Consider the following 144,179-nt stretch of genomic DNA (forward strand, 5'->3'; position numbering starts at 1 on the left):
CAAGTCACTTAACCCTGATTACCTCAGTTTCCTCATCTGTAAAATGAACTAGAGAAGGAAATTTTAAACTACTCCAATATCTTTTTCAAGAAAACCCCAAATGGGGTTACAGACTGAACTGTCTGACTGAAAACTGTCTAACATGACTGAAAAATGACTGAAATGAGGATTCTTCCTTTTATTAGGAAGAGATCATTGCAGCATCCTACCCTCCTTTATCTAGACATAATAGCTGAAGATGAGAAATATTTTTATTATTTTAATTCATATTACTGTTATTAATATTAAAATACTAATGCTAATTAATAAGAGTATTTTGAATTTATGACCATCAAAAAGCATTTATTAAGCACTTACTGTGTTCCAAGAATTGTGTTAGGTACTTGGAACACAAAGGTAAAACCATAAAATGTTCCTACTCTAAGGAATCTATGTCGAATCAGGGGAAATACACACACATGCACAGACACACATAGAAACATTTGAGCAAACACTAAATAACCTGGTGGCTGCAAAGCCCTAGAATATGGGATTGGAGTCAGGAAAGGCCTTATATAAGAGATGACATTTGAGCTAAATTTTGAAGAGAACTGCAGAATGGAAGGGATGGTGGCCAAAAGGGGTGCATTATAGGTAGAGTATAGTCAGTGCAAAGGCATAGAGATGAAAGATAGAATTTTGTGTATAAGAACAGCAGAGAAACAACCCAGATGGCTCAGGGGGAGAAAGTGAGGCTGGTGACTTTTCATAGCCTCCCTCACTTAAATCCAACTCCCTTGTATGTCGTGGTATCACCTCCCTGATGTCATGGCCCTCTTCAAGAATAAAAAACAAAAAGCAACCACAAAGCACTACGTAAATCGTTTAGAAAGGGGCAAGGTTGAAAAAGGCTCTAAATGTGAAATAAAAAAAGCTTTGGTTTGTATGTTTAATTTTTTCTGTCTCCTCCCCGCCCCTTTACCATGCAGTGGTGTTTATATTTTGTCCTAGAGGCAATGGGAAGCCACTGAAGACTTTTGAGCAGAGGAGTTACATGGTTAGAGTGGTGCTTTCAGAATATTTCTTTGACAGAGGCATGGAGAAAGAATTGAAGAGGGAAAGAATGTAGGAAGGAAAAGAAGGGAAGGGAAGAGGATGAACTGAAGGAATTGGGAAGTTTGGTACTGTGATATTGTGTGAGAAAATATCCATATATTTTAAGTGAATGTTTTGTAGGCTTATCTACAAGTCAGCTCTGACCATAAATACAGCAGGACATTGACCCATATGGGAATACCCAGCTGGAAGTTCTCTTTCCTGGTTACATTTATGTGTGCTTTATGATTGTTTCTGGGGCCACATGGCCCCATTATTCTTACATATTAACCTGCGATCCTGTTACTGTCATTGCATAACCATTAATGTCAGCACAAACTTGTATTTTATTGGTATCTTGATGAGGCAAATGGCTCTGATGTTATGGAATGATGCAAAAGCCCTGTTCATTTTTTTTTGTATTGCCACCCAACACCTAGTATGTTTTTCTTAGAGCAGAGACTTAAAAAATGCTTATTGAATGGATGAGTATTTGGTGTAACTGGTTTCTTATGCTTTTTCTTTTTGAAATTTTATAAAATATTTCAACCAGTCAGAGATTTCCAAAATAATCATGGGGGTAACTAATGAAGTAGTAAGCTTTCCAATACTGAGTGTGTTTATAAAGAGGCTGTGTCAAGGGTGCTTTCATAGGGCAAAAATGTAAAATTAATGACCTTTCAATATGAGATTCAGGTCTTCAAAATCAATCTGCTCTAGCGGGGAGGATGTGACTTCTACAATAAAAGTGCATTCAAACTAGTACTTGTGAGTTTAGTCCTTTGGTTAACATTGAAGACAGACTGAAATTCTCTAGCTTAGTGGAGTCTAAAAGAAAAAAGCTGATATTGTCAGTTGCATACAGACTAGATCAATGGTTTTTAAACCACTGTCCTTGAGACAACTTTAAAAAGTTCCATGAATGACTGTATAGTATTCTTGGGTATGTCATCATCATCATCATCATCAGGGGCAGCATCACAGATAAAACTTGCCTACAAATCACTTAAATGACATTGATCCATAAAAACATAAGAACAATGTCTTAATAGATGCTGTGAAACTGAATATTCATGATCTGCAAGCAACAAGAGTTTTTTTTGAAATCTTTCAGAAAACAGACATCATATGGGAACAGAATGACGTTCTTGTCAACCTATTTATGACTGGAGTTTTTCCAAAGATGTTTTCAGTGAGCCTGGAGAAGATATATCAGAGGATCCCTTACATCCTAATCCTTTTATCCAATTATAAAAAGCAAGTATTTTATCCACTTGTGTAATAGTTCATGAAAGAATAGTAGCAGGATAGGAATTAATCCAAGCATAATTCTTATTTGAATTCCATCCAAAAATAAGAATGAGGTAATAACAAGAGTGGCTGTAATAAATGGCATTTATATAGTGTTTAAAGTTTCAGAGCACTTTATATGCATTATAATCTTTAAACCTTACAAAGAACTTGTAAGATAGGTAATAGTGGTATGGCTATCTCATTTGACATATAAGGAAAATGATTCTCAGAGAGGTTAAGTGACTTGCCCATGATCACACAACAATACATCCTTGTTGTCATTCAGTTTTGTCCAAGTCTTTATGACCCCATTTGGGGTTTCATTGGCAAAGATATTGGAGCGGTTTGCCATTTCCTTCTCCAGCTCATTTTATAGATGAGGAAACTGAAACAGAGCTAGGTGACTTGCCTAGGTTCACCTAGCTAAGAAGTGCCTGAGGTTACATTTGAACTCAGGAAGATGAGCCTTTCTGACTCCAGGCCCAGCATTCTATCTACTGTACTACATCGGTCCCTCATAATGTAGCCTAGATGAGGGAATAGGGCAGGAGAAACTGAGCAGACCAATTAGGCAGAATGTGTGGTCAGGGGAAAGAGGAAAAAACAAATCATAGGACTGAATGTTGTGAGAAGCAAGCAAAATATTTTTCATTTTGCATTTGTATTTTATATAATATTATATTACATACATAATATATATACAATACATGTTATATATGTGCAATATATAATATATATTACATATATAGAGACACTGACATGTATATGTATATATATATTATGTGTTTATCGATAGATAGACAGACAGATAGATAGATATGTGTGTGTGCATGTATCTTACATATCGTTTTTGGATTGCAGTTGTGTGAGAAGTTTCCAGACAAGAACTTCCTCTCCCAATAAAGACCAGCACCTTCTCTAGTGCTGGGAACCTTTAAGACCTTCCTAGAGCTCAGAGAGGTTAAATGATTTGTTCAGTGTGAACCCGGAACTGCATGACTCTTCTGTCAGCTGTCTAAGCATCGTGTCACCCTGCTTCTCCAAGGTATGACTATGCTTCGTATTACAAATATGCACATAAATAAAGTTCGATATTTAGCAATTAGTTAATATCCTGAGTGACACAAAGTCCTAGTAGTTAGTCCGTGCCTCTATCACTGTGATCTCAGGAAAACTCTCAGCATCAAAATAACCCCAATCCAAGTGCTCAGGGATGCCTAACATTCCTTTAATGGGGGAGAAAACTCTTTGAACAATTAGAGACAAGTTTTAAAGATCAAATCATCCTAAAAGAAGTACTCTGGGATAGGGAAAATAACCAGAAGACCTGGGTACAAGTCCCAGCTCAGGCACTTAGCATCTGTTTGACCTTGGGTAAATCAATTCAATTCCCTGTCCTCAATTTCCTCATCTGTAAAATGAGGATAATAATATTTGTCTGCTTGCCTCATGGGGATTATTCTGAAGATGAAATAAGACCATCTATCTAAAGTGCTTTCTAAATCTTTGACATCTACTTAACTTTTGGCTATTATTATTGTAAAATGATTCCCACCCATGGGCATGAGGTTGGAGCAGACCACCTCTAGGGTCCCTTCAAGCCCTAAAACGCTATGATTCCATCATAACGTGACAGATCGTGTTAGGACTTGTGTTTAGTTCCTTTACTTTTCCAAACATTTTTTCATTCTTTCAAGATCATCTTGTAGAGTGGAAAATGTTCTTATTAAGGGAAAATTTGGTACAGGTTCTTATGGAGAAAGTAGCTGGTGACTATTTATTCTCCTCCTTCCTTCTTTTTCTTCCCTCTTTCCTTCCTTCCTTCTCTTTTCCTATTGTCTTTCTGCTGTTATTTTATTTTGTCTACTCTCCCATCACCTTTCTGTGGTATATGGAAAGAGCACAGGAAATTGAAGGTTATAGATTTAGAAATTAGAATGGGACTTAGATGTCATTTAGTCTTTCTCCTCTTCTTACAGATAGGGACACTGAGACCCAAGAAACAAGAGACCCAAGAAAGGTGAAATGACTTGCCCAGGATCTCACAGTTAGTAATCAACAGAACCAGGATTGAAATGACATTCTATGACTCCAAATACGCTACATCAAGTTACCTCTTCACTATTATTATATTTAGTTTACTGGTAGAATATAAGTTCCTAAAAGGCAGGGACCTTTCTGTTTTTTTGCCTTTGTATCCCAGATGCCAGTACAGTGCCTTGGCTATTAAGCATAGTATGTGTTTAATAAATGTTTGAGCTCAATGGAGTTGGATTGATTGAAATTGGAGACACAATTAAAAATAGCAGTGCTGTTTTGAGAGGGAGTCCCAGTAGGAATAATAAAATTTTGAGTTGAACATCAGGCCTAAAACTAGGAAAAGAAAAAAAAATATAACCAAAAGAAAATATCTCTAAGCTACGCCCAATAGACTTAAAAAAATACATAGTTCAAAACAACTCACAGTGTGACCCTGGACAAGTTATATAACCTCTTGGCCTCAATTTTCTCAGCTATAAAAATGAGATGCTTGGACTAGATAATCCCTAATGGTCCTTTCAGAGTCAAAGTGGCCTGTTCCTCATTCATTTCCCCACTCTTTTCCCATCACCTCTTTGCTTCTCTCCTAGCTATACCTTGGCATGGCAAAGAGTTCTTACCCCTGCTTTATAAATGGAGAGCAAAGACTAAATATATGCTTTTCTAATTGTTCCATCTCTTCTTTCTTAAATTAAGTGAAAATGGGAAACTCAGACGAAAAAGTAGTGAAGGTAGCATCAGAGTACCTGGGACAGGATACTAGGATGACTATTTCTCATCTTGGGCAAATGTTTTCACCTGCCGAGGCCTCAGTTTCCCCATCTGTAAAATGAAAGGGTTGGACTAGGTTGCTCCTGAGGTTCTTTCTCACTCTATGTCTGTGATCCTGGGACCCTGTGATCCTGTGATTAAATGATCTTCCCTTCCAGCTCCAAATCTTAAGAACTCTTTTTATATGTGTAAAGGAAATGTAATTCTTGAAATGATAGTTTAGAGAAACAAAGAAAATCATTACTATTCCACCAACCACCACCGGATCTAATCAGGCCTCTAAAATATTCTTGCATGTGTCTTCAATGGATGAATTCCTGTGGAGACATTGCCCACAGCAAAATATGGCACACAGGATACTCTGTACCCTGATAGGGTACTGGACCTTCTTTGACTCAGTAAATAACTTCAATTATGTACAGAAATGTGGCTTGTACACTCCTTACAGAAGGATTATTGTAAGAATCAGGGTTTGGGTAGTAGTGGAATGAGTCAAACTTAGGGAGACCTGGACTGGAAGCCCAGACAGATCCAAGATGGACTAGGCTAGATGAAAGAAGGGAAAGCTATTCCTTGAGCACATGAATACAAGAGAAGGTCAGGAAAATGTCAGAATTCGATGGAAAGAAAAAGTAGGATTTAAGTACCATTATCCAAAAGCATAACTAAGGTGATGCCATCAGAGCTTTGGCCTAGACAGCTAGCGTCAGGGAGGGGTACACTTCCTTCCCATAGTTGTCTTCTCCTCAGAGTGGGCAGCAGAAAGAGTCTCCAAAGCTGGAGCTTTTTGGATAAGAAGCAGATGAAGTTAGCTTAAACTAGAGATATGCTGCTCCTCTAAATTAGATGTTGACTCAGGTAGAGAAATCTGCTTCCATGTTTCTAGTTTCCATATACTGAGCATGCGTAGCAGAATGATATGATTTCCCCAGACACATTTCTGCCAGCAGAGAGGAGGGAACCATTAAGTCCCTTAGGATCCATGGGGAAAGAGGGAGGACTTCTCCCAGGAAGAGGAAGTGTTTCCTTAGACATGGGAATTCAAGGGAGAAGGACTTGCCTTCAGAACATCTCAACATATCAGTTCATAGATAAACAGCACTGTGGAGCTCTTGGTACTTTGGAGATGGGGCTAATTTGTTCTAGGTTCAGAAATGTGCTTCTCAAAACCATGCTAAAACAGAGACATATTGCAGAGCTCTAGGTCAACCCACTAGACTGGGGTATTGTCCACAGTACCAACATCTCTCCCCAGTGAATTTGCCCCAGGCACCAGGATTTCTGATTACAGTTGGTCATTAGTCAAAGGTCGGGAGGTTCAGACCAAGGTTAATGTGTCCAAAATTCAGAATATCTATCCAAGCAAGGCTGGGCAGATGATCGATAGAGGTCTAAACATCAGGTAATTAATTTACAGGGCTCCATACAGGGAGGTAGTCAGAACTGGGAAGGTCAGGAAGTGTTGTTTAGTCGTTTTCAGTTGTGTCCAACTTTTCCTGACTCCATTTGGCAAAGACACAGGAGTGGTTTGCCATTTCCTTCTCTAGCTCATTTTACAGATGAGGAAACTGAGGCAAACAAGGTTAAATGATTTACAGCTAGTAAGTTTCTGAGCCCAGATTTGAACCCAGGAAGATGAATCTTCCAGACTCCAAACTCAGTACTCTATCCACGATGAAATCACAGATCCAGATTCCTTCTCTCAACCTTGTAACACTGCTAAAGAAATGTGTAAGGCACTGGTTCGAAATCCATTCACAAGAGAAAAAGACTGGAATCCCAACTAAGTGGGGAACTGGTTATAAAGAAATGAAAGAATTGTAAATTAAAATGTATTAAGGATTTGGATTCATTTTTCAGAACTAGACTGGCTACATTTCCCTTTGGAATTCCAGAGGTAACTCCTGAGGCATTGGGATGATTCTTTTCTAATGCTATCGAATCATGCCCCCAATCTGGTGTGTTCTCTCCATTGTTAACTACACTGATTAAAGCCCCAGGTCCATTTAATCCATTAGCATCAATTAGCTTTTACAAAGGGATATTTACTTCAAAGCTATAGCAATAACAGCTTTACAAATATTTCCCAACACCTAGGTGCACACTCTGCCACCTTGATCTCTGGGGATTCCAACTTAATTCAATTTTCACAGAGCATTGCTTGTGTTCCTTTCACTTTCAAATGCTGCAGTCAATGCCTGAGTCCTCATTTTAGCCACCACTGGATTGAGTCCCTCAGGTCATTCTGCAGGGTATCCTTGCTGGGCTGTTTATCTCCCAAACCTGGCATGGACCCCAGCTCCCAGATCTCCATTCTGGCGTTTTAAGTACTCACAAGGTCATTGCTATCTCCAGCATAAAAACAGCAGAAACAGCAAAAAAAAAAGAACCACAATAAGAGCATATATTTATAGTGCTTCAAGGTTTCCAAATCACTATGCTTATGTAATCCCAGTCACAAAGCTCATTGGCATAGAATTGTCTCCTTATTAGTGGAGATCACTGTTCCTTGACCTTGTGAAGAGTGGAGTTGGTTAGTTTGAGAGAGAGGAGAAGTTTTCAGTTGTATATTCAATCTCCGAGTCTTTTCAGGTTCTGGAGTCATTTCAGGTGCTTGTGGCAAGATGGTTGAGGTCAACTCAGTAGGGTTAAGGTTGCTGAAAAAAAGACTGGAAAGACATTAGAGTAGTAGTAGTCTCTATCATGTCCCTATTCCCAGTTTTCTACATTTAGAGATTTCAGGAAACTTTCTTTCCCTTGGATGAGATCTAGGATTCTCTTGGCTGAGTTATTAACCTTGACCCCAATGAGAGAGTGCCTTCACTCTGTATTGTCTGATATACAGATTATCATATTCATGCTATCTCCCATTTCTGTCTACTATTGAATCAGATAAATGAGTTTCCTGGCTAATTGCTATCTGTTTTTATTATGCAACTGGTGTTTAGTGGGAAGGGAGTCAAGCCTTAGATATAAAACCTGAAGCCTTGCTTCTCCAATTAATGAAACAGTGATCAGAAGTTAGGTTGAACCTGAAAACCTCATCCCCCAGAACAACAACATTTAAGGAAGTGGATAGATATCATTCTAGCCTAGCACCTGCTCTCTCGGAGGAGAATAGAGTGGCCAAACCATCTGGCCCCAACATCCTGCTTCCCTTCCTGGTGGGAATTAAAGTCTCCCTTGTAGAAAGGTGGGAGGAAAAGAGGAGAAGGATACCTATTCTGTCTCCCATTGAGCCACACAATGACACTCCTCCCCCTCCCCGCCCCAATTCTATAGGTAGGCAGACAGCCTTTGCAACACATACATTATCTCACTATTATTACTTTTGTCACTTTGCAGATGAGGAAATTGATGCTGTACGTGCCCCAGTCCTGGCTCCACTGCCAATCACCATTCTTTCGACTCATCATGTGGATAGCAGACAGGAAGCAGCTATGAAATATTCATGTGTGCTCCTAAAAAGGGACCAGGCACTTCCATTGTGCATCCTCATACCTTTCAGGAAGCTGTCTCTCCAGCCTGTTCCATATTAGGTCTGGTACTTCAGACAAATATATGAATATAAAGGTATGTTATTTCATCAAAACCCAGAACCATAGCTGAAATCCAGATCTAATCATAAATGAATTGCACATAATGATTAGTGCTCCTTACCTCCTTGGAATCTCATAGTAACTCTCTGAAGTAGGCTTTACAAGTTTTGTTACTCCCATTTTACAGATGAGAAAACTGAGGCAGAGAAAAGTTGTTCATAGTCTTATAGCTAGTAAGCAATAGGGAACAGGATTTAAGCTTCAGATTTCTGCTGATTGCACGAACCACATTGACTTTCAGTCCAACTGCTTGCCCTGTTGGGCTCTGTCCGTCTTTTCCATCTTCCAGAGACTAGTGAAGCTCCTTCACACATGACGGTGGATCAAATCTATACAAACCTTCCTCTTTTCTTTTGAGAAGTAAGGATTATGGGGTGCAGAATGCTGTATACACTGCCAGATGAATTCATTGTATTGATTGGTTTTGCTTAGCAGCTTTTAAATTTCATTCCAAGTGAGGGCTCACTAGGCAAAGCATATTCAGAAATGACTGTGAGGTTTTGTTTTGTTTTTTTAAAAAAAGACTCTTCTCATTAAGTCAAACAAAAAAATTCACTTCCTAAGTGCTAAGTTTTTCTTAAGTATGATAAGAATTCAATATTCCAGTAGATCTATGATATCTTCAATATAATTAGTCCCTCACATATTAAAAAAAGATTATGTCTCCCATGAGAATATTAAATAAGACTCAATGAATAACTCATAGTTAAAAACAATATCTTAAATTTGCATAATTTGATATTCTTTTCCACATTCATTGTCTCATTTTCTTATGTTATTCTTTTAGTACCGCAGATGAGGTAGATAGAGTATTTAGTAGATTAGAGGAAAAAAAATCTGTATAAAGAAATTAAGCAACTTGATTAAGGCAACATAACTATTGCCATTCAAGTTGAGATCATGTGCCTAGTCCCCTTTCCCAGGCAGTTCTCCTTTCACAGGCTGGCACTGTCACTGGTTAAGTCAAGTCAAATCAAGTCAACAAGCATTGAGTAAGTGCTTATGATGAGCTAAGCACACTGCTAAGAACTGGGGACATAAAGAAAGCCAATTAGACGATCCCTGCCCATGAGGTTCTTCCATTCTAAGGGCAGACTACACATAAGCAAATAGGTAACTGAAAGATGTAGTAATTCCTTTCACATAGCAACTTTCCCCATTGTTTCGATATATTGTGGATTAGCATAAGAAATTAAATAGAAATTTGGAGGGAGTTTTGCAGAAGCCTCAGATGACATGCAAAGGCCAGCAGACAACACAGAAAAAGTTTAGAAACTCAAAAATGTGTAAAATATGTATGGTATTGTGTAATATCAACCTATTTTGTCTTTTAATACCATAATAATTCAGATTTCTTTTCTGGTATGAAGTGAGGGATAAAAAATTTACACAGATTTTCCAGATGCTGGGGTGCCATACTTCTAAGCCCCTTGGGTGTGGAAGGGATGAATGCATAGGGAATAGGTCCTGGAGGGCTTTCAGAGGCGACAGTCTTAGTAGCTGGAGAGACCAGGAAAGACCTCCTAGAATAAATGGGATTTGAGCTCAGTCTTGAATGAAGTTAGGGAAACTGGGAGATAGAGGTGAAGGGGCAGAGTATATCAGGTGTAGAAGACAATTAGGGTAAAGGCTTAAGAACAAAAGGAGGGTAATTGGTATATATAGTATATAGATGTATCTTGCTGAAAGAGTGGAGAAAAAATTTCCACAGCAGGCAAGAGGCTGACTCCTGACCCATCATTGTGTTTTACTAACATTCCCACTCTGTTTGAGAGTTACCTGCTCCACTCCACCCCCACCTCCAACTCCAACCTCCCATCCCCACCCATCATCTTCCTGTGATAGGACAAACGTAGGTAGGTAGAGGTAGAAGGGCATGTCATGGTCATACACCTTGCATCCAAACTAGAGGTCACAGCCCTCAAATCTAATCCACTGGATGGGCTAGTTGGTCTTTTATCATTTTGACATGTGCAAAATGGAAAGAATGGATGAGGGAAGAAAAACATACACACACATATACACACATTTCTATCTGTAATGAGACCATTAGGGAGGCTACAGAGAATTTACCAGCTCAGTGACTAAGGGGGCATCAAGCCCTGTAGATCAGAACCACAGTCCATCACTGCTTTCTAGCAAACATATTGTGCCCAGACTCAAGAAAATGAACCTATTCCATCAAAATGCCAAAATACCGACCTTGGAGCTGATTTGTCAGTGATATAACTGGTAAACAATGACCAAGAAACCATCTTCAAGTGGTACAACCTCTCTTTTTTTGAAAGATGGATATCTTTGTCAACAGAACATTGAGATTGGGAATCAGAAAACCTTTGCTTGGACCTGGTGCCATCTACTTTCACCATCTAGCAAGACACTAATAATTATGTCAACATCAGTGTCTCATACTATGGTTTTTATTTACAACTACCAATGGCAATACAACAGAGGCATAATTTATCACTTTTCCAGGTTCAACAAATACCAGTTTAATATTTCTTTTTTTGGTCCGAATCTGTGATTTCATCAGCTGTTGGAAATTCCCAGTACAGAAACACCCTCTATGGAAACAGATCTATAAAGAAAGTCACTCTTCATTTATAAACAAGATTGTTTAGGGCACTGAGAGGTTAAATAGCTTGCTCATGTTTATCTAGATAATATGTCAAAGGTAAGACTTGAACCCAGGTATAAACTCAAAGATCAGTCTGTTAAGAAATCATAAATAAGACTAGTCATAAACTAAAGTAAACTTGAGAACCCAGGGCTAATGGAACAAATGTTACTAATTTGTGGATTGTTCCTGGAGGGTTAACAAAATATAATGATCACTTCTTCATTTTTCTATTGGGTCACTATAGCCAAAGTTCTTTTTTGTAATCAATGAAGAGAAGGGGTTAGAGGCAATTAGAAAAAAAAAGACACAAAAACCCTGTAGCCCCAAATTATCAAGGAAATTGCCTCAACTCTGTATTTTGCCCATAACATATTATGGTAGGATTTATAGAAGAACTGGAATAAACCTTAGCAATTATTTACTTTGATCCTCTCATTTTACAAATGAGAAACATCAACATTTAAAGGTATTAAGTAGTCACACATAGAGTAAGTGCCAAAGCAAGAATTAGAATCCAGTTCTCAGCTTTCAATTCCACTTCTTTTAGATACCATCTGCCTTATCATAAAGGCACAACCTTATCATCATATGCTCCTTTTTTTGTAATGTAACCCTGATGAACCTCTGACAGTGGTAGAGACAGTAAATGTGTTGGTCCACTTCCAAGACTCATTTATACTCAATCATTAACTTTAGGGTCCCATCCATGGGTAAATAAGATGAATCCCCTTTTCTCCCAATCTGACTACCAAACTCTAGGAGGATATGGATATTCTAGAGAAAGCCCAGTTAGATCAGAAAATGTGAGAAAACTTCTAAGAGAAATTTTAAATTTTTTAAGAACATGAGATTAGACACTTGAAGGAAGATTCTCAGAATTGGAAGAAACCTGCTCCAATCTATACTGCCCTCTAGCCCCCACCACAAAGAATCTCCTTCTATATACTCAATACATAGTCATCTAACTTCCACTTAAAAACCTAGGATAAGTGGAAACCTTTCAAGAAAGCCCACTGCATTTTGGGATAGCGCTTAATTGTCAGGCTGATTTCCCTCTCTATCAATTCCCACTCTCACTTATCTCAATCTGTCCGGATCAACTAGCTGCTTTCCTGAGGGAAGACAAATATGCCTGAGGCCCTCTCCCTTCCCTTTATCTTCAAAAAGCCCTCATTTGATCTTTCCATCCCCAAGAACTATTGACCCATATCTCTTCTGCCTTTTGTGGCTAAACTCTTTGAGAAAGCTGTCTACAGTAGTTGCCTCCACTTCCTCTCTTTTGTACTCTCTTTTTGACCCTCCAATCTGGCTTCCAAACATCATTTAATCAACACTACTTTCATCAAAGGTAACAATAATCTCTTAATTGCCAAATCTAAATAGCCTTTTCCCAATGTTTGATCCATTATTATTGCTGTTGAGTCCTTATTCAATTGTGTCCCCCTCTTTATTGTGACCCCATTTGGGGTTTTCTTGGCAAAGATAATGGGGTGGTTTGCCATTTCCTTCTCCAGCTCATTTTCCAGATGAGGAATTGAGGCAAACTTGGTTAAGTGACTTGCTAATAAGTGACTTGAGGTCAGATTTGACCTCAGGAACATGAGTCTTCCTGACTTCAAGCCTGGCACTCTATCCACTGAGCCACAAAACTGCCCTCCTTATGTCACATATGTTCCCCAAAAGCATTAACATATAAAAAAAATCATCAGTAAATAACCACAAAGCCTATGGGAAACTGAGGCTAGAGTCTCAAAACACAAAAACTTCATTAGTAGCAACAACAAAAAAGATAGGAACCTAATTCTTTGCTACTTTACACTCTGACTATAACTGGTCCCCTCTCCCTGCTCCATGCCCCAGAATCTCAAATGGGTTCCTGATTTTGTTTGTGTTCATCCTTCGTTGCCAAAGAAGACCATGCCATCAGAGAAATGATGACATGACTTGCACTAGACTTTGTTTTGAGTGAGGGAGGGCTGTGCAAGATCACCAGCTTCACTTTCTCCTTCTGAGCCGTCTGGGTCGAGTGACCAGATATTCATCAGGATGACTGGAGAAGACCCAGGATTCCTGATACTACATAAAAGAAAACCAAGAATAGAAATGATAAATTATGCCCTGAAGCAAATAGAAACAAATGATTACAGATGAGGAGAGGGGAGAGGCAGAGTGAGGGCATCCTCCCTACCCAGGTAAGGGAATAGGGGATTGGTATGAGAGAAATAATTATTAATAACTAATGATTTGAGGAGATCCAGAGTTTCCCCCTTTGTTCTAAATTTCTGATTTTTAAGAGCTCTGTCTCTTGAAGAGCCGTGCTGATAATGAGATGGGATTAACTTTCTCATTCAGACTCCACCCAAGTGGAGCAGTTTATATTCTGCTCAGGTTTAGATGGGGCATAAATTCTTTGATTAGATTGCTAGGGGTGGTCTGAATATAGAGATAGTCTCTCTGTCTAAGAGTAACATGATATCACTCTCAGCCTCTCATTGTGATATTCATCCTCATTAATTGTTAACCAATCAGAGTTGATTCCCAGCTGGGAACACCTACTCTTCAAAGGGTACATAACTGTGAGCCAGCCCCCATGTGGTCTTTGAGAGATGGCCAAATGATAATCCTTTTTCTTAATAAACATGCTGACCTTATTAGTAAAATTATTAAATTACTCAGAAATTTTGTCTCTTGATTCTTTTTAATTGCCGAAGGTATATGATACTCTTCTTAGGGAACAGGAGCAATACTAACTTCACAGGCTAACCATATCACACCAGGCTCTTATTATACATGATTATTTGATCTGAGGAGAAACTATGTGAATAGCATGTCTGGTTCTACCTAAGAATAAGTTCTATTGTGAAAGGTATTACTACAGTGTCAGGGCAAGTAGTGTAATTCTGTCCCTACAGACAAATGAATAATTTAACTGTTTTCTTAAAAACAAGGCATTCTTTCTAGTGTCTATTTAAGAGTAGCACCACTTTCCCCATTCATTAGTACCTCACATTTCTATAGTACATTAAGATCTACAAAAGCTGTTTCCCTCAAAGCAACCCTGAGTCAGAGAGTAAAGGTATTATCATGTCCATTTTATAGGTGAGGAAACTGAGACTTTGAGAGGTTAAGTGACAAGTTCAACTACTAAATGGCAGAGGTGGGATTCTAAACTTGGCTTCTTGACTTCGAATCCGAGATCTCTGTTGCACTGTGCTTCCCATCCTAGATAATTTTTGTTATTTAGTCGTTTCTAACACTTGGGTTACATTGTCTTGGAGAAGATACTGGAGTAGTTTGCCATTTCTTTCTCCAGCTCATTTTACAGATGAGGAAACTGAGGCAGACAGGGTTAAGTGACTTGCCCAGAGTCACATACCTAGTAAGTGTCAGAGGTGAGATTTGAACTCATAAAGATGAGTCTCAGTGTCCAAGTCTAGCACCCTATCCATTGTGCCACCTAACTGTCCCTTTATTGTAGACAATAAGTTATAGTTTACTTAATGGTAACAAGGAGAAGTAAATGGGAGTTGATATTTCATAACGGCATTTTTATCCCAACTAAAATGGCCACTAGTAGAAAACATTTTAGAAACATTATTTTGCTGATGTTTGCTAACAGAATATTCAGGGAACAAGAGAATTTTTTTACTGGGAAGTGTTTGGACATAGTTTAAAGGGCTTTGGAAACTAGAAAGGAACATACAAATACATACAGGTGGTCAGATAATTCCATTAAGAGGAAACTAAGAGGGCAAGTCCCCTCTGAAGAATTGTGCCCATTTGCCAGATTAAAAAAAATGCTGAGCGGGGAGCCAAGATGGTGGGTAAGAATGGACCTGCAGAAGCTCTCCCCACCATAGCCCATAAAACACTTGTAAAAAAATGACTCTAAACAAATTCTAGAGCAGCAGAAGTCACAAAACAACAGAGTGAAAGAGATTCCCAGTCCAAAACAGCCTGGAAGGCCAACAGGAAAGGTCTGTCACATTGGGTATGGAGCAGATTACAGACTACCCTTGGCCATGTAGCATGGCAGGCACAGGACCAGAGCAGGCTTCAGGGTGCCACCAGCAGCAGCAGCAGCAGTTCTCAACTTTCTCAACCCACAAATGCCAAGAACAGCTTCAAAGGTCAGTGAGAAAGCTTTTTCACCTGGGTGAGAAGGGAACGTGGTCTGCCCCACCAGCAGCAGCCACTGCAGCAGCAGCATCCATTTTTGGAATGCTCAACTTAAAGACCCTGAGGGGATTGAGCAGCTGATTTGAGTCTCAGCCCTGAGTGGTGGTCCTGGAGTGAGGAGGATCACTGGCTGGTGGAGCTGGTGGAGGTTCTGGAGAGGGAATTCTACTTGCAGATCCTGGGCAGAAGAGTGCTTGTGGTTGCTCCCAGACCAGAGCACAGGCCAGGAGAGGAGCAAACTCCTCTCCCTTTATTGTGCCACCTTGAAGGAACTGAGAACTTACAGATCCCCAGAATATACCCTCCTCTTGACAAAGAACTCAAAAGTCAAGTAATTTGGGAAACTGCCCAAAAAGGGGGAAAAAAATAAGACAATAGAAGGCTACTTTCTTGGTGAACAGATATCTTCTTCCATCCTTCCAGATGAAGAAGAACAAAGCATACCATCAGAGGAAGACCTAAAAGTCAAGGCTTATGCATCCAAAACCTCCTAAATAAATATGCAATGGTTTCAGACCATGAAAGAGATCAAAAAGGATTTTGAAAATCAAGTAAGAGAGGAGGAGGAAAAATTGGGAAGAGAAATGAGAGTGATGTAAGAAGATCATGAAAAGCAAGTCAACAACTTGCTAAAGGAGACTCAAAAAATGCTGAAGAAAATAACACCTTTAAAAATAGGTTAACTCAATTGGCAAAAGAGGTCCAAAAAACCAATGAGGAAAAGAATGCTTTAAAAAGCTCAATGAAGAAAATAGTTCTTTAAAAATTAGAATGGAGCAGATGGAAGCTAATGACTTTATAAGAAACCAAGAAATTACAAAACAAAATCAAAAGAATAATAAAATAGAAGATAATGTGAAATATCTCATTGGAAAAACAATTGACCTGGGAAAATAGACCCAGGAGAGACAAGTTTAAAATTGTGGGACTACCTGAAAGCCATGATCAAAAAAAGAACCTAGACATCATCTTTCAAGAAATTATCAAGGAAAACTGCTCTGATATTCTAGAACCAGAGGGTAAAATAAATATTGAAAGAATCCACCTATCATCTCCTGAAAGAGATCCAAAAAGAGGAACTCCTAAGAATATTGTAGCCAAATTCCAGAGTTCCCAGGTCAAGGAGAAAATATTGCAAGCAGCTAGAAAGAAACAATTTGAGTTTTGTGGAAATACAATCAGGATAACAAAAAATCTAACAACTTCTACATTAAGGGATGGAAGGACTTCGAATATGATATTCCAGAAGTCAAAGGAAGTAGGATTAAAACCAAGAATCACCTACCAAAAAAACTGAGTATAATACTTCAGGAGAAAAAAATGGTTATTCAATAAAATAGAGGTCTTTCAAGCATTCTTGATGAAAAGACCAGAGGTGAATAGAAAATTTGACTTTCAAACACAAGAATCAAGAGAAGCATGCAAAGGTAAATAGGAAAGAGAAATCATAAGGAACTTACTAAAGTTGAACTGTTTACATGAAAACATGTAAACACGGAAAGATAACATTTGTAACTCTTGATACTTTTTTTCATTATTTGGGTAGTTGGAAGGATTATACACACACACACACACACACACAGACATAGACAGAGAGCACAGGGTGAGTTGAATAGGAAGGGATGACATCTAAAAAAATAAAATTAAGGGATGAGAGAGGAATATATTGGGAGGAGAAAGGGAGAAATGGAATGGGGCAGGTTATCTTTCATGAAAGAGGCAAGAATAACTTTTTCAATGGAGGGGGAAAGAGAGTATGTGAGAGAGAAAAAGTGAAGCTTATTCTCATCACATTTACCTTAAGGAGGGAATAACATGCACCCTCAATTTAGTATGAAAATCTGTCTTACCCTACAGGAAAGTAGGGGAGAAGGGAGTAATTAGAAGTAAACACTTTTGGGGAGGGACAAGGTCAAAAGAGAGAATAGAATAAATGGGAGCCAGGATAGGATGCAGGGATATATAGTTAGTCTTACACAATATGACTATTATGGAAGTCTTTTGCAAAACTACACATATACAGCCTATATTGAATTGCTTGCCTTCTCAGTGGGGATGGGTGGGGAGGGAGGAAGGGAAAGAAGTTGGAACTCAAAGTTTTAGGAATGAATGTTGAGAATTGTTTTTGCACGCAACTGGAAAATAAGAAATATAGTAATGGTAAATTAAGAAATAAATTTTGTGGAAATGAATGCTGAAAACTAAAAGTAAACAAATAAATATTTTTTAAATGCAGCCTTAGAAATGCTTATGGCCACTCAACTAGGTTTCCACACAGTTTCAGGATAGAGATTCTTCTGCTACACACATACACACACAAACACACACACATACACACACACACACACACAGTTTGTCATGTTTTAATTGAATTGTCTTTCTCTCTTCTCTGTCTCTATCCAAATTCTATATATCTTTCAAAACCCTAGTTCAGATCTCACTTCCACCACAAAACCTTCCCTGGGAATGTCGAACTAGAAGTTTTTAACCAGAAGTCCATGCTATGTACACACATACAGACAAACATACACATTATATATGTATTCAGATACATGGATATATGATGGATATATATATATATCTGTAACCATAGATAGAAATGCACATATACAGGTATCTATATGCATGTTTATATGTTCATATATGTATTATACATATACATACTAACCCTATTTAAAAACATTATTGTGAAAAGGGCTCCATAGGCTTTACTGGAGTGCTACAGAAGATAGTATGCTGGGCCTGGAGTCAACAAGTCCTGAGTTCAAATCCAGTTTCAGACACTAACTGTGTAACCCTGTGCAAGTAACTTAACCTCTGCCTGCCTCAGCTTCCTCAAGTGAAATGGGGTTAATAATAGGACCTACTTCTCAGAGTTGTTGGGAGGATCAAATGAGATAATAATTGTAAAATATTTAGCAGAGCTCATGGTATGTAATAGGTGTTGAACAAATAAATACTTATTTCTGTCTTCCCACCTCCAAGGGATCCATGATACACAAGAGTGTCAATAATTCCTTAGTTATTTCTCCATGAACAAGGTTCATAAACAAGGATAATTATGGATAGATAACCAACTACTCCAAAACCAGGTTTCTGAGGACTCTACCAGGAAAGGGCCAAAGGGAAGTGTTTTGTTTGTGTTTTTGATCTCACTGATAAAAGCAGGAAAATCTCCAGATGTTGTGATCAATAATGAGGCAGGAATGAAAAGTGAACTCATTAACAGAATGTTCAGTAAAACTCAGAGAGGAAAGAAAGCTGATGGGGATAGATTCCAAATGGAAACTGGAAAAAAATTGAAAATTTGGAGCAACTGTTTCCAATTAGGTACTTTAGAAGTTGGACAAGTAAATGTGAATCTCTGTAAAGCAAGAGGAAAGCAGCCAGGACCTGTATTCTGGAAATTAGCAAATGCAGGAGCATTTTCTACAAGATTTTTTTAATAGAATCCTAAATGACTTGGGATGGTATGTCCCATGCAAGATAAGAAGTGCTGTCAGGGAGATAACAGCATCTGTAGTTTAATTCAATTCCATTTGGACACAAGTAGAATTAGCTGTAACAGTAATGATAATGATGATAGGGCAAAGGTATAGAGCAGATGCTCAGAAAATTCTTGTTGAATCACATTTTATTTATTTGTTTATTTTTAATGTATGTCCAAATATAGTCATTTTATATTTCCAGTGCTCATGATAAGTATATATCCAAAAAAAAATCTTGAATATAATTACAGCTTATACATCAATGTCTATTACAGAGGATGAGGAGCTAGAGAAATTCATCAAGAGCCTGGTATGAATTTCCAAATTAGTGGAGGATAGGAAAATATATGTTGGAGAATGTGGCTCAGAAGTAATAAACTAAAGAGGTCAAACTATAAGCTTTAAGGAAACTTCATGACTTGTATTATGAATACTTTCTTGTACAAAAAGGAATGACTAAACATGACAAGTATCAGATAATATCACACAAAAAAATGAAATTGATATTACTTAACAGACAAACAACCAGCTACCAGTATGGGAGTCATTTATGAACTGACTTGTTAGGTCAGTGATCAAAATCAATATAAAGTGAGATGAAAGAATAAAAATGGGGAGGTGTGGTATATAACTGAAGCAACTCAAACCTGACTTGTTTAAATAAACTACTAATACTGAAGGCCAGGAAATGGATAAAAATATAGACTTGGACACAGACTATTATCCTTCATCATCTTTGATGATGGTATGAGACAGAAATAGGCAGGTTTTTATAAGTTTTATTCTATGATGGGCCACATTTTTGTAGTCATACAATGATTAGAAGATTTAACAAATACAAGATCCCATGGTGGTAATTATGTAAAAACAAGATCTTGATTCAGTAAAGCAAAATTCCATCTTCTCCAAAAATAAATCTCCCAGGCATATGTCAAAGTCATATATGATTCTTTGAAAAATGTAATACATTTTTCATTTGATGGTCTTCCAATTTTTTTTTCATATCAGAGCTCCAAAGGAGGGAGACATAGGCTCATTGAAGCTATGAGAGAGTGTCATGGGGAATGTCTCATTCAGAGTGTGTCAAAAAGTGTTAAGCTACTAGTATATACTGACACTGTCATGAGCACTAAGGACAAAGAAAAGGGGGAAAATAGTCAGCTCTAAAGGACCTCACAGTCTAATGTGGGAGACAACATGAAAACAGCTATATTCAAGTAAAATATATACAGGGTAAGTTGGAGAGAATCAATAAAGGGGAAGACGCTTGCATTAAAAGAGATAATGCAGACTTCTAATGGAAGAGGAATTCCCTATCCAGATGGTGAAGTCTCCAAGACACATTTGTTTGCAGATGATATTTTGCTGACTGAAACAAACTCCAGAATATTACAAAGTTTCTCAAGTGAAATATATGATTACTAAAAAGAAGTTTGACCTATCAACAAAGGAAAGACCAAGTCGATGAAGAATGCCCACTGTCAGGTCTATTATCTGCATTTGGGTACACAACCATACAGGTGAGTCTACAATACTGATGACAGCAATGAACTAGGACCAGAATTAAACAGGGAGAGGACGGGCTAAATCACCTTTGGCAAATTGAGCAATACATTTAAAGTATTAAGATATCTGGTTTTTATGTCACTATTATTTTCCAATAAGTCCTTCTTCTTCTATCACCCAGAGAATCATCCTTTGTAACAGAAAATAAAAAGTAATTCATCAAAACAAACCAAAAATGGACTGAGGTACACAGTATATGCTGTGGTTCTTACCCATTGTTCTCTACTTCTTGAAAGAAAGAGAGGAGGTGCATTCTCATATCTCTTCTTCGGGGCCAAGCTTGGTCACTGTAATTACATAATACGCACTTTTCACATTGTTATAGCTGTTTCTTTGCATGTTGTTTTCCTCATTCTACTTACGGCTCTTTGCCGGCTTTATGGCTCAGTTCATACATCTTTCTTTGCTCCTCTACATTCTTAATATTAATCATTTCTTATGACAAAATAACATTATGTTCATGTACCACAATTTTCTTTAGTCGTTCCCCAATCGTTGGACATTTTGTTTTGCTACAATGAAAGGTACTGCTATAAAGTTTCATATATTTTGGGCATTTCTTCCCATCTTTTTGCCTTTTGGGGATACAAGCTTAACAGTGGGATCTTTAGACCAAAGCATTTTAGTCACTTTCTTAGTTTTATTCCAAATCATTTTCCAAAATATTTTGACCAATTCACAGCCCCACCAATAGCTTATTGATGTGTTGGTCTTTCCACAACTTCTCCAACATTGACATATTCTTTTTTTTTGGTAATTTTTGACAATTATTTGGGTGTGAGTAATTTTGATTCATATTAATTAGTTGCAATTTTGTTGTTAATAGCTTATTCTTTTGAAAACTATCTGCTCATTTCCTTTGAGTGCTTATACATTAGGAAGTGACTTTCAGTCGTACATATCTCTATTAATTTCCTATGAATCTTGGACATCAAATGCTTAGAGATATTTGATTGAAAGCACAATACTAAGGTTATACTTTGGATAGAGTCCTAGACTTGGAGTCAGGAGGACCTGAGTGTGAATCCTGTATTATTATTAACTATATGACTGGGCAAATCACTTCACATCTCCCAGTTCAGGTTTCTTCTTCTGTAAATGGGGATAATAATAGTATCTACCACATGAGGTTGCTGTAAGCATCATATGATAAAGCAAAGGACTAAAGCACCAAACCTTAGAGCTCTATGTAAATATAGGTATTATTACTCATTTCAATTACTACAAGCTTCTCCCTAAAACAAAGTTCCATCTGTTAAACACCAATATTATTCCACTGAGGCTTTGTGGGTATGGGTAAACTCTGAAGAATTATGACTGTACATCACTTCCATGACAATGCAGAGGAACATGGTAGGCATAATAAGTAGGCACCATAGCTACATAAAAGTTGTGTCAAAGATATTATTAGAGAATGGAAAAGGAAACCGACTGATCAAATAATGAGATAAAGGGATAATTAATGGACAGTTTTCTTGTTCCATAAGTGTCTATATGATGTCAAGAAGAAAGCTCTTAGAGTCCTGGGAGACCTCCTGTGGCCATGTATTGACCTGAGGCTTCTGCCCACCCAGAGGCTCGCAAGCATGTCTCTCTTATTCTAATGTAGTTAGAGAGAAAAGGGAAAAGGGGCTATCTTCAACTGAGTAGTACTTTTTGAAAGCAGCCCAATTTGGGCTCATCAGACAATCCAAAGTTTATCCTTTACTATGTGGTTAGATGAGTAAAATCAGTTATAAAGTGTTTGTGGTGTTTTGAATTGGAGAACAGGTTCCTTCCATTACATCTCATCATGCCTTTCCAGAAGCAGGCTTCCCAACCTCTTCTATCTGACCTTCAGCAGGTATATAATATTGTGCAGGTTCTGAGGGTAGAACTCTGTTGGTCAACTCTCCAACTGCACTCCCTCTCTCTGTCATATATATGTATGTATATATATATGTATATATATAATGTATGTGTGTGTACAAATATGTATATGTATGTGTATATGTATATATGTATACAGGCATGTGTATATCTACATATGTATTGTATTGGTGTGTATGTATGTGTGCATATATACATATATACACACATACATACACATATGCACCTATATATACATATATACACACATTTATATGTATATATGTATTCTGTATATAGGTGTATATGTCTATACATATATACATACACATACATAATGCACATATATGTATGAATATTTTACATATATAAAGTATGTGTATAATGTGTGTAAGAATGTGAAGTGTATGGAATATATGTGATGTGTGCATGTTTGTGTATTCATGGAGAGAGAGTATATGGAGTATGGGTGCTTATATATACCCTGCACATATACACACACACTACCCCTATGATATGATATGTATGCAATCCTTGCTATGTTGTATGTATATGTGTATATACACAGTTTGGTTCATATATATACATTGATTCACATGTGTAAGTCAAAGCATTTCTCTTTAAATCTCATATAGGTATGCCTCTTAAAACTTAATATATGAAAATATAGAGCTTAACAAAACTTTAAATCCATAATGTATTGTTGACTTTTCTCAAATAGCCAATTCCTAATCCATTTAAAATATGATTCAATTTACAAGAATTTGATCCACATATACCTTTGTAGGGATGTACCATTAAGTAAAGTGAGGTACATCTATGTTCACATCGTATCATCATTAGAAGGTGGTCCAAACTTACCCTATCCTTTCAGCTAAAAAGGAATAGTGGAGTCTCCACAGTCTCTTCTGAGAAACCAAATTTAGCTCTGTTCACAGAAGTGAATTTTTCTTTTAAATCTGGAAGCCTAAACAGTCACTAACTCTAGTCCCCTCAACGTTTGGTATATGAGTAGAGGTATTTGCCAGTTGAATTTGATGCAATAGACCACAGAAAGCCATGGTTTGTGCTTGAGTGAGGAAGTGGCATGATTAAAGTGGTGGTTTGGAAATATTGATCCATTAGCTGTGTGTAGGATGAGCTAGAGTAATGGGAATTAGTCTTCAAACAGAAACTGAATGTCAAAGATGTTGAAGAGGACATTCATGTCTTAGGTATGAACTGGACAAGATGAGGTCTTGTTAAGTGCTGAGATTCTATGATTCTATGGTGGCTTGAATACAGAAGTTAGATGAACAAAACTGCCATGAGGTGATGAGTTTGTGTTTTGACATATTAAATATAATGTTCCCATATAAATGGTGGAATATTCAAATGGAGAAGTCTTGTAGGCAAATCTAAATGGAGTGCAGGTGAGAGATCAGAGCTAATGATGCCATTTGGATAATTATTAGCCCAGACATGACAGTGAAAGCAAAAAAAAAAAAAAATAAGATGAGTTCTCTGAGGAAGTGAGTAGATAGGACAGAGGGTCATGAGTAACTTGGTAAACCCCTAGCAAAACAAACCTACAAGAATTAATTAGAGAAACAGAAAGAAAACCAGATAAGTAGTATGTGATATAAAGGAGAAAAAAGGTTCAATAAGTAGTGAATAACCAAGAGTTTTAAATACTGTAGAGTAGTCCAGTAGGATGAGGAATGAGAGGAAAAGACAAATGAATTTGCCTAAAATAATGTTATTAGTGATCTTTAATAGAGAGATTTCTATAGATTGGGATCAGAAGGAGGATGTAGCTGGTTAAAGAGAAAACAGGAGAAGCAGAAGTACAGGGGAAGTATATCCCTTCCACATAGTGACTTTCCCTGTGGTTTTGATATTTCCCAGACTGGCATAAGAAATTAAATGGGAATTTGGGGATGTGTACACACACACACACACACACACACACACACACACACACACACACACACACACCCCACACACACATACATATGTAATTGTATAATATCAACCCAAATTTTACAATACCATGAAATACTTATAAAAGAAAAAAATCAGACTTCTTCTCTGGTATGAAGGGAGGACCAGATTTTAAAGATTGTACACAGATTTTACAGATCATGGGAGCACTGCTCCCCTGATGTTCTTGCAATGTGGAAGGGATAATAGTAGAGAGAATAAATTCAGATAAAATATACAGGAGTTTGATAATGAAAGGAGAAAGAGAAATAGAATAAAATATGAGTAGCAGTATCAATTATATTTTGTTTTAGAATTGGAGAAAAACAAGGGAGAATTAAAATCAAAAAGGGTAGGGATAATGTAAAATCAAGGTATTCAATGTACTTCCTGATGGAAGGAACTATAGTCCTTGGTCTCAGAATGCTTGCTTTTTCTACTTTATTCCTTAAGAATTTAACAAAGGTGAGATTTTCTTTCTATTTTTCAAAGAAAGTAGAAGTCAGACTTTGGAATGAAGAGTAATCTATAGGACAAATCTGAAATAGAAAATTTAAATAAGAGTATTCCAGTAAAAACAATTTTGGTTGGTGCCAGTTTTCATTTTTGCGATTTAATGGAGCCATATTATCTTCCTGGGTTTTAAGAGATACAGAATCATAGACTCTCATTGCTGGAAAGTGTCTCGGGGGCCCTCAAGTCTAACCGATGTGTGAACAAGAATCCCCCTTCATGTTACCCAACAAGTGGTCATTCAGCCTTTATATAACGAATTACAGTGGAGTTTTAAGGCTTTACTACACGTAGGGATCAAGTTCCTAGAGTATGGAGTCCCAGTGACTGGTTCCTAGGTTGATCAGGCCAGACATTTCCTGAGGGGGCCGTAGGGGAAGTATTCTTCCATACTTATTTGCCTGATTATCTGTCAGATAAACTGGACATCTTCACCACCAGGGATGATTATCCCAGCCTTCTAGAACAGCATTGTAGAGGATGCCCTACTGGCTATAGGAATAGGCAGGTCATGGGCTGGGCAAAAGAAGAAGTACAAATGAGTCCGGGGGTGGGGAGATCACCCATGTCTAAGTCTTTGGAGGTACACACCATTCATAGCATACTAACGTATGAGAATCACAGAAGCATCACATACACTATACTGGTTAATCAGCTAGGTGGCAGAGCATATAGAGTGTTGACCCTAGAGTAAGGAAGATCTGATTTGAAATCCAGCCTTAGATACTAACTAGCCATCACTAGACAAGTCACTTGATCTATTTGCTTCAGTTTCCTTAACTGTAAAATGGGGATAATACCAGCACCTACCTTCCCAGGTTGTTTCAAGTCTCAAATGAAATGAAATGCTTAGCACAGCGCCTGCCACATATCAGGTTCTATATAAAGAATTATTGCCTTCCCTGTACTGGTTCTATGTGGATCACTGTTTCTTTTTTTCTTGATTGTTCACTAACCATTGTTTTAATAATTCATTGACAAATTTCTGTCAGCTCACTGGGCCATAGTTTGCAGATTCTAATTTTTTTTTGCTTAAAAAAGAAACAACAACCTGGACATTTGCTCTTCTTCAATACTGCAAGCAACTCTCTTATTCTCTAAGGTCTTTTAAAGATCACAGAGAGTGACTCACAGACTATATCTAACAGATATTTTCATCACCTGAGGTCCTAGTTCATGTGGACCTAGTGACTTGAACTTATCAGGAGTAGGTATGGCTATTATATTATGCCAAAAAAAATGGAGTCAATTATTTTCCAAAACTTATCCTTGCTTGGCAAAGGGTACTTTAAACTTCAGGCATGCTTAAGGAAACTGAGGCTGCCCCCCCACCCAGGACCAACTTAATATAAAGGCAAAGTGTCTGGTGGCCTATCTAATGGAATTTCTGGTGCATACAGAAGGCTGATCCACTCCCCCCACAAAACCTCTCTACCACCTAATTGATGTTTGATACCCTATCTCTACTTTAAGCTTTCTGATTGCTCTTAAGATGCAAATACCTCTTAAGGGTAGTTAATACTTTTAGCTGTTATCATTTGTCATTTGAACTTTATTTTACATGAGTTGTCGATGCTTTCATCGAACTGTACAGTGCTACAACTAGAATGGACCTCAGAGTTCGTAGCTCAAAGGGGACCATATCTAGTTGTCCTGATCTTTATCTGTCCACTGGACTCAGATGTTTCTGGAGGAGAAAGTGAGGCAGGTGACGGCACGGCCCTCCTTCACTTGAATCTTCGAGTCACAGAATCATCTTCCTGATGTCATGGAGCTCTTCAAGAGCAAAGGACAAGCCACACAAGTCTCCAGGTTTCATAGCCCAACCATTTCATGTTCCATGGGTGGAGAAAACACTGATTTTACAGTCAGACAATTTAAGTTTAAATTCAACTGAACTCTGCATGACCTTGGGCCTCTCTTGGTCTCAGTTTCTTCCTCTATAAAACAAGGATCTAGAATGTGATGCAGTGGATAGAGTGTTGGACCTGGAATCAGAAGCCTCATCTTCCTGAGTTCACACCTTGACACCTACTAGCTATGTGACCTTGGGCAGGCCACTTAATCCTGTTTATCTCAGTTTCCTCATATATAAAATGAGCTGGAGAAGGAAATGGCAAAACAGTCAAGTACCTTTGCCAAGAAAATGCCCATATGAGGTCACAAAGATTTGGGCATGGTGGAAAACAACTGATGAACAACAGAAAGACTAGACTAGAGGTGACTTTTGGGTGGCATTGGTGCCACAACACTTGTTAGTGCTGCAGGAACTCAATTAAAATATAACTGGGAAATATTTAACAAAATAAAAGTAGGATAGAACATAAATGATGTTAACATGTGCTTTCCTAAGTCAATATACGGCCGGCAGGGATCTTCACATATAGTTTGGTGGCCTCCATTCTATGTGGGTTTCACCCGCTGGGCTGGATGATCTGAAAGATTTCTTCCAACTCTAAATCCAACAAAATGGAAGCCCAGAAAGATGAGTCTCCAAGGAAACAATGAAAGAATCTTCTGATTTTGAACCACAAAAAGAAGAAATGGGAGGTTACTGAAAGATGAGAAGAAAGATTTGCCATCAAGAGAAGGGCACCAAAAATAAACCTCACAGTTTTGCTATGGGTTAGACCTGCTATGGTGATGGATTATATTAAACTTCAAGGGGAAAATGGAAATATCTTTGCACATGGACATAACAGGGGAGGCAAAGGCAGAAGCACAAAGGAGAACCACAGAAGCAAGACATTCTGGCATTAGTTGCTTCCAAAGGCCCTCTTCAGAACTGTCTAAAATCAATTTAAATGCAATTCAATAGAACTACTGTATCAGTGGGCTTTCTTGGCGTTCCATCCAATCCATGCTTGGGAGGAAATGATAATTTCATTCCTCCCTTTTCTGGTTTGAGTTCAGTACTTGCTACAGAATCCTGGAAGCAGAGGGTCTTATCAGTCCTAACGGAAGCATGGTTCTGTATAGTGTGAAATACTTTCCTCCAGCAAAAAACTAACTCACAATAAAAGACCTTTCCTTTTTGTACCAAATGGCTCTTATCTTCCCAAATATGGAAAGACTGTACTGATAAAGGGACTGATAAATGCACCTTCTTTCCTGAGAGTCAAACGATAAAGAGAGAAGAAAAGAAAGAGAAAACCTTAACTAAATCTGATGGCCAAGTTGTGAATGATCTCCATCCAGCTCATTATTTTCTCCATTTGCCTGATTTGCATACACAAGAACTTCCCTTGTGCTTGGGAATTGTCTGAACAATTCTTTCATAAGCTCCCTTTTATTCAGCAACTGCCTACCAGGGAAAGCAAAATGTTCTTATTAAGGAAAAAAATATAGGGTGGCCATTTTCTATTCATCAGGTCACTTAAGGCTAAGTTGGCCATGCTGGGGAAACAAAGGCAAAGAGAGCAAGGTGGAAAAGGTGACTTGAGAATTAGCCAGGTGCTGTGAGGGGTGGGGGTGGGGAAAGTCTAGTCATACATACATGCATACCTTATGCTTCCACAACTGGTGAGTCCGTGGAAGAAATGGACTCAAATTGAATTTTTATAAATCAAATTATTATACCAATGCATTGTAGTAGTTAAGGAGGCTCTGTGGTGTTTTATAGTATGAATAATGAATTCATAAAATATCAAAGCTGGAAGGGACCTTGGAAGTCACCTTGTCTAAGCCCTCATGGTAGAAACGAGATCCGGTGAAGAGACACTTTTTTTGACTCCCTCTAGTTTTCTGTCCAACACATTACCCAGTGTCCCAACACTCCCAGTTTTCTGTTACACTAGTTGACCATGTTACTAAGAAGGCTTTGTAAGGGGGAAACCCCACCTGCATTCAAAGCAGCATGTCCACCCAGTCTTGCCTGGGGCTCAGTGAATGTCTGTTATTGCTATTAGCAGGAATGGTAGCAAAGGTAGGCTCATCAACTATTGTTCCTTAAAAGAAAATATGGTTTATTGACTCATTATTATATAAGCAATTTCCCCTTTCATTTTCACTAGCTTAAAAGTAGTGCAGCTCACTAATTTTTGCAGAAAATAAGAAATGCGGACCATACACTGACAGTTCATGCTCATTTATCACTTAATCATTAGTTAACTCTGTTAATTATCGTTCAATAATAAGTATTTGTAAAGCAGCAGGTGCTTCATTTACCTTTCCTGATTAGTCTTCTGGCCCTCTTTTCCAGAGAAGATTTCTTAGGTATCATGTGTGATGCTAAAGGAGGAAAAGATAAGGATACACTTGCAATTTCAATAATAGTCTGAGAAGTCCATTACAGCTATCAGGGCTTAGTCTTCAAGCTGGAAGCATTTAGGATCTCATTCGTTCACATGATGTTTGATTAAGGTAGGATCTAAAAGAAAACTGTTAGGAGCAGAATTTGAACCCATACCTCCAGGGAAGACTACGTCTTGCTTCCCAATTCTGCCCAGAGGTTTTACCTTCTGACTCAGGAAAGAAATAGGTTAGAATGATCAGCATGAAGCACTGCCCTTAACGAAATTGGAGAGCCTCTATTTAACAAGAGTGGTATAGACCATGGTAGAATATAGTGAAATATTCCTGCTCTCTTCTCCCCCATCCCCTTCAATGACTAGGTAGTTTCTAAGTCTTTTGACAACTAGAGAAACTTTGACCTATTCAACTATCAACCAAGATTGACCAAGCACCTACTATGTGTCTACCATAGTGAGGATTTAAAGAACCATAGGTCACATTAGTATTCTTTGATTGGCTTCATATGAATTCCATTTCCTAGTGAAATCCTATCATGATAGGAGTTATAGTTTACATTTGTAAAGCATGCTAATGTTTCTGAAGTACTTTGCATACATCATCTCATTCAATTTCATCGACAAGTCAACAGTCAGGTTAAGGCAGGTCTATTATTATCTCTGCTTTATACAGAGATAAGGAAACCTGTTATCAGTGTAGGTTGGCATCTTCTCTGTGGCTTATAATCTGAGAGAATTGCCTAGGAGGGGGAGGGAATAAATATTTGTATAGTGCTTACTATGTGCCAGGCATGGAGCAAAGCTTTTTTTTGCTTTACAAATATTATCTCATTTGATCCTAACAACAACCATGGAATTAACTATTATTACTATCAATTGCTAATATTTAAATAGTGTTTAAAATGTACCAGGTGCTATGCGAAGTGCTTTATCTATGCTAAGTGCTATTATCTCATTTGTTCTTCACAAAACCCTAGGAGGTATATTCTCTTATTATCCTCATTTTACAAGTAAGGAAACTGAGGCAGATAGAGTTTAAGTGACTTGCCCAGGGTCATACAGCTATTTAATGTTTGTATCCAGATTTGAACTCAGATCTTCCTGACTTTAGGCAAAGCGCTTTATCTATGGAGCCACCAGCTGCCTTAGAGTACTTGGTGGTTAAGTGACTTGCCCAAGATCATAAGTCGCTGTATTATATGTAGGACTTAAACACAGATCTTCCTAGTTCAAAAGCCAACTCTTTATCCACTACACCATGGCTACCTTTCTCATCTCCACTTTATAAATGAGGAAATGGAAGCTCAGAGACATTACATGACTTGTACAGACTCAAACAACCATATTCTGAAGTGGAATTTGAACCCAGATCTTCCTGACTCCAATTCCAAAGGAAGAATGGGGGAGTGACAAGAACACTGGACCAGGAGTTAGGAGACTTGATTCAAAACTTAGTTCTACCACTTGCTGCCAGAATTGAGATATCATGAGCAAGCCACTTATCCAGAGGAAAGGAGAGGGAAAGAGAGAGATTTGAACAGACCAGACACTGGGAAACTGAAAATTTTCCTTAAAGACCAAGGTCCATCCATTAAATACCAATATTCAAGCAGTGTTGTACAGCTATGAATCCTGGACCATTACCATCTCTGAAGGATTAAAAACCAATATTATTCAAAGGACAATGGAGGCATTCGTGATGAATGTGAGTAGATTACAATATATGACCAAAAAAAAAAAAACCCAGCTACAAAGAAGAACCATGATAAAGGATGCCATCAAAGAGATGAATGGCCAAAGCAGAAGATAGGGTGCTCATCTGGTGAGAGCAGGGTATAACCAGTGGAGATACTGAACACTCCACTGGCATCCTTGCAATGTCAAGAGAAATCTTGGCAAATAACCTCAAAGATTGACTGGACCGCATAGGACAAAGTCTTTGGAATACATGGACAATGGTCCCACAGGATGAGCAAGCATGAAGGGATAAGATCTGCATCATTTCTCTTGGCTCCACTTGGTCACGTCATTTTCTATACTCTGTGAGTTCTCCTTGACCAAATGGGAAGCATAAAAAAGATGCTACCAAGTCATAGGCAACACAGGTACAAAACTATTTAAGCTTTAATAAGAATCTTGGCAATGTGATTTTGGGACTTTGGGGAGAGCACTAACTGTCCCCATCAGCATTACATTAAACTCTTCAATCTGTACCTTCTCTAGGGGATATCATGCAGAAGTGCTTGATTCCCCAGGCAGTCTATGGAATAGTCCTCTCTGCTTCTCCATCTTGGTGGAGTCAGATTCACATGGGAAACGTAAGCTTTTCCCAGGAACAAAACAATTTAAATGTGCTGCATGGTAGGGCTGCCACTGATTTGTTTGAAATCCCTAGAGACCTAAATGAAACTTGAATATGGCAGTTTCATCTCTATCATCTTGAAAATATCACAGACTATCAGAACATAAAAGGAGCTGAGAGATGTCTTCCATTTTACATACAAGGAAATTAAAGTTCAGGAAGAAATCAACTTAACCATGTAAAGCAAGAAGCAGAGACAGTATTCAAATGGTGGGACAGGTTCGAGAACTGACTCAATGATCTTGATTCTCATTGCAATTTCCCTGAGACATAAATAGAACCAGTCCAATACAGTTTTTCTGGTCCAGCCTATTATTTCAGCTGCCACCAAAATATTGGAATAGTTGAGAAAAGGAAATGAATGTGGTCAAGATATTGTGACTGGAAGATAGACTCAAGTGACTTGAGCTATTTACTCTAATGAAGACATTCAATAGAAAATTATAGTGAAGTCTTGGTCTGACAGGAGGCTATGACTATTTGCAGATAATCCAAGAGTCAGAGAATATTGGAGTAGGAAGGTACCTTAAGGTCATTTATCCTAAGCTCCTCATTTCAATCATTAAATAAAGTCACTTGATCAAGGTCATGGATGTTAGCGGCAGAGATGGAATTATTCAATTCAACAACATTGATTAGGCACAAAATCCTTTGCCAAACACTGGTAATAGAGATATACAACAAAAACAGCCCTAGACTTGAGAAGTTTGCATTCTATTGGGATTGGGGAGCATGGGATACAGTACATAAACAGATAAGTAAATATGAGATCATTTGAGGAGGGAGAGAGAATGAACAACTGTTGGGATCAGGAAAGTTAAGGAAGTGTCCCCTGAGTTGAATCTTGAAGGAATTTAAGGATTCTGAGAAGTCCTGATGCAGAGGAGGAACATTCTAGGTATGAGGGACATAACCTTATTTGTGCAAATACATAGAAATGGAATGGCTAATTCAGAGAACTGTTTATAGTTCAGTTTGGCTATAGTAGTAACTCTGAAGAAGACTAGAGTGCCAAGTCTATAAAGAAAGGTTGGTGACAGATTATAAGGAGGTTTAAATGACAGGCTGAAGAATTTGTAGTTTGTCCTAAAACAGAGGCTCTTATCCTGGGGGGAACATTTTTACAGTATTTTGAAAACTGTATTTCAATCTGATTGGTTTCCTTTGAAATGTTTTGTATTTTAGTTTATCTGCTTAAAATTATTCTAAGAAGAGGTTCACAGACTTCACCAGATTGCCAAAAAGGTCCATGACTCACCAAAAAGTTAAACACTCCTGTCCCATAGACAAATGGGAGCCTCTGAAGACTTCTGAGCAGGGGAGTGACATGGTCAGACCAATGATTCTAGAATATTAATTTGGAAGCTGTGGAGGATAGATTGGAGAGAGGAGGAACTAGAAGAAAGGACACATTGCAATAGTTCAGAGGAGAGACTTGAAAGTCTCTGTTATTTGTATCTCTGGTACTCAGGATAGGGTTTAGCACAGAGTACGTGCCAAGACTAGGGTTGTAAAAAAAATGAAACAGTCTCTATCTCTCAGGAACTTATATTCTATTGGGGGAAACAACACATATGTAACATTGACTATCCTAACCCTCATTGCCTGAAGGCTAAATATGTTAGATTTCATCCCCTTCTCTATGATTTTCCAGTACTGCTAATGGGTTTTAGGGTATCTGGACTCTCTGCAAATGGCTCTATCCCCATCCATAGTATTCTCTCAAGTATAGGGGGTGATTCCACGCACCCAGTTCCATTTAACCACAGGTAAGGTTTTTACAAAGGAATGGTTACTTCATTAGTAAAATAATGACAAATGTGCAAAGTTCGTGGTCCCAGCAAGTGCTACTTAATACTCTCACCATAATACCTCAGTCTCTAGGGAAGGGGAGAGGGTTAGTAAATTCACAGCTTAACTCAGTTTCTGAGAACACAGTCTCACCTCCCAAGTCCCAAACCATTTTTAATTTGACTTATAAATACCTTGGCTTCTCTGTGACTACTTTTGGAGAACCTACTTGCAGATTCCTGGTCCCCACAGACTCAGACCCCCAGGACCTATTATCTCATGTCATATGCTCTGATCAGGACACTATAACTCCACATATTCTTTCCTAACATGTATATAACCCACCTTCCTTAAACTGCAAATAAAATGAGAGAACATAATTTTGAACAAAGGAACTTCATTGTAAAAACAAAGCCATCAACCCAGTTAATCTGCAGACAAAGTGTTTTGTATTTTTGAGTATTTCAGAGTGCCAGGCCTAGAGGCCTGAGGGCTACCCGAGTCTTACCTTACCTATCGTAGGTCTTCGGCTGGCCAAACTGGATAAACGTATGAGAGAAGAGACTTTCCGGAGTCGAACAAGGGTTAGGCTTTATTCAGGGTCCTGGTTACATGTGCAGGGGGAACTCTTCCTTAGGAGAGAGAGAGAAATCTCCCAAGGAGGCAAAGATCTTACAGTAAGAGAATGAAAGCAGAAGTGGAAGTGGGGAGAGAGGGGGGAGGGAAGAGCGAAGAGAGGAAAAGGGGCCTTCTGTCCTGTAAGGGCCCCTCAGTGCTAAGAGCGCCTTCAGGCTTTTCTGACCCTACTTAAGCTCTCCTGCCGCATAGTTTGCACCTGAATACTGTGCCTGTTAGATAACAATAGGTGTGCCCAGATCCGGGCCAGTCTCGAGGGCGGGGATGCTCTCTCCCATCACGTTTCTCACGGGAAGAGGTGGAAATGCACGAGGTCTCACTCCTCAATTCCCTGCTGTTTCCTGGGGGGCCTCATGAGAACTCTAAGATTTAGAAGCTCCCACCTTTACCCATCCGAGACTGTCCACAAGGAACTGAGCTTACACCCCCAACATCAGAGGATGAGTTTCAATCCTGGCTTGTTGACTTAATACTTAGGCAAATCACTTTTTCTCTCTGGGCCTCAGTTTCCTCATTTGCAAAATGAGGAAGTTGGACTGAATGACCTCGAAAGTTTCTTCCAACTGTAGATCTATGATCCTAGGATCATTTTCCCTTCAGTTCACCAAAGATGGCCCCATCTCCTAGATGTAGCCTAAGAACACCCTGGGTGGACTGACATTCTAGTGGGAAATACTTTAGCTCTGTTAATTGGCTTCAGAACAGGCTGTATCACAGCCATTCTCCCTGAGGAAAGGTCCTATGTCTTTCACAAAATCAAAATGAATGAGGGCCATCCTGTGGAATGACTTAAAAATCTGTTCTGAGTTACAGTCATCCAAAGACCAGGGGTAATATTGGAGACAAAAATCCCAGAGAGTCAGAGGGGCTACTTAGAGATGTTGACTTTTGGATGCAATGAACTTGTGATGTGGGAACTTGCTGCATGACAGGGAGTTGACAGTGTCATCAATTGCCTGATGGAGAGTAACTGTAATGTGATTTTGTTTATACTGTGCATGATCTTGACTAGAGTGCACAGATTCAATTAGTTTCTCCTCCAGAGAACACAATACTTGATTTAGAGGGTTCCTCATTTTTCTCTTTCTCTTTTAGTTTGTCTTCCTTTGATACAGCTCATGTTTCTTGTATTGTGATTGTGACTTGAATTTGCTTCCTATTCATAAATTGATAGTTTTGTGCAGTAATAAAAGAGAATTTGGACTAATGGTAAATGTGCAAAAGGAGGTTTCCATTGACATCATGGGTTTTATTTACCTTGGACCAAGGCCCAAGTTGAATGTTTAGGCTGAGTATAACATATACAGAGGTGCTCCCACAAGGATCCTTCCAGAGCCCTCATCTACCTGCTCCTCAAGGCTCTTCCTACCCCCTCCATGACAGCTCCCTCTAGTCAATGACAACCAACTTAGCAACCTAAAGATTTCTACTCTACCATTTCCATCACCACTGAAAGAATTTTTTGAGTACCTAATAACATATGACCTTCTGCTTTGTATAGTACAAAGAATCTCCCCAAAAGCTCTACCTATAGAAATAACTCATGGTGAACAACAGACATATGATACTGAACTCCTACTGCAAACAAAAAGATGGAGAAATATTGCCAACACTGCTCTGCATGGGTCATGTGGATTTATCCTTAGAAATGTGGTTTATTCCTCCTCTAGGCAGTGTGGTGGGGGCGGGGGGAGATTATGGGTGCAGAATGTTGGATACTTTTCAAAAAACAGTTATATATGTCCACTAGTTCCATTTAATTGTACTTCTTTGTTATAATAGAGGATTCAGTGGGAGCATGAAGATAGAGAATATTTCAGAAAAGACAGTTGAAACAAAGAATATCAGAAACATTAAATTTTTAAAAAATACAGTTTGTCTAGGCTCTGCCAGAATTTTAAGATGGGAGGGAGGAAGTATACTGGGAATAGAGAATTGAGGATATAAGTACCTGGAAGGATGATAGCCTTTTAGGGCTTAGAGGAAACAGAAGTGAGCTAGACCAGTTACACTCATTTTACAAATGAAAAAATGAAAATCAAAGTCTTGCCTAAGGTTATATAGTTAGTAAGGGGTAAAGCTGGAATTAGAACCAGGGTCTCCTGACACCTCGCCTTTTCTATTTTCTAGTATACCAGGCTCCAAAGCTACTTCAGAAGAGGTGAATATCTCTTAGCATTTGTTGTTTTTCAGTTGTGTCTGACTCTTTGTGACCCATTTGGGGTTTTCTTGGGAACAATACTATTTTACCATTCCCTTCTCCAGTTCATTTTATAGTTGAGGAAAGTGGGGCAAATATGGTTAAGTGATTTGCCCAGGGACACGCAGCTAGCAACAATTTGATTCAAAATTTGAACTCAGGACTATGAGTCTTCTACCTAGCTGCCCTTTTCTTAGCATTAAGGATCTTGTGACTTGGATCTATCTATACAATACAAATGCAATCACATGTCTAAAAGTTCTTCTCAGTGCTGTGTTACTATTGTATAGTTCATCCTCCACTCCCGTAATGGAGCAGGAATTTAGAGGAGTAGATATGGATCTGAAGAGCTTTATCTACTTGTATAATTTCACGCATGTACATGGCTTCCAAATCCGTTTCCAATCCCACCTGACCTTTGCTTGTACTCTGGGGCTACATTTCCAATTTTGTATGGACATGTCCATCTGGATGTCCCAACCTCACTTCAAACTTAACTTGATGAAATGACAATAATCTTACTCTACCCCTATAATCGGTGGCTTTTCCCAATTTTCCCATTTGTGTCTATTCTCATTCTTTGCTTTTTCTTAACTATTTCTCAGACTAGAATAAAAAGTTTGCAATTAATTATCTTTTATTCTTCCATACCTTTCATTCTTTATGACCATTCTGTCACCAAGTTTCTTTGACTAAAATGGCTTTTTAATTTATCCTTTTATTTCCATTCTTACCAGTATCAACCTTTTCCCTTACCATCTCACATCAGTATAGGAGCCCAAAAATGGAAGATGGCATACAAATCACACATACATGTATGTGTATGTGTATGTGTGTACATATATATGAAAAATGCAAAACAGTATATAATATGTGGTACGAGAATGAAACAAACAATATACTATAGAAGTTCAAAGGACAGCTGGAGAGATCACTTCTGCCTCGTTGATCAGGGAATGCACCACAGAAGTAACAACAGTTAATCTAGACCTTGAAGGATAAGGTAGGATTTTGATAGGCAAGAATGGATTTTGGGCACAGGTAGAGATATTTCAGACACATGGAACAGTTTGAACAAAGATATGGATATAGAAAAAGTACAGGAATTTTCTGAGACTAACAAGCAGCCCAATTAGATAAAGCGAAAATTATGTGTAGGGAAGCAAAGGCAAAAATGAAGAAAAAATCAGATTAGGGTTATTTTGTGGGAGTTCTTAAGTACTAAGATGAGAGGTGTGTAGGTAATTCAGTGGCATGAAGGGACTTAGGCAGGAGAGTGACTTTATCAAAGAGATGCTTTAAGCAGATTGATCTGGCCGTGATGTGCATGGCAAACTGGAAAGGGAAGAAAGGTGAATGCTTTAACCTAGACATTTGGTAGAAAGAACCCGAATTAGGCATTGTAAGGGGAATGAAAGGTAAGAAACATATCTGAAAATACATTAGAAAAGCAATGTCATGATTTAGAGACTAGCTGAACATGGGAAGTAAAGGGGAAGGGGGTAGGCAGAAGAGATAAATGAAAGAAAATTTCATTATTTCAAACTAGTACAACTGTGGTATCATTAACAAAAATTAGAAAGGAGGAGGTGGTTTGTTGTATACATGTCACATTTCAGGGGCTACTTGGGGCTTCCTAGTTGTGATCATAGAATAATAGATGGTTGGAAGAAAACTTTGAGCTGGAGGACCCAACTTGTCATTTTGAGGAATGTTGAGGAAACTGAGACCCAGAAATATTAAGTGACAACTTGATTCCTCTTCAGGCTCCACTCTTGGCTCTATAAACTTTCTCTATCATACCAGATAAGCCTCATCACCCTGGAAGTTTTCTCCATATCCAGACTTCTTACACTGGAGTACATATCACTTTTGTGGCCCTTTCCTCCAAATGGCTGGTTCCTCCCAGATTCTCCATTTTAAGGAAAGTATCCAGAAAGACCAGCCAAGTCTTCATTCCTCTCCAGACTCCACTCTGATCTTGACTTTCTCTTCCACGTGTCTGCCTGAGTAACTCATTTCCACACATAGCCCCTGTTTTTCAGCTTTTTTGTATGTTTTCTTTCCCCATTAGAATATAAACTCCTTGAAGGCAGAGATTATCTGTCTTTCTTCTTGTATTTGCATTCCTAGTGCTTAGCAAGTATCTGGCACATAATAAACTCTCTTTTAAGAAAATACTTTTAATTTCTATTTTACCCTCTCTTCCTAGAATATCAGGAAGTTTTTGAAAGGAGATGGCTAGATAATGGCTTTTTTATCATGGCTTTCAGGAGTCCAATAATTTTGAAATTATCTCTCCTTTATCTATTTTTAGGTCAATTTTTTTTCCATTGAAATACTTCACATTGTCTTCTAGTTTTTCATTCTTTTGATTTTGTTTTATTGTTTCTTGATTTCTCAAAAAATCATTTGCTTTCATTTGCTCAATTCTAATTTTTAAGGAATTATTTTATTCAGTGAGCTTTTGTGCCTCCTTTTTCATTTGGTCAACTGTAATTTTTAAGTAGTTTTTCCCTTTAGTGAATGCTTGTGTCTCTTTTCCCATTTGGTCTAAACTTCTTATTAAGGCATTCTTCTCCTCATTGGCTTTTTGTATCTCTCTTACCATTTCACATTTTAAGGCGTTATTTTCTTCAGCATTATTTTATGTCTCCTTTACCAAACTGTTGGCTTGTTTTTCATGATTTTCTTGCATCACTCTCATTCCTCTTCCCATTTTTTCCTCTACCTCTCTTACTTGATTTTCAAAATCTTTTTTGAGCTTTTTCATGACCTGGGACTAATTCGTATTTTTCTTCGAGGCCTTGGATGTAGGAGCTTTGACTTTGTTATCCTCTTCTGAGTATGTGTTTTGATCTTCCTTTTCACCACAGCAATTTTCGATGATCAGAATTTTTTCTGTTGTTTGTTTATTTTCCCGGCCTATTACTATTTGACTTTTAAGTCTTTGTTAAAGCAGGGCTCTGTTTCCAGGGTGGAGGGTAGATTGTCCCAAGCTTCAGTGGTTTTGTGCTGCTATTTTCAGAGATACTTCTAGGGACCTGTAAGTTTTCAGCTCTTTCAAGGTGGTATGATCTAAGGAGAGGTGTGTTTACTACTCTCTTGGCCTGTGCTCTGGTTTGTAAGTGACCACAAGCACTCATTTCTGCCCTGGAATTGTGACAAAGGTACCTGCTCCACTGTGCTTGCAAGCTTTGGTGGACTAGTGCTCCTTCTCACCCTTAGACTGCCCCCCAGGACTGCAACTCAGATCTAGGTATGGACAAAGCAACAGAATCCTGCCTCAGTGTTAGCAAAAAGACCCCTGTAATCTCCTTATGATCAGTTGTTTGACCCCCTTTCCATCTGTGGGTTGAAAGCTCTAGAAGCAGCCACTACTGCTACTGATTCAGTTATTCCCAAGGTTTGCTCCTTGCAAGGGCTGTGCTGGCATGACCTGAGCTGGACTGTGCTCCACTCTCACCCAGGTGTGTCACACTTTTCCTACCAACCTTCTAAATTTCTTGGTATCTGTGGGATGAGAGGTTTGGAAACTGCCACTGATTCAGTCACCCCAAGGCATGCCCCTGCTTTGCTGGGGCCCAGTCTGCACTGGCATGACCTGTGCTGAACTGCACTGGATTGTACTCCTCTCTCACCTTGGTGCAACAGACTTTTCTTGCTCACTTTCTAAGTTGTCTCAGGCTGGAAATTTGTTTCACTTTATCTTTTTGTGGGTTCTACCACTCTAGAATTTATTTAGAGTCATTATTTAAGGGTATTTGGAGGAATTTGGGGGAGAGTTTAGGTGAGTCTCTGCCTTTACTCCACCATCTTGACTCTGCCTTTACACATAGTAAACTCTTAATAAATTCTTGTTGACATAACTTAGTTTGACCTGCCTAAGATCACACATTTAGTTTCAGGAGCTGGGATTTGAACCCCCTTCCAATTCCAAGTCCAAGCTAGATCTCAAGAGAGATATTGGGCCTGGGAAGAAGTAACAATAGACTTAGACTTGGAATGAACTCCACAAGCCATGCCTTCCAAACCAAATTTTGAATTCCATCTATTACAGGTATGTCTTGCCTTGAATGTCTGTGGGCATTCTCCTTCTTGCCATCATCTTCTAGTTCCCCAAGACAGCCCATTCCATTGTTAGGTTGTTTTTTCTTATGTTAGGTTGGAATCTGCTTCTGCCCCACTTGATGACATACAGGTTTTTACAGAAAAGGCAGACTAGTCAGTAGTGCTAAAAATAACATGCATTTATTATGGTTGCATTTTAACCCACATTTAGGAAAAATAAGGCCTAATTTGAGACACTTAGGGGTATGAGAAAGACTGCAGGGAAAGAAATATTCAGAGCAATGAACATACCCATATCACAGTTACTGGAGGGCAAGGACATGGGATATATCTGTGACTCAGCTAGCAGAGGATTCTCATCAAACCTTGAGGGACAATGTCTTTAGGCTACAGAGGGTGAAAGAAGATAATACTGTGAGAGGTAATCTTGATGTTTGTCCTTTTTTTCAAAGAGGACCAATGACATCATGGGGCAATATCTTGACTAACCTGTGATTTGGATTTAAATGAGACAGAGTTGTACAAAGTCATCAGCCTCAGTCTCTTTTCCAAGTCATCCAACTCGAGTGACAGGACAAAAGTCAAGACAAATGGGTATTGCTCAGGATACAGTAGGTGACCTTGGTGTCTTCACTGTGTGACCAAGCTCTAAGTACTCCATGGTGCCTACTTCAGATGCTTTCATGGTCATTGAAGCAAATTGTTCTCATCCATTCATACCACTGGGGAAAGTCTTCACATGGTTGAGGCAGAAATCCCCCAACTCACTAATGGGTTTGAGGTCTGTTGCTTACCCTCAACTTCTGTTGAAATGGTTTACCAGGATGTGGCCACTGTGCTTACTTCTTAGAACCACAGGTGAGAATCGGGTGAATGTTGACACCAAAGGTAGATGAGCAGCTCTGAAGAGAGCTAAGTAAACCCTCATATCAGAAGTGCTAGGCCTCCCTGAACACCCCATAAGCTCCCAAACCATAACATATATCAGGATTTTGTTACATTTACTTGTTGGTACAGAAACTCATTACTTATGTGACCTTGGACAAGTCACTTAATCTCCTTATGGCTATTTACTAATTTGCAAAATTCAGGGGTTGAACTGGATAGCTTTTAAATTCTTTTCACCTATAAATATACAGTCTTCTGTTCCTATGACCTAGGGCTCAACCTACTTAAAATGACAGTTCGATGACACCAACAATAATTTGGAATTTTTATCAGATGCATCTTATTGATTCTCTACCTCTGATGTCACACATAGACATTAACCAATTAACAAACCTGTACAGAACAAGAATTTTTCTATCATGAAAAGTTACAGGTATAGGAGAATCTAGAAAAGAGAGAAAGAACCAGGCAGAAGGAGAGGTATGTATAGAGCAGAGACAGTCAATTCTGAGCTCTTTCCTGCTCAAAATCAGAGGTTTTTTGGATTGTTGCCACATTCCTATAATTGAAACCCCAGGATAGGTTGAGATCACGAGGTCAGGGTAGGAGAAAAGAGACATAAGGACAGTACCTACATTTGGAGGGAGGGGTATAAATAAGAACTAGAAAAAAGTGGTAGAAAATAAGTACTGAAAGAAGGAAGAAAATCAATATTTCAATGTGACTGAAAGAAAAAAGAGTCTGGGATGGGCAGAAATCATAGGTGGCAGGTAACAGAAAGAGACCAAAGAGAATAACTAAGAAAAGACTATTAAATATGTTAGTCAGGTGATTACTGATTACCTTCAAGAGAGCAGCTGAGGGCAGGAATCATATATTATATTGCTTTCATATATTTACTACAATAATATCACAATGCTGAACACATAGTAGATGCTTAATCCAGTACCTAAGGATAGATGAGCTCCACAAAGAAAGTCTGGCCAATTTCCATGAGTCTTAAACAATAAGATTTGCCTAATTTGGTCTATGAAAAGTTCTGATTGTGAAAAGAAAAGGAAAGTTTGTCATCCCTAAAAACACATGAAAGTCCTATTGTAATGGCTCATCAAAATATAGAGGGGAAAACCTGGGGGTCTCAATGACTATGTCAGTGGAGCACAAGCCCCTGCAGATTTTACCAAATTTGAATGACTTGGAATTTAGGCCCTCTATAGGACTGTATCTGAGAACAAGACTACCTACATTTGGATAGGATGATCACCAGTCTAGTGTATGAAGGATTGTTTTTTCCATAACAACTCTTAGAGACCATCTACTAAATCAAAAGGGGTTATAATTGATATCATAAGAAGGAGCAATGAAATCAAAGATCCTGGAAAGTTATGAAATATTGAAGAAGTGATCACCAAACAGCTATTTCTTAGAACTTTCTTAAGCTCTAAGATATTTTTGAAGGTCATCTTCTGATTCCACCTGTCACCAACTAGGCAGGTGTGGGTAACCTGCAGCCTTTGTGACCCTCTAGGTCCTCAAGTGAGGCCCTTTGATTGATTCCAAACTTCACAGAACAAATCCCCTTATGTGAATTTTGGATTCAAAGGACAGCACTTGAGGACCTAGAGGGCTACATGTAGCCTTGAGGGCACAGGTTTCCCACTCCTGAGCTAAAGGAACACTTAAACAATTAAAGACACATAAGGACTTCTGTTTTCTCAAAAGAAACATTTCAACCATCTAAAAATGGTACCAATGTTTCTGAAAACTTTTACAAAACAGTTTGAATGAAAATAGGTTTAGACCAGCATTTTATACCATATATTCAAACCAATTATGTGCCAGGCATTGTGTGAGATTTGGGAATACAAGCAAAAAAAACAAACAAACTCTACTCTCAAAGAGTTTACATTCTAATGGGAAAGACAGCAAGTACATGTATAAATATATATATGTGTGTGTGTGTGTGTGTGTGAGTAAATGTGTGTATATATATATGTATATAAATGTGTGTATATAGGCATACATATTATATATATATAATATAAAGAAAATAAATTAGTTTAATACATGGTAGTTTGGGGGAAGCAGTATTAGCTGGGAAGTGGATGGAATCTAGAAAGATTTCGTGTAGAATCTAGTGCTTGAGATGAGTATTGAAGAGAGAGATTTGAGAAGGTAGAGGTAAAGAGGGAGTACAATCCAAGTCAGAGGGAGATCCAGTGCCAAATAGATAGGAGGTATATGATAGTGTATGAGAAACAGAAGAAAGACTAGTTTGGTTGGATTGCACAGAGAAGGAAATGGATCAATGTACAATGAGGCTAGATACCTAGGTGGGGTCAGGCTTAAAAGTTGAAAAGAATTTATATTTTATTCAACAGGCAATGAGAATGCACTAGAGTTTATTGGGTAGGGAAATGACATGGTCAGACCTGTGCTTCAAGACAATCTCTATAGAACCACTATGGAGGATGAACTAGAGTGAAGAGTGCTTGAGGTGAGGAGATCAATTAGAAAGGAATTTAAATAATCTAATTAAAAAGAGCTGAGGGATATAAATGTAAATGTTCACATCATAAAATATATTAGAAAATAATGAAAGATATACCAATCATAAGTATGATTAGGTGAAAATTCATAGGCAAGCAAGAGAGGTGATTACAAAAGATAAAACAGAAAAATGTGACTGTATAATGTAACAGTAGGAACTATTACTTTTTTGTCATTATATACCCAGAATTTAGCATGGTATCCATAAGTGCTTATGGATTGAGTGATACAAACTTTAAAAGCATTTGCACAAACAAAATCAATGCATCAAGAATATAAAGAAAAGCACTTGATTGGGAGATCTTTGCATCAAACATTTCTGATAGACGTCAAGATATTTAAGGAATTTATGCAAATATATAATACTAAGAGCCATGCTCCAATGGTTAAGTGGCCCAAGAATATTAACAATCTGAAAAGAAGAAATTCAAACTCTAAGCAACCATATGAACATTACCTAAATCATTAATAACAAGAGAAATGAAAAATGGAGTAACTTTGAAATTTTACCTCACACTGTCAGATTGACAAAGATGATAATGTATAGAAATAGTCCATTTTGAACTGGAGTTGCAGGAAGATAGACACTAAGGCACTGTTGAGGAAGATATTATCTACCCAACTACTGTGCAAAACAATTCAGAATTATATGAGAAAGATTACTGACTAAACTGCTTATATTCTTTGACCCAGCAATCCTACCACTAGGCAAATAAAAGAAAGGAAAGAAAGAAAAAAAGAAGAAAGGAAAGAAGGAAAAAAGAAAAGAAAGGAAGGAAGATTCCACATATTCCAAAATATCCATAGCAAAACTTTTTGTAGTTAAAAAAATATATATTAGAAAGAAAATGGATGCCCATCAACTAGGAAAGGCCAGAGCAAATTGTCAAGTATAAATGCAATTAAAAAAAACAAACAAACAAATATAGAAAATATTTAGAAAAACTGGAGAAACAAAGAATGAAGAAGATAAAACTAAGAGAGCAATAGGCAAAATGGCTCCTAAAACATAATTGAAGACAATATTAAAGTAACAGTAGTAGTAAAAATATAGCATTTTACAAATATTATCTCATCTTTAAAACAATCCTGGAAGGTTGGTACTATAATTATCCTCATTTTATAAATGAAAAAACTGAGTCAGGCAGTGACTTGCTCAGGATTACATAGCTAATAAGTATCTACGGTAGAATTTAAACTCAAATTTTCATGATTTCAGGTCCAATATTCTATCCACTAGGCCACCTATAGCTGACTGGTGACAGAATGCTTCTTTCTACTCCGTAGTAGTAGATGACAGGGGTTAACCTGTCACTGTGTTGTTGTCATTGTAAAAATGGTATGTGGAAGCTGCTGTCTTATAAAAAACAAAACGTAGTAATAGAACATTTTTTTAAAATAAATGAATACAAAAGTCTTGCTAAGGTTATCAAAAAAGCTAAAAAAAATATGTTACTGATTCTTGGTGGTCTAAGATTAGCAAAACAAAAAGCCTAAGTGAAAACCCAAGATTGGGGAAAGCCCTGGCATTAAGGAATGCGTGTTTCTAAGAGCACCAACTGCTGTGACTGTGTCTTTAAGGAGAGATCTATAAGAACAGGCAGCAATGGTTCAGAAACACAAAAGAGTATAGAGTGTGGCTTTCATGATACAAACTGAGGACTCTTTCATGTTCAAAAATCACATCAAAAGCATTGTTACAACAAGGTATTTGTGCTGCCGACTGGATTTTTAAAAATCTCATGAAGTTATTCAAAAGAAAAGATTATAGTGAGGGAGATCTTGTCAATACAGTAAATTCCATTTCTTGGTTTCTCGTGAAGATAACATTCAAAATTAAATATAAGCCTTAAATACAAAAGACAATACTTCAATTCAAGTGGTCATACAGACAAGAAGGAGGAGGAAAGAGGGGGAAGGAGAGAGAAAAAAGGAAAGAAGAGAATAAAGAAGAGGGGAGAACAAGGCATCCTAGGTCTTGGGATTTCAAATATGTTAGGAGGACAGGGAAATGATAACTGATGTTTATATAGCACTTGAAGGTTTGGAAAGTGTTTCACCAGTATTGTATCATTTGATCCTCACAACAGTTTTAGGAAGTATGTGCTTTTAATTCCATAGAGGCAGCTGATTGTCCTACTGCACAGAATGTAGGACCTGAAGTTAGAAAGATCTGAGTTCAAATCCTGACTCAGACATTTACCAGCAGTGACTCTGGACAGATCGTTTAACCTCAGTTTCCTATCTGTAAAATGGGGAATGGTGCCCACCTACCAGCGTTTTTGAGGAGGATCAAATGAGATCATACTTGTAAAGCACTCTGCAAACTTTAAAACAAAATAGTGCTGAAAGAAGGTAAGTGACTCCCCCAGGTCACACAGTTGTCACGTGTCTGAAGTAGGGTTTGAACTCAGGTCTTCTTGACTCTAGGTCCAATACTCTGTCCAGCTAACTGCCTTCACATTAATGTTAATGAGAGAGAAAGTAAGTTTATTTTACACAGTTATGTTTTGGAGGATATAATTTGAGTTATAAAACATATCTAAATCCTCTCCCCAAAGGGCTGTTTTAATGTGGTTCTGCTGTATACAACAAAGTCATGATTTAAGTTTGCACATTATGAACACAGGCTTCTTTATTCCATCTTGCAGCCTCTGTCTGCTTTCTGCTAAATGATGTTAAGGACATGAAAGGCTCTAAAGACTTAGTTTTTGTCATCAGTAAATGAAAGGACTCATTTATTTCAATAAAAACTTAGGATATGAGAGGCAACTGAAATGGAGAGGATAACAGAGTTGCCTCTACTTGAATACTTTCCTTCTTTGTTTAGCAACTGGATGATGATAATCATCAAGATCAGAACTCTAGGATATGTGATGCTATTAAGAAAGGCATTATAGCAAAGATCCAAGATTTCATCTCTGTTGGTCTTAACACAGTTGGGGAGGTCAAGCAATTGAGATGTGAAGAGCAGAAAAAGAACAGCTGTGTCTCCATTGGCCCAAGGAACATACCAGCCTCTTTGCTATGGGGGAGTGCCTTTCAGGGCATTTAATCAGTGGAAAGCAGAGTTTCTACTTTTGGGTGTTTTCAACTTAGTTCCTTACCATTTTGCAAGAGCACAGAAATTATGTATAAGAGACAAGGGAGAAAGAGAAGGATAAGATTTAAGTTGTGACAGAAAAGCTTGATTATAGTGGTTTGGTGTTCCCCAAATGCCTCTTTTATATACATATATACATGCATTCATACATACACACACTTACATATATACACACATATATACATATGTATGTATATATGTATTAGAATGTTCTGCTGGTGCACTAACTTTCATAGAGAGAGACAGATTCTAGACAATGGGTAGCATGCATATCACACACACACACACACACACACACACACACACACACACACACACACACACATGATTACCCAAGAGAATTGTATTAATTGAGTTAGAAGTTGCCTATCACTGAAAAGATTTTGAAGTTTTGTCTCTAGATCCAATGCTGGAGAACAAAAGAGAAGAAGATTCAGGAATAAACATATCATCCCCATTGGCAGGATCCTGAGTATATGAGGGTGATGGAAACAATGATTATCCTGCCACCTGATTATACAAAATGAAAAAATGGAGAGAAAAAAGTGTCACCAGGATAGCTGGGGGTTATCACATAAATATGTCACACCAATACAAAAGAAAAAAATCCTTTTAAGGAAAGACTGGTATTTTTAAAAATCAATTATTCAACAAGTATTTATTAAGCACCTACTATGTGCCAGGACCTGTGCACATGTTGGGGATACAAAGGGAAAAAATGGAACACTCTTTACTCTCATGGAGCTTTCTGTTGGAGAGATAATACTCACACAACATACTCAGAGACAGCCCTTATCATACTGGCTACCATATAGTAGGTGCTTAATACATGTTTGTTGACTATGTAAATGAAAACAACACTAGCAGGCATCAAAATTTAGATTATATTGAATTCCCTTTTTTTTTCAGAGAACTGATGATGAAAGATTCAAATTTTAAATACAAGTAGGAAGTTTCATCAACTAGCCCAAAATGAAATTGATTATTGATCAACAATTATAAGTCTTAGTAAGTTAGACAGGCCTTTGCTGGGTGTAGGTAAGATATACAGATAAGACACTGGCTATATGGCACCCAGAGGATGAATGTCCAAGGAGAATGGGAAAGGAAGAAGGAGAATGAGGTATAAATTTGATGTGGAAGAATCCTATTAATGTAGTAGAGAAGGATGTACCCTTGGACTACAGAGTTGGTAAGCAACAGTTATGACCAGCATCCCATAGACTGCATCACTTTCCCTCCTAGGTTGGAGCAACCTTCACTAAAGATACAAACAAGTTAAAGTAGAGGTTCCATTGATGCAAATATCAACATTCAGCAAGAGAAGAATAATTGTGCATAAAATATTACTTAAATTCTGGATAATAGGATCTCAAAAGTTCTCAACAGGTTAAAATGTTGGTCTGAATCTGATAGGATTAATTTAAAAGGGATAAATTTAATAAAGCCTTACACTTGAGTTTAGAAAATTAATTCATAAGCACAAGACAGGAAAGGTATAGCTACATCAAAGTTCATTTGAAAAAGATCTAGAACTTAGTGAATCATAAACTTGATATTATTCAATGCTGAACTTTCAGAGCTAAGAAAGTTATCAAAACCCTAAACTGTATTTAGAGATACATATAAGCCAAGATGTAGGGTGTAATAGTTCTACTGCACTCTGATCTATTTAAAACACATCTGGAGTATCATGTTCATTTCTGGATGGTACATTTTATGAAAGACATCAATAGCCTGAGAAATGGCCACAGAATGGCCACCAGCTTGGTGAAGAGCCTCAATAATTTGTTGTAGGAGAAGTAAAACAACTAGGGAGAGTTTGTATGGAGAAAAGATGATTTAGGGAGGCCTGATAGTTGTCTTAGAGCTGTTGTGGTGAAGAGGAATTGACAAGTAGAATTGATTAGTAGAAGTTGAGTAAGGACAGATTTAATCTTGATATAAGAAAAAAACAAACCTCTATAACAATTAGAGTTATTCAAAATTAGAATGGACTGCCTCAGAAGGAAATGTATTCACCTTAACCTTCAACCAGATGCAAAACCACTCATTGCAGACATCATTTTCATTCAGTCATGGATAGGATTCAATGACTTCTGAATTCCCTTCAAATGCTGATGGTATCTTGTGATATTGTATGAGGAATAAGAAAGTAGATGTGTATTGTAGCAGGGCAGTTTTATTAAAGTTGCTTGGATTTACCAAATGTCTACCCTTTTCTATCAACATTAGTGTATTTTGATAATGTACCAACTTTCATTGAGGTAGATAAGACCGTCTAGCTTGTATGTCCTCCTTGTCTCTATATGGTAGGATTGAAATGTCACTGTGGATTTAAGATACAGTTAGCAAAATTTTGGAGTAATTTGTGTGCATTCTTGTTTATCAAATACCATGTACCTGCTTATCCCTATCAGTGACGATTCCTACCATTACATCATGGAAGGCATGAACTTGAAGCATAATGACTGAGTAATACATTCATTAAAGTTCCAGAAAATTAAATTCAGAGAAGACTACTTTTGTTTTTAAATTATGCTATATATTTATCACATTTAAGATTGTCAATACTTACAGCATTGTAGAAGGAAAAGTTTTGTTGTAATTGCTAAATTAAGTTAATTTTATTTACAGCATGCTATAGAGAAAAGAGCACTAGGCTTGGAGTAAAAATATAAGCCTCAGTCTTCTCATCAGTAAAATGAGTCTAACATACTTGTGCTATACCAGAGGAATCAGATATATGGCGGGTAAGTCACAATGGGGCTTGCATTTCTCCCCAGTGCTACCTGAACCAAATTAAAAATGTAACTGAAAAATAGTTACTAAAATAAGTAAAAACCACAATAGAACATAGGTAATATTAATATATGGTTTTTTAAGTCAGAAATGAAGCTTGGTGGCCCTTGTTTCTATTTAAGCTTGACACATGTCCCTACACTATCTACCTATCTCACAGGATTGTCATGAGATAAGTGCAATAAGCACTATGTAAATATGAGCTATTAAATTTCATACTAAGGGTCCTAATTCAGAATATGTTGTCAAATGCACATTTATCTAATAGAAGCAAAAGGTATTCCAAAGGAATATGTAGCCTTCAGAAGAAATGTGTAAAACATATTTTTAAAACCAAATGTATTTTGTAATTGTTCTTCACAACTCCAAACATTAATGCAAAAAGATTTGATCATATATGTATACACATACATATAGACATATACATACATACAATATAGAATAATTGTCATAAAAGTTTTCATGGGTTAGTTTTTGATGGAGTACCTCAGTATGCTAGGACTTGTCAGGAATGTGTAACCTTCAATAACCTCAAGAAAGTTGCTGAATATTCTGGTTCATTTATCAATAGAGAGCTGCTGCACGATGAGTACAGGTGCTAGACATTCAAAGAGTAGACATGAATCAAATACAGTTCTTTAAACTCAGGGTAACCCTAGACCTGGTTTCTAAAAATTGTGTGTGGTTCCTTTGTTAAGAGATTTATTTGAGGAGGAAAATGTTCAACTACAAAATAAGGCCAAAAAGGAGCTAAGCTAGTAGAAGAGTAAAAAGTGAGTTGTCCTTTCAGTTAAACATTGCCATATTTTACTTATACAGTACTTTAAATTTTAGAATGATTTGTTGACACACTCATGTCTGCTACAGGTCTCTTTACAAAATAACATATTCACAAAGAGAAGTTAAAAGAAAAGCACACTTTTTATAAACCAGAGATTTTGGAAGAGAGAGTTTGTGTTCTTCAATGCCAATTCTGATGTCTATATTTCAACTTTCAAATTTCAACTTACTCTGGCCCCAGAGAAAGGAGCAAACAGACCCTTTTGACTAAAGGAAACAATAGGCGTTTTTAACATTGTTAATAATTATTTTAATGGCAAAGAAATAATTATAGGATTTCAGTCAATCTTTGGGGGAAATTGTTACAGAATTAATGTTCTAAAAAAAAATCTTAACAAATCACTGACATTCAGTCAATAAGCATGTATTGAGTACCTACTATATGCCAAGCATTGTTCCAAGCTAGGGATATACAAAGAAAGGCAAAAGGGCAGACCCTGCTCTCAAAAAGCTCACAGTCTAATGCGGGAGCGTGAAAATCAATCATGTCCAAAGAAGACAGATACAGAATAAAGTGAAGATAATCGTTAGAGGGAAAGCACTAGCATAATCCTGCACTATCAGTTTCTTTTGCCCCATGCTCTCAAATCCTCTAGGAAACACCTAGGCTTCCACGGGGGCGGAACTATTCTTCCTTCAGCACCATGGTTAGCTCTCTGACCCCTTACACTCTCTGTTCTCCCAGCACCATGGCCAGCTTTCTACTCCGCCCGCCTGAGCGGCACAAACGCCCACGCGGCTCTCTCATTCCCGCCCCCCCAAGTCACCTCCACCTGTCACAGCCCCTCCCTCTCCTCCCCCATCCACTCGGCCACCTCCCACGTGTAGCGCCCCACCCGGCAACCCTTGGCCTTTAAACCAACACACAACAGAGCCACACACTCCGACGGTATCCGGGGAGGGACATAACTCGTGGCACCTAGCCAGCTCGGTCCCTGGAATGCGTTTCACAACCTTTACCTCCCCCGCCACACACACGCGCATACACACACATGCACACCCGCACACATATCTATCTCCCCCTGCGCGCGCGCACACACGCACACACATACTCCCCCAGCCCCATCTCTTTCCCAGTAGCGTTTCCTGGGCCGAGTTAGCTGGAGTGTGCTGACCAGAGCCGCACAGTTGCAAATGGGCTCCAGCCCCGATCACCGCTCCCTCCAGCCCGTTCTCTCTCTCTCTCTCTCTCTCTCTCTGACTGCTGCTGAGCGCCTTCACTGCACATGGGGGGCAGCAGCGGTGCAGAGGTGGAGGCAGCGGCGGCTGCAGCTGCTGCTGAGAAAGCGTACCGGGCTCTGCTGCTGCAGCCGCCACCGCCGCCGCCCTACCCCAGGCTTCATACCACTGCTGCCGCCGCCGCCGCCGCCGCCGCCGCCGCCGCCGCCTCCTCTCTTTCGAGGGGCGGGGGTCTCCGGCCAGGGGAGGGCACAACTCAGCTCCACGCCTCTTCCCTCCCCTCCCGGCCCGCGGCCAAGGTTCTGAAGCCGGCAGGGGCGCCAGCCTCCTCCTCCGAGGAGATCGTCCGCCCCGCGCCCAGCCCGGGAGGAGAAGGAGGAGGAGAAAGAGGAGAACGGCGGTGTGGGAGGGGGCGGGTGTCCAGGCAGCTCGGACCCCGCAGCAGGAGCAGGCAGCATCAAGAGGGGGAGGAGGGAGGAGGGGCAGGGCTTCCCTATAGGATGCCGGGCGGCGGTGGCTGCTCCCTCCTCCTCGTGCGCTGATCAGCTGGCGGGGAGACGTTGTGCCCGGCTTGGGGAGGGTGCAATTCGGGGTGTAGGTGGGCGGGCTGGGGGGGAGGGGGAGGGTGGGTGGGAGTTAGCATGCCAGCGTGACGGGTTCCCCCCAGTGCCTGCCCCGGCCCCAGCGCTGCCCCGCGCTACGCCGCGCCGGGGCTGGTGCCGGCACTGGGTAGCAGGATGGGCTGTATCCAGAGCATCACCTGCAAGGCGCGGATCCGGCGGGAGAACATCGTGGTATATGATGTTTGCGCCACCATCGACCAGTGCCCCTACGCTCATCGAAGAAAGCTCGCCCATCGTCTTGCGGTACAAGACCCCTTACTTCAAAGCCTCCGCCCGGGTGGTCATGCCCCCCATCCCCCGCAACGAGACCTGGGTAGTAGGCTGGATTCAAGCCTGCAACCAGATGGAGTTCTTCAACACGTACAGCGACCTGGGCATGTAAGCGAACATAAAAAGGAGAGAGAGAGAAAGGAAAAGAGAAAATCCCTAACAAAATTCTCTCTCTCTCTCTCTCTCTCTCTCTCTCTCTCTCTCTCTCTCTCTCTCTCTCTCTCTCTCTCTCTCTCTCTCTCTCTCTCTCTCTCCTCTTTCTAATCCTCCCTGCCGCCTCCTTTCCGCACCTCCCTCGTTCCTCTGCTTTTGTTTCAGTGACAGGGTGTGTAGGGAGGATCAGAGAAGCATTTTATTATTTTTAAAAAAACACGTAAAATCAAGTGAAATCGTGCAGAACAGAAAGGAAAGGGGAAGGCGGGGTTAGAAAAAGAGCGAAGCGCTTTCGTGGTGCCCTGGCGGGCTTGTTTGAAACGCGGTTACTATTCTGTGCGGGTGTCTCTGAATCATTTGGGGCTAATTCAAAAAGGGGTGAGGAAAAGAAGTGTCTAAAATATCAAATACTTGACCTCTCTGTACAAAATTCGACAGAAGGAGGAATAAGGTTATAACTCTTTGGCCTTTGTAATTTGGAGCTACAGGAGCAAGTGGTTAGTCTCCAAAGTGGGAATTTGAGGTTTCAGCCACTGCCCTTAACGTCTGAATTTGAATCCTAGATACCGGAGATTAGGGAGACTGGAAGGTTTTCCTTTCGTATATTTGACCGAACTGCATTTTCCTCAGGCTCTTAATAGAAATACCTAGCCCTGGACCAAGTCCCGGACAGTGGAGGAAACGAGTTTGGGACTGAGGAGTCTCAGGAGAGAATTAGCACAGTAGAGGATTGTTTGTTTGTTTATCAGTGTGAGAAACGGATGGTCCTTTTGTCTGTGGGGAGTGGGGTCGAGTGTCTTCTCTTTCTCTTCAAAACTTGCACAAGTTCTCCCAGAAAGTGTTTCCCAAACACCTGGCTCGGAAACCACTTTTCAGAGGAATCCAGGAGCTGTCCAACTTCATTCAGCAGTTCCCTTTCCCACGGCACTGGCCCTCAAGCTACTGCTGAGGGTTTGCAGTTGCTTAGAGTAACTCCGAGGTTTCTCAGCTGGTTGGGGAGTCAGGAAGGAGGCAGATTGTTCTTTTGGCTTTTTGAATTACTTTCTCATCTCTCTACCCCCACCCCCTTTTCTCAGAACACTTCTTTCAGAACCAGGGCTCTGAGTAGGTGGCAGATACACTGGTTAAAATGTTTTGGCTGCATTGTATCTGCGATTAAATTAATAAAAGCAACATCTGTGAAGCATGCTAATTATCTATGAGTCTTTAGGGCACCCCCCCCCACTTCCTGAAACTGAGCTTCTTTTACAAGGCATTTTCTTAAGAGGAAACATTTAGTAAACTACAGTAATCCCAAGGTATCAATAAAAGAGAGGGGGAGGAAAGACTCAGTTTAAAATGTCAAGATGCATTTTAAAAAAAAATATTTTGGACCCCTTTTGTTCATTTAAAAATCATAGGGATTACAAGATTTAGGTCAGGTAGGAATCTTTGAGGTCATCTAGGCCAATCCCCCTCATTTTACAGATGAGGAAACTGAGACCTCCTCCAAAATGAAATTAATTGTTCAAGGTCACAGAGATAGCATGTGACAGAACTGGGATCTATACCAAATTCTCCAGTTAAATACCAGCACTTCTACTTATAGACTTTTCTAAAAAAAAAAAAAAGAAAGAAAAGAAAGATTGATATAAGGTTATTGTTTTGTCTTACTTCCCAAAGCTTTTGTCTTTTTTTTTTCTTCTATTGCTCAACCAGCAAAACATGACACTTGAGAGGACTGGTTTATCTTGTACATGCTCAGATTCCTCCATTTCTCTGGGCACTGTGTCCTCTTCTATCTGGCAGGCAGCTGGGCTGTGAGAAATCTGGGGCTTATTATTTTGGGTGAATCATGCCACTAAAACATACACACACCCTCAAAAATGATGGTTTGTCTGAGTGCATGTGTCTCTTAAAACTGCTTTTAGAAATCTATTATTTTCAATCCAGTCAGAGCAAGCTGAAGACTGGGCAGGGGCCTGGTGAGCTCAGGGCTCTGATAGAAGAGTGCATAACCTTGCTCCTTTGTTTTTGGTGGTTCTTGCATGGGATGAATTGATGGGAACTCTCTGGATATATAATTTGTAGAATAAATAGGAATTTTGTAGGAAAAAAAACAGAGAACTAATGAGAGACTAGCTCTACTCTCATAAAGACTGTACCAATCCCTTTCATTCCAGAGAGACTTTAATGATATAGTCTTCCTACAGTTTCTTTTCCTCAAATAACTTGTGACTGGCCTTTATATTGTATTGACTTCTCAAAAATAATGGTATATGTTCATCTCTGTGGACATACATATATATGTGCACATCCATGTATGTGTATATATGCACATACATATATATGTGCACATCCATGTATGTGTATATATGCATATATTTCTCCTGAAGAGAAGCAAATTTGAGATTTAAAAAGAGGGTAAGAGAAGTTAAATTTACTTGAAACCAAGAGGCACCAATTCTACTCACAGAGTAACATTCAAATGAGCATGATAGATCTGAGCATCCTATGGCCCCCATCACACTCATGTTCCCTGAACCTTTTTCATTGAATTCTTGTTTTTGTCTAGAAGGGAATTAGACGTGTTGTTGTGATTGTTGTGTTGCCATTGTTATTGGCATTTTTAAATTCGCCTGTATATTAAGATTTCTGATGTGCTTGGAGGTTGATGTGGGACTCAAAAACATTTCACAGCAAGCTGCAAAATGAATTCATTGCTTGTAAAATGGTTTTCTTTTTTTTCTGTCACTCTACTCTCTTAAACACCCTTCTGAAAACACACAGTCAAGTGATTTGCCTTGAATTTTAGGGCCTCTTTTCAAATCTAAGTGCATTATAGATATGAGAGCTATAACACAAATTCATAGGTTTTATTGTTACCAGAAAACTTTGCCTGTGTCAATGGAGACTTTTCTGTGTAAAAAGAAACAATGAAATGGTAATTGACAGTGCATGAAACTCACTAACGTCTATTCCCTGTTAGGTCCATGTTAGCCAGCTCTATCCTGCGGGGAAAACCCCACAGGCAGATTTTCAACCCTGTATGATATTTATGTTATATTAAGCATGATACAGTAAAAGAGGATTTAAGCTGGGAAACTGCTTTTCAAGGATGATAAAAAAAGAACTGTGTCTAAGCACATCCTTCACCAGGGGAATATTTCCCAGCCAAAATTTCAAGAAAGCTATATCTATGTAGTGAAAGAAAAAAGCAAGTGATTTAATACCCAAGGATTGAAGTGAATTTCAGCATTCTTGAAGATGAAAGTTTCTAGGAGAGGTATTTGAACTGAGTGAGAGTAATATTTGTTATTTTCTACACCTAACTTTCCATTACTGGGGGTGGCAGAGTCATTCTTCTTTTTAATTTGCAATTTAGCCTTCTCTGATTACTATTAATTCAGACTTAAATAAACTGCCATAAAATATTCTCTAGGGGAAGAAAGGTTACAGGAACTTTCAATCAGCCAACAAATGTTTAGTGTGTGTTGGGCACAGTCAGTGTTGGATATATAAATCAGTATAAGATGTAGAACCTGGCATCTAAAAACTTACAATTTAGTTGGAGATATGACATATACATATGAACAGATAATTAGGAGACAAAACATTGAAAGAGAGAGAGAGAGAGAGAGAGAGAGAGAGAGAGAGAGAGAGAGAGAGAGAGAGAGAGAGAGAGAGAGAGAATCCAAGAATGAAGAGGTGGTAATCCTGCTGCTCTCTTCCCTGCCTATAACACATCTGCAGTATTGTGTCTAGTTCTAGTCACTGCATTTTAGGAAGAATATTGATAAACTCAAGGATGTTCAAAAGGAGATGATCAGGGTCTTATGTTCATGGCATACGGGGATTGGTTGAAGGAAATGGGGATGTTAAACCTGAAGAAGTAAAGACTAATGGAAGATGTGTTACCTGTCAAGTATTTGAGTATTTGAAGGGTTGTCGTGTGGAAGAACGTTATTATATTCTCTTTGGCTTCTGAGGGTAGAAGTAAATAAGAACAAGGGTTAAAAATGTGCAGAAAGGTGTAATGAAGTCCTTCCTATCAAAAAGTATAATCAGCCACCTTATGAAGTAGTGGGTTCAAGGTCTTTAAACAAAGAAAGACAAAATGACTATTTGGCTGCTACATGGCTATAGAGGGGACACTTTTTTTTGGTACAAGTAGACTAAATAACTTCTGAGATCCCTTCCAACTCTGAAAAATTCTGTGTAAAATATGATGAGACCTATGGATAGTACAGACTATAAATGCTGTTGGCATTCAGGGCAGAGAATGTTCACTGAAATGTAATGATCTGGGAAGGCTTGTAGAGTAGGTGAGGTACCATCCATGACTTGAAAAATATGTAAAACTAAGAACATTGGAGAAAAAGAGTGACGTTATTCTTAGTGAAGAAAATAGAATGTGTAAAAGTATTAAGGTAGAAATGTACAGATTTCTGTTTTGTTTTATTTATTGGTAGAGAGAGAGGAGAGAAATTGAGTGGCGTAGATTGAAGATGCAAATAGAAAGTTGGTTGATGCCAGATTGTAGAGGTCTTATGGTGATTCAGCCAGAAAGACAGAAGTTAAGCAGTGACTTTCTTAATAAGATTACAAATATAAAGGTTGCTATTGTAAAAACAATACAAGAAAATATTTATCTTGTTCACCCACAGGAAAATGATGTCCATAGGATAAGATATAGGATATAGTTATATGTATGAAGTCATAGGATTAAATCAGAGAATAGAGATGAGAGCTTTTGTGTGAAGTGGGTTTAAATCCCAGGTTCTTAACCTTGGGGTAAATAAATTCATTTTTATATTACTTTGATAACTGTCTTGCAATGTAATTCATTTCCTTTGTAATCCTATCATTTTATTGTCTGTATTTAAACACATATCCTAAGAAAGGGCTTATAGGTTTCACAGGAGTGCCAAAAGGGTCCATTATACACCAAAGAACCCTTGGTTTACAGAGAAGATCATCACAGAGTTGGTGTAATGTTCTTTTCAAATGATATTTTAAAACTCATAAAACAGGGATAGCTGTGGTATAACCCTATGTAGAGATAGGAGGAAAGTTAAAAATGCTGAATGATCTCTGACTCTCCAACCTTCTGAATAATCCCTCGATTCTTTAAGACTTCTTATTCCATGATGTTGACTTGTCTAAGCAAAATCTAACTGCAAATTACTGGCTACAGTTGGAGTAGGGATCAACTGCATGTCCTAGAGAGTTGTAAAATCATCTTAACCAGGGCATCTTCTTGATTAGTCATGAAGATAGAGTGAGTACTTAGGATTTCACCATTTTGTTAGAACATCTGCCAATTTAGAAAGTTTGGGGGCTTAATGGGACTTTGAAAACTAATTAAACTGAACATGCTTCCTCACTTCTCCTTCTAGAAGCAAGCTCTGTGCTTAAATCTTCCCTGGTTACATATACCCTCACTCTTGCTCTCTACTCCTCTCAAAATAACTTATTTGCCTACACCTGTGTCCAACTTATTCCCACCTCCAAAATTTTGTATATGTCATTTCCCCTGCCTAGCACACCTAAAGCCTAACTCTTGAAGAAAAAATATCTCTTCTTCAAAACTTGCTTCCCTTACATTATAGATGAGAGCTGGAAGAGATCATCTAGTATAACCCTCTCATTTTATGGATGAAGAAACTGAAAGCTAGAGAGGTTAAGTCATTTGCCCCAGGTCACAGGAAACAAATGGAAACATGAAGGTTTTCTAGAGTAACTCTAGCTACTCCAGCCACGCTTTGGGAACTCAGTATTTTATTCAGTGTGGTCAACTTTAATTGTCATAGGTTATAGATTTAGAGCTCAAAGGTAGCATAAAAACCATCTGCTCCAAGCTCATCATTTTTATTCTATGTTCAAACATGTATTCCTTTGTGAGATATCATCCATTGGGTTGTTTACTTCAGAGGCTCAGGAACTGATCCCTTTATCCTTAGTGGGATCTCAGTAAATATTATTTACTAGAAGCTACCCTATAGCCTGATCTGCTCTTGGATAGCATTCTGTATAGGATGGGTGTGTTTGGGACCCTCTTCCAAGAGATGTTTTACAGGAAATGATAGGTGGATTGACTTAGTCATATGACTTTCATCCCTAACACTTTGGTTATGGGTCAGATCCTAGTGTGTTCATATTTTTAAAGAAGAGTAAAGGAGGTTGCTCAAGTGAGTATTTGCATTCCCTACTGCAGCATAGAAAGGTTTCTTTTATCCCTCTGCTTGTACTGTTTACCTATCTGACTTAGCTTTAAATATGCTAGGCTGTTCTATGTGCTCATCATTCATCTGTGTGTCTTATGAGGATGTTAGCTCACCAGTGTAAAGGGACTGAGAATTCTGTTAGTGAGAGCAGGGCTTTACAACTAGGAAGTCTGGATTTGATTGTTGGTCATAAAGCTTCACAATTTGTAGGCCTTTTGTACCCCATCTCCATCTCTGACCACTGAACAGAGATCCTAAAGGAATATTGAAAGTAACTCCTCCTCTGGAAAAGATTGAGGACCCTCTCATGACACATGCAAGGTTTTGAGGTGACTACAAGGTGGGCACAGATGTAGGTAAATAAATTATCTTGAGGGGAGGGCATTCTATAGGAAGACAAGATAGTTTTGGACTAATTTTCACCCTATTACTGACCCACTTTCTGCCCTTGGGCAAAAGACTACTCCCTTGTCTTCTGATCATCCTCATTTCTCCAAAGGGGTGGGGGGGGGGGCAATGATGAGGATTAAATCTTCCCATTTTTTTTCACTCACACTTCAGCCTTTTTTAGGCTTTTTCACAAGCATCATTTTATTTCATCCTTTTAATAACCCTGTGTGGGATATAGAGTAACATTACTAGCTGCCTGTATTGAGGAGGAAACAGAAACTCAGATAGACACCTGAGGTGCATAGCTAGTAAGCATCAGGTGAATCTTGAACCCCAGTTGTCTGATTCCCAAGAGCAATGGTACTTTGAGTTCACTGGAGGTAAAGTATCGATGCTTGTCAGTGAATATGAAAGACATTAGACAAATGGACAAGAAGAGAAAAGGAATTGAGAATTGAAATGTGACAAACTCTATATGGAAGCCAGGATGACTGGTATTCCAAAACACAAGGGCTGGAGGGGACACATTCTTATGGACCACTAGATCAGAAGCTCTATGAGGGTATAGGATACTTTTAATATAAACTTGATATCTCCTCCAAGTCTATCAAAGTGCTCTGAACAATGTGGGCATTTAATAAATGTTTGAATTGAATTGAAGGAACCTTTGCAGAATAGCACACAAGAAATTATCTGTAATTTTCCAAGATAGCAATAAAAACAACAACAAAACTGATAGAATCAGGCCTGTGTCTGCAGAGGCATCATGTTACACAGGGCAGGGAAGCAATTGGCCTGATCTCAAGAAGACATCTGGAGGGAGCTCAGAAGATTAGTGGTACAGGGAAGGGGATGCAAAACCACTGCAGCCCATGTGAATAGCTTGTTTGGGCTGAAGTGGATGGATCATCATCCACTCTCATCATCCCAGCATGAGTAGGCAGGAAAGCCTGGCAGTCAGAGGCCTGGCAGTGGTCCTGCATGTACCACTTGCGGGGTTTAGTCAGCAGTGTCTAGAGGCCTCTAAGTAGGTCATCATATAGCCCATTTCTCCCCAACACCATTTCCCTCTCTACTCCATTCCACTCTTCTTCAGCTCCCTCTGACACCGATATGAAAAGTTCTACCAGATTCAAAAGGGTGCCTGCACTGAGTTGTAAGAGCTACAAGGCCAAGGAAGGTTACCCGGTGATTCATGAGCTTATCATTGTGAGAAGAGTAAGCACAGTGGCCACATGCTCATCTTTTTGAGCACTTTTCCTACTACAGAGGCTGGGCTACTGAGGGGCTTCAATGCCTTTTACTTGGTTTTTATTGCACTAAAACAGACAAAACACTAGAGTCCATCATCTATAGTTTTCCCCTCCCACTACACCCCACAGGAAATAACATGCTGATTATTTTTAAAATTCACTAGCCCAAAGCTTCAGGTTTGCTTGGGGGTATTGGGAGAGGAGGAGAAAAAAGAGAAAAGTTGTCACCCTTCTTTGTTGTCCAGTCATGTCCAACTTTTCGTGACCACGTTTACAATTTTCTTGTCAAAGATATTGGAGTAGTTTGCTGTTTCCTTCTCCAGCTCATTTTGCAGATGAGGAAACTGAGGAAAACAGTTAAGTGATGTGCTTAGGGTCACCCAACTCGTAAATATTTGAGGATGGATTTGAACTCAGGAAGGTGAGTCTTCCTGACTCCAGGCCCAGCACCCTATCCTCCATGCCACCTAGCTGCCCCAGTCACTCTCCTACAAGTAAAGAAAGGGAATAAGCATTTGTACAGTGCATCCAATGTGCTAGGGGCTGTGTTAAGTGCTCTACAAATACTACCTCATTTGATCCTAACAATTCTTGGACATAAGTACTCTTATTACTCCCATTTTACAGTTGAGGAAACAGACAGCAGAGGTTGAGTGACCTGTGCAGGGTAACGCAGCTAGTAAGCATCTGAGGTTTAATTTAAACTTTGTTCTTCCTAAGTCCAGGTCCAGTGCTCTACATACTGAGCCACCTAGCTGCTCTCTAAATCATTTGTTTAGTGCATATTTTTGTGCCACACAATTAACAGTATTCTATCCACTGCCATTAGTGAGTGTCTTTTTAACCAGTCAGTGAGCTCACTAGGTTATGTCCCTGAAACACTTCAGATCCCTTCTACTAAGGGATTAAGAGCTAGTCCCAAGGGAGGAATTAACTTTATAACAGCAGAAATGGCAAGCTTAATACATATGGGGAATGTAAAGTGAGATTTCTGGAAGAAAACCTTCCTATTTGAGTTGTCCCCAAATGGAAAGCGCTGTTTTGTTTTGTTTTTTTTAATAGTAGTGAATTTCTTATGACTGGATGTATGTAAGAAGAGTCTGAATACTTCCTTGACAGAGATGTTGTACAGGGAGATTCATGCTTTAGTTAGGGGGTAGATCATATAACCCCTAAAGTCCCTTTCAGTTGTTAAGATTCTAGAATGAGGAGGGCTGAGGTGGACATCCTTTGAGGAGCTGTGAAATTCATTTCCCTGAGAGTGAAATAGAAATGATCCCTAATCCTTTTGCCCCCAGAAACAAAATGAGAAAAATTGTCTGGTCCAAGTCAATTAGAGTGAATATAACAATAAACAAACCCCATCCGACTTCCCAGTTGTTTGCCCAAAACCAGGTCTGGTTACTGCTCATTTCATAAAGAGGGGAGTGTGAGATCTACTTTCTCTCCTAAAAATAACACTACTACATCTGTTGAGAACTCCAGGCAGTTCTGCATTCCCAAGGACAATCTACAGGACCTGGGTCAGGTTCTCTGCTGAGGACTGCAGCCCATGATAACAGTTAAGAAGCAGGTATTTGTAATCTCTGTCTACTCTTCTACTTCCTTCTATTTCTTACATCAGATGGAGATGACAGTGATATTAGGAATCTCTTCCTCTCAAGTATATTCCCTGAAAAGGAATTCTTTAATATACTTGGTCCATCTATCATAGCTGATGTTTTTTTACAGAGTGTTCCAAAAGTCTTCATGCAGTTTTAAATCTTAAAGGCTTTGAGGTTTGCTCAGCAGACACTTTACAATTAGTATCTCATTTAAGCCTCTCATAACCACCAGGCATACTAAGTATTATAGGATTGCTATCTCTCTTTTACAGATGATGAAACTGAGGCTGACAGGTTGAAGTGATTTACCCCCGTCGTCCAAGAGCCAGTAAGTGTTAGGGATAGAATTTAAAACCAAGTCTCATTTCTCTATGTCACCCAAAGAATTTTCTGTTATATCAGCCCGTCTCAAGTAATTAGTAAGTCATGGCCAATCACCGACTATGTGCCTAATTCTATGCTAGGTGCATCCTAGTATCCTAGTATCTCTTCTTTCTCCTCCCCCCATACTCTCTAATCAGTGAGATAGACTAATTTCCATGAGAAAAGGTAGTATATAATAGGAATGAAGGGAATGAAGAAGATAAGGAAGGAAGGAAGGAAGGAAGGAAGGAAGGAAGGAAGGAAGGAAGGGAGGAAAGAAGCATTTATTAAGCACTTAATATATGCCAAACACTGTGCTAAGTGCTTTGCACTTTTGATAAGGAGATAATAATGCCTTTTCTTTGTAAGGATTAAAAAAAAAATTTAGAAGATCTGTGTTTTTATAAGTGTGGAAGGTTCCCTCACCAGGGCAGATAACAACCCACTCAGATAAGTCCTACAAAGTTACCTAGAGCATATAGACATTCAGTGATTATGCAGGATCACGCAGCCAGTAAATGTCAGTCAAGATTTGAATGCAGGTCCGTCACAACCGTGAATCTAGCACTCTATTAACTATACCAGGCTGTCTTTTTATATAACTGGCATTTCATAATTTTCAAAGTGTTTTCCATTTATCATCTCCTTTATCCTCACAACAACCCTATACGGTCATTTTCCCAAAGCCAAAGGAAATTAAGTGATTTTCTTAAGTTCACACAGTAAGTCCCTGGCAAGATTAGAAGAGAAGAAAAATGGAATAAGCATTTCTGTGCCTCCCACTTCATGCCAGGCAGTACACTAAGCACTTTACAAATAATATTTCATTTAATCCTCACAACAACCCAGGGAGATAGCTGCTATTATGATCCTCATTTTACAGTTGAGGAAACTGAGGCAAACAGAGGTGAAGAAACTTGCCTGGGGTCACAAAGCCTAGTAAGTGTGTGAGTCTGGATTTGAGCTCAGATATTCTTGACTCCAAGTCCAGTACTCTATCCTAGAGCCTAGAACCAGAACTCAGGTCTCCAGACTCAGTCCAGAATGCTTTCTACCATAAAGTACTGATTACTCAGTACAGATGCAAAGTACAAAAGGAGCTATGCAATTTGGACCTGGAATAAGTCTTATTCTAGTCCAAGGGATGAGATAACTGAGGCCTAGCAAAGTTGTGAGATGCCCTCAACTTGGCACAGGTGGTAAATAATGGAGCCAAGAGTTAGAGAAAGGAGGGAACCATAGTAAGGGTCTATCTACTGCACCATGAAGGGAAAGTTTCTTGTTAATGGTCACACAGAAAATTACTGGAAGAGACAGGACAGAACCCCAGCCCTCCTCACTACCATCTTAGAGCACTCTCCTCCATCCTGCACTGCCTAAGGATGTCCTAGGGGAGTCTAGGGATCAATGCCAAGACTTTGATCCTACCCAAATAATGGAGAAAACCCAGGAACAAAGTGATGTGGACATGGCTAATTTTTAGCTTTCCCTACTGTCTTATCTGGATGGCCAATTAATGAAATCAAGGTTATGGGATCAGTCCCCAGCTGGGCTAGCTAGCTTTGCTCTATTCTCCTGGCCTCCATCTGTGCCCCCACCCAATGCTGACCACCTGTCTCACAAGTATGTATCCTGGATAACGGTGTGTGAGCCTCAGAATCCATTATCAGTAGGAGAATTAAGAGTATCACCTGTGGCATCTGATGGTGAGAGATGGGAAGGGACTGATAAGAATGCTGAAATGGGCTGTAGATATTTGGGCTGCCAGATGTTTAAAAATAAATCAGTGATGCCATTGTTCTCTAGTGGCACATGATTGAGAGGTGCGGGGGCCAAGACTGGAAAGCTTCTGGTATTCTCCATCTCCCATGGCCTGACCTTTCAGAACTGACTAGCATGTGTCTGCTGCTGTAGCACTCAGGCCGTCAGAGCTCTGGTTAATTCAAGGCCATAAATTGGCCATCGTCCATCAGGTGGGGCTTTGGGTCTAGGGAGGAACACAAAGGTCAAAGGAAGGCATGGCTTTGGGGATTGAATGGTGAAGGCAAAGGGCTTGGCAACACAAGGAATGTCAAAAGTTTGATTAGCTTTTGATAAATCGAAGCCAGGAACACTTAAGCTTAAATGGCCCCCAAGCGTTATGGGGGCTGTCCAGAAGTATGGGGAGCAGAAGGATTGTTAGGTCCTTGAAAGCAGGAACCTCCCTTTCTATCTCTCTTCCCAACAGCAATGAGAACACATTATAAATGCGAGTTACTGCTGAGGCCAGAGCTTCCCAAATGTTAAACCTATAAAACAAGACCAGAGAGATGTAGTTAGTAGAAATAATACTAGGTCAAGGGTCAATGATTTCATTCAAGTGGGTATTCCTTCCAAGCCTTATAAGATGGCCTCATGCATTGCTGTGGCCAGAAGAACTTACCATCTGGTGCTTGACCTTCTGGTGTGAAACCTCTCTGAACTGAACTAGGCTGGTCCTTAGAAGACTAACAGACAGAGAGATCTGCTCAACAATCAACTACTGGGTGCATCATCAATGCCTTTACAACTTTATAGGAGTTGCCAGAGATTGTGTTAGCCTGGCATGATCTTTAAAAATCCAGGGTCATCTCCACACCACATTGAGCATAAGAACAATGCTTTTGTGGAAAAATTATTATTATTAATATCCATTTTATAACAGTTTAGAATTCACAAAGTAATTTACGTATATTATAGCATTTCATCCTCTCAGCAACCTTGTGAGACAGTACAAAGCATTAGTCCCTATTTAACAGAAATGGAAATTTAGGCTCAGGCTGGGAGAATAGCTTGTTGAAGATCACACAGAGAGTGAGTGGAAGGGACAGCACAGAACCATAGGCCTCCTAACTGCCAGCCTAGAGTACTCTCCTCTGTCCTGCACTGCTAAGAAAGTCCTAAGGGAGTCTGGGAATGAATGCCAAAACTCTGATCCTACTCAAATAGTGGAAGAAACCAAGGAATAAAGTGATGTGGAAATGGCTGGTTTTTAGCTTTCTGTTCTGTGGCTTGTCTGGGTAGTTGAGATGATCAGCCTACCCTGGTAATGAAGGCAAGGTTATGGGATCAGTCCCTAGCAGGGCTAGTCAGCTTTGCTCTGTTCTCCTGGTCTCCATCTTCCCCTAGTGCTGACCACCTGTCTCACAAGTGTATGCTCTTGACTACGTAATGGATTGGTTGAGATGGCGAAAATGACTTTGTATCCATCCATCAGTACTGCTGGAAAATGGTTGATAGCAAATCATGAGCCCCCATCATTGCTGCCTCCATTATTATTAATGTAAAAGATACAAGGCAATATTTCTTCTGTCAAGATATCCTTGATGGTATTCAAGAGCTCAGGTATGGGTTCCTTTCTCTGCTATAGAAATGCTGCCTGCTGGGTTGGGTGAATTTAGCCTTTGCTACAGCTCAGTTCTTTTCTCAGAGGAGATAATCCCACTGAAGCTGCCTCCTAGGTGACTTATGAAATAGGATTCTGTTTCTGAGAGCAAGGGACTATGGGTATGCATGTTACTTATAAATAATTACCTCTGTAACCTAATCAAGTGCCCCCATCCAAGGTGAATTAGCAGAGCACTTTCCTCTCAAGTCTAAGTTATTGAGTAAAATTCTCAGTGTGATGCCCTGCCTCCCTCTCCCACGATGCCCACAGGAATGTGGGGCAATGGAATGAGTACTGTACTGGGTACCAATTGAATAGGTTTGGGATTAGATATTTAGTTGGTCTGTGACTTTGAACAAGGCCTTCTTAATCTTATTTTTTCTCATCTGTAAAATGGGGTCAGTAATACTTGTGCTTTGTCTCTCACAGGGCTGCAGTGAGTAAACCACATTGTAAGGAAATATGGAATTTAAATGGAATATGTAAATATTGCTGTTTTTATGACTGTCGTTACCACAGCCTAGATTGAGAAGAGACTGAACTATACTTCCTCCCTCCTCCCCCAGGATGGGCACTTCTAAAACACTGAAGATTTTCCAGGATCCATTTATTTTTTTTCTTAGGTCCTTTTTAGAATCTAGGTTTCTAATAGGATCTGGTGTGCTGGGGGAGGGGAAGTGGAGAAATAAAGAGGAGATTGGGTACTAGGCTTTTTAGAAATAAGCCCTATGGATTTGCCTGTTTGTAGATGAGCTATCTCCCTATGAAAAAAAGGGCTCAGGGTGCCAGCAGATGACAGCAATCATTGACTGATACTCACTATATCCAGTCATTGGGTGAATGTTGACAACTTTTTGAATCTCCCAAGACAGTAACCATGTGATGATGGCCGTTTAAAAAATGTGTGAAATGCTTCCTCCCTGATTATTTATTTGCTGTGGGTCCAGGCATTTGAGGAGAGATGAATGGCATGAGCGGGGAAATGTGATGCTTTAACAACAGGATACTGCAGGCAGCCAGGACTGCCCCTTCTCAGCAGCACACAAAGTGCAACCCAGGTCAAGTCCGGTGATCCCTGGCTAGTTGCCAAGGGAAGGAGGGGCATAGAAGGAGATGCAGGTTCCCAAAGTCCGTCAGCAGTGATTAGAGGAAAGGAGAGTTGATCCCAGGAGATACATGTCACAGATGGCAGAAAATAGAATGGCAAGGAGGGGGAATAAAGGAAATGAAGGGGGGAGAGGCATAGAAAGAAAGGCACAAAGAAAAAATAAAGAGATTTGGGTCCTAAACTAGCTGAATAAGAAAGCTACTCTATCATCTTCACTCCCACCTCCTACCAAAATGCTGATGGTGCACTTTAGGGTCTGGCAGACCCCCGTCTCCCAGAAAAAAGATAGTTTAATGGCCTATGGCAGCTATGACAGAAATGAAATCCAAGCAGTGTCACAAATGACAGATTGTGAAGGGGCCAGATGCCCCCTCCCCTGACAGGATGGGCTCAGCTGAGAGATCTCTCTAAGAGAACAGATGGAGAGGAGGGGGAATCAGAGGGGATTCCCTAGCAGCAGCATGGCCTTTTTCTCCTTGAGTTGTCACTTTTATTTGGGTTTCTCATTCCCCTTTCCCTGGCTTTTTTTTTAATTTAAGAAAATTCAACTTATGGCTGTAGACTGATTATGCGATTTCTGATCGCCTCAAAATCGTGGGGGAAAGAGAGGACAGAGCAGATCGATGTTACCAAGCAATTATCTCTGTCCTCTCTTAGTTCCCATTTCTCTCCTAAAGAAACTGTAGAGGAAGGACTAGGTTTGATGGGGTCACATTCTCATTAATCTTTTAATGGAGGGAACAATAATATTTCATATGTGCGTAGTGTCTAAGGTCTACAAACTTTGCTAATAATTGTAATGAGGTTATAAAGTAGTGCAGGAGTATTCCCATTTACTAGATGAGAAAACCAAGGCTTAAATAAAGGAAGTAACTTGTCCACTGTCACATGACTAGGTAAATGTCAGTGCAGGAACTGGAAACCAAGTCTCCTAAAACCAAATTCAGAATTCTTTCCCCTCTACCCTGAAGAGATAGAAGGTAAGAAATAAACTTTTAACTTTAATTTTTTAATTATGAACTCAAATACAAAACGACAAAAAAGAGAACATTTATTTCCACGTACAGAGCACAACACAAAAGAGGATTAAATATAAAACTATAAATGTCCACTCCACACTGTTTGCTTTTTTGGAAAAACTGTGTAATAAACACTACACATCATTTTCAAAGCCACCCTATTTTTCTGGGCTTCTTTTTCTTTTCTTTTGTTCTGTGCTGTGTACTTTTTATTTTTTTCTCCCTCTCTCCCCACCCCACCCTAGAGACCATCAGACACAAATACACACACACACACACACACACACACACACACAATTTTTACTCCAGGACTACTTGCCTTCCTCTGCTTTCTGGGTAATGGTTTGGAACTAAAAGATGTGGGTTCAGATCATAACTTTGTCACCTGGTAGCTGTAAGTCCTTAGACAAGTCACTTACATTCTCTCTGTGTGTCCTCATCTATCAAAATGAGGATTAACTTTCACATAGATTCGTCATGAAAATCAAATAAGTTGATGTTTGTAACATCTTTTATGAACCTTAAATAAATTAATCAATCAACAAGTATTTACTACATGGGAAACACAATGCTAGAATCTAGGGGTACAAAGACAAAAATGAAATTATTTCTACCCAAGGACCTTGCATTGTCTCTGAAGAAACCAAAAACATAAGTAAATACAGTCATTTCAGGGGGCACTAGCAACTGAGGTGATCAAGATAAAAAAAACTTGTATAGGGAATGTTTCAAGAAACAAGGATTTATTAAGAACCTACTATGTGCCCAGTGTTGTGCTAAGTGCTTTACAGATAGCTCGTTTGATCCTCACAACAACCTTGGGGAGGAGGTATTGTTATTGTTATCCACAGTTTACAGTTGAGGAAACTGAGGCAGACAACTGTTAAGTGACTTGCCCAGGATAACACGATCAGTAAGTATCTGAAGTTGGATTTGAACTCAGGTCTTCCTGAGTCCAGGCCAGTGTTCTACCCACTGCAGACTATTTGCATTCTGCAGAAGTTTCGTCAACCATGGCTATTTGAAATATGGAGCTTCCTGGGAATCTGGAGGATGGGAAAGTGAAATGACTTGCTTAGGGTCACACAGTTAATAAGAAAGAGAGCTTCTGAACTTCTAGGAAGAATAGGTTTATTTAAGATAGTGCACATCACTTTTATAGGAAATCAATTCAGAGAATTGGATTTTAAAAAAAAACACCTTTCCTCTGGGAACATAGAGAATGACACAATCTAATAGAAATATTCTTCAGAAGGAAGGGACACATTTTTCAAAGTCAGTATCCCTTTCCCAGTGTTAAACAGGGAACATAAAGGGTGTTGCCATGAGAATGAATTAATTGGCCAAGAGACTTATCCATAAGCCCACCTTCTCCTCCTGGGTTCCATCAAAGATCTGACCTGCCGCCACTTACCCCATTGTTCAGTGTTTCCATTAAGATGAACGACTCATCCTCTCCCCAGTCCTATTGCTGTCATCCACCAATCTCTAAGATACTTTTGCGCCTTCCTCCATGGCCAGTACCTGGCTCACAGTATTCTCCCCTACTCAATCTCCTTCTAACATCCTCAGGGACTTTTAGCACTCCTGTTGATAAATGACCCTCCTCACACTCTAGCCTCAGAGTTCCCAGATCTCTTCGACTTCATAGCTACATTGCAAGGTACTTGGGTCCAAGGATATTGTATCTAATTCACATTTGTATCCTCTGCCCTGTACCCCTCCCACTCCAATGCCAGCACAGTGCTTCTGATAACAAAGGTGTTTAAGAAATGTTTGAATTGGATTGAATTGAAAAATGAATCTCGGCTTCCATTGTCTTTGGGGAATCAAGAGATGAGGAGCGAAGGGTAGAATCCTCTTTGAACTGAGAAAACTGGGGAAAGCAAAAAATTAAAATCCTCCAGTAACCTTTTTGAAAAGGTAACTTTTGCTGATGAACGGATAAATCTGGGAGGACACTATTTTTCTCCCAGATAAAAACAGACCAGTGGGAAGGTTGGCAAAAGATTTAATATATTTGGAGCATGGAGTAATCAAAATGTATAAGTTTTTTTTGTCAAAATGTCCATCTGTTCTTGGAGGAGGATACAGGATCATTGGATCCTGAGAATTCATTGCAAACCCCACTTCTCTGAACTTTGGCTAACCTCTTACCCTCCCCCAGTCCACAGAGCCTCAGTTTCCTAAAACATAAAATCAAGGGATTGTATTTGATAGTAATCTTTTCTAGATATGTGATTCTAAAGAAAGTTTGACACTTTTGACTTCTATTTTTTTTTTTTTTGGTATACCAACCTGTATCCCAAAATGTAGTTTTGTCCCATTCAGTTAATCAAACATATTAGATACTTACTAGCTTCAAGGCCAAAGTGACCCAATCCTTACCTTCAAGGGATTTACATCTACTATGGGGGTGGGGTGGGATAGAGGATGTCTGAAATCCAACATGTATGACGCTAAGGCAGAATGGTCTGGAAGCAAAAACAAGACCAGAAAAAATATTCTAGAAGAACTTAATGGTAATAAGAGACAGCCTTTATATAGCACTTTAAAGTTTATAAGGCACTTTGCATTTATTATTTCAATTGTTCCTATAACAACCCTGGGAGAGAAGTGCTGTTGTTATTCTTCTTTTACCAATGGGGAAACTGAGGCAGAGAGGTTAAATGATTTATTGAGGATCACACAGTTCTCTGAGGCAGGATTGAAATTCAGGTCTTTCTGATTCCAAATCCACCTCTGTCAATGACACCATTTAGCTGTTCTCAGTCTGATCCAGTTCAGAAGACAATGTTTTCTTCTGAGGCCATCAAGGAATGGTTTATGTCAGAGAACACATCTCCGACATGCAAAATTGCAAACGCAAATCCAAGGGGGCAGTAGATGCCATGACTCTTTATTCTATGGAGATGAGAAATAACTGGTGATCTTTGTGCTAAAGTCTTTGGGGTATTTGAATGGATCAATGAATATTTAATAAGCATTCACTATATATGTGAAGTCGTACTAGGGACTGTGGGAAATGCAAAGAATAACAGACAGAGACCCTGACCTCAGGGAACTGACAGTCAACCTGAGAAAACAAGATAGATTACATGTATAAAGATAGCTAAGAATGTCAGATTAAACTGGTAAATACCCAATAAAGCAACAGAGAAGGCACACAAAAGGGACTTAATCCAGGTCTAAGTGGACCTTGAAGATCATTATGAAACCCCATCACCTGGTATTTCCCATCTTAGCCTCCTTCACTTAGCTGTCAAATCAATCATCCTAAAGCATAGGACTGATTCCCATCCCAATCCAATCCAATAAATTTTTATTAAGTGCAGACAATATGCCAGGCACCATGCTAACCATTAGGGTACAATTAATAAAAAGATAGTCCCTACCCTCAACAGGCTTATATTCTAATGAGGGAAACATCATACCAAAGGAAACAGGAAAGGAGGGCAGGAGGGTACCCAGTGCTGGGCAATTTTGTTCTGAGGGGTTGAAACCAGGCAGGGCAGCAGATGCAAAATAGAATGATCTGAGAATTCATTTTCTGCCCCCTCAATAAAGGAAGGCATTGGGAGGAGTTTGGCACTCAGCCATCCAAACAGAAGGGCAGAGGAGGCTGAGAGAGGTGGGGTCAATCAAGGCTTGAGTTAGCATATCACCCCCCTATTCACCAAATTCCAGTGGCTCCCTATTACCTCCAGAATCAAATATAAAATCCTCTGTTTGACTCTTAAAATCTTTCATAACCTGACCCTTCTCCTTCTTTCCAGTCTTCTCATGTCTTACTCTCTCTACCCACTGGGCAATCCAGTAACACTGATGTCCTGGCTTTTCTCTGGCATTTTCACTGGCTGTCCCCCATGCCTGGAATTCTCTCTGTCTTCATCTCTGCCTCCTGGCTTCCTTCAAGTCCCAGCTAATATCCCACATTCTAAGAAAAACCTTTCCTGATACTCCCTTAAAGAAATTGCCTTCCTTATGCTATTATCTTTATCTTGTATATACATCAGTTGTCCAATGTCTCCCCCATTAGACTCCTCGAGAACAGGGATCGTTTTGTGCCTTTTTTGTATCCTTAGAGTTTAGCACAGTGCCTGGCATCTAACAGTAGATATGTAATAAATGTTTGTTGACTGACTAACCCCCAGCCTACTTTTCTTCAAGTTAAAGATCTTCCAATTTTTAAATTTTCCTTAAAGGTTCCAACTCTATAATCAAAGCAATCTTCACTTAAACCAATGTCAATCTGTGTTTTCCACCTCCCCTTGAGAGTTCCAGCTTAGAATTTTATGTGGCATGGTAAGAAGAAAAGTACCTGACCAGGGCTGAAGATGATGGGGGAAATGTCCCTGTGGTTCCTACATGCTGTGCTCCCATTTACACAGCATTTATCCCAGTTGGTGTGCAGACTTTTTTCTTTTTTAATCTATAGAACTACACTGCTGACTCATGGCCAGCTGGTTACCCACCATACTCTCTGGACCTTTTTCTGCCATGCCTGCATATAGCTAGCCCTTCCTGGTCCTCTAATTCAGCTGATGGTTTTTCTGTCTCTATATCTACAACCTCACAGTTGTCATTAATGAGCTCCCAGTATGGCACTTTCTGACCTCTCTGCTATTTATTGAAATAACTTCTGATCACATATTATCTTCCAAGATATAACCTAGAATAAAGGGAAGAGTTTGAAAAATGAAAGACCTTAGATCAATCATTTCATTTCTAGGCCTCAGTATCCTTACCTGTAAACTAGGAATAATGGTACTTGGCTTCAATGAGATAACATATGGAAAGCTCATTGTAACCAAGTCTTTATGTCATCTAATCTTACCAGTCCTGTGAGTTAGGCGTTACTCATTCATATTTTGCAGAAAAGAGAGGGGCCAAGTAACTAGTTGAGAGTTACACAGTTAGTTGGTATGTAAAGTGGAATTTTAAAATCAGATCTTCTCAGGGCCAAATAGGTGCACATTGGATAGAATATCAGCTCTGGAGTCAGGAGGATCTGAGTTCAAATTTAGGCTCAGTCACTAGCTGTCTGACCCTGGGCAAGTCACTTAATCTCAATTACCTTGCCCAAAACAAAACAAAATCTCAGGTCTTCTGACCAGACTGATGTTCAAGTCATTTTGGAACTACAGCCATTGAATGGCAATAGTGCAAAGACCACTCCTCTAAGCTGAAAACGTCAAGACACAGGTAGCCTTGTTGGGTGAAATAGAAATGGGGAACCACATGCTCCATACCAAGGATGCCAGCACTAGCTCTGCTGTAGCTACCAGTCAGCTAGGTAACCTATAGCATTTAAGCAAGACCATGCCCAGTTAAGGAGGAGCTCTCATCCGTCCAACAACACCTCATAAATTCTCTTATGACAGGTCTCTGAGTCACTGCCCTGAGTTCTTCATTTGGGTGTCAGCTTACTGTTAGGCAGATGGGGACAAAAACCTTTTGATAGGAGGGTTTACATGGTGTTAGGCCACATCTGGGGTCCAGTTTTCAGTAATGATTTTCAGCTAGGTAGCAAAATCATGCCTGGCTTGAGTTTCCTTCTTATATGGAAAGCATGGTGGCCATATTTCTCAGAGCCAGAAGACCTCATTCAAATTAAAGGCTCTGCCACATACTGGTTTGAGAGCTTGAGCATTCAGAGCCTCCATATCCAAATGAGTATTGTCTTAATCAAACCAAGACCTGGGAAAACCTTAACTTAAAAAGGCCAAGCTCTCCAACTGCATCCGGGGCCATCTTCAGTCATCCTGATCTATATCTGTCCATTGGCTCTGCTACATCTGCTATATCTATATGTGCTCCAGATGGCTCTGGAGGAGATAGTGAGGCTGGTGACTTTCCACAGTCCTTCCTCACTTAAATCCTATTCGTTTGCAAGTCATGGCATCACCTTCCTGACATCATGATCCTTTGGAGAATGAAGGACAAACAGCAATAAAATCTTCATCCCCAAATTATAGATCAATCAATAAATAAGAATTTATTAAACATCTACTATGTGTGCTAAATGCTGGGGCCATGAGAATAAAAATAAAAAGTGATACAAAAGCAAAAGTGAAAAAATCTATGCTCTCAAGGCAAAAAGGAAACAGTCCTTGCTATCCACTACATCTAACAAGTGAGGACAACAGGTACATATACCAGTATGTACACAATAGAGGTGATTTGGTTGCAAGGCACTATCAGTTGGGCAGGACAGGAAAGGTTGTTTATGTAAGGCAGTACCTGCTCTGAGCCTTGATGGCATCTTAGCATCCCTGTGACCAGAAAGAACTAAAAAGTTCATTCCAGTCATAAGGAACACCAATCCAAAAGTCATAGAGATGAGAATGAGAAGCAGCATGGTATAGTAAAGAGAGGGTCAGCCTTGGTGCCCTTAAGACCTGAGTTCAAGTAGTGCCATTTGGTTTTTGCCCAAGTCACTCAAATACTCAGTGACCTGAGCAACAATCAACAGACTGTCCTTGGGCAAGTCATTTCACTTCTGAACCTCATTTTCTCCTTATGTAAAATGAGAGGATTGGACTAAATGATCTCCAACGTATCTTCCAACTCTAAGTTACAGTTGAACATTGCTCTGTATCTACAGAGGAGTTTCCACACTGGAGTTCCCCCTGCCCCCCAAACCCCAAAATCCAAGGTCCAGAGCAAGAAAAAATGGGAGAGGGGGAAGGAAGAAGTAATAATATTGATACTAAATAGTTTGCCCATGCCTCCAAGTTTTTGTACAAAAAATGCTTTGCCAGCTGCAAAGTACATTTATAAATGTGACCTATTATTTTTATTATATGTGGTATTCAATGACTCTTATCAGAGGGATGCTAAAAAGCACTTTGAGCAGTTGGTGCCTCCTTTCCTTCCTCCCTCCACCTTTTAGACAGATGAATGTCCTATTATTCTTTAGTCCCTTTCTTCTTCTCAAGTTGAAATATCCTCTTTCCTTTTGAAAGTCCTACCAAAATGCTGATGGTATCATCTGCTGCCAGCAAGCATAATACCCTGATGAAAGCAGGATGTTAGGGCCATCTTTGAGATTTTTGTCATTCAGAAAAAATGAGATGGGGGTAGGTGGTGATGGAGTAAAGACACAACTCATATGGGCACCGTTATTACCATCAAGAGGCATCATGATATAGTGATTGGAGAAGTTGACCTCCATGTCAGTAAAGCCTACATTCAAATCTGGCTTCTGATACATACTGGGTGGGTGACCTTGGACTAGTCACTTAACATCTCAATGCCCCCCAGGTAACTCTGTGAGATAAACAGCTTCAGGCCAACCTGCCTAGGTGAAAGAAATTTCCTACACCAATGAAATCACAGGTCTCATCCTAAAGCAGTAATAATGACAATACCTATTTCCATGGAATTTTATATTTTTAAGTGTTTTACTCATAACAATCCTGTAAGGTCAGGTAATGTATCATTATCTGTCTTCCAGGGAAGGAAACTCAAGCTCTAAGAGGTTGAATGTCTTGATCAGATAGTGACAGAGTAAGATTTGAACTCAGGTCCTCTCATTCCAAGTCTTATAATCTCGCTGCTAGGTCTCACTACTCCCCAACTCCCTAGGGGCTTCCTCACACATTGTCCTTGTCAGAGACAGCATCCTGAGCCAATCCATCATAACCTCTCTTATGTTCTAATGCAGTACCCAAATAAGTTCACCCTTGTTCTGAAGGGCTGTCCATAGAGTAGACAATCAGATCCTTGGGAGGATAGCATCATAGGATTTGAGAGCTGGAAGAGACCTAGAATATGATCTAGAAAGATTCCTTTATCTTACATGGGAAGAAACTGAGGCACAGAGAGGGAAAATGACTTGCTTTCATCATGATTATCCCCAAATTTGGGGGCCATTGTTTACCCTTTTCCATCTGTGCTAACCTGATACTTTTAAGAGGATAAAGAAGATTCAGGAGCTTATTTTTACAGACATCCAAACTGATGCCGGAGTTTCTTCTTTTTGTTTTTTGAAAGAACTCACAATTCTAAATATCATATGTGGTGGGAAGGGGTGAGGAGGGTGAATTCATTTTTAAATGAATAAGTGGTGGGTGGTAAGGCTGGAGATCACTAGATTTACCAATCAATCAATAAGTATTTTTTAAACATCTACTATGTACCAGGCACTGGGAGTTCAAAAACAGTCAAAATATTTTTTCTCTGCCCTCAAAGAGCTTATAATATAATGGGGGAGACAATAGGCAAACAAATACATAAAAAGCAAGCTATACACAGAATAAATAGGAAATAATTAACAGAGGGAAAGTATTGGAACAGAAGGGTTGGGGCAGGCTTCTAATAAAAGAGGATATTTTATTTGGAACTTAAAGTAAGCCAGAGAAGGAATACAGTGACGAAGAAAGAAGATAAAAAAAGATGTTTCCAAAGGGAAACGAGATCTCATCTCTGAGAGCTTCCATTGGCTGCCTCCTTGTATATTACTTCGGTTTAAAGTGTTCGGGTTTGTTTGTTTTTTAACGTGCAGCTGAGATTTTTTTCCCCCTGAGGAAAGATGTTTTATATCTTCATGCTAAAGGAAGCATATTTGTTGTATTACAGAGCATCCCCAGCCATTTCTAAACCATGCAGTCTTTACTTAAGAAAATACTCCTCCTTTCTTCTCCTCCTCCCTGGGATCTCTGTCCCTGGAATTCTGGGACCTAAATTCTCATCTAGAGAATCAATTTCACCTTTTTTTTTTTTTAACATATCCCTTCCCAGACATGTCCAAACTATATCTGAGAAGGGGCAGTATTCTACTCCCCCCACCAGCATTTCTATCTCCCCTTCATATGTTGTCTCTACCAACTAAAATATAAAGTCCTTGAACTGTCTTGCTTGCTTGTATTTGGATACGGTGATTTTACATAGCACCTAGTACATAGAAAGTGCTTAACAAACATTTTTTCATTCATTCATCATTGAAACATAAAACTCAATGTAGAAGGGACCTACCTCAGAGGTCATTAGTCCAAACTTTTCATTTTACAGATGAGATAGAAGTCTAAAGAGATTAATTAACCTTAGTGAGACTCAGAGGCTGATTCCTGAGTCAGTGCTGCCTTCCCCTCAAATCTACTCCACGTCTACTTTCCCTGTTTCTAGCAGTGATTCCATGATTCACTCAGTAGAGTCAAAGCCTTGGTATTATCTTCGACTCATCCCTCTGCCTTTACTCCTCTCAACAAAACAGTTCTTGTGTCTACCCTTGGAGGGTCCCTTATATCTCTGCCCTCCCCTTGATTCATTATCATTGAATTAGAGACGGTTGGGACTCAAGATACTATCCAATCCACCCCCATCATCTAAGACATGAGAAACTGATGTACAAAAGAGGTTCCCACTTCCACCACCTTTGTTCATTAGCCTCCTAATGACCTTCTTTCCTCCCCTCTTAGCTGTTGCCATTCCTTCCTTCATACTGCTGGCTGGTAAAGCTTCCTAGGCATCACTCTGATTGTGTCAACCCTATGGTCCAAGATGTACCATGGTTCCCTATTACCCACTTTTGAAGTTCAAACTTGAATGCTTTCCTCAGTTGGACATCCATTCCCTTTTCCAACTTTATCTCAAACTACTCGATTCTACATACTATAAACTAAAGTCAAAATGGACTCCTTGACATCTTCCATATCAATAATAATATATACAGCTAGTATTTATATAGGACTTTAAGGTTTACATCATGTGTTATAAACATTATCTCTTTTTATCTTCACAAGAACACTGGTACCGTTCTTGTCTCCATTTTACAGATGAGGAACCTGAGGTCGACAGAGGTTAAATGCCTTGCCCAGAGTCATATAGCTAATCAGTGTCTGCTGTGGGATTTGAACTCACACTTCCTGTGCCACCTGCCTATCGTCAGGCTCCCCACTCTTCCATCTCTATGCCATTGCTTATGTTCTTTGTTCCCTATGCACAGAATGACATCCAAACCCTCCCCCAATATTGCCCTCCCTTTGAGGCCTACCTCAAATGATACCTCCTTCAAGGAACCATCTCTGCTCTTCCATTAAGTCATAATCATCCCCTCCTGGAATCTCCAATAGGACTTGGTTTTTACTTCTCTCATGTCCATTTATTGTTTTGTTAGTTATTTACCTATGTGTGATAACCCCTCCTATGAGGCTGTATGCTGTGTGAGTACCAGGGTCTATGTCTTAAGCTTTTCCATTATGGAGCACGCTATAGGTATTTAATAAATATTTCTTGCTATTTATGCCAGATCATTTTTTTTCTTCTCAGAGACAAGTCAATTTATAAGCAATGGGAGACTATCTGTGTTATCTTGAGCCTGGACTCTCATTTCTTTCCTTGTATATAGAAAGATTGAGGCCTTTAATAGGTCAAAATGCTGCATTCATGCAATTGGGCTTTGCAGTTGCTATATAAACACAATGAAGACATGAGTATAGCTTAGGTGTGGGGAGAAGAATGACCTTGCCTCCCTGCATCTCCTTGTGTCCTGGATCAAGTTCACTTATAGATAAATGAGAAAGGATTTTGGGAGTATGAAAAAGTGGCTAACTTGAAGCTGATAAGGTAGTCATTTGTAACAGAAGGCTTTGATCTCCTGAAACCTGAGGTGGAAGGGTCCCAAAGGACACATCTAATCTCAGCCCAGGGACACTCCCTATGTATTAGTGAAGGGGTTTGTATTTGATGGTCCCTTAAATCTTCCCAGGCTTACTATTTTCTGAGCATACATTTCCACTTTCTCTAAGAAAGGCTTAGAATAAAACCAGCATTCAAAGCCTGGCATTTATTGGCTTTGTGACCTTAGATAAGTCTTTTAACCTATTTGGTTCTCAATTCCCTTATCTGTACTTCTAAAGCCTATCTAATAAGGCAATTGTAAATGAGGCTTTTTTGAGATAATTTTATATCAAGCAATTTGCAAACCATTGTAGGGAGAGAGTTATGATACAGAATTTGGCATAAGCAATTCTCAGCAAGGGAATTCTCCCTCTACCAATGTAGATACCAATCGGCTCCACAATTTAGAGTCTGAGACAGTTATTTGAGGTCAATATAAATTAGGGGACTTGTTCAGTATCACAGAGCCGGAATGCGTCACAGGAAGAACTTAACACCAGGTTTTCCTGATTCTGAGGCCTAAATCTCTAGCCACTCCCATGCTACCTCTTGGAAAAGAGCTGAAACCCTTAAGTATTAGCTGTGATTATGGTGTACCTGAGCTCACAAATACCTCTCCACATAGGCAGCAGATAAAGGGATCTAAGCTGTCTCAAAAGGTAGGCAGCTCTAATTCAACAGGTTGTTAAATTTTTCAGTATGAGCATTTACACCACAGAAACTGGCAATCATTATGAATCAGTTTGATCCATTGGTTTGTTGCTTGTGTAGACTTAAGAAAGTGTTAAATAATTCAGATTAAAATTAAATGTATGTGTAGTATAGAGACAGATTGATAGATGGTAAATTGATAGATAGTAGGTAGATAGAAGATAGATTGATAGATGATAGATAGATGGATATTTAATAGGTAGATAGATGGTTGATAGAAGATAGATTGTTAGATAATAGGTAGACGGATGATGGATTGATAAATAATAGGTAGAGCGGTAAATGATAGATTGAGAGATAATAGGTAACTATATGATAGATTAATAGATGATAAATAGATGATAGATGGATAGATAGATAGCTATTTAGATATATAGGTAGATAGATATTTTTTGAGATAGGTGGTTAAGCCCTGATTCTAAGCCCCTTTCTCTGCCTGCCAGTACTCCTCCTGCTTCTCTTTCTTACTGTGTGTGACCTGCCAAGATGGTCTCCTCAAGGAAAGGAAGTGACCACCCCACCAGCTCTTCCCCAGCTTTAGCCCCACTCCCCCACCTACCTTTTGACATATCTTTGGGTGGACAGATGGGGATTGAGGTCGTTGTTCAAGCACTGTCTCACTCTTGCAGTCAGATACTCCAGTTCCATTTAAGTCATTTAAGGTCTTTCCCAAAACCCTAATTTGCCTCTGCATCTTTGGTTTTCTATCCCTGTTTACTCCCTTTGCTGATTGCATTCCCATACCATCATTTTTAGTTCTAGATTATCTACAAATAAGAACAAAATTTGGCATTGTGGAAACCAAAGCATAAGGAGCCATTTCTGTATGCAGGGCAAATGTCATAAAAGACACTCCAGGAAAGTAAAAGAAAGGAGGAAGGAAATAAGCATTTATGAAGTGCCTACTATGTGTCAGCCACTGTGCTAAGTGCTTTTTATAGAAATTAGCTCACTTGATCCTCACAATAACCCTGGGAAGTAGATGCTATTATCCCCATTTTACAGTTGAGGAAATGGATGCAGACAGAGGTTAAATGACTTGCCCAGGGTCATATAGCTGCTAAATGACTGAGGCTGATCTGAATGACTGAGATCTTCCTGACTGCAGACATAGTGCTCTATTGTAATATGGTGCCACTTTCCTCTAGGTGTCATGGAAGGGCAGAAAACATTTCTTGAAATGCTGAAGGGAAATTGGCACCCAAGAGAAGTGACCCCAGGACACCAAGAGAGAGCTAGTTGACACAATATATGGTATTGGACTTGGAGTCAAGAAGACCTGAATTCAAATCCTGCTTTAGACACTTATTTGATGTGAGGCCTTTGTCAAGTCACTTACCTCTCAGAGAAGGATGATGGTAGAATCTAGGTTGTGTTGAGGACCAAATAAAATATGTAAAGTACTTTGCAAACCTCAAAGCACTATGAAAATGTTAGCTGCTATTACTGTTATCATTATTATGCCACTTCTGTAGAAGATACAACATGAGCCAGACTGGAGAGAACCTTATGTGGGATGCCACTCCATGCTGGGAGAGAATGCCTGTGTACACCATCTGATGACTTCTAATTTTGATAACTTATTCTAGCCAACTAAGTCCTGTGCTCATTTGTTTCCACAGTACTAAAGGAATGCAAGGGGCAGCTAGGTGGTGCAGTGGATAGAGCACCAGTGCAGAAATCAGGAGGACCTGAGTTCAAATCTCACCTCAGACCCTTGACACTCACTAGCTGTATGACCTTGGGCAAGTTGCTTAACCCAATTGCCTTATCCTGGGTCATCTCAAGTCATCCTGATGAATATCTGGTCACTGGATTCAGATGGCTCTGGAGGAGAAGGTTGGTGACCTGCACAGTCCTCCCTCACGCAAAACAATGTGAAGTTCAAGTCATGTCTTTATTTCTCTGATGGCATGGTCTTCTTTGGCAACGAAGGACAAACACATGCACTAAAGGAATGCAGATCCTGAAAGAACCCTCTCAAATTTTCATGCTCCAAGGATAAGTCTTAATTGCCCTATCCTAGCTACACATTTGAGTGGAACAAGTGCTTTTCGTTAAGTCAGAGTACCTGGGAAGTCACTTAACCATTTGTGTGGCTTTGGATAACTCATTTTGTCTCTCTGAGCCTCAGTTTCTTTGACTGTAAATGGGATGACAATAACTGTATTACCTACCTACAAAAGTACATTAAAGAAACTCATTCGTAATCTTAAAGCACTTCATGAGTAGCTTATTATTGCAAATAATAATAAGTATCCTTTTACTGATCTTTTTTTTCACAGCCAAATGCTTTGTCTTGGACCTTTGAAATCATGACCATATCCTCCCTTCCCCCACTTTTGGGAATTTTCCATTCCTTTGGATTTAGCTACCAAAAGCTTGGGCATCATTCATTAAGAACAGCTCCTAATTCCCCAGTCACTAGCCAAAATGTGTTTCAAAATTCCATTGATTTAGGCTGGACAGTAAAGCAAGCCCTAGACCTGGAGTCAGGAAGTCCTAAGTTCATATCTGGCCTCAGACATTATATCTGCCTCAGTCTCCTCATCTTTAAAATAGGGCTGTTGTAATGATTAAAAGAAATAATATTTCTAAAGTCCTTTACAAACCTGAAAGTGCTAAATGACTATCGTGATAATGATGATGATGATGATGATGATGATTGATAGAGGAAGTATCTAGATGTGTGATGTCATCAGGAAGGATCACTGAATATGAAGACCTCCTCTACCTATACAGACAGGCAACTTCTTTTCAAGTTTCTAAGGGGGTGCTGATAAATGGTTAACAACCAGCTCCCTACCAAAAAAAGTCTATAGTTGACATTTTTAAATTCAATTCATTTTTCTCCTTTATTTTCTTAAAAACAAGGGATCATTAAGATAATAAATCAGGTTCTGCTACTTGCAGCTTGCCAATTTCTGAGATATAAATGCCTGCACTGAAAACTTAAAAATTGGTTCCCACTGCTTAGAGTGAGGTCCAACACACTCCTCAATTTAACACTTTAGAGAGTTGGTTGGGGGCACTGAGAGGTTAAGGAATCAGTCCATGGTCACACAGTCAAAGCCAGGGACGATATCCCTTCTGCTGCTGACCTTCTCAGGTTTCTGTGCAGAACTTCTCCCTCTCCCCTTCTGCTTCTTTCAGGGCAGTAGCCAATTCTGATGCCTCATCATCACTTTCTCCCTGACCAGATTTTATTTCATTATGCTTCCTCTTCTCCCCAGATGAAGGCAGCTCTGAAGAATGACTTCATACTCATTGCCTATATTAGAGTCATAAGTCCCATACCCACCTTTCCCCTCCCTCCTATCTCCCTTATGTAAGAGTGAATGGGATTTCAGGCAAGGCACTCATTTTAAATATTCTGCTCCCTACCACCTCTGGTGTGTTTGTGAAATGCTTTTCCCGCCTTTGACAACCTCTTGTTTCTTCATCTCATTCAGTGTTGTGATTGCTCTTCCTGTTCCCATGTCCCTGTAAAGTCCACATTCTTTTATTCAGAATCTCAGAAGTGACCTCATTCCATGGAACTCCTGATCAAACTATGGAATCTGGGGAGTTGGAGGTTATCTAATTCAATGGAGTCCAGTGAGATTTTAATGCTCACCCAAAGTGTGGTGATAAGTTCACCACATTTCAATCAAAATCTATTTTCTGAGTACCTTCCATGTGCAAGGCATTACTGTGAAGCATTCAAAGAGATAGAAAACATAGGTCTTGGGCAATTATTATAGAACTAGAACTGAAAGTGAACTTGGAGACAGTCTAGTTAATTTTACAGCTGAGGAAACTGAGGTTCAAATGTTAAGCAGCTTTCCCAGGGTCACATAAGAAGTACATAGAAGAGCTGAGATTTAATCCAGTGCTCTCTGACTCTTTTCACTCTACCAGGTTGCCTCAGAACATTGCAGTCTGGTTGCCTTGTGAGGTAATAAGTGTCTGGTCACTGGAAAAATTTGTCAAGTGTAGGTTATTAACCTCTTCTCATCAGGGATATTCATGCTTCAGACAGAAGTTGGATTAGAGAAATGACTCCTTCCTCCTCCAATAATCATAATAGCTCATATAATATGGGCATCACTTGATCATTTGTAAGATGTTCTCTTCACAACAACTCTGTAAGGTGGGGAGTACAGGTGCCATCACCACCACTTTATAGATTAGAAAACTGAGGCTCCAAGTGGGTAGGAGACTTGAAGACTCTTGGATAGCTTGTTAGGACCAGAACACTCAAGTTTTCTGATTCCCAGTCTCTCCATTGACTCTTCCATTGGGAAAAGGTCTTGAGCTTACACCACCAAAAAACTGTTTGAAGGAACTGGAGAAATTTACCTGGATATTTACCAATCCCATTTTCATCTTCTCGAGGGTAAACATATCCAGTTCCTTCAAACAATATCCTTATAGTGTAATTTCAAGATACTTCCCCAAAAATCAATGGAGAGACTGGGAATGGGATTGGTGAGAAGTAACACATGAGAGTCATTTAAGAAAATTTGATGGGTTAAAATGTATAAAAGGAGTTTTACTCATTCTTTTTGATCCCAGGAAAGCAGATTTAAGAACAATGAGTAGAAATTGCAAAGAAGCAAATATGGACTTGAGATACAGGAAAAGACTTTTTTTTAACAATTAGGGCTATTTCCAAGTAGAATAGAGGCAGGGAGATCCCCCTTCAATGGAGGTTTTCAGACAAACAGTGGATGATCCTTTGTTGAGTATATGGTACAAAGGATTCTGTGAGGCGTGGACTAGACTAGATGACCACTTGAGGCACCTTACCATTCTGTGATTCTGTGAGTGGCATAAAAGAAGTCATCAAAGAAGAGTAAGATCTTAAAGGGAGGTAGGTCAGTGTGCTGTACTACAGTGAAAATAAGGGCTAACTGATGATCAGTCCATTGGTATTGATGCAAAGACAAGAGATATACAGAGGAAGAGCTATAGGGTGGTGGAAGAGTTTATGGAACGACAAGAGCAAGAGTTCCACAGGATGTCAAAGCATAGATGGATTGTAATCATCATGGTTAGAGAAAAGAGCCCCATCAAATGAGAAATTTTTCTGAACTCATTTCTACCTTTTTTATTTTATTTTGCTTATACAAATTAAGATCATACCAGAGAAAGACCCCCAAATTACTACCATCTTTTCTAAAGTCCTAGTTGTACTTCACATGTGTGTGTGTATTCTTCCTTCATTGCCGAAGAAGACCATGTCATCAGAGAAATGATTGTACTTGACTTTTGTTTTTGAGTGAGGGAGGGCTGTGCAGGTCACCAGCCTCACTTCTCTTGTCAAGCCATCTGAATCTAGTGACTAGATATTCATCAGGATGACTGGAGATGACCCAGAATGAGGCAATTGGGGTTAAGTGACTTGCCCAAGGTCACACAGCTAGGGAGTATCAAGTGTCTGAGGTGAGATTTGAACTGACTCCTGCACTGGTGCTCTATCCACTGCACCACCTAGCTGCCCCTACTTCACAAGTAGGGTATAGCTGAAGAATTTGAGAGAGAGTCCTGAGTAGCTCCTATGGTCTGCCTCATTAGCATAACAACACAAAGTTTATTAGATTAGCTAACTACCACTTTAGAACACCTGGAGAAGACCAAAGAGGGTGAGATAAGAAAGGAAAGGAAATTGCAAGTTGTAGACAGATGGTAACTGCAAGGCATTGTTGAGAGTGAGAAGGGGAAACTGTACAGAATGGGGGCAAGGAATAAAGAGAAGTCCAAAGGGGGTCCTGGTGGATGCAGTCACTTAGTTTTGGGCAGTGGGAGAAAGAAAGAGCTTCCTCTGAGAGCTCTAAGCCTGATTCAATGACAAACAAGTCCTTGTTCTACATGCATTACACCAGGAATAATAGCTGGCATTTCTGTAGAGGTTTAGGATTTGCAAAGCCCTTTCCCCATAATAACCCTGTGAGGTGAGTTACACAATGTCCCCATTTGACAGAGGAGAAAAGTGAGACTTAAAGAGAAAGTTTACCTGCAGTCACATATACCCTCATGCCAACCTCCACTCCTAGTAAGAAACTGAACTCGAACCTAGATTTTGAGTCATCTTATTCTTTTATTTGGAGGTAGCTGGGTTTAAAGAGCCATAGGAACCTAGGATTGAGGAATGAGAATCCTATACCATCCCTCAGCCTTTGTATTTAATTCAATGAGACTGTATTAAGGTCTCTATGTGATCATCTGTGTGCTGGATGCTGGGGATAGAAATAAAAATGAAAAATAATCTGCCCTGAAGGATCTTACAATCTAGGACAATGGTATCAAACTCAAATAGAAACGGATCTCTGTGTCGTTATATGTTGACTTAGAAAGACCATTATAACAATATTAACAATGAATAATATTAATGGGCAGCTGGGTTGCACAGCAGGTAGAGCGCTGCTGGGACTGGAGTCAGGAAGATTCAGACACTTACTAGTGGTGTGACCCTGGGCAAGTCACTTCACCCTGTTTGCCTTAGTTTCCTCATCTGTCAAATGAGCTGGAGAAGGAAATGGTAAACCACACCAGTAACTCTGTCCAAAAAAAGAAATCCCAAAGGGGTCACAAGGGGTCTGACAGGCCTGAAAAGCAACTCAGTAATATTAACATTATCTATGTGGTGTTGCATTTTAATTTTATTTTATTTATTCACTCATTCCGATAAAATATTTTCCAATTACCTTTCAATCTGGCTAGACTGCTCTTGAGAGAGTTTCCTTAGACCCCAGTGAAATCACAGGTCCACTTCCAAAAACACTCCTCAGAGATGCCTTGAAGGTTTGCAAAGCTATTTCCTCCCAACAGTCCCTCAAGGCGGCCGATTCACATATTTATAAATGTTACAAGTTACATTTGCATAGGCCTTTTTAGGTGTGTAGGGTACTTTGCTTACATTATCTCACTCACACTTCACCACAAGTGACTAGTGCTAAAATCTCACCATCCCCACTTTACGGATGAGAATAGTGGGGCTCAGAGATCTTAAGTCATTTTCCCAAGGCCACACAACTGATTTTAACCCTGACTCTAAATGCTTCAGAGCAGAGATAACAAGAACAGCAGTGTTTGGTCTTCTTTGTACTACAGAACACTGACAGCTAAGGCACCTGTGGCCCTCTAGGTCCTCAGGTGAGGCCTTTTGACTGAGTCCAAGTTTAACAGAACAAATCCTCCTAATAAGGGAATTTGTTCTGTGAAGTTTGGATTCAGTCAAAGGACTGCACATGAGGACTGCACATGAGGAGCTAGAGGGCCATAGGTGGCCTCCGGCGTCAGACACCCCACCCCAAATTATGGAATATGGGGAACTGGCACTGTTTATAGGGTGCTTGATTGAAAAGACCTGGGTTCTAATCCTGCTTCATACACTTGCCAGCTGTGTGACCCTGGGCAAGTCATTGAACCTCTGCCTCATCTGTAGACCAGGGGCAATAAGGACACCTACCTCCCAGGGCTTATCATGAGGATAAAAGGAGACTGTTTGTAAAGTGCTCTGCGAACCATAAAACTCCTGATAATTGCTAGCTGTTATTATTATACAGATGGGCTGGGCGGTGATGTGATATGCCCTCAGCCACTCAAATAATCAGGCTGAGTAAGTACACAGAGTCACTGGTGGGAAGCTCCCTGTTCTTTTCTCCAGGCCCAGGCTAACCCTCACCCCAGGAGCCAGGCAGGCATCTCCTTTCTCCTCCCACAGCTCTGTTAGGAAGTCAGGCTTCAGATTCATTAGCCAGCCTAACTCTTGCTTCCTGAAGGCTCCGAGGCCTGTAATGTTCCTGTCTTGCTACCCAGATTTATAATCATGATTTCTAGCCCCTCACAACTGGAGTCGAATTTGCATATTCCTTTTCCTCTTCCTATTCAAATTCTCCCCATTGGCAAGCTAGCTCCAACGTTCACTCTCCCCCGGATTACATTTTTGGCTCCCCTCCCTACACAGCAGCATTTCCCCAGGACTTTGGACACCCTTGGAAGTCCAATATTGAGGGGGTTGGTTTGAGACACAGCTGTGTGCGGTGATGCGTTAGAAACAGTGATGGGCCTGGAGGAGGGAGACAGGTTCAAATCTCAGCTATTTGCTAGCTGTGTCTAGGAGTCAGTCACTTAATAGCTTTATGTTCTAAAAGGTTTTAAACTTTGCAGAGTTTCATTTTATGTAAGGGTGGGATGATTAGATGCCATTGAGTAACTCAGTCACCCACATATACACACCCACATACCTACATTTGGGCCTCACAATTGGACAATAATAGGCATTATTATCCTCATTTTACAGATAAGGAAATGCAATCAGTAGTAGTACCATGGAAAGACGTGGGTTCTAATCCTGGCTCTACCATTTCCTTACCCTTCAGTGGTAAGTGAGACCTAGGACAAGTCCCTTAACTTCTGAACCTAAGATTGCTCATGTATGAAGATGGATGAAAGGAAAGAGATCAGCTAAAGATTCCCTACCCCACAGGGGAGGAGCAACCACCAAGATGGTGACAGGTCCTGAGATCAGGTCCAGTGAGGATCATTAGAACACTGGGTATGTTTAGTTTGGGAAAGAAAAGATCAGGTGGGGAGAAGAAGGGTAGTCCTCTTTGGGTTATTTTAAAGGTCTATCATATGGAAGAGATTTTCTGTTTTTGCCCTAGAATGCAAAACTAGCAACAATGGGTAGGAGTTTTAAAGAACAAAATATGGGCTTGACATAAGGGAAAACTTACTAAGAATTACTAACAATTGCAGGGTAGGATGGGGTAGCTTGAGAGACTGTGGGTCCCATGTGCTAGAGGGCTTTTAGCAGAGGCTGAAGGAACATCTGTTAGATATGTTATGTGTATAAGTTGAACTAAATAGCCTCTGGGATCCATTCTCAACACAAATTCTGTGATTCTATAATCTTCAAATTCCACTCCACTTCCGAAAGTATGATCCTTTGCTCTTTGGCTCAGAAAAGTTGTTTTTTTTCCATGCAACCACAACTACTCAGTGGGATCAAGGTAGAGTTGAGCTCAGGTCTTCCTGACTCCAAGTCCAACATTCTTTCCATGAGATTTTAGTTTCTAATTTGCAAGAAAATAACACTTTTATTACTTCTCTCTTAGGGTTGTTCAAAAAAAGTTTTGTAAACCTTAAAGCACAATTAAGAGTGGATCATCATTGCCTACAACTAATGTATCTTCCTTGTACTAGATTGTTGTTGTCAAGTCATTTCAGTCACGTCCACCTCTTGGTGGCCCCATTTGGGATTCTCTTGGCAAAGATACTGGAGTGCATTGTCACTTTCTTCTCCAGCTCATGTGACAGATGAGGAAACTGAGGCAACCAAGAGTAAATGACTCGTCCAGGGTCACACAACTAGTAAGTGTCTAAAGCTGGATTTGAACTGAGGAAGAGGAGATTTTCTGATTCCAAGTTTAGTACTCTATTCATTGTGCCACCTAACTTCCCCTTGTAGTAGACACTCTGTTCATTTTAATCTTATGCCTAAGAACATCCTGCTGTGTGATGTATATGTATACATACATACATATATATATACATATGCATGTATATGTATAGGTGTATATATATAGGTATATATACATACTCTAAATTTTGGACTGTTGGAGTTGAATCTGTCCTGCTTTTCTGCCCTTTTTCCTGCCTAGTTTAAATAATTATCTGACATGCCAACCCTGAGACAGTTGAGGTCAGAAAGGGGCTGTCCCATTGACATGGAGAATACCTACAGCCACATTTTTTTCTTTACCCCATCCAACTACCTCTCAACATCTCCCATTTTATCATAGAAAGGTGTAATTGGGTAGGAAATGTTTTGAAAGCCCCTTGAGGCCGAATTGTTGACCCATCATCTGAGCCCTGAAGGGGATAGGAGAGACCACACATCACCGCCACCCTCTGGATGGGCAGGGTAGCCTACCTTGGACTTCACTGTTGTGGCAACAGCAATGGTACGGCCTTCATCACTATGCTAACCTCTGGCAGAGATTAAACTGTGCTCTTTCTGGGACAGGGTGACTAATGATGTGTTTCCCTGTCTTGACCTTCCCTCTACAGAAGCCTTGGGGATATGGGTCTGCCAAAGACTGACCCAGTTTCCCCCTCATTCAGTCATCTGCATAGGAAGCAAGCAGATGTCACCTCTCAGGTCACTGTCACTCCAACAACGGCCAATGCAGGTAGGTGGGTCATGCTTTGGGATAAGATCACCTAGAGTTTAATTTTGGCTGAGGTTGGAATACTTTGGGAGACACCACCCAGACAAGAGATGATAAATTGGAATTGCATTCATTCTCAGATTTGTTCCCATTGTTGACTGCCACATATTTCTAAATAAAACCATATTTCCAGAGTTCCAATTCAGTTCAGCAAACGTATTAGCTGCCTTCCCTGTGAAAGACATTGCACAAGGGCACAGGGATAAAAAGAAAAACATGAAAATCAGCACCTGCCTTTAAAGGCCTGACTTTTTAGTGGAGAATACAACATGAATGTGGGTTTATTTATTTATTAAGAGCTTATCAAGCAGTGTGTATAAAATTACAGGGATTCAAAAATAGAAATGAAGTCAGTCCCTGCCTTCAAGGAGTTTATATTTTAATGAAGAAGATAACATATGCAGAGTAAGGGTAGCTGGGTATTTGAGGTATTTTGGTTTGCAAAGTTACAGAGGAAGGGAGTGGAACCACAGAGGAGGCTGCAGACATGTCTTTCTAGCAGCATTGGCAACGTTGAGTTTGGTTGTGGTTCTAGAACTGGAGACTGGAAGGTGAAGGGGGGAGGAGGATGTTGGAAGGGAAAGGGAGTAAGACCCTTGGGAAGCAAGAAGATGTGAGTAAAAAGGAGCATAGAGGGAGCAGCTAGGGAGACATAGTGAGGCAATCAGCAATCAAGAATGAGGGGAGGGAGCCCTGGGCAGGAGTTCCACAATTGAAAGTTTTAAAGGGAGAAAAGCCAGAGGAAAGTATGGCCAGAGCAGCTGGTCTGATAGTTGTGACCATGTATATATTTGAATAAATTTGAAGTGCTTTGTAGGAGACAATAATAATAAGGGAAATCAGGGCAGGCTTCCCACTGGAGGCAGCCCCCTGAATGAAGCCTTGAAGGAAGTTCAAGATTCTAATAGAATGAAAGTGAAGAGGGGATTCTTTCCTGGTATAGGAGAAGTCTGTGACAAGAGGTGGAATGTTCTATCAAGGAACAGCAAATAGGCAAATATGGAAAAGCATATTCCTTTCTGGACTAAAAGGGAAAAAACTCCTTCTTCTCTCCTCCTCTCCTCAAATCAGACAAGCATTTTGTATCCGAAAGGGAATTCCCTCATTTAGCAAATATGTATTGAGTGCCTCTTATGGGGTTAGCTCTCTCTGCATCGTTATGGAGGATATAGACATACAACAGCTAATATTTGTTTAATGTCTTATGTTTATAAAATGCTTTTACATATGCTGGGGATTTTCATAGCAACCCTGTGAAGTTAAATACTTTGCTGGAAGTATGTAAGAAGAAACATTTAGTTGTTGTAGTGGCTAGAGCACTGGGCCTGGGGTCAGAGAACTGAGAGCAAATCTACCCTCAGACACTTACTAGCTGGGTGATTCTGAGGAAGGTATTTAGCCTTCAGAGGCTTAGTTTCCCCATCTGTAAAACTGGAATTTTAATAGGATCCACTTCACAAGGCAAAGTATAAAATAATATTAAATTTGTGAAGTATGTTGCAAACTATATAGCATTACATAAATGCTAAAAAAAAAAATAATAATAATAAGAGCTTGTAGTCTTGGTCTCAAGAGACCAAAAGACCAAGAGACTAGACTTGCCCAAGGTGATACAAAGTTACAGAGCTAGGGTTTGAACTCCAGTCTTTACCCATTCCACCTTGTTGTTTGTCCTTCATTCCTGAAGAGGACCATGACAGCAGGGAGGTGATGCTATGACATGCATTGGATTTAAGTGAGGCAGGGCTGTGCAAAGTCACCAGCCTCACTTTCTGCTCCAGCACCATCTGAGTCCAGTGGTGAGATATAGGTCAAGATGACTGGAGATGGCCCTGGATGCAGTGGGAGATCTAGGCCTTTTTAAGGTAAGGGTCTTTTGATGGAGGCAGTGCCCATTCAATGATTAAGGCTATTTAAGAAATGAGACAGAGAATGGTCTTTTTACCTAGTAAAAAAAGAAAGTAGAAAGAAAAGAAAGAAAGAAGGAAGAAAAGAAGGAAGGAAGGAAGGAAGGAAGGAAGGAAGGAAGGAAGGAAGGAAGGAAGGAAGGAAGGAAGGAAGGAAGGAAGAAGGAACGAAAGAAAGAGAGAAAGAAAAAGAAAGAGAAAGAAAAAGAAAGAAAGAAAGAAAAAGAAGAAAATCTGGGAGAGGAAGCTCCTCAGGTTTTCTGTCTAAAACAGAAACAATTACCATTTACATTCACTTTGAGCCAATTAGGGCCCGAACAATGACCAAGTGGGCCTTGGCCTGGGATCTATTGTTGGCCAATCAGTGAGTCAGAGTGACCTGAACACCTCATGGCTGAATCAGAATCTCAGGATCTCAGAATTGGATGGGATCTCAACGTCCATCTGGTTCAGCCTTTGCCTAAATAAAAATCCTCTGACCTTCCCAATCTTCTTCCATCTTACTCTCTGCCATGTATATTTGACCCAATGACACTGGCTTTCTTGCTGTTCTGTGAACAAACACTCCATGTCCTGGATCTGGGCAATTTCTCTGGCTCCTTCCCCACCATGCCCAGAATGCCCTCCCTCCTCCTGTTTGTCTACTGACAGCTTCCCTGGCTTCCTTTAAGTCTCAACTAAAATCTTGTCTTCTACAGGTAGCATTACCCAATCCCTCTAAATTCTAGTGACTCGCCTCTCTTAATTACTTCCTATTTATCTGGTATATAGCTTGTTTGTACATATTTGTTTGCTTCCTGTCTCTCCTATGAGATTGCAAACTCCTTGAGGGCAGGGATGTCTTTTGCCTCTTTTTGTATCTTTAGTGTGTAGCACAGTGCCTTCTGTACAGAAGTGTTTAGTAAATGCTTATTTAGGAATCTGAGTGGTGCAGTGAAAAGAATACTGGTCCTTGAGTCAGAAAAACTGAGTTCAAATCTGGCCTCAGGCACTTACCAGCTGTGTGACCCTGGGCAAGTCACCGAACTGCTGTATGCCTCTGTTTCCTCAACTGTAAAATGGGGATAATAGCAACTACCTCACATGGATGTCATTATAAGAATCAAATGAGATAATATTTGTAAAGCACTTAGCTTTACAGTGCCATGTACTTAGTAGGCAAATGCTTATTCCTCTTTTTCCCTTTCCCTTTCCTTCTCATACTGATTGACTACCATGTGATTGGCTCTACATAATAACTAATAAGTGGGCTATCCAGTATTAGCTCAAAGATGTTCAGTGTGGGAAATCCCATTATTTCCTGAGGTGGCCCGTTGCACTTTGGGAAAGCCTAATTTTGCCTCTTTGCAACTTCTACCCATGGATCCTCTGAGATCAAGCAGAATAAAGCTAAGCCTTCTTCAATATGGCAGCCCTTCAAAATACCCAAAGACAACCATCTTATCTCCCCTGAGTTTACTCCAAACTTTCAACATCCCCATTTCAAATCTTCAATTAGTTCTCATATTCATAAAATTAAAAGCCTTCCCCATCTTGATTACCTTTGTACCCAACTTGTAAATGAAAGATTCTTTTCTTTGATTATGTTTGAAAGCATTTTAAAACTTATAGAGTATCCTTCTTTCATCTGAATTCTCTGCAGGCATCTCCTATGATACCAGCAAACAACTTAGATAAACATCTGTCTTCTTACTTATAGCTTGACTTGAAGAGTCACTGCCCCCTAGAAGATCATCTTTTAATGCCATGATCTCAGAATCAAAATTACACAGACAATGGGAAAGTGTATAGTAGGTGTATTATTCTCAAAGATGTTCTTAAGCAATTGTGTGAGTCTGTACTATCTATCAGAATTGGAGCCTAGACTATTTCAGGATGACCCTACTATCATGAATTTAGTCCTTGTTCAAAACTATGTCCCTCTCCCAATACACCCATCACCACCAGGGCATGTACCATACATGTACCACATGTACCATACATAGCCATAGAACCTAAGATTCTTAGAGAGGGCAAAAGATAACACACATATATACACATACATATGTACACACACATACATAATACATACACATATACATATGTACACAGACTACTCTCCCAACTTCTCCTTACCAATCAGTACCCAAAGGGGAGAAATAAAACCAATCATAGCTTAGCACAGTATGTGGCACAGAGCATTTCCAAAGACCATACTCAAAGAGGCTACATCCTTTCCAAACCCTGGAGTCTTATCTGCGCCTGATTTTTACTGAAAATAAGGCACTTCACCTAAAAGCACCAAAGTGTGACCACACTAATTATCTGCCAGCAGGTATCTGGTAACTGTCCCTCCTTCTCCTTAAATATCCTGACTCCTTCTGTCTCTATACACAGGCAGGATGGCAGTACATTTGCCCATGATGTTTTCCATGCTTCTCCACATCTCCGGAGGGCTTCTCTAATTACAGTGCTAATTGTTTCTCACCAGTAAGACCATTCCTACCCCCTGCCCATTCCTAAGATGAGGTAATGGAGGTGATTTGGCCTTCTTACATGTGCTTGGAGAGAATTGGCTCATGTAAGAACATTGTGGCCTTCCTATGTTCATTGGCATGCCATGTGATTGCCAACATCTTTACAACCATCTGTTGTTGGTCAACCACTTTACCTAGTGGCAGCTGCTCCTTGTGACTAAATGCCTATACTTCATATCTCAAGACTCACATAGCCAGCGTATACTTCCGATACATCTTCCTCCCTAACCTTCTTTGGAAGGGCCAGTGAGTACAAAAGCTCATTCCACTTCCTTCTGCCCACCCCACCCCTCTGCACTTTCAGGGTCTTGTCAGGAAAGACAGATTAGTGGATCCTTTATGATCTTATGACTTGATTTCACTACCTTGGACAGAGGCTTGAATCTCAAAACTTAATCCACTAGAGGTTTCTCTTCACCCTTTCAGATAATAAGACTAGCATTTACATGGCACTTGAAAATTTTCAAAGTGCTCTATATATGTTATCTCATTATGCCTCATTAGAGACAGTTAGAAGGTACAGTAGATAGAGTTCCAGGCCTAAAGCCAGGAAGATTCATCTTCCTGAATTTAAATCTGGCCTCAGACACTTACTAGCTGTGCGGTCCTGGGCAATTCACTTCACCCTGTTTGCCTCAGTTTCCTCATCTGTTAAATGAGCTGTAGAAGGAAATGACAAAGTCTTCCAGTTTATGTGCCAAGAAAACCCCAGATGGGGGTCACAAAGAGTCAGACTCAACAGAGTCATCTAGACGTGGTGCCTTGAATACAGCCCTTGGCCTGGAGGCCTACCTCAGATACTTATTCTTGTGTGATCCTGGGTAAGTCCCTTAACCTTTGACTGCCTTAGTTTTCTTGGCTATAAAATGTCAGTAATAGCATTCACTTCTGAAGATGTTTGTGAGGATCAAATGAGATATTTCTAAAGTGCTTAGCACAGTACTTGGCACATAGTAAACACTTAATAAATATGTGCTCTTATTTTATGTAGATGCTTATTTTACAGATGAAATTGAAACAGACTTGCCCAAGGTCATGTAGCTTAGTAAGTGTCCAAAACAGTATAAAACTCAGATCTTCCTGATGCCAAGTCCCATCAATAAGATAATATTTGTAAAGTTCTCAGCACATTGCCTCGGCTCATAGTGGGTGTTTAATAAATCAGTTGCCCCATCTCTTGCTCTTCATCCAGTGCACATACTTAGTCTCTTTCTTGGGGTCATCTTGAGCAAGTTTCCAGCTGTTACCTGAGGGAGGTTGAAGCTTTTCCCCTAATAGTCACATTCAAAAATGGTATATGGTAATGGGCCCTGCTTAGCTGGTGCTGTCTGAGACACTAAAGCTCAAATAGGACCCTTGTGGAGGCCATGTTGGTAACCCCCAAATTCCCCTGCCTGTATGTGCCCTGCTTTACAGGTCAGGGGAATAGACTTTAACAGCTCTACATAAGAAAAGATACCTAGATCCCATCAGCTGCCAAAACCTAAGGATTCCTCCTCCCAATGGGGTCAGAGAAGTTCTTTTACTGCAACTAGCAGACATTCTTTCCCAATTACCAAGACAGTTACTAGCTGTTTGATTAGAAGGCAGCAAAGTTGTATAATACAGTGATATCAAAGTCAAAAAGAAAGGGGAATCACTGTACTATACTTTCCTACAGGCCCCATATTGACTTAGAAAACCACACGTGTTTACATATTGCCCTTTTTTATTAATACATTAACACATTAAAATAGGATAGGACCTACATTTTAATCTGGTTCAGGCTGCACTTGAGGAATGTTGTGGGCTCCATGCAGCAGATGGCCCACATGTCTGACACTTCCAATTGAGGAGAAAAGAATGCTAGGATGAGAATGGGGGAAAAGAAGCCCCTAGGACACTAGTTGCGTGACCCTGGGCAGGGCACTTAACTCTGCTGCCTCAGTTTTCTCATCTGTAAAATGAGAATAGTAATAGTCCCTATGTCATAGAGCTGTGAATATCAAAAGAGAGAAGGAGAAGGAGGAGAAGAAGGAAGAGGGAGGGAGGGTAGGAGGGAGGGAGAGAGAGAGAGAGAGAGAGAGAGAGAGAGAGAGAGAGAGAGAGAGAGAGAGAGAGAGAGAGAGAGAAGGGGGTGGGAGAATTCTTTTGCCACTCCTATACCTCAACAGACTTCTGGTCCTTAATCCACCCCCTCACTCTTCCGATATATCAAATGTTACTTTGTTTTCAGGGTCATATAAACCAAAGTTACTAAATTTCTGTTAGTTCATTTTTATACAGCATATTAAGATTTGCAGTGCTCTCCATGCAATAACTCAAAGGATTCTCCCAACAACCCTATGTTACTGTCCTCTCCACTTTACAGATGAGAAAACTAAGGCATGATGATGTTAAGAGACTTGCAAAGAACCCCAAAGCTAAGAAGGGTCTAAGACAGGATTCAAACCTGGGATTTTCTGACTCTGAGTCCAGTGCTTGATCCACTATCCTTTCAATGCTTGCTTAAGTCCTTTCAAAACAATTTTATCAGTTTCACCTTCTCCCAGCCTGTGATGGAACACAGTTGACAGGACTCATTGATATGGACTAACCATTGCTCTTACAACTTTAGTTCTCACATGCCAACAGCTACAGACAACTTTCAAGGAGGATGCTCCAAATGCCCACAAACCCTAACCTGAATTTGCCAGTAATTCCCCCAATCCCAGTCCATCCATCCATCAGAGAAGCTGCCCATTCCAAGGTGGCCCCTTCTACATTTCTTCATCACAAAATCTACTTCTGCCCCATGAAGAGGGAAGAAAAGAGAAGGAGGAGGATAAAGAGTCCTTCCACTAGTTTTGTTAGCCTCTGATCTGTGGCATCCACTGAGATCTAGAAGTTTCCTTTAGTCAGAATCTAAATAGAGTCCAAAATAAAATCTGGCCATTTGTGTCCCTGATTAATCCTGGACAGGAGTACAATCCTGAAAGAAAACATTGTAGGTGGGTTGCTGGAAGGAGGTTTATTCCATCATGCAGAGCCTTAAATATATCATTGACATCATTTTAGCCATTCGTTAACTTAATGCTTTTTTTTCTCTGCAGGTCTTCCAGTCAACACCCTGTTTTGCTCCTTGTTCTCTACCAGCTGGCTCTATTTTTCCTTATTAATAAAATTGTGCACTTAAAAAAAACCAGCAAGGAGTGTGTAGCATCACTATGTATAACAATACTGTCAGTAAAATGTTGCAAGGATCACAGCCATGGCTGAGATCAAAGGGGCAAGCTGTTTAGGTTATTGTTCTGTTAACCACATTGCTGATTATCTCACAGGAATTAACACATAGCTAAAAGAGAAAACTTCCAACCGTCCGTCCCTCTACCTGCAGGTTCTTGCTTCCTGCTTCACAGACTCTGTGAAGATTAACCTGTCATCTTTAAAACTCTTTGAGTTTCTTGGGGAGAAAAACATGCTGTGAATTCCAAGTATTAATACAATATTAAATGCTTATTGAATCAGCAGCACCCTCCACCAGAACGCTCATTGCTTTCTTCATTCAGATCACCAATGACTTTTGCTAACTCCCTGCTGGGGTACCGAAGAGCAAATTCCTGGCAGTATTTGGTTGGGATACCATACTTGTCAGACAGCCTAAAATATCATTAAGTGCCAAGTTACACTTGACAGGTGACTTGGAAAAAAAATTATCATCAAGGCTTACTGGCTTTTGCTGTCCATCCAGCAGGTACAGGCATCCCCAGATGACTCTGGATATCATTTAAAACTATTTAACTTCCTGAAGGAACGGCTAACATAGTGTTTGGTCATAGCAAACATCAATGGCATATCTAGTTTCTAGTTAACCTTTGCATTTTCTCTGCCAAACTCATGAGTTTTAAGTTATTATTTAGAAGAAAGGAATACCGTACTTGGGATGGTGATTTTTCCTTGGAACAGTGTATTTTTCCTTCTTGCTCCACTATGGATGACAGATTAGTGAATTAGTTGCTGTGTGATTACACTGGCTGGGATGTGGGGCTCCTGGGGCCTCTGTGGATATCACTGTGGGCATGCTGTTCTATTTGAAATGTCGTTTTCTGTCTTTAATTCCATTTTGTATTGACATTCGATTGGAAATTTAGCCAGGTATTGAACTTTCTGCCTAAGTTCACATTTATATTTTCCTCTACTTAACCCCTGGCCTGCAGCACAATTCAGGTTGCTGGTCATGTTTGGGTTATAAAACAGCTAATTATATTATTATATCTTTGGTCCCTTCCTACCTTTTCAGCCTTCTTCTTACTCCTCTATGTTTGGTGTTCCAGTGATGTAGTTCTCTTTGCTGTTCTTCATACAAGATTCTCTATCTCCCACCTCTGCATTTTCATTGGCCATCTTCCATGTCTAAATGCTTTTTCATCTCCAAATCCTGGCTTTCCTGGCTTTTTTATGTCTCCTCTAAAATCTCACCTTTACAAGAAGCCTTTCTTGATCCACCCTAATGCTAGTGACTTCCCTCTCTCAATATCAAATTTAATCAGTATATAGTTATCCCTTCCACATTGTGGGGATCAGGTGCATGGTGCCCCCCTGGTCTGGGGTGTAAAATTTTTTGACTCTCCCTTTGCACCAGGGAAGAAGTCTAATTTTTTTTCTTTTTCTTTTGCAGGATGTTTACAGTACCTTATTGTAGAATTTGGGTTAAGTATTTGGTAATAGGCTCTGTGTCATCTGCTAGCCTTCACATGTGATCTGTGGCTTCCACAAAACTCCCCCCCACACACAAATTCCCATTTAAGTCCTTATAGTGACCTGTGATATATTGAAACCATGATGGGGAAAGTTATGATGTGGAAGGGATAACTGTATATCTCATTTGTACATAGTTGTTTGCATGTTGTCTTCCCCATTAGACTGTGAGTTCATTGAAGGTAGGGACTATTTCTGCTTTCATATCTACCATTTCTTCATATCTTTCATGTTCAGCACGATGCTTGGCATATAGTGGATGCTTAATAAACTTGTAGACTTGACTAGCTGACTTGTGGATAAACAGACACTGAGAGGGGAGAAGTAAAAGTCTACATTTCTTTGGAATTACTCTCATTCCTTGAGTTGGTGGGTACACTGGTGATATTTGCCCAGACCTTCTGCTCTAAGATGCCCATAGAGCCAATTGTCCTTCCCTGCTACAGCTAAGTTCTATCTTCTCTTTCTCCTTTCACTGATTTCCCAAGGACTGCCAGTTGTAGTTGCGTATGTCCCTGCTCTGTATCTGCCATTTTCAGATCCTTAGAATCTCTATTTCTGAAAGAGTACTTTCCTTTAATACAAATTCCTCAGGGCATGACCAAGTATCTCAAGCAATGACTTTGATTGATTCAAGGAGGTATACAAGCTGTGCTCATACTCAGTTCTGATTGACTGCTGATTGATTGATTCCATCAAGAAGTAGTCTTACTTAACAAAAGTAATTACTTGTAAATGCTGGGTAATCAATGAATTCCCACCCTAAGAAATGAATGAATGATAAAGCATGTATTAAATGTTGTGTGGGAAAAGCCACTTACTAAGTATTGTGCTCAGTGCTGAATGTCTAAAATGCCAGGATAAGAATTTTGCATTTACCCAATGGGAGCAACCAGGTGGCTCATTGGATAAAGCATCTCTACTGGAGTCAGGAAGATTCATCTTGCCATGTTCAAATCCAGCCTCAGATACTTACTTAGCTGTATGACCTTGGGCAAGTCACCTAACCCTATTTGCCTCAGTTTCCTCTTCTGTAAAGTAAGCTAGAGAAGAAAATAGCAAACCACGCCAATATCATTGCAAAGAACACTCCAAATGGTGTCATGAAAAGTCAGACATGGCTGAAATGACTGAACAACAACAAACTTTTATCCAATAGGTAATAGGTAGCAACTAAAGGTGTTTGGAGGAGGAATATGAAAAGCAGAGGGTGAACATGGTCAGATCAGTGCATTAGGAAGATTAGTTTGACAACTGAGTGAAAGATAACCTGGTAAAGGAGGGGAGACTGGAAGGAGGTAAACCAGTTAGGAGAATAATATTATAATAGTCTAGCTAAGTAGGGCTTAGTGCCTGAGCTAGGTTTTGAAATGACCAATTATGTCTGAGTAGTAATGATATGTGTATGTGGCTGTGGAAGTAATTAAGTCCCTGCCATAATAGTGGATCACATTTCTTGAGAACTTTAGAGCTTATGAGGTATTTTCTATACAACATAGTTTTGAAGAAGGTTGTGTTAGTTTTGTTATACCTATTTTACAGAGTGAGAAATTGGTTCAAAGAGGTTATGACTTGAAGGTCAAACAGCTAGTGGTAGAGCCTGGAGTTTAATCAAGGTCTTCTGACTTCAAGACCGTCATTCCTCCCACTATGGTCAACTAGTTGTTTTCCTTTGTGCTCGAAGATGACCAAAATGATATCACTATGTCTTGGTCAGTGTGTTCGACTGTGGCTGATCAGACTAATACAAGCTCAGAAGGTTTTATCACAGGTCAGGCACAAATAGCCTATATGGATTTGGAATAGAGCTGTCTTTAAATTTGTACATCTTACATTTCTTTTGAGAACGAAAGAAAAGAAAAATAAAGAAAGGAGGAAAGGAAGGAAGGAAAAGAGGAGAGGAAGGAAGGAAGGAAGAAAAGAAGGAAGGAACGTGAGATTTACTATGGTCTACTGCCTCTATGACCCTTATTATATCCAGTAGTCCTTACCTCCTTGCAGTGACCAGCCTGTCTGTCTGCATATGGGGAAGGGCCGTTGTAGACTTAGAAATATCAGGCACATGGGATACCACCTCCATTTAGTGAGCATACCTACTGCTATCCACAGCTGGGTACCAGACTCATCATTTTCCATACTATGTCCTTCCCTCCCATGTGTCTTTCACTTTAAATCATACTTTTACACTGGGAGATTTGGGATTTTCCAACATGAACTTCCTACCACATTACCCTCTTACTGCTTCCCGGACTCCATCATGGGTCTTGAACAAGGAAAACTGGCCCTGATGCTTTTTGGTAACATCCCACAATACCCTACATACTATAGTGTTTGAAATCATCTAAGAAATGAAAGGTATCACTCCCTTGAGGCCTCGGTGTCACCAGGCCAGAAACACTGTAGCTCTGACTACCTGCCCCCCAGGGCTTCTTCCAGGAGCCTTGTGCTAGATGTGATGGAGGAAGTACTTCCCATGATTGCCTACTACTCACATATTTAACATTCTCAGTTGGGTAAAGTGTGCTGAGCTGGCTTACCTGATCCTCTCCAAATGAAGCCACATCATACTACTGAGTGAGAACAGGACTAGATTCAAAGGGCTAAGGTCTGAATCCCAACTCTGTTTCTTCACAGCCTTCATTTCCCTTCTCCAGAACTCATTTTCTTCACCTGTAAAGTAAGAGGTTTGGAATAGATGATCCCTTCAGCTGTTTCTAGTCTCACTAGATAGAGTGCCTGGCTTAGAGTCAGGAAGATCCAACTTCTTGAGTTCAAATCTGGCCTCAGATACTTACTAGTTGTGTGACCCTGGACAAGTCACTTTATCTTGTTAGCCTCAGTTTCCTTCATCTGTAAAATGATCTGGAGAAGGAAATGGTAAGCCACTCTAGTATCTTTGGCAAGAAAACCTAAATGGAGTCAGGAAGAGTCAGACATGATTGAAAGTTCTACATTCTATAATCTGAGGCCCCAACAAGAAAAGTAACCTGAACAAAGTCAGAGTAAGTTAGTGGTACTCACCACTAAGGGATGTTATCAGAAGAAATTGAAATATTTCTGAATTTTAAAAATTCACAAATTTTTCTATTATCAGAAAAAATGGGATATTTGTAAACTTTTTTAAAAAATTTAAAAAGCAAATTGCTCTGTAAGTTCTAGGTATTACTTTATCATCTGTCATCATCAAACAGTTTTTTTCCCTTATGCTCTGGCCTCAATCACATAATAATAATAGCTTATATTTACATATGGTTATCCCTTCCACATCATGGCTTTCCCCATCATGGTTCTGCTGTATTGTGGGTCCAACATAAGAAATTATGTGGGGATTTTGGGGAGTTTTGTGGAAGCTGCAGACAATATGCAAAGGTCATCAGATGACACAGAAAAAGTTTAGAGAACTCAGAAATGCATAAAATATATGTATAGTATTGTAGAATATCAACATATTTTATCTTTTAATACTGTAAATAACTCATAAAAGAAAAAAAATCACACTTCTCTAGTATGGAGAGTCAAAAAAATTTATGCAGGCTTTGCATATAGCTTGGGTGCCAGACCTCCTCACCTACATTGTGAAAGGGATAACTTAGTGTTTTAAGGTTTGCAATGTGTTTTAGAAATATCTCATTTTGTGCTCATCACAACTCTGGAGGTAGGTGCTATTATAATTCCCATTTTATAGATGGGAAAACTGAGACAGACCAAAGTCTAGTGACTTGCCCCAGGTCACACAGCTAAGTAAGGGTCAAAGGTTGGATTTGAATTCAGGACTTTCTGACTTCAAGTCAGATGCACCATCTAGCTGCCTATGGATACTAGCATGGAAAACAACAGATCTGTGTTCTCTATCAGAAGCCTGCACTGACTTTACTGCATGACCTTGGCAAACTACTCAACCCCTCTGTGCTCTATTTGTTCCCTCTCTATAAAACAAGGATGCTGAGCAAGATGATAATGGAGGTAAAGTCTTAAAAAAAAAAACTCAAAGCCTGTAAGTAAATGCTAGTTGTTACAGTTGCCGCTATTGCTGTTATTACTTTAACATTCTGGCTATAAAAGTCCTCAGTTACTACCTTCTTTTGGCAAATTCTTTTTAGCATTCACTTGATGACAGTTGGCCAACATATACTGCTTGGGCTTCAGCATTTCCACTAATTCCCGTAGTGTGATGTTCAGAAACTCAAGACACAGCTCTGAGCCTCAGTTTCCTTGTTTATAAAACAAGGCTACCAATACCTGTACTACCTAATTCACAGGATTGTGGTGAGGATACAATTACTTAATATATCCAAATAGAGATATACTTGTGATGGAGGCATATCAACTACTATGATTAGTAGTTGAGGAAAAGAATGATGAAGATGAGTGGTTGAATTAATTCATTATTCTTTAGATGATTATTTACATGAAATCGCTCAAAACAGCATCTATGAAAAAAAGAAAAGAATAGTCCAGTATCTATGGATACTAGCACCCTAAAGCACCTTTTATAAGTCTAAAGAATCATTTTGGAATTAACCAAGTTGTCAGCAGGAAAGGACTCACATACTGAGCATATGCCACATGCTATTTTCTCCTAATATTCTAACAATACACTAGGATGCTCTAAATCTATGTATATTTGAGTGTGCCCACAGCAAGGGTGCTGAGCAGCAAGTTGCTATGCTGGGATTCTTTCCACAGCTCCCACATCCAGACAGGAAAACCTAGCTTGTGCACTTCAGAGGCTGAGCTCGGGTGTACCCGATTCTGTGTGTAGACAAAAGAGCTTAGCTCTCAGTCATCCTTGGCATTGATTCCACTCTGTAACTGACCACAGTTGTGTACCCCTCCCCCATTCCTTCCTTTTCTTTCTCCACCACTCCCTTTTATTATTTCATTCCAATGTTCCTTGCAATTATGATGTTGAGATTCTTGAATACATCAGAGAAGGGAAAAATCAAAACAGTGGCTCCCAGGACAGTCATCTGTCTTCTACCTTGCATGCATATTAAGACATGGATATTTATTCTATATCCAGTCAAAAGAAACTGCTCTGAGCATCTTCCAACAAGGGCAGGCTTTTGAAAGAGTGTCCTGGCTCTTTGTCCTTCTTCAGCTGACCTTAAATCGTCACCCACAGAGGAGAGGCTAGGGGATGAGTTGCTCCAATCTCCTAGTTCCCAGTCATGTGCATAATTCCCCAGACACACAGACTACACTTCCTAACTGGGGGCCACATGCACAGATCATAAAAGTTCTTTGTTCTTTCTTCCTCTTTGTCCTCTTGCCTTTTGAAAATTTTACTGCCTAGCAGCCCTTTTCCCAAAACGGTAGAATTCAAGCCAAGAAATTTTTCTCCCTGATAGTAGCTTTTGATGGCATGTTGGACTTTTTGTAGTGAGGTTTTCCTCCTTCTCCTCACAGAATCATAGATTTTCAGTGTTAGAAGAGACTTTCAAGGCTCCCAACATCCTTACCATGACCATTTCACAGATGCCGAGACTAAGGTCCAGAAAGGGTGAATATTATTTGTGCAAGATAAAGTAGAACTGGGTCTAGAAACAAGATCTTCTGATGTCTAAGACTGAGCTCTTTCCATGATGTAACACTGAATTAAGGACTGTTTGATTATGTTTGAGGCTTTTTTTTTTGAGAGGGTGAGCACAGGGGGTTGCTATTTATCAGATCGAGGCTTCAAAGAGGCTCTATGTTTCATCTGATTATTTGTGACCAAAATTCTACTCAGAAATAGGACATCTGCTAGGGAAATCCATTATTACTATTAATAACAATAATCAGTACTCCTTATGCAACTCAGATAAATCTAGTGCTAGCTCATTATAACAGTAGGGTTCTGTTGGTCAATTATTCCCATAATCTATTGTTAGGACAGATATCTGGTGACAGGGAAATTTCCACAGACTCCAAGTCTCTAATACAGGAAGGAGACCAGGGGTGAACAACAGTTATCCCTTTCACACTGTGGAGGTTAGGGGCATGGTGCCCCTGCAATTTGGAAAATCTGTGTAAAATTTTTTGACCCTCCCTTTGTATCAGAGAAGAAGTCTGAATTATTATTGGATTAAAAGATAAAATATGTTGATATTATACAATACTGTACATATATTTTATGCCTTCCTGAGTTTCTAAACTTTTTTGGTGTTGTCTACTGGTCTTCACATGTTGTCTAGGGCTTCTGTAAAACTCCCAAAAATTCCCATTTAATTTCTTTTGCTAACCCATGATGTATCAAAACCACAATGGGAAAAGTCATGATGTGGAAGGGATAACTGGGGTCCAATTCATACATAAACAATGTAATATAGTAGATAGAGCATAGAACTTGTGGTCTGGAAGACCTGGGTGTGAATACTATTTCCTATACATACTACCTATGTGACCCCAGGCAAGTCATTTAACCTCTGAGTCTCTGTTTCTTCATCTGTAAAATGTGGATAATGCTGGCTATAGTACCTACCTCAAAGGTATTGTAAATAATAAATAAAATAAAATAAAATAAAATAATTATAATAAAACCCTCTATGTAAAGTACTTTGTATACCTTCAAACACATTGAGGGGTGGCAAACTGTGATTCCAACAAGGCAGGAAACTCCATATGAGGAAGTTCATTCCACCAATGGAAATTAACAGCTATTCTACAGCTACAGCATTGCCTAGGGCACTGAGATGTTAAAAGATCTGTCCAGAGCAACAGAGTTGGGACTTGAATCCAGATCCTCCTTACTCCAAGACTTCTCTGCCCACCATGCAATATTGTGCAAACATTATTATAATAGCCTTTAAAAGAGGTCACTTTAAGACTCCAAGTGAAAGCAAACTCACTTTCTCTTGGGGCAACCCACAGTACTTCTGGACAGCTCCAATTGCTAGGAAATTTTTCACTATGTGGAGCCACATCTTCCTCTCTGCACTCTTTGTCTTTCATTGCTCTTAGCTTTGCCCTCTGGGAACCAAGGGAAACAAATCTAGCCTCTATACCATGGTGTGGGAATCAGCTCTCCTTTCCAGGAACTATATTTTCTTCCTCTCTCCATTCTCATTCCTTTGGATCTCCTAGAGCCCTCACTTGATTATTAATAAACTCTCACCCATCCTAGATCTCATCATCCTCTTTCCATCTTCAGGTGCTAAGGGAAAAAAAAATCTGGCTCTTTCTGGAAGACCCTGATTTTCTGGCCAACCTTTTTAGTACTGGATGTTCCTTCTCTCATGTCCTACTTAGCACCATGGGATAGGAACAGGAGGAAGTTTAGGTATTGTTCTGAGCTGCCACTTCCCTACCCTCACTTTGCTACCATCACACAACTCCCTGTCATCTTTTAAAGTTCACCCCAAGTCCTCTTTGTTGCCATCTAGTAACCTTTAGGCCATTTTCTTTTCCCAAGTATTTTAGTATATGTTTCTCAGCTTTCTTCTTTTTCTTGTATCTTTGATAATTTTAAGAATGAATGAATGAATGAATGAAAATGCTTACTATGTGCAAAGAACTGTGTTGAGACCTGGGGATACAAATAGAAAAGTAGAAAAGTCTAACTCTCACATTTTAATGAGGAAGACAACACATATGTAAGTTAGAAACTACAAGTCACGTGTAAAGGTTTAATGGTCCTTAGGGTACAGCAGCAAATTAAATGGGAATGCCTCTTATTTCATGTCATTTCCAGGAATAAAATCATATCAGTTTCTGATGTTGAAGTGCATAAATAATGAAACATTCCCATAATACTTCATTAGTAGTATATCCAAAGTATTACCTAATTCAAATATAAAATATCCATATACCCCTCCTCACTCTTGGACCCTCTTTAATGTTAATCCAAGTTTAAAGCTTGTGTGTATGGCTTCAGTATACACTCAATTCCTTTGTTCATAAGCCCCAACTGATGTGTTTCTTTTACCAACCAACCAGAGAACATATTACTTAAAAGCAAAAGATGTCTAATTTACTAACAAGATGAGTGTTCAGAAAGGTTCCCTTATACATGCAAGTGTACATTCTGCCACAAGTATTCACACCTCCAGAGGGGGTGACCGGACACAAGCTGAGAATATACATGACTAGAAAGCAGACCCAGTGAGCACACATGTGGGGACCGGTTGTGGTTAGGGCAAAGTTCTAACCCTAAAAAGATATTAAAGTTCTCCAACAATGTCACTAACTGCATTGCTTTCTCTACTGAGATTCTTTGCTCTATAGTTCTCTATACCATATAACTTGCTGCTCTCAGCCTTCTTCTTACCCTCAATCCCTGCCATCATATTTGGGGACTTCAATATACATATTGATATCTCCTCCAACAACATGACTTCCTGCTTTAGTAACTTCCATGAGTCCCATGATCTAAAACTCCACTAGAGCCATTGTTAATTATGGTTATATCCTTGATCTCAACAATATCATAAATGAGCTCCTCCCTGATTCAGAATTCTAGAGTTCTTTCCCCTGATTATAACTTCTTTTTAACTTCCATCCTCTCTCTGCTTTAATCTACACATAACTATCCTTAGTCCTCACCATGGTTTCCAGTACCACCTCTCTTCCCTGTTTCCCAGTCTATCATCCCTGCTTTGGCATCATTTCACATCCTTCAGTCTTAACCCTGTGGTTGACCACTTCACTTATACACTACCTACCCTTGAACCTTTTCCTCATTCTATTGCCATTCATTACTTGCCAAGAACCAATCTTGAATTATTTCCTCCATCATTCTTATTCACTATTGAGTTAATACTTATAACTACTTCTGGAATAAGACAACTTGGTCCTCTACAAATTTATTAGTCTTTACTGGTCCTTCCATTTTGCATGACAATCAATTAATCAGTCAACAAGCATTAATTAAGTACTTACGTACTGTGTTAAACACTGAAGACAGAACAAAGTCCCCGTCCTCAAACGGTTAACATTCTAATGGACTCCTTTTATTCTTCCCTGATTGACTTCCTATCCTACTCCACAATGGCTATTCCAAATGTTATCATCTCTTCCAGCTCCCCTTTCTCCTAGCAGAGGACCTTATAACCTCCTTTGCCAAGAAAATCAAAGAGATGTATCATGAGCTTGTCTTCTCCCTTTACTTTTGACCCCTAAACATCATCATCTGACTTCCTTTGCTTCAATCTCTGATAAAGACATGGTTCTTGTCCTTCCCATGGCTAATACTTCTTGTCTCCTTGATCCAATCCCCTCCCGTCTCCTCTTTCTTTGAACTCTCTCTAACTATTGACTCTTTAATTACTATCTAAAAACATACCTATGTTTTCCTGAAAACACTTTTCCCCCAAAAAAACCCACTTTATTTGACTCTGATATCCCCTCACACTATCATCTGCCAACTCTTCCCCTTCGTATCCAAATTCCCCCAAAAAGTTATTCGTACTCACTGACTCAATTTTTTTTTCACCATACCCCCAACTACTTTTGTAATTGGATTACACTCTTTTGTAATCTGGCTTCTAATCATACCATTCATCTACCAAACTGCCTTCTTTTTTTTGAATTCTTTATTAAATGCCAGTTCTTTATTAAATGCTCAACATTTCATCATGTTAGACTTAACCCAGTTTTCTAGTCTCTCATGATCTTTTTGAGTCCTGACTCTGTCATCTAGCATGTTAGCTATCCTTCCCAGCTTTGTGCCATTAACACATTTGAGAAGCATCATATCTGTTCTTTTATACAAATCACTGAAGAAAACATTCAATGGAACAAGGCCAAGACTAAATCCCTAAAGCACTCTGCTTGAGTGGTTGTTGTTGTTGCAGTTGAGTCATATCAGCCTCCTTGTGACCTTGTTTGGGGTTTTCTTCGTAAAGAGACTTGAGTGGTTGGTCATTTCCTTCTCCAGCTCATTTTATAAATGAGGAAACTGAAGCAAATGCAGTTAAGTAACTTACCCAGGGTCACACAGTAAGTATCAGACCAGATATGAACTCAACAAGATGAGCCTTCCTGATTCTAGGCTCAGCACTTAGATGCCCACTCCACTTGTGACCTCTTTCCAGTTTGTCATTGAACCACTAATGACCCCTCCTTAGGTCCAGTCCATCAAGGAATTCCAAATATACTTGACTGAATTATCATCTAACCCACCTTTCTTCACTTTTCTCACAAGAATAGCATGAGAGACTTTGTCAAATGGTTTGTCAAGATCAAAGTAGTCTATATCTATAGCATTCTCCTGACCTACCATTTTGGTAATCCTTTCAAATAAAATAAATTAGATTAAGGGGTAGATTGGGGGCATTCTTGGATCACATTGATAAATTTGTAGAGGGCTAAGCCTTTGTTTAGGGCTTTAGATTTATTTTTTCTTCCCATGAAGGTTATAGACATATCCCTTAGGGACTTCTAGATGGTGGGCTTTATTGATGGAGCCTACAGCCCAAGATGAACTGGTTAATTTGAACAATTGTGGGATTGTGGGATCAGGTTACATGTTCAGAAATTCTGGAATTCAGACCTAAATCTTCTGTCTCCAAATTTCAGCTCAAGTGCCACGCTGCTATTTCTTTCCAACATGGTGCATCCTCTAGATTTGTCATCAAGTCAGCAAGCACTTATTTAAAGTGCCTACTATGTGCCAGGCACTAGGGACTTGGATTTATAACTTCCAAGTTACATAGTCTTAGAGAAGTCTCTTTGCCCATCTGAACTTCAATTTCTTCTTGGTGAAGCAGAATTAATAATGATTGAACCACCTACCTTACAAAATTGTTGTGAAGACCAAATGAGATAATGAATTTGAAAGTGTTTTGTAAAGCTTTTGGTACCCTACAAATGCAAGAGATTCTGATTAGTGCCACCACCTATTATCTATATTATTTACCTGCCAAGCCTTTGTTTATATTCACATCCACTTAAAATCAATTTTCTGAGGCAGTCACCCTATTCTAAATCAAAACAAACCCTTCAGTCTCATCAGGTATCCCTTATTTCATTCATAAATGGTAAGTACAAGTCTCAATTTCCTTATCTGTAAAATGAAGAAAATTATATGTACATTATAGACATCATAAAGCCATGGTGGGGATGAAATGAAATAATATGTATAATAATAATATAAAATAATAATGTATTTAATATAATAATATAATTTATAATAATATAAAATGAGGGGCTAGACAAAGATCCCTCTCAGCTCTAATATTCTGAGATGTTATAAAAATCTGGCTAAATAAATCAAGCTCCACTTTCCTTCAGTCCACCCCAACCCCTTACCTGACCTTGATATTGTGATACATTCTGCCTGCTTATGGTCAGAACTATAGAATCCCAGAATTGGACAGGACCTAAGAAGCTGTGTTTACCAACCTGTACATGACTAAAAATCCCCTTTGGAACACTGTAGACAAGGGTTCATCTAAATTCTGCCTGAAGAAACAGGAAACTCACTCTCTCCTCAATAGAGCACCTTCTCATCTTCTTCCATTTTGGAAACTGCTTCCGAATTATTCTTAATATCCTTAAAATATTCTTAATTCTGAATTATTCCGAGAGTTCTTCCTTGGGATGATCCTAAACTTACCTCTTCTGCAATTTCTTCCCCTTGCTGCTAATCTTGCTTCATGGGGCCCAGCAGAATAAATCATAGGATTGTCAATGGAGAGCTGGAGGGGAGCTTCAAAGTCCTGTAGTTCAGCTTCTTCATTTTATAAGTTGCTTAGGCCCAGAAGTGACGTTACTGGTCCAAGGTCCTCCAAGTGACAGAGCCAAGTCCTGTGAGGCCATACTCAGCTCTCTTTTCACTGTACTGAGTTGTAATCCTGAGGCTAATCTCTCTTTCATATGACAGCTCTTTAAATACTTGAATATAGCCATTATGACCCTCTTATCTTCTTTTCCTTTTTTTTGGTCTTCTTTTCCTCAGGTAAACTAGTGCTCAGTCTCCAATCCCCCAGCAATTTGCCTTCTTTTGGATGTATTCCAGCTTGTCAGTGTCCTTTCTAAGCCATGGCAGTGTTCCCAAGTCTTGGTAGTGTAAATTCCCATCATTTTTATTGAACAATCTTCTAAGCACTGGTCATTTTTATGGAACAAGTTATAAAAGCTGTAATCTAACTTGGTGCAGATATAGCCTTTTCATCTTATGGTCAATCAATCAGTCAATCAGCTAGTTTATACTATGCAACTACTATATTCCAGCCAGGCTCTGTAGCTGCAAAATCAAAAGAGAAACAGTATGCAAGTTATAGAAACACTGGATGTTAATCACACTCTCTTTTTCCTTCTTTGTATGATAGAACACTCATAGTGGAAAGTTCCCTAAGAATTAATTGCCCAAACTGCAGTTGGATAAACTGAGTCACAGAGCACTTAAGTGATATATATTTGGAAGAATAATACCTAATATTTAGACATCTGATAATATTAGATATCATTAACTGACTTCTAAGGTTAAATATAGGATTTGCCAATGTGCCATGAGAATATTATTTCAAACACACGCGCACACACCAGTATCAGCACCACCAATACCAAAATTGGTTAGTGGAATTCATCACTAAAATGAATCGTGATTGGTAAGAGTTGAACGAAAAGTCTCCATTAGAATATTTTGTGATTCATTTCTTCATATTATTCCCAATTAGCCACAGAATAAAATGATTTTGCTGAAGCATATGGAGTACTCTATGCATGATCACATGCATCTGGGTTAGACAAAAACTTTTCATAGCAGGTGCCTGGCAAGAGAGCCCTTTCCATGGGCAGACTTACATCCCTTTGTGCACCTAGACTCACTCTCTCAACCTGTCAATTTCCCCTGGAACTCTGATTCACAGAGACCTGAATAACTTTTTCTCTGTTCTCTCTCCAAGTTCCCCAGACCTCCTTAATGGAGAGTGAGGTAACTGCCTTAATAAAGACTAGAGTTGGCGGTGGTTTTAGACTTAGCTCCACTTTCTAATGGGTACATTTGAAGATGGCATACAGAACATTTTGCAAGTTAGAAAACTAGGTGTAATCATCTATCCACCCATTTTTACATGGAAGGCATGGAAGAGAAAAATGGGCAAATTACATGCTAACCACTAGCATGTCTCAGATGCACTCCTTTGTCATCTTAGAATCTTAGAATTTCTCACTCACCTTCTATTCTCGTGTCAAGATGCCCCCTTTCTTAAGCTTTCTAGCTGCAAGTGGTTCAGGTAGAACTTGAATTGATCTGATCCAGATGTTGGCCAACTGGAGGCAAGACCAGACACTGGGAACAGTGGCTTGACTATCAGAAAAAAAAAAAAAACCTGTATGTCTCTCGTTGCTTTCCTCAAGAAGAACTAAAAGAGGTGATCTTCATCTTCTTGATTTTGGACATTTGCTAGTGGTGATCTTCTGGGACAGCCCCCAGGAAGTAGTATGCCTACAGTGCTACTCTAATGACATCATACTCAACACAGCCTAGGGAACTTGCTTGTATCTACAGCTGGTTCTAGCAATAACACCTTACATTGCTTTCAACTTTCCAAAATATATTCACCTGTTAGCTCATCTGAACATTGAATGGGGTAGACTAGATGAGCTCTAATGTCCTTTGCCAGCTCTAAATTTCTGTGGTCTAAGATTATACCCATTTTATAGGTGAGGAAAGAGATATAGAGATGAAGTGATAGGACCATGGTCACATAGCTAGGTGATACAGTAGATATAGTGCTAGACTCAGAGCCAGAAAGACCTGGGTTCCGATCCTGCCTCAGGCACTTACTAGTTGTGTGACCTGAGCAAGAGTCAATAGATTATTCTCAGTCTCACTTTGCTTATCTGGAAAGTGTAGATAATAATAGCACCTACCTTACAAGGTTGTTGTAAAAATTAAATGAGCTAACATATGTGCAACTCCCTGCAAACTTCAAAGCATATAAATGCAAGTGGACGGCAACTAGGTAGCACAATGGTTAAGGTGCTAGGCCTGGAGTCTTCTATTTGCCTCAGTTTCCTCATCTGTAAAATGGGGATGATAATAATGGCTCTTATCTCCCAGGGCTATTGTGGGAATGAAATGAGATAATATTTGTAAAGCACTTAGCACAGTGCCTGGCACATAGTAGGCACTTTTTAAATGAGAGATGATGGTGATGGTGATAAGTATGGTGACAGTGATGATCATGATGATGATGATGATGGTGGAGAGGATAATGGTGATGATGCAGCAAATTTACTCTATCTAGATTTGAGCCCGTTCCATCTGTCTTCAAGTCTAGTGCACCTCCTACTCCACAATGCCTGTGTCTCCCACTTCTATTACATGCTCCTTCCATTTTTCTATGAAAAACTACAGATCTCTCTCTACACTGTGTTCTCTGTGTTTCTTGTGAGCTGATTCAGTTACCCAAAATGGAGTAAATAATACCTATGAGCAATACACTCCACAGTGTTCTGATGAATCATGAGATAATGAACATAGTGCAAGAGAGATTCTCTAGAAAAACCAACTATTATTTGGGGACATTTGGGAGTAGACAATAATAAGAGGTCACATTTATATAGCAAAGCAATTTAATTCAGCAAGATTTAAGAAGTGTCTACCAGGCAGCTACATGATTCAGTGGATAAAATCCTCAACTTAAAATCAGGAAGACCTGAGTTCATATCTTCCCTCAGAGAATTAGTAGCCAATGATAAAAATAAGGAAGCCAATAGGAGCAGATTCTGGAGAATGATGATAAGCAATTGACTATAGAGCCAATAAAGCAGCATGTGTGATCTTAGGAAAATCATATAGCTTCTCTGTGCCTCAGTATTCTCATCTAAAAAATGGGGGAGGGAGTAGTAGTACTATAATACTGCAGTACTATATAATAGCAGTATATGGTAGTGCTCTAATATTAGCTATTATATGGCTTTTTAAATTATGACTGCTGTAGTAGTAGCACCTGCTTTAATAGGATTGTCATGAGGATCAAATGAAATAACATGGAAAGCAGCTGGCAAACCTTAAAACACCTTATGTGCCAGGAGCTTTTCATTTTGTACAAAGACAAAATGAAAAAGTCAGTCAAGCAATAAGCATTTGCTAAATGTCTTCTGTATGCCAGGCACCATGCTAAGCACTGAGGATACAAAAAAAGAAGGCAAAAGGCAGTCCCTGCCCACAAGAAGCTCATGAAACAGTCCCTGCTTTTGAGGGAAGAGCCTACTTTATAGCTCCGTTAGGTGGGTAGCACAATTTTCCTAATGTAGAAACAGACTCAGAAAGACAAGGGGACTTCCTCAATGTAATACCTAGTAAGATTTAGAGCGGGGTCAGTCTCCTGTCTTCTAGCCCAGTGCATTTTCTTTAGGCACAAGTACTTCTGGACAGTAGCATTCCTCTGTCTCATAGTCAGAGGATGATAGCTATAGTATAAAATAATAATCTGAACTGTGAGTCACTGTCAAATTGCTGACTTGCATTTCGCCATTCATCATCTGATTTATGTTGGAGGCAGACAGGATTCATCAGAGAGAAGAAATCAAGTGTTCTGCACTTTTGATCACAGACCTGTCTGCTTCCTGATGATGCTGGGGTGGCCCATAAAGTTTTCAAAATGATGAGATTCATCTACTTGAGCTTCCCCCCTCCCTTATTCTAAGGCAACTCACCATAAGTCATTTCTACAATTCAAAAAACATTTTCTTGCCCCCTACTATGTACAAGGCTCAGTGCTAGGCCCTTCGGGAGATAAAGAGCCACAGCCCCTGCCCTATAGAAGTTTGCAGCTGAAGAAAAGGGATAAGCCATGTCTACTATTGTGATAAGAGAAAGAATGTGACCCTGCTAATGGAGCACAAAAGAGGAAGTCATTTAAAGGAATAAGGGCTAGAATTTATATGTCTTTGTTTTACATACATATCATCTCATCTGGCAAATTATGTCATGTAATACTGATTGCTATTAATAATAGTAATGATAATGGTTAGCATTTATATAATATTTTTAAGGTTTGTAAAGTGCTTTACAAAAGCTATCTTATCTTACTTCCATTACATACCTATAAATGTTAGCCCCATTTTCAGACAAGGAAATAGGCTCAGAGGAATTAGATGACTTTTCCAGGGTCATGCAGCTAATAAGTGTCAGAGGCAGGATCTGAATCCATATCTTACTGATTTCAAACATAGTACTTTAGCTACACCTTGCCTCTACTTCAACTCTCTGAGCCTCAGCTTTCTCATCTGTAAAATAATGGTGTTGGATTAGATGTTCTCTAAAGTCCTTTCCATCTCAATATCTGTTACTATGACATCCAAATGTCCAGTGAGTTTATTGAACTTTTCCAAGCCCAGAGGAATTCTCTGAGATCCAAATGGAAGGATCTAGGTGTAAAGAAGCATCCTGGAGATAAGATAGATAAGATAAGGGGAAGTTGTAATTGGCTTCATCAAGTGAATTCCTAGGTGATAAGGAAGTTAATCAGATGACTAGTTGAGAAACTCACCGTATTGGTCCTAAGGAGGGCTCGTGCTAAGTAGAGATAATAGGAGGAGAAAAGATTAGACTAGAAGCAAAAGACATGTCAGGTATCAATTCCTGAGGATTTGATCACCAGTGTGGGTAGGTAAAGGAGGGGAAGGAGCTAAAGATAACTCTGAGGTTTGAAACCAGTTGATCAATGTATTAGAAACATGCTCAACATTGAAAGGTATCAAGAAAAATGTAGAGTTCAGAGGAATTGAACACCTTGACCAAAAGTGGACTCCCCCCTCTTCAAGAGGAGGGAGTATTGGAAACAGAAGTGAGAGCATTCTTATACTGTTAGTTCAGGACAGATCCTCCCATCAGAGGACAGATTGGTCTGTTCTTTTTTGGGGTCACAATCTTTTGGCCCACCTATTACATAAGCCTTGGCGTGTTTCCCCCTCCCAAACATGCTTCAACATAGGTCCCAAGGAAGAAAATGGAAGGGTAATTTTATGTGGGGTGTGTCTGCTTATATGTATGAGGCTTATTAAGCAAGTGCAATGAAGAAAAACTTTCTCCCAGTTATTCTCAGTCATTTTCCCCAACCAGGCTGCTTCTAGGCTTGGACCTCTTTATCAAAAACTTTGTGGTTTTCTGAAAGCTCCTAACTCTCTCCTGATTGGTTGGGTCCACCAGTCTGCTAGCTTTCTTATCGGGCTTACTTTAGTAACTTCAGCAACTAGTAATTTTGTGGAAACTTAACTCTTTGCTGTCTCTCACAAATGGAAGTTACATTAATAGCAATAAAGAAACCATGAAGAACAGTTTTGGGAGGAACTTGATAATCAATTGACTGTAAATGTGGCAGAACAGCATCCTTTTGGTTTATTTGGCTATTGTAGTGATCATCAGCTAACATCAAATGTTTATATGTCATATTTGGAATTTATCCCCGTATGTGAAGGTTGCAGTAGGTGAGTGGAAGATAAGAAAAAAATAATATTTTCACTGGCTTGTTTTAGATTTTTCAAAACAACTCAGAGAGGAAAAAGTATCCAGGAAGTGATGGTCAACAGTGTCAAAGACTACAGAGAGGTCAAGAAAGATGAGGACTAAAAGAAAGAGATTTTCAGTTAAGAGATCATTGTTCTTGAGAAAGTGAAAAAAAAAATGAATTACCTAGAGGAAAAACTTCTCACTTGATTTAAAAAAAAAAAAAACAGGCTGGGAAAACAAACAAACAAAAAAAAGCTATTTGACAGAAATTAGGCTTAGAACAACACCTTACACCATATTCCACAATACATTCTTAATGGATGCATAACCTTAATATTAGAGATTAAATTACAAAAATTAAAAGAGAAATATACCTCTCACAGCTCTGATATATTCTTCACCAAACATAAGAGATATACTCTTAACCCAACTAGGGAGGAGAATCTTTGAATCAAATTTCTCTGATAAGACTTTTGTTTTCAACACACACACACATACACACACATACTACATATATATGTATATATATATATATATACACAGTGTATTTATTGTGTATATATTATATATTATGATATAGTATATTGCATAATAATAGACATTTTCCAATAGACTAGTGGTCAAAGGATATGAACAAACAGTTCTCAAAAGAAGAATTGCAAAGAAATCACAACCATATGAAAGAATGCTCCAAATCATTAATTATGAGGGAAATACACATCAAAACAACCCCAAGTTTTCACCTTACACTGTGAAAATTAGTTAAAATGGTAATAGTCGATGTCGGAGGAATTACGGATACACTGATGCTTTGTTGGCATATTGGTGTCCAATCATTTTGGAAAGCAATTTGGAATTATGCAAATAAAGTGATTAAAATATCTATACCCTTTGAACTAGAGACTCCATTACTGGACTTATACCTCAAAGAAGTCATATATTAAAAGAAAGTTACCACATACAGTATAATATTTATAGCAGTATGTTTTGTGATAGCAAAGAATTGGAAATAGAGTGGATATCTATCAACATGACAACAACTAAACAAATTGTGTACATGGATGTAATGGAATATTATTGTGCTGTAAGAAATGATGTGTGTGATGAATACAAAGAATCATGAAACGATCGATATGAACTGATGCAAAGTGAAGTAAGAAGAACCAAAAAAACAACATATATGGTAACTACAACACTGTAAATGGAAATTTACAAAAATCAAAAGTGAATGTAACAAAATTACAGAGATCAAATGAGACTTGAATGAAGAGATATGAGAGAAGATCCCCCTCCCAACTCAACCTGTCATGGAGGTAGGGAGATAGGGAGGACCACAGGTCTTGTACATTGCACATTTTGTTGGACTTTTACAGTATATTAATTGGTTTGCGAATTTTTTTCCCCTTTAAAAAGTACCATTTGTTATATGAGATGATTATCTGGGAGGAGGAGGAGTAGGAATACTTGGGATAACTATTATAATGTAAGAAAGAGAAGACATAAAACTACTTTAAAAAAAGAGACATCATTGGTAACTTGAGAGAGATCAGTTTCGGTTAGTTTTGAGGTCAAAAGACAAATTGCAATGGGTTGGGAAATAAGTGAGAGGAGAGAAAATGGAAGCAACAGATATAGATACATCTTTAAGGAGTCTGGCTAATAAAAAGGGAAGAGATAAGGGACCATCACTTGAGACAATAGTGGTCTGCTGAGAATTTTTTAAGGATGGAGAAGACTTGAGCTATCGGGAAAGGGAAAGGAAAAAAGCAGAAAAGAAATCTATAGCCAGATTTAGTTTAAAAAAATGATTGAGGGGGCTACCTGGAGAAGATGAGAAGAAATGGGATTAAGGGTGGATGAAGAGTTGTCCTTCACAAAAAAAGAAGAGCCACCTCCTCATCAGATATTGTAATAAAAAGAAGAGAGTTGAATTTTGAGATGTAGAGAAGGCAGAAAGAGGAAAGCTTAACAAATGACCTCTATTCTCAAATGAAGGGGAGGCGAAGTCCTCAGCTGTGAAGATGAAGGAGGTTTGAGGAGAGGTTTGGAACAGCTTGCTGTGGGCAATAAAATCAATTTGCAAGGAATAAAAGTGTTACTTTGCGGTGACAATTGCAAACCTTAAAGCGCTATGTATATATGCTATTTTTTATACTATCTAATCTCAACATTCATATAGCACTTTAAGGTTTGCAAAACCCTTTACAAATATTATCTCGTTGTAGCCTTGCAACCCCTAGGTGTCAGGTACAGTTATTGTCTCCATGTTACAGATAGGGAAATTGAAGCAAACAGAAGTTAAATGACTTGCCTAGAGTCATGTAGCTAGTGAGTGTGTGAGGCTGGATTTGAACTCCGGTTCACCTGGTTCCAGATCATGGTGCATAAATTTGTAGTATTCAGCATGATTGTGTGATTTTCTATTCAGCTCATCAGCACGTAAGGAGAAAAGAAGGCAGAAACAAGACTAAATATGCCCCCAAATCAGTTGTGGAGAGGGGCTTGAACACCAATCCCACGGAAGGGAGAGAGACGCTTGGACATTAAAAGGTTCTTATTGGCAAGGTCACTGGCTGAGAAGTAACCAGGCATGGTTAAAGGAGCAATGAATTTTGTCATGGAAAGAGGAAGCCTGACTTACTTGTTTAACTATTTTTTTTTTTACTAAGTTGTCAAAAGATGAAAATACTGTTGAAATAGAAACTTTTTTTAATTTCAAAATTTTAAAAATCTTTATATTTAATGTTTGTGCCTTCTAAATTTTGTTGTCTTCTGGCAAAGTCTCAATTATCCTGTCCTAGTTAAGACTCTGGAAGTTTAAAAAAGATTCATCAAAAACAAAAAAGAAAACAATTCATAAACAGAGAAGCTCCTGTCCCATATTTTGCCTCTCCAAATTCCTCTCACAAAATTTGCTGTCAAAGAATAGGCCCACTCAAGAATGTGGAATGCTTTAATTCATAAATTCCCATGAATGGTCAGGAGCAGGACACTGTGGCTGCCATCCCATACTAGAGGAGCACAGGAAGTCTCTGGGCATCCTGAGTCTCCTATGCTGCTTCTGAGATTTCTATTGTCCAGCAAAACGGAGGGAAAAATCAGATGAAGGCAATCACTCCTCCACTTCCCGTTCATAGACAAAAGCAAAGAAGAAGCCAGAATTGACCCACGTGAAAGAAAAAACAACTCTACATGGAAGGAGTCGCTAGACTGATCGCTGGTGTAACTCTTCCGTGGACTCATCCCCTTAGCTCTCAGCCCTGCTTGTAAGATTTCATTCTTGAAATGCAAACCTATATCTGTCTGGCATTATTTTCCTGCACTTAGGGAATGATCCAGTCAGTTAAAGATTAACCTTGTAAAGCTTTTTAGAATGGTTGCACAGTCCTATTTGTGATTTTTTTCTCCATTTTCTGGACCACTTATGTTAGGATTGCTAATGTATTTTCATCTCTGGATGAATATTCATTCCTGTCTGGATGGGAGAGGCACCTAACAGAAACGTAAATACAGATAGAGGTAGGCTACCTTGGATATCAGCTAGAGAAGTGTGTGTGTGTGTGTGTGTGTGTGTGTGTGTGTGTGTGTGTGTGTGCGCACGTGCTCACGCGCACTTGAGGGGGAGGCGATCTCTACATCTATTCTCTGAGATAGACATAAATCATTAGAATGAGTCTGATTGATTCTTTAAAGCCTGAGGAATTCTTGCACTCAGAGAGCAAGCATCTAGTCTCATATCAGTGGTTTGTTTTTTCAATGTGCTGGTTGGTAGGTGGCGAGTGAATTTGTTTTGTTTTTTTTTTCCTTCTCCACAACCCCCCCTTTTTGCATTGTGTATTTTGTGAATGGCTTAATTCAGAAGAAGGCAAATTTCAAAATACTCATCTGTTGAAATGTTTGTGTTAGATGCTACAATAGAAATTGAAGGCAACTGAGTGTATTGAAATGGTTTGAACCGATCAGGGCTGCTTGAAGTGATTTCCCCAGAAACCTATGAAAAGACTTTTCAGAGTTGAAACCAAGACAATTGTAAATGTGTCCTTTTGTTTGGTGACTGAAGGTGAATGCTAATGTTGAAGGGGAAGTGGCAGTAGGAGTTGGGAGATAAAGGAAGAATTTGAAGGGCTTGTTTGCCTTGGGAGGCTTTGGACTCCAGTGAGGAGCAATCAGGGCAGTGGATCTATGAATGTCCAACATACTCAAAGGACCGACTCCAAGGTAAGACTTGTATGACCTTGTATGAGTCAAATAATGTTCCTGAACCCCAGTTCTTACCTCTCATCCATAAAATGGGAACATTGCCAACAGTTCCTAAAGATGATGGCCAGAGATGAGGCCAAATGTAAGAGCTAATAGAATGCATGATATATTTAGCATCATGGAATTAATGAAGAGTATGTCTTTTATAGGTGACATTTGAATCTTTCCGTGAGAAATAGAAGGGACCCCACAAGTCATCTATTCTAACCTTTGTTCAAGTCACAAATCACATCTGTAGTAGCCCCAGAAAGTGGGCGTCTAGTCTCTGCTCAAAACCCTTCATTTGCAAGGTGACAAAGGGATTTACTATCCTCTGAGGATATTTTGTTCATGGACAGTTTTGCTATTTCCCCTAACTTCCACCCATTGGCCCTAGTTCTGACAATCAAATAAGTCTGATTTTTCTTCCATAGGAAAACTCTACAAACATTTGAATACTGCCATCGTTTTGTCATCTCTTCTTCAAGCTAAACATTGCCATTTCCTTAACTGGTCATCGTACGATATGGTTTCTATCCCCTTCATCCCAGTTGTCCTCTTCTGAATGGAGTCCAGTTTGTCAAATTCTTAAATATAGCTTCCAGAAATGGACACTCTACTCCAGACATAACATGACTGGGATAGAATATAGCCAGAGTATGATGTCCTTTTCTTCTAGTTATCACACATTTATTAATAAATTCATAGATCCTGTTAATTTCTTCTGGCTACCACATCATATTATTCAATCTTATTGAGCATGTTGTCCTCAAATATTCCTGGGATTTATTCACAGGAACTAGATTCTAACCATATGTTTCCCATTTTATACTTCTGTAACTGATTTTTTTAAACAATGTGGGACTTTACATTTATTTCCCTACATACATTTAGCTCTACACCTATAATCTTAGGAGCCTAGGAATTTCATAGAGAATTACATGACTGATTGAGTTAGCAGTAATAGCTAATACATATATAGCTCTTACTCTGTACCATTAATTCACCATAATATTATAGGAAGTTGGAAGGGACATTCTAGGTCATTACATCAGCCTCAGTCTGCTGTAGGGAGCCAGTATACATCAATCTGATCAACTTTTCTGAACAGTGGATTCATTATCTCAGGAGGCAGTGCATTCCATCTGTTGACAGCTCTAATTGTTAGTCAACGAGCATTAATTAAGAACTTTTTATGTGCCTGGCACTGCCCTAAGTGTGGGAATACAAAGAAAAGCAAAAACTCTCCTTCCTTTCAAAGAGCTCTTACTCTAATGAAGGAAACAACACACAAACAACTATGTGCATACAAGATCTCTACGAGGCAAATAGGAGAGAATCCCAGGGGCAAGGCAATAGAAGCGGGGATACCAAGAAAGCCTGCTTCTACAGAAAGTGGCATTTGAGCTGAATCTTAAGGGTGGCCAGCTAGGCTCCTTATATTGAGCCAAAACCTACCTTCCTGTAGGGGCATCTAGGTGGTGTAGTGGATAGAGCACCAGTGCAGGAGTCAGGAGGACCTGAGTTCAAATCTCACCTCATACACTTGACATTCACTAGCTGTGTGACCTTGGGCAAGTCACTTAACCCCAATTGCCTTATCCTGGGTCATCTCCAGTCATCCTGATGAATATCTGGTCACTGGATTCATATGGCTCTGGAGGAAAAGTGAGGCTGGTGACCTGTACAGCCCTCCCTCACTCAAAACAAAGTCAAGTGCAAGTCATGTCATTATTTCTCTGATGGCATGGTCTTCTTCTGCAATGAAGGACAAACACACAACTTCCTGGAACTTCTGCAAAAGAATTCTGGTTTTATCCTACCTTTCCAATCTTCTTATATCTTATGCTCCCACTTACCCTGTGATTTGTGACATTTGGCCTCCTTGCTGTGTCTTGAAGGAGACACTCAATCTCCTGACTCTGCATTTTCTTTTTTTTATAAACTAATCTGTTTCTATTTTTCAATAATCACTTCCTTAAGTTCCAAATTTTCTCCCCCTCATCCCACCTCCTTCCCCAAAGTGGCTTGCAATCTTATATGGGTTCTACTCATGAATTCTTTTTTTTTTTAATTTTTTTCTTGGCAATTTATTTATTTATTTTTTAAATTAATTTGTTTAACTTTTAACATTCATCTTCACAAAATTTTGGGTTCCAAATTTTCTCCCTATTTGTCCCCTCCCCCCACCCCAAAACACCGAGCATTCTGATTGCCCCTATCACCAATCTGCCCTCTCTTCTATCATCCCTCCCTTCCCTTGTCCCCATCTTCTCTTTTGCCCTGTAGGGCCAGACAATTTTCTATACCCCTTTACCTGTATTTCTTATTCCCTAGTAGTGAGTACAGTACTTGACAGTTGATCCTAAAACTTTGAGTTCCAACTTCTCTTCATCCCTCCCTCCCCACCCATTCCTTTTGGAAGGCAAGCAATTCAATATAGGCCATATCTGTGTAGTTTTGCAAATGACTTCCATAATAGTCGTGTTGTCTAAGACTAACTATATTTCCCTCCATCCTATCCTGCCCCCATTGCTTCTATTCTCTCTTTTGATCCTGTCCCTCCCCAAGAGTGTTAACTTCTAATTGCTCCCTCCTCCCATTGCCCTCCCTTCCATCATCCCCCCCACCCTGCTTATCCCCTTCTCCCCCACTTTCCTGTATTGTAAGATAGCTTTTCATACCAAAATGACTGTGCATTTTATTCCTTCCTTTAGCAGAATGTGATGAGAGTAAACTTCATGTTTTTCTCTCATCTCCCTTCTTTTTCCCTCCACTAAAAAGTCTTTTGCTTGCCTCTTTTATGAGGGATAATTTGCCCTATTCCATTTCTCCCTTTCTCCTCCCAATATATTTCACTCTCACTGCTTAATTTCATTGTTTTAAGATATGATCCAATCCTATTCAATTCACTCTGTGCTCTCTGTCTCTGTGTGTGTGTATGTGTGTGTGTGTGTGTGTGTGTGTGTGTGTGTAATTCCGCCAACTACCCAGATACTGAAAAGTTTCAAGAGTTACAAATATTGTCTTTCCATGTAGGAATATAAACAGTTCAACTTTAGTAAGTCCCTTGTGACTTCTCTTTGATGTTTACCTTTTCATACTTCTCTTCATTCTTGTGTTTGAAAGTCAAATTTTCTTTTCAGCTCTGGTCTTTTCATCAAGAATGCTTGAAAGTCCCCAATTTCATTGAAAGACCATTTTTTCCCCTGAAGTATTATACTCAGTTTTTCTGGGTAGGTGATTCTTGGTTTTAGTCCTAGTTCCTTTGACTTCTGGAATATCCTATTCCATGCCCTTCGATCCCTTAATGTAGAAGCTGCTAGATCTTGTGTTATTCTGATTGTGTTTCCACAATACTTGAATTGTTTCCTTCTAGCTGCTTGTAATATTTTCTCCTTGACCAGGGAACTCTAGAATTTGGCCACGATGTTCCTAGGAGTTTCTCTTTCTGGATCTCTTTCAGGCAGTGATCTATGGATTCCTTGAATACTTATTTTGCCCTCTGGTTCTAGAATCTCAGGGCAGTTTTCCTTGATAATTTCATGAAAGATGATGTCTAGGCTCTTTTTCTCATCATGGCTTTCAGGTAGTCCTAGAATTTTTAAATTGTCTCTCCTGGATCTATTTTCCAGGTCAGTTGTTTTTCCTATGATGTATTTCACATTATCTTCCATTTTTTCATTCTTTTGGTTTTGTTTTGTGATTTCTTGGTTTCTCACAAAGTCATTAGCCTCCATCTGTTCCATTCTAATTTTGAAAGAACTATTTTCTTCAGTGAGCTTTTGAACCTCCTTTTCCATTTGGCTAATTCTGCTTTTGAAAGCATTCTTCTCCTCATTGGCTTTTTGAACCTCTTTTGCCAATTGAGTTAGCCTATTTTTCAAGGTGTTATTTTCTTTAGCATTTTTTTGGGTCTCCTTTAGCAAGGTGTGGACCTGCTTTTCATGCTTTTCTTGCATCTCTCTCATTTCTCTTTCCAGTTTTTCGTCCACCTCTCTAACTTGATTTTCAAAATCCTTTTTGAGCTCTTCCGTGGCCTGAGCCCATGGAATATTTATTTTGGATGTGTGGGATACAGAAGCCTTGACTTCTGTGTCTTTCCCTGATGGTAAGCCTTGTTCTTCCTCATCAGAAAGGAAGGGAGGAATTATCTGTTCACCAAGAAAGTAACCTTCTATAGTCTTATTTTTTTTCCCTTTTCTGGGCATTTTCCCAGCCAGTGACTTGACTTCTGAGTTCTCTTTCCACCTCTACCAATCCTCCAGATCTGCCCAGCCAATGCTTGGGGTCTGAGATTCAAATGCTGCTTTCCAGCCTCAGGGCTTTGGGCAGGGGCAGGGCTGCTATTCAGTGTGAGATTAAGTTCAGGTGCTCAGGTGGGGGCAGGGCTGCCTCACAGGGCTTAGTTCCCTCAGGGGGTTTATGCAGAGACCTTCAACAATGGATCCGGGCTCCTGCCTGCTTGGGGAGCCCCTGTCCACCACCGCCCCCACTGCTGTCTTCCGAGGGGGCCTGAGCCACGGGGATACCCCACTCCCCTGTCAGCCACCCAAAAAGACTCTCTCATCGACCCTTGTCACCTGTGGGTGGAGGCACCTGCATGGCTGCTGGAGATTCCATCCCTGAAGCCTGCTCAGATCTGCTCCTCTCAGTATCTTGGCCAAGGCAAGGCTGGGCTCCGCTCTGGAGTCTGGTGCATGATGGACCTTTCACGGCAGGTTTTCAGGGCTCTCTGGAACAGAAATCTCGTCTGCTCTGTTGTCTGTGGCTTCTGCTGCTTATTAAACACAGTTTCACATTAGTCATGTAGAAGAATTAAAACAAATAGGAGAAATCATGAGAAAATGGAACAAAATAAAACAAAACATAACAAAGAAGAAAATAGTCTGCTTCGTTTTGCTTTCTGACTCCATTGTTATTTCTCAGGATGTGGATGGCATTTCACATCATGAGTCCTTTGAAAATGTTTTAGGTCCTTGTATTTTTCACTGGCTCTCCCCCGATGCCTGGAATGCTCACTTCTCATCTCTTTCCTTCTGCTTTCCCTGGCTTTCTTCAAGTTCCAGCTCAAATCCCATCTTTCACAGGAAACTGTTCCTAATCCCCTTTATTTCTAGTGCCTTCCCTCAGTTGATTATCTCCAATTTATCCTGAATTTAACTTGTTTGTAGGTAATTGTTTGCATGCTGTCTCTCCTTGAGAGCAAGGACTTTTGTTTTCATTTGTATTGACCAAATTTATCACTTTGCCTAGTGCATAGTTGGTGCCTAATAAATGTTTATTGACTGATGGGCTAATTATACAGAGGAAGTCTATTCCCATAGAACAATCCTTTACACCTTTGTCTTTTCATCTCCAGGATGAACCTATCCAGTTCCCCCAAACCATTGCTTTTATCTCACAGCTTTTGGATAATTGATTTAATTCTGGTTCCCTTCCTCTGGACATATCTCAAAAGAAACTCCTGCTAATAAAAGCATTTATTCAATGAATAACAATTGCACAAGATGAGAAGGGGTAGAGGGGCTGTGATCAGAATCACTGAATAGAATTTCCACACTAATGAAAATGGTGAATCTATGAATCATCAAAGGATCATTCAAAATTACACTAAACATTTAGAGTAATGTGGTTTGAGTGGCTATTTAACATAGTACATATTCACTTTATCTCTCTCAGTAGTGTATTTCTCCAGACCTGGAGGCTTTGACCTCCTAAAAGCTGTTTTGAGTCTTTTAATCAGCCATTCCAGAATGCTATAATTCCAAATACTTTAGAGTCTGTGGCAAGGGGAAAATCCATGTTAATCCCATGTTTTTGACCTACTCTGAGATTTCCTAAGCAGAAAAGTGGAATCCCTAATCAGAAGCTATACAATACCTTAAACCATGACCATAATAAAACAGATACTCATTTAGCCTCCTAATGGGAGTTTCTTCCTTTTCTCAGTGGCTTAGAAATGAAAAGTCAAATCCCAAATAGTTATCACCAGCAATCAGATCAAATCTCCACCTTTTTTACTACAGAAGATTTCCTATCCATATGATTAATCTGCCATGGAGTACCAAGTAGATGAGGGGAGAGGAGGGGAGAAGCAGATTTTGCCACTCTCAGATTTCAAGGCATCTTTTGGGTGTTGACAGCTGGCCATGACTGTGGAAAGATCCAATTTGATTCATGGCACCTGCTACTCTCTAGCTCGTGTGTATCTGCCATCTCTTTCGCCAGATCCATGAGCATCATCTCATGGGCCAGTAGTGACCAGGGAGTCATACAGGATGTAAAAGGGATTCTTTGTGGATATAAGTTATACTAGATGGCTTATAAAGGTCCTTCCAACTCAGATTCTGGAATTCTGGAGATCTGAGCCACCTACTAACTAAGCCATGTGACTACACAAAAATTGCAGCCTCCCTGAGTTTCAACTTCTTCACCTATAAAATAGGATTTCATTTGTTGGACAGTTATTAAGTATCTGCTATTAAGTACCTATAATGCACTGTGCCAAATAGATCAATAAAATGCCCTCAGGAAGCTTATAGTCTGCATAGATGAGCTCACAGAGTTGTTGTGACAAATGTCATTTGTAAGATGTAAATTGCTATACAAGGGCATGAACCTGAGCTATGATCAGACATACTTTGATTACTTTGGTCAATGGAAGATGGCAATCAAAAATTAAAAAGTTGAGGGAGAGTCCAATGTGAGAAGAGACATTTTAATTCTATTTTTCAAGGACAAGTATCATCAGTGTCCCTGTTAAACCACAGATTTCTCATCCTATAATCTATGAAAGATATTTGTCATCATATATAGAACCATACAAAGCCTGGGGGTCTTTTAGGCCATTTCTGCGAGACCAGGGAGAGAGGTTTGGTTTCAGAGAGAATGCCTTCACAAGCTGAGGCTCCTTGGAGTGTAGTCAGGATGTAAATAACAAAAATAATGACTGGCCTTTATATAGTGCTTCAAAGTTACAAAGTACTTTGTATGCATTATATCAATTGAGCCTCATTTTAACTGGTACTTTAGGTAAGAACTTAAGGGTATGATTCTACCCATTTCACAGGACACTGAAGCTTTTAGAGATAAAACACTAATTTAGGGCCATGTAGCTTGTTTCAGAGGCCAGGTCTTCACTAAAGTCTTCCTGATGCCAGGTTCAGCACCTAGCCACTATACTTTGCTTGTTCTAGTAAAGTAACGTTACTGGCATTTAAGATTTTTCAAAGTGTTTTATTCTTCCTTCTGGATACTCTCTCCACCATGGGTTTTCATAACTTTAATATGCCATATTTCTCCTACCAGTCTGACTGATCCTTCTCAGTATTCTTTACAGAATCATCATTCACATCCTACACTCAGGTTACAGGTGTATCCCTGGACCCTCTTCTCTTCTCTCTGTACAATATCTTCATGATTTTGTCAACTCCCATGGCTTGAAATATTGTGTGCATCCCAAATCTACATATCTAGCTCTCATCTATCTTTTATGGATCCCTTCCCTTCATCAACTGCCTTCTAAACATCTGCTCCTAGATCAGGGCTTTTTAAACTTTTTTCCACTCATGACCTCGTCAGTGCTACTTAAACTTTTAAACCCCATATGGGGTCATGACTCACAGTTTAAGAAGTGTTGTGATGGTCCATTGACATTTCAAACTCATATGTCCAAAGCTCATCATTTTCCCCCATGCCAACCCCTTCTCCTAATTTCCTTAATTCTATCCAAAGCATCACCATTCCCTCAGATATGCAACTTTAGATTCAAGAATGACTATTCACTTTCCCTCCCTTCCCCCTTTTCTCATCCGTTGCCAAGTCTTATTGATTCTACCACCACAATATCTCTTACATCATCTACTTCTTTGTACTTATACAACTATAATTCAGGCTTTCATCACCTAGGCTGTCACAATAATATCTTAATTCATCCCTGCACATCCAGCCTCTCTTATCTTCAATCCATCCTCCATATAGCTGCTAGATCAATAATGCTAAAGCATTGTAATGATCATATCACTGTCCTGCTCAGGAAGTTTCAATGGCTCCCTATTGCCTCTAGAATAAATACAAATTCCTGTGTGGTAATCTTTTTACAATCTGGCTCCAGGTGGATTACATATTATTCTCCCTTAAGCAATCTATTTTAATAAGAAGGAGGAGGAGGAGGAGAAAGAGGAAGAGGAAAAGAAGAAGCCAGCATTTTTATAATGCTTTAAGGTTTGCAAAGCACTTCACAACTATTATCTCATTTTTATCTTTGCAGTAACCCAGGGAAGTAGATGTTATTATTATCCCCATTTAACAGATGAGGAAACTGAAGCTGAAGGAGGTTAAGTGACTTTCCTACCATCACACAGTTAGTTAAGTGCCTAAGGCAGAATTTGAACTCAGGTCTTCCTCACTCCAGGTCCCATACTTTTATCTACTGCACCCCCTAGTTAACAAATCAGTGTTATACCTTCTCAGTTCTGCTTCTTGTAACCCTTTAAAGCTGAACTCAAACACCATCCCCTACCAGAAGCCTTCCCCTATTCCTCCACTCAGTAGTGACACCTCCACAAAAATGACTTCCTGTTTACTTGGGAAATACTTTCTATTTCTTTTTCTGGGTACATGTTATTCCTCTCACCAAAAAAGTCACAGAACTGTCATTTTTTTCTTTCTATCTCCAGCACCTAGGACAGCTCCTGGCAAATGGTAGGCAATTAATAAGTGCTTATTGAATTGAACTGAATTTTCCCACATGAGCCTTACAATCCCTCTGCAATGTAAGTATAAAGGATCCCAATATTATTATTCCCTGTTTTACAGAGGAGGAAACTGAGGCCCAAGAAAGGACATACTTGCCTCCCAATCATCATTAGCTCCAGAACTATAGGTGGGGGAGAACCTGAAGGTAAGGGTTAAATGAGGCACCATAGTATAGTGTGGTTTTATCATTTATAGGCTATGGGATCTTGGGAAAGTGATTTCGCCTATCTGGGACTCAGTTTGAATGTGAAGATCACAAAGGTCCCATTCACCTCTCACATCCTATCGTTCTATTTTATTTCATGTAAAATTTTGACATTTAATCATATACACTCTTCTGACATAGCTTAATTTAATCCTAAAACAGGATCACAATATAAGCCCTTTATTGTTAGCCCCATCAACTAGGACCGTGGTCAATACAAAGTAGGCACTTAATGTTTGAATTGTATGGAACGAGAAGGGTAGCACAATACATAGAGCCCTGGGGTGGAGTCAATAAGACCTGGCCTCACACACTTATGGACTGCATGACCTAAAGCAAGTCACTGAACCTGTGTCTGCCTCAGTTTCTTCAGCTGTAAAATGGAGATAATAACGGCATTTACCTCCCAGGCTTGTTGTGAGGACCAGATATTTGTAAAGCACTTAGAACCATTCCTGGAACATAGTAAGTGCTATATAAACTCTAGCCATGTGGAGCTATTATTAATTATCATTATTATATTAAATTGAACTAGCCTTGTTCCACTCAACTAGCTCACAGGTTCAATGAGAACAAGGACTATGTCTTACATTTCTCGGTATTCCCCAGAGTTCAGGGCCAGGAACATACAAACATTTGATCCATATTTACTGATTATTGACTAAGCAGGACACAAGGTGCCCAGTGGCTGCCTGACCTTTGCTTTCCAGGAAGCTGTCAATTGCTTATCTGACTTATCTGTCAATGACTTATCTGGCTTCTCCTGAGCCAGTATTCAACCTTCATCTGTGTGCCCCAAGTAGGATGTTGGCACAGCTTTTATCATTCTTTCAGCTTGAATTCTAATAGTGCCAGGTGACTTCAGTGGAGTTAAATTCTTAATCTTTTAGTTAGATTATTTTCATCAGCAATTCAGGCCCCTGCTACTTACAACCTGCTTTCTTTCTCTTTCTTCTCCACCAGGAAATAGCAGTTAGCCTGATATTTTACTGAAGTGAAGACTTTCATAGTTTGACTCCAGGTTGATTACATATTAATCTTCCTCAAATAGGTTATGTTAATTAATAATAATAATGAATTACTAACATTTATATAGTTCGTTAAGGTGTGCAAAGTTTTTTTTTTTAAATATTATCTTATTTGATCCTCACAATAACCCTGGAAGGTAGGTACTTTTGTTATCTCCATTTTACAGATAAGGAAATAAAGGTTGAGAGTTTAAGTGATTTTCCCAGGGTCAGACAGCTAGTAAATGTTTGAAGCAAAATTTAACTCAGATCTTCCTGAATCCATGTCCAGTGTCTTTTCCACTGCCTCTAGGGGTCGCTAGGTAGCACAGTGGATAAAATACTAGGCTGGGAATCAGGAGGATTTGATTTCAACTCTAGTCTCCAGTACTAACTGGCTGTGTGGACCTGATAAGTCACTTGGCCTCTGTCTGCCTGAGTTTCCTCTCCTATAGAGTAAATAACAACCTGCTTCACAGGATGTTGTGATTCTCAAATGAGATAATATTTGTAAAGCTTTTAACATAGTACCTGGTGCACAGAAGCTTCTTAATAAATCCTTTTCCTTTCCTTCTAGATGTGTTGGAATGCATATATCAAAGTGTTAATGATAACAAAGGAACCACATGAGCGTAGGCTCAGATTGTCAGAGACATTATCAGCCATGGACAACAGGGCTAATCATTGGTGCTAAAGTATAGGATCAGAGAGCAAAAAAGAAGTAGAAAAAATATATTTACAACATACTACAGAAAAAAGGAAAAGACTTGAGTGTGAGAATCTGAGATAATAGAAAAAGAAAGGTGGACTCACAAAACACAACAGCAAATAGAATGACATCATTAAAACGAAAGAGAGAAAGGGAAAATAAAGATAAAAAGAAAGGAGAAGCTCAAAATACTAGAAGAATAGATAGAAATAAACAAACATCTAGATAGTAGATGGATGGATAGATTAATGATTTATAAATAGATAATAGACGGATGATAGACACGAATGGATGGATAGTAGATAAACAGATGGATGATAGTTAGACATTAGACAGACAAATAGATGACAGAGACAGTAGATGGATGGATGAATGGACAGAGAGATAAACAAATGAGAGATTGTAGATAGATGGTTGAATGGATAGATAGATAGATAGACAAATAGATCATAGATTGATAAATGGTAGATACATGGATAAATATGGATAGATATAGATGATAGAGAGATAAGTGGGTAGATAGATTATAGAGATTAATAGATGAGATAGAGACAAATGGATGATACAAACAGTAGATGGAGAGAAAGAGAGAAATAGATCATAGACAGGCAGTAGATGGATGAATGGATGAATGGATGGATGGATGGATATAGAGAGAGAAATAGATGATAGAGATAGAGAGTAAATGAGGTCAGCATTCTGCAAAGCTCTAGGGATACAAAGAAAGGCAAAAAGCAGACCTTTCCCTCAATGAGTTCATAGTGTAATGAGGGAGACAATAATTAGGTACAAACAAGACATACACTGGATAAATGAGAGATCATCTCAGAGGAAAGGCAGTAAGATTAAGGCAGACTGGGAAGCCTTCGTGCAGAAGGTGGGACTTACACTGATACTTGTAGTCTCTGTTGCACAAGCCCCCAGAAAAATTCAATCATCATTGCAAGATGGGTGGTCCCTTGGTGGAAAAGGCCTCACCCCGGAATCTGTGGTGCTTATGAGTGAAGGGACTGCCTGTTCTCTTTTAAATGTGATTGATGGCATTACCTTTTACATACAGAGTCTTTTCCGAGCTTTCTTCTCACCCTCTTCTCTGAAATCATAGTGTGAGAGGCTCTGGATCTCAGCTCAAGGATACTTGAAAAGGGTCTTGTGGAGCATCAGTCCCTTCATGTCCCAAATTCAATCTTTTTCAGACTGAATTAAATATTGTTGTTCTGAAAATTCTGACAGTTTTATTTTTTCCATAAAGGGACAAAAGAAGACAAAAAGCAGAAGGGAGAAAATGTACAGAGATTTCTATGAGGGATCCCTGATCTTGACTCATGCTAACCATGTGTGTGTGTGTGTGTGTGTGTGTGTGTGTGTGTGTGTGTGTGTGCGTGAGAGAGAGAGAGAGAGAGAGAGAGAGAGAGAGAGAGAGAGAGAGAGAGAGAGAGAGAATATATGTTATTGTTATGTATCTATATATGCAGGAACTACTGTTGTGAGTGAGATTTTAATAAAAATGCAAAAAAATAAGAAAGCCAATCCCTCACAAATCCATAGAATAACTTTTGAAAATTTCAGATGAGTAAAGGATCATGGGACCATCAGAGAGATGCACCACAAGAATTTAACTAGAAGAGATCAGGCTACATAGACATGGCTGCTTCCACTGAGAGAGAATAGTGAGATTAACTAAGGAAGATAGTGAGCTAACGGTAACCTATCTTGGCTTTAAGAAAATACTTTATGTCCTATCATAACAACTTTACTAAACTTAATTTATATTATCTGAGATTAAAAAAATACCTTGAACTGGATAGAAAGTTGGTTGAAAGACTGGAAAGCAAGGGATATATAAAACCAATCAATCAAGAAGCACTTAGTGAGCACCTACTATGTGTCTAGGCACTGTGCTAAGTGCTGGGCATACAAAAAGAGGCAAAAGACAATTTCTGCCCTCAAGGAGATTATAATCTAATGCACTATTGTGTGTGAAGATGAGCAAGGAAGTCAGTGTCAGTGGATTGTAAAGTGTGTTGAGGGGAGTGAAATACAAGAATGCTGTAAAGATAGCAAGGAGCCAAGTTGAGGAAGTCTTTCAGTGTCAAACAGATGATTCTGTATTTGATTGTGGGGTTAACAGGAAGCCCATGGAGTTCAGCAAGGCTAGGACTTGATTAGAGATTTGCTTCAGGAATATCTCTTTCATTGCTTTGTGGAGGATGAATTGGAGAGGGAAGAGATTTAAATAAAGGCTACTTTTCCATTTTTCTTTGTATTATAAAGTTAGTAGTCAACAACAAAATTCAGAATACAAAGAAAAAAAGAGAGGATCGCATATGAACCTGAGAACTTCCATTTCATACACCATTTTCAAGCATATATTAAATTTAACATGGTAGAAAAAGTATTCTTTTTGTGTTTTCTTTTTTTAAACTAGTTTTGTTTTCTTTGGTGCATTTAAAAAAAGTTTTATTGATGCCTTCTTTGAAATCTCTATTACTGTCTACTAGTTAATATTTTCCCAAAAATACAGAAGATCTCCCTTTTAACAAATAAGTACAGTTGAGTTCGCAAATACTTATTAAGCAAGTACTATGTGCCAGATGGGGCAGCTGGGTGGCCAGGTTGATAGAGTTCCAGGTCTGAAGTCAGAACAACTCTTCTTCCAGAGTACAAATCTGGCCTCCCCTTGGAGGGCAAGTTACTTAACCCTGTTTGCCTCAGTTTGCTCATCTGTCAGATGAGCTAGAGAAGAAAATGGCAAATCAGTCCAGTGTCTTTGCCAAGAAAAACCCCAAATTCAGTCACAAAGAGTCAGATACAACTGAAACAACTACACGTCAACAGTGCCAAACACTGTGCTAAGTGCTGGAGATACAACAACAAACAACAACCACAACTAAAACAATTTAAAGCTTTCAAAAACCCAGTTCCCTCAAGGAGTTCACCTTCTAATAGGAGAAACAACAAGCAAACAGTCATCTACACGCAAGATGTAGACAGTGTAAATGGAAGGCACGTGGAATGTAAGTGACTTGCCCAAAATCACGCTGTACAACTAGTCAGTGTCAGAGGCAGAATTTGAAACCAGGGCTTGCTAACTCCAAGCAAGAATTTCATCCACTTCTCTTCAGAAGAAAAACACTGGAACATTCCAAGTATGGGGGACATAGTCATAGAATAGAGGAAAGAGATTGTCATGTGCAAGGAGGTCAGAGTCTCTGGATTATAAAGTGGGCAGAAAGCATAAGAAAACTAGAGAGTTAAGAAGGGACCAAATCAAGAAAGGCTTTAAATGTCAAATGGAGGGGTTTCCCTTTAATCCTGAGGGGAATAGTGAGTCAGTGGAGTTCACTGGAAGGGGAAGTCCTTGTACTTTGGGAAAAACACAGGGAGAGTCTGAACATCGTCCATTCCATTGCACACTGTGACCACCAGATCCTTTTCTTCCTTCTTTTCTCTGAACCATATGTTACTTACAGCAATAGACTAAGCAGGTTCTAATTATTAATCATACTTATCTCCCTTTAGTTGAAAAGAATAGGAAAACTTTATAATGGAATGCAATGTCCTTCAAATGAAAACATTCTTGTACTGGCCTGTCTTAAAAAGACAAGCTTATGACTTTTCCATTTGTTTCTCCAGGATTAATAATGGGCAGAAGTGGGAAAGACAATTTGATGTGGTGGATGAAGCGCTTACTTAGAGTAATCTAGTCCTGGCTTCAAATACTCTCTCTGACATTTATTAAGTGTGCAACGTGACCTTGGACGAGTCATTTAACCTCATGTGCCTCAGGAACCTCCTCAGGTCTTAGCACTTGGGAGGAATCAAGAATGGCCTCTTAGATCATAGATTTATAATAAGACTCATCTACTAAGTCATAGACAGGATTTGATTTGTGTTGGGAGAGGGAGGTCCCACACCAAGACTTTCTCAAGCTATTTCTCACAGATCCTTTCTGTATTCGGTGATGAGTTTGCTCTGATTCATCTACCCTCCCTCCCAATTCCCCTAGTAACTATGAGTGACACTGACATAGACATCCCTGAAGAGAGTATGTACCAGCTGCTTCTGTTCAGATTACTTCCCCTCATGGGAAGAAAAGGTTAGTGATGCTCATAAAGGAGGATATCCCAGCATACTCAGCACATCCTTTTAGGCAACTTATTGTGATCAATACCAGCCAGACTTAGCGGGGCAAACTCCATTGGCAGAACAGAATTAAACTACCTAACTGGCAGAGGGATAGAATCTGTCATCTTAGCTTAATTAGAGCAGAGTGCCTTGCACACAATTGGTATTTAATAAATACTGGAATTAGTGAATTTTATTGTAGAAAGAAAAAAATTTAAAAAGCCTAAACTTGGGGTCTTTCAATGAGCCAGAGCAATAGTGAATAAAGCAAAGTCTTCTGGGAATGGCAGCAGTTCGGACCAAGGCTGCACATGAATATGAGGTATTATTCAAAGTTAAAAATTCACAGTTGCACTCTTTAGATGATGGTGTTTGTTGATTCTAGCTTATAATCCAGAAGCTAAAGAGGGTAGCCATGTGGGCTTTGCAGAAAGATGTGTGGTTTGGAGTGTGTTTTTCAGGTGATTTTTATTTCCAGCTGGGATACTTTATCTCTTCTGGTTTTTGCATGTTCTTGATCTAACTGCCATTTCCTCTCAGGAGTTATTCTCCTCCCCCTGTCTGCTGGCTGAACGTCAGCCCTGAAAATAGTAACCTAGAAGCTCATCTAATCAGAACTGCTTATTAAAGGCCCTCCTGCAGAATCCTCCACCATGGTGGGGTTTTAGATGTCACAGACCTCTGTTCCAGGGAGTAATCTCTGATTCAGTCCTTACATTCATCGCTCATGTCTTCCTGAAGTGGTAAGGGGAAAATTCTGGGGAATTCTGTGGAGAGAAACTGTGGAGGCCTGGGTCCCAGCCACTAGGGCAAATATTGTGAGGCCCAAATTCTCTTCATAAACCACCTATAGGGGAGAACACCAAGCCAAAAGCCAATGCCCAAAGGTCAACAAGTCATCACACTAGTTGTGTGATCCTGTACAAGTCTTTAAAGATCTAGGTGCCTCAGTTACCTCAACTAATCAGAAAGACTCAATGGCCTTGAAAGGTCTTTTGAGGCTTTCAACCTATGATAAAATCTTACCCCTGTTGCATCTTTTCATCAGGTACATTCACTTATTTCATATATCTGTGGGTTCAGGCTTTCTGATTAGTTACCATCCTAGGAGGAATTATATAAAAATCACCAGTCTAACCCAGAAACTTTCCTGAGTATCAGGTTTATCTTCAGCATGATGTTACTTTCCTTTTTTGCTCCTCAGTTTTCTTATCTATAAAATGAAAGAACAAGACAACCTGATCTCTAAAAATCCCCTGATCTCATTGATTGCCAATATCTCCTGGTACTGTTGATTCTCCCATCTGTCTATCCTAGGTTCTTGATCTCTGATACCTATATCTATAGATTCTATACAGCTCTCTAGCTCTCTCATTCCTGGTATATATCCCTCAATGCCTACCCTTCCATTGCCCAAGACCCTTCTACATAGAAGGAGACAGTATTTTTACCAACCATTATCCAAAGGCAGCAAGAGAGTGCAAAATCCAGTATCCTTAGGTACTCTACCTAAGATGGTGGAGCAGGTAAAAAGCTATGGATTTGGAATCGGGATGACCTAATTCAAATTCTATCTCTGTTACTTACTAGCCTGGGTTCAATCCGATTCAGCTATTAAGCACCTACTATGTGCAAGCTACTGTGCTATATCCTGGAAAATACATAGATAAAACAAAAAACCAGTCCCTTCCCTCAAAGAGCATATTTGGTATGGCATTTGAATTCTTTGAGCCTCTCTTTCCTCTTCTGTAAAATGGGAGATTTCATTTAGATGACCTCTAAAGTCTCTTCCAGCTCTCAAAGTTCTACAATCCTATGAATAGTGCAAAAGAACCCATTAGAATTTGGTAGGCAAATTTCTTTGGGAACACAAAAGGATATGCAAATGCCATCACTGTCATAACAACCCTGAGGTTAAACCTATGACAGCTTAACTTCCTTACACAGCACCATGCACAGGTAGGTTGGTGAGGATAGCTGGTGATGGTGATGATGAAGATGGTGGTGGTGGTGGTGGTGGTGATGATGATGATGATGGATTTTGTTAGGCAAACTCTCATCTACCACCTATGGATGCCAACCTTACCCAAACTCAATGGGGCCCTGGAGACAGTTTGTATATTAGAGTGCTTTGCCATTCCCTTCCCCAGCTCATTTTACAGATGAGAAAACCAAGAAATACAGAATTAAGTGACTTCCCCAGGGTCACACAGCTAGTAAGTGTCTGAGTCAGGGTTTAGCACAAAGTAGGCACTTAATAAATGCTCATTGACTGACTTATTGATCAAGGAACACCATACTTTTCCAAATTTAAATCTCAGACAATTCAATTCCACAAATATTAAATGCCTATTATGGGTAAGATACTGTACTATGTGCAGAGATGAAAACCAACAGAGTCTTTGCCTTCAAGGAGTTTATGATCTAATGGGAGTGGGGGCAGGGATAAAGCATGTATTACAAATCACTATGCTTCATAATATGATAAGGGTAAATACCGGAGAAAGTATTCTTAGAAAATATGATGCAGGCCAGATCATTTTCATCATGGGGTGTGAAAGAAAGTTTCATGGAGGAGGAAGTAGCTGACTCTGGACCTCAAAGGGAGAAATGGTTTTCAGCAGGTGGAGGTGTGAAGAGCAGGCATTCCAGGCTGGGGGCAGGCATGGATGAATGGGAAGAAGCAAAGTGAGAGTGCAGAAATAGCTCATTCAGACTGTGCCAAGCATGTCTAGGGCCTCCGGCTTTTGGCCAAAATCCAAAAGTAGCACAGCTGATAAATTTTTGACTTGCTTTAATGATGATTTTCATTCTTCAAAAGGTGGAGGAAAAGACAAGAGAAAATGCTTATTTGGAGCTAATTCTAACCACAAAAGAAAATGTTTATTGCTGAAATATAAATGATGGGATCTGTGGGGGCAAGTGACCGCTCTATCAAGCAGTGTGTGATAGAGGAGAGAAAAGCCAAGTATAGTCTAAAATAACACCATTGTTAGAAGTGTGCTGGTAGATGTTTAACAGTTGGCTCTCTGGGAAGGAGAGGGGGGAAATGTACTCACGACACACTTTTACCTAATCTTCATTATTAGCATTTTTTTACATTACCTTATTAAGCCTAGACAACAAAACAATAAACCAGGCCCTAATTTGTAGTGTTTGCCAGTTTCCTTAGGTGTCAGTGCTACTACTGACAATAAGTTGTTGCAAGCTCCTTTGAACTAGATCCAACACACCCCTGCCTAGATTTGAGGAAAACATATTCCCCAATGGTTCAGAGAAAGGATAAGGATGACCTGATAGTGTGGTACTCTACAGAAGTTCCATTCAATTCAATAAACATTTATAACTTGTTGAACATAACTTTACTATGGTGCTAAACACATCACTGGCACATAGCAGGAAATTAACAAAGGCTACCTGACTTGTTGACTTAAGGCACTGTCTTGGGCATTGAGTACAGGAAGACAAAACAAAGAACCATTCTTGTCCTCAAGGAGCTTAGAGAATTTGGCTTAGGAGGAACAGTAAGACCTGGAGAATGAAATTCTGGGTGAAGCCTCTCTGTGCAATGAGTAGCTTAACACAACCTCATGATTAAAGTCTAAAGCAAATGATGTCAGTTCCATCTCAGCATTCCCTCCCTTGCATGGTCCCTTCATTAGAAGAAACACTTGCAGAAAAATCACGTTATCTTTACGTGAAGACAAAACACCTTGTAAAAGTATTTATGGGCCTGGAATCAGGAAGACTCATCTTCCTGAGTTCAAATCTGGCCTCGGACACTTACTAGCAGGGTGACCCTGGGTAAGTCCCTTAACCCTATTTGCCTCAGTTTCCTCATCTGTAAAATGAACTGGAGAAGCAAATGGCAAACCACTCCAGCATCTTTGCAAGAAAACCCCAAATGGGATTGTGAAGAGTAGGATACAACTGAAAAATGTCTGACAATTCTTGAGGGTAGCAATGCCATTTGGCCAAACAGTGAGGAAGTCTAGGAGAGAGGGAGAATGAAAAGGATAATTTCACAATGTCCCACAGGCAAGTAGGCATATCCAGATGAACAACATATTGTGTGCTGGATTGTTGAGCTAGACAAGACTCTAATTGTCCATTGCTATATTTAGTTTGGGTAGCAACTGTCTTCCTTGCCACTGGCTTACCATTGGTACATATGCTCTCTCAGTCCATTTCCTCTGTGCAGAGAACCAAAATTCCCAGGCCTCTTGTCCCTCATTGCTTCTACCATCCATGATCCCTCCTTCAAACTGTGAAAAACTGTCATCTTTCCAATAATACGTTACATAGAATACCATCAGAAATGACTCACAGAATCTCAGAGTTGGAAGGAACATCAAAAATCATCTAGTCAAACCCATCCCATTCCCTTCTACGTCATCCCTGACAAGGGGTTATCCTGAAGAACTCAAGTGAGAAGACCACCATATTCTGAGACAGTTCAGACCATTGTTTTAGATTCTGTGTCAGCAACATGAATGTCCAGAATGAGCTAAGAATGGCAATGAATGTGAAAGATGATTATAAATGATATTTGAAGCTATGAGGGGATCACTGGATCACAGATTTAGGGCTGGGAGGAACCTTAGAGAGTATCTAGTACCACCTCCTCATTTCACATATGAGAAAACTAAACACATAAAAGTTAAGTGACTTGTCCCAAGTCACACAGGAATTGAAGGGCAAAGTAAGGGTTTAATACCAGGTTATCTACTCTAAATCCAGCATTTCTATCTCTTCCTTTATCTTTTTTTTTGTTCACAATTTTGCAAAGGGGGAAGGGTAGTTGGGAGTTTGCTGAAAGGTAGCAGTGAGAATTCTAAAATATTCCTCTTATTTTTTTCTATTTCTTTTCCCAGAAAAAAAATGATTTTTTTTGGTACTGGAAGTGATGACTCTTTTTAAAAATATTTCTGTTATCTTCTTATACCTGCTCTTCCCCCCACCACACACACACACACACACACACACTCACACACACACACATATACACACACACACTCACTCTACTATCCAGTTACCTTGGCCCACTTGGCCAAGTCAGTCATACTGACTGTCCTTCATGCCTGGAATGTCTTCACTGCCACCTTTTACTTACTTTCAAGACTCAGCTGAAATTTATTCTTTTTCAGGAGGCTTTTTCAGAATCCTTCTAGTTGCTAATGCCTTCCCCTTTTCAGATTACCTTCCATTTTCCTTGATATTTATATATGCCCTTCTTGAGGTCCTTTTCTTCTATTCCTAGTCCTTAGCACAGAGCCTGACATAAGAAAAGTTCAAGAAATGCTTGTTGATTGACTGACAGAACCCTAATAGTTAGTGTGATTCTATAGAAAAACAAAGAAGGAAAACTTCCATACAATTAGAGTAATCCATAAGAGACCATCTCAGGTGTTAGGGAATTCTCCCTCAATGGAAGTCTTCAAACCTAGATGACCACTTTTGAATATATTGCAACAAGCTCTCCTAAGTAAACTTAAAGCTAAAGACTCCGGAGCTGATGCCAACTAGAAATCAGAAATAAATCATCTCTAAGATAATCATTCAAGTTAATGGGCATATAATTTGCTCAACAAAATTTCCATTCATACTCAACTTTTCAGGAAGGTATCCGTTGCACAAACTGAGATTCTACCCATATAGAAAATCCTGGTGTTATCTGTGTGAATATGATTGGTGTGGCATCTGTACACCCCACAGCCCACAAACTAATATGAGCAACAGAAACCCCTGCTGTAAGGAGCAAGGCTTTGACCTCTGCCAAGCTGGGCGTAGTTAGGCCTGGATTTTTATTATCCACACCAATGTTCTCCTCCATTGGTGCAGATAATTAAGAGATGATGGTAGTTCATTAGCTAATTTTATGTAACTCATGTTTAGCAAGGGTATTACAAGTGACTTGGTCAACCCTTCCTCACCAAGAGCTGGGTCCTGAGCAATTCTTCAAAAAGTTGCCTGACTACTCTTGATGTACCCCCCCCACACACACACACACTCTTTTTTTTTCCTCTTTCCAGAAAAAAACAAAGCCTAACACTGTAAAATAGGAAGGGAGGGGATTCTCTCATTGAATTCAATGAGCATTTATTAAATGCCGGCTATGAAGTACTAAGGATTTTAAGATATCAGCCTACATACTTCCACTTCTCAAGAAGCTTACAATCTCCTGGGAGATTTCATTCATTCTCACTGTACCACACTCCCTCTCATTTAGTAAGAAGTTTGTTTAAATTCATGGAGTCATAGACGTTAGAACCAGAAGGGATCTTAAAGATCATTAAGTCTATTTCTTACTAGATGAGGAAACTAGGACCTGGAAAGGTTGGATATCTTGCCTCAAGGTCATGCAGATATTTGAAGACAAAGGATCTGTGCTTCTCACGAATGGAAATACCAGTGTGGGAAGTCTACATCTATGCAGGTTCTGTAATGGGGAACAGCTATCATCTACTAGATGGAAATATCTGTCTATCATCACACAATAAATGTCAGAGGCAGGGTCTGAACCATGCTCTTTCTGACTGCAAGGTCTCTTTTATACCAGGCTATCTCTCCACATTGTTAGTAAGTAAATAGCAATTAGGGCTCATAGCTAGGCTTTCTACTTCCAAATCCAGGGTTCTTTCCAAGCGAGCAGGGCCCGTGACTAATGTCAGTGTCACTCAATCTATCAAGTGTTCAGGCTGAGTATCTGGCCTTGTTTACAATATCTCAATGATCAGACATTTTCTTTATTCCTTTCCATGTCTCAAACATAGAAATTTTCTTTTTTTTTAAAAGATTTTATTTGGTATTTTCCTCAGTTACATGTAAAAACAATTTTTAACTTTCCTTTTTTAAATGTCAAATTCCAAATTCTCTGTCTTCTTTCCTTCCTAACCCTCTCATTGAAAAGGCAAGTAATTCAGTGTGTTATACCAGTATAATTACAACAGAGAAACTTTCTAGGGATATGTCCCGGGACATACTTTCGTTACTTCCCAATCCTGAGTAGAGGGGCAGCTAGGGGGCATAGTGGATAGAAAGCTGGGCATGGAGTCAGGAAAACTCATTTTCCTAAGTTCAACTCTGGTCTCATACACTTACTAGCTGTGAGACTATGGACAGGTTACTTAACCCTGTTTGCCTCTGTTTCCTCATCGGTAAAACAAGATGGAAAAGATAATGGCAACCCACTCCAATATCTTTGCCAAGAAAACCATAAATGGGGTCACGGAGAGTCAGACACAATGGAAAAGCAACTGAACAACAACAAAAAAGAGTGGGAGGTCCAGGAATAACCAGGCAACTTTCTGAAGAATTGCTCAGGACCCAGCTCTCAGTGAGGAAGGGTTGACCAAGTCACTTGTAATGCACTTGCTGAACATAAGTAGACATAATTAACTAATAAACAACCATCATCTCTGAACAATTAAACGGTAACAAAAAAAGAAAGGAGCAGATCTAATCTGGATGGTTGATGCATTCTGGCTTTTCATTGTATTGTCCCTGGCCCAGAGTCAAAGCACAGTCCCTAAAGGCACCAGTGACCTTTGTCATCTTTAAATCCAAATGATGGTGCCATGTAAAGTAACAAAAAAAAAGTCACGATTTTGGACTCTGAGTGTCATAAGATCATGGTGTTAGAGTTGGAATCAATAAGCCAACCTGCCAGCTGTGAAATGTTAGACAAGTTAGACAAGTAGCTGCATCTCTCCGATTCTCACTTTCTTTGACTTTAATGACAATAAACTGACCTCTCTACCCCTCGGTCTCTTTATGAAGATCAAATGAGATGATAGATGTGGAAATGTTCTCTAAACTATAAAGTATCCTTAGAATGTCAGATATTATATTATGAGATTTTTTAAAAATGTGACAAAGATTCAGTGGTGTAATGAAGAAACTGTTGGACTTGAAGACAGGAAAGTGGGGGTCTCAATTGTTCCCTTTGACACATCTTGGCTGTGCACACACCTTATACGTATCTGGATATCTATGTTGTCTCCCCATTACATTGTGAGCTACTTAAGGGCAGGGAAAATGGTTTTTGCATGATTTTTTTTTGTATCCCTAGCACATAGAATATTGTCTGGCATCAGATTGACAGGGTTAATCTGAGTTCAAATCTGGTGTCAGATACTTACTAGCTGTGTGACCCTGGGCAAGTTACTTAACCCCTTTTGCCTTAGTTCCTCTGTAAAATGAGCTGGAAAAGGAAATGGCAAATCACTCCAGTGTCTTTGCCAAGAAAGCCCCAAATGGGATTAGGAAGAGTCATTTATGACTGAACTACAGGTCTAGTCTCTACCAGTTTTTAAAGAAATATATCTTAAATTTTACAAGTAATAGTAACTCAAACCAACTGTACTTGAAGTGTTGCTGAGTAAGTCTTGAAGACTATGCTTTGATAAGAATTCTCCCTTAAGATAAAGGATTTCTCAGGTCCTTGTTTCAGAGCTCTGAATATCATTCCCTTTTTGGAAAAAAAAAAAGGCATCCATGGATTCACTGACACTCTAACTCCTCATAAATATGAAAAGATTGTCATTGGGGATTAACAGAGGCTTGGTTCCCACTAATTGGCCATCTCTTGTCTCAGCTCCAGCTAGTTTTGGATGGGGCAGAGCAGATAATGATGGGTCAGCAGTGAGATTCCATCAAAGGAGCCATGCTGCTCTACTAATAGGATAGAATCCCAAACTGGACAGCCTAAGGAGGAGAAGGATCCCCCAAATCCAATAGGTGACTCTTGAGATTCTATTTTCCTTCCATCTCTTTGTTCTAGCCATAAGAAGTGATTGGAAGCAAACAGTTTCTCTCCGTAGTCTTTCCCCACAGTTTCTCTTCTTTGCTCAAGTTTTTCCACCTCCCCCCTCCAAAAATTTAGTTATTCCATACTGTTCACCCTGGTTAAGTCCAGCATCATTAATTATTATTACTCCTTACCAATAAAGAAATTGAAGTTGGGAAGATGTCAGCTAGGTGGCAAAATCCTTGCTTTTAAGAGGAGAACATAGGGGACAAGTGTCAAATCTACA

The 144,179-nt window shown here is 39.5% G+C and overlaps 1 protein-coding gene across 1 annotated transcript; it reads left to right on the top strand.

The window, feature by feature from the left end:
• The first annotated feature begins 52,359 nt into the window (after positions 1–52,359).
• LOC140523202 (protein FAM78A-like) lies at positions 52,360–97,151 on the top strand. Its single transcript, XM_072638189.1, has 3 exons — positions 52,360–52,626; positions 89,414–89,535; positions 97,069–97,151. Exons 1-3 carry the CDS (start codon positions 52,424–52,426, stop codon positions 97,149–97,151), a joined length of 408 nt encoding a protein of 135 aa, XP_072494290.1. The 5' UTR covers positions 52,360–52,423.
• Positions 97,152–144,179: the final 47,028 nt, after the last annotated feature.

Source organism: Notamacropus eugenii, chromosome 2, assembly GCF_028372415.1.
Source record: "Notamacropus eugenii isolate mMacEug1 chromosome 2, mMacEug1.pri_v2, whole genome shotgun sequence".
Taxonomy (NCBI): Eukaryota; Metazoa; Chordata; class Mammalia; order Diprotodontia; family Macropodidae; genus Notamacropus; species Notamacropus eugenii.

What these genes read in the sequence shown, in the direction of transcription:
- LOC140523202 (XM_072638189.1), top strand. Translation starts at nt 52,424, where the DNA reads ATGATGTTTGCGCCACCATCGACCAGTGCCCCTACGCTCATCGAAGAA. An exon ending in ACGTACAGCGACCTGGGCAT is followed by an intron (nt 52,627 to 89,413) that starts GTAAGCGAACAT and finishes TTCCCTCTACAG; the next exon opens with AAGCCTTGGGGATATGGGTC. An exon ending in TCCAACAACGGCCAATGCAG is followed by an intron (nt 89,536 to 97,068) that starts GTAGGTGGGTCA and finishes TTTTCTCTGCAG; the next exon opens with GTCTTCCAGTCAACACCCTG.